The 118,880-nt window shown below is 34.9% G+C and overlaps 1 protein-coding gene across 1 annotated transcript; it reads right to left on the bottom strand.

The window, feature by feature from the left end:
* Window positions 1–2,147: 2,147 nt before the first annotated feature.
* LOC144257169 (uncharacterized) lies at window positions 2,148–118,666 on the bottom strand. The gene is made up of 9 exons (XM_077803129.1): window positions 118,615–118,666; window positions 118,245–118,553; window positions 88,824–88,914; window positions 29,116–29,326; window positions 18,630–18,753; window positions 13,439–13,492; window positions 9,741–9,850; window positions 6,135–6,296; window positions 2,148–2,340 (listed from the first exon to the last, which is right to left on the bottom strand). The coding sequence occupies exons 1-5, from the start codon at window positions 118,664–118,666 to the stop codon at window positions 18,655–18,657; spliced, it is 762 nt and encodes a 253-aa protein (XP_077659255.1). The 3' UTR covers window positions 2,148–2,340; window positions 6,135–6,296; window positions 9,741–9,850; window positions 13,439–13,492; window positions 18,630–18,654.
* Between the last annotated feature and the right edge of the window lie 214 nt (window positions 118,667–118,880).

Consider the following 118,880-nt stretch of genomic DNA (forward strand, 5'->3'; position numbering starts at 1 on the left):
TGGATCAAATTATTTAAAAATAACTAGTGGTCCAGGAACAGCTGGAAAGGAACAAGTATATTCTTCCTAATAAAATTTCTAACAGCAGCTTCCTCAGTATACACGTTCACCATTTAGAATGGCAAAGGGTAGTTAAGTCAAACATGTTTATAAGATCTCATTTAATCTACATAATTGTTCTTACTATTAACTACATTAATAACAATACTAAAAGTACTATAAAATAAGAGCAACCAAAAAGTATAATTAAGCAAGAAGTATTTCTTTTTTTTAAAACTGGTGAAAAATATCTTTAATAACAGCTCTATAAATGAATACAGCTCATTTTACCGTATCATTAAACACCATTGTTTAATGGACTAGTAAGCACTTTTCCTTACTAATCTTAACCCAAGCCTCTTCAGATCATATAAATTTTTCACCTTTTACTAAAGCAAAGAGTATTTCTAATTTTTCCTCAGTTATTAAACAGTAGTTTTATTCTTCCTATCTAAACTCATATTTGTGTTCTGCATTTGAGAATTTTTACTCTAAATTCACTATTTCTACTCTGTAGTCAGAATAGAATAAAAAGAAGGCAGTAAAGCCAAGAGGATATCAAAACATACAGTCAATAAATGTTTCCTTTTCTTGTAATCACAAATCCCATTGTTTACTTTGATTTTAACAAACCTGAGTAAACATTGAAAACATATTCTTAAATTGTGGGGTTTTACCTAAGCAAGAGATCACAAAGAAAATTATATCCTTGCCATATCCGAAAATCATCCAAAAGTGTTTGAGAAACATCACTGGAGTCTTTGAGGAAACAAGAAAGCCCAGCAAACATTTCAACAATTTCTAGAGGAGATAGGTCATCTGATTGCTGCATATTCTGAACACAAGTAGATAAACATTCTTTTTCTGTAAGAATAAAGAATTAAATAAATATGTATTATGTCCACTGCTCAAGAAAATTTTCTTCATTCTTACCTGGTATTTAATGAAACATTAAATTTTAATGAATATGTAAAACACTATGAGATAAGTGTTAAACCTTCTAAAATTAAATGTAAGATTCAAATTCATTGTAAAAGGCCTACCTCTAAAGTAGATAATGAAAGGTTATATAGAAATGTGCCTAGAAAGAATTGACATTTATTATAGTTCTTACATCACAGTTTTACATTTTATCATTAAACAAAAGGATTGGTCACTGATAATTTTTTTGATTTTTTTTTCCTGATGGTACAGTAACAGGATGAAAAAAAAAACTAAAAGTATCTTCAAAGTTTAAGAAGGAAAAAAATCCATTAATTATTTAACATTCACATCAGACTGAATATACACCAATAAAGATTTAAGGTATAGATATCATAAGTGTTTCAGAAATAAAATTTCAAGATTATGATTACACTACATGTTCCTAGCTTAAACTACAGTTGTACCACATCACTGACTTTGAGGATCCAGTGTCACATGTAAAAAGCTAAGTTCAACATAAGAATAAAAGGGAAGAAACTATTTAATGACTAATTCACATATTAAGTAAGAGTTTACACATGTATCTTTCATATTACAAGTGAACAAATAGTTGTTAATATTTTGAAAGAGTTTCAGGACAATAATAAAAACTTTAAAAGTGAATAATTTGAGACACTATACAAATGATCTCTATAGATATTTTAGAGAATAGTTGAATGAATGGATTAAACAGATAAATTCCTCCTTAGTAGTGATAAAGAATCCACCTAATTCCCTTTATTTTCCACTGGAGAGATTATCAGGTTATATATGAGACATATTCAGAAAGACAGAAAGACTAGTAACAATAGCATATTTTTCTTTTTCAGCAACTATGCTACTGTTACTAGTCTTTCTGTAGTCTTTCTTCAGAAGACAGAAGAATAGGCTAGGACATAGGACTGAATATTTACACAACAATGAAATAGTTTTGACTCTTGAGGATATATATCATACAGAACTAATGAGAATTTATTACTTTTGAAATGTTCCATAAATTTAAAAATTATTTTCTCCTAGACAATTTATTTTTTAAATTAGAGGCCAATTTCTGGATAATGGAGAAATAATTTAAAAATTCGTCTCAAATGAAGTAAAGCATAAGAGATTCAGAACATTTAAAATGAATATATCGAGATATTCACCATGAATATACTTGACTACATTGACACTAAGACCATGGCGGGATATGGTCATAAGGACTTCTCCAGCACTCTTCCTCCAAGGCAGATTATAGGGAGGGCACCAAGAGGTTATTGCACTGAATAAAAGCTGGAGATCATCTTTCTGAGCCAGCTCCTCTGCTGGAGAAACAAAGCTGCAGAGTTTCACTAAGATCTAAAAGACAAAACAAAACATGTCATAAAGTAAATAAATGGGTGAGGAAAAGGGAAAAACTAGAAAAGGATGTGATCTCAACATTATTAAAAAAAATTGAGGGTAAGTGTTGGGCAATATCATTAAAACCACAATGACTAGTTTTCATATGCAATATTAAAAAGACATTTGAAATTTAGAAGTGTGCTATGTTAAAACATTTCCTTATATCAGTTTATTTTTTTAAAAAATCTTTATTATCCGCTCTCTTCATCATGGTATTTTTGTCTACCTGTCTAAAACAGGATAAAATAGCACTACCTTTCCTGTTCAATATTTTGTCATTCTAATTTAGTTCATTAGTTCTTACACAGGTGAAATGTGATTTTCTTCTCTAAAAAAACAGTGTCATAGGATAAGAAATTTAAAACATCTTGAAAATAAAAGAAATTTTCAAATTAGTTTCAATTCTGTCAAGGTAGAAAAGAATATTTGAATAATATAAATCATCTTAATTTCAAAGTATTTTTAAAATGTGTCTAACTGCCATAAATCTTGTTAAGTCCGGATTTCTTCAAGTCTAGAATGAAAACTGATTTCTAAACTATGAGTTGCACAATATACACATCACAAGCATTTGCAGCACTGAGCACCTGCTTTCTGGGGACTTCAATTTTGGTTTCTGCCCTCAATAGAAATCCTTCTAAACCCAGATCAGTATCAGGAAAAGCTAACTTTTCAGTGCTAAATCCTCAATTCAATATTTTTTGAAATATAAAATATGAATAGACTATTAATTATGAAATCAGTTGATTCTCTTAAAGAGAGCTTTATGAAATCTGGATATTTCAAAATTGGTAGGGAAAATTTCTAAATAGGAAAAGAAGTATTTGAAATATTACATTAACATGTTTCGATACAAAAGTTTCCTAGTTCATAAATGCCAAATATCAGAAAGAAAGAAGAATAAAAAATTCACGAAAACAGTAAAATTTTATATAATTAGTAAATATGGATGCCCCAGGCCTAGAAAGGCTGCTAGATAAAGAATGTTCATAAATATGGGTAGTATGTATATCTTTTCCCACATGTAAATACAGATCATCAAATGTAACAAAAGGTATATGCTCAGAGAGGTATATTATTGATTAAATTCTTTATTGCCTTTGACCCTACCTTATGTGATCAGAGGGACAAATGCCATTTTTCTAATTTGTAACACAGAAAACAAAACTAAAATAGCAAAATGTTTTTTTCCCAGCCAAATCCCTGTTCTCAAAAATAAACCTGATTTAATGACTCTTTGAATCTGTTGACTGCTAAGATAACTGGTTCTTAATCTTTATAGGCAAAATGATTCTTAAACTTGTCTACTATAATCCCTTCCTTTTACAAAACAGAAAAGTGCAGAGTCTACTTCACATTCCTCGTCTGTCCCTATACTAATCACTTCTGTTCGTAGTGGCTCTGTTACAAAGTCCAGTCAAGTGTGGCAGAGCAGTAATGGGCCACATCAACAAAGAATGAATGCCTGCATGAAACAGTACCAACCGCTAAGGTCCCAGGAAACCATCTGTCACATAATACAAACACAGGGATTTCATCTGTCATAAAACACTTAATAAGCGTTATCTCTATCTGTTTTCTAAACAAAATGTTGAAAATAATATCTAAACCTTGGTGAGGCACTAAAACAAAAAAAAAGTGATGCAATAAAAGCAGCACTGGGTTGGGAGTGGGGCAGTAAGGTTCTCAGCACTGCCACTCTTATGCACAAGGACATCAGTTTCTATAACTCAAGTGAGGGGTCTGATTTAAATGATACTTTCAGTTCCTTTTGGTCTTAACATTCAATAATAACAGAATATTAAAATGAGCCTCACATTATTACAAGTCAGCATCCAGTGGTATCAAATATAGTAATTTTTTTAAGTATTAAAAAAAAAAACCTTTGCTATGCTTACATATAAAATGCAGCTTCCATTTACTGCCTAAGACATTAGTTAGTTCTGTAGAATGGCTTTAATGAAATGGGGCTGCTATTCTAAAAAGCAAAGACTAATCTTCCATATTCATCAACAAGGTCTTCAAGCAGTTTTCATTCCTATGCCACTTATTTCTTCACTTATTCCCATAGTTTTTCTCATTAGATCTGATTTGTGGGTCCCACAAGTCTAAATTCTGGCTCAGTTTCATTTGCTCACATGATCATTTTGGGGGAAAAACAAAAGCTCTGAAGTTATGGGATAGATGAGATGAGATGTTAACCACAAGCACAAAAATATCTACTAAAGCAAATGTTGTACTAATTTAGTATTTTATTGAATAATCCCAATCTTTTCCTTCCAAAAATTGTGTTGGCATCCCTCTCTCCCCCTGTCCTTTCACCACTAGAACCTGGTAAAGGCAGTTACTGAATCATGAAGGAAACATTCCTGAAACCCAAGGTGAGCATGCTTCTGTCATCTGCACCTGGCCCACCTCTCTACCTCAAATACACCATCCTCTATTTTCTGTCTATGTTCATGGCAACAGTAGCAATAAGACTTATTTTTACTTAAGTGTCTACTTTGTGCTGAGCAGAGAACCAAAGCTTTATACATTAGCTGATTTAAACCTTACAAAGATTCTTTAAGTAGATATCACTTTCATTATAAGGGTGCATTTCAGATTACACAACTTCAGGGATGTTGATTCAAAGGTGCTGTCGTTGCTTTTTACTGTGGTCAAAAATTCATAAAATTTATGATCTTTTTTAAAATATTTTTTTCAGATATAGTTGAACACGGTACCTTTATTTTATTTATTTATTTTTATGTGGTGCTAAGGATCGAACCCAGCGCCTCGCATGTGCTAGGCCAGTGCTCATCACTGAGCTACAGAACCCCAGCCATCAAATTTATAATCTTAACCATTTTAAGTGTGTGGTAAAGCAATGTTAACTATATGCATGTTGTTATATAACAGATCAGTAGAATTTTTTCATCCTGCAAAACTGAAATCTTATACTCTGTGAACAACAATTCCCTTTTCTGCTGTCTCCATAGTCCCTAGAAACCAGCATTCTATTTTTGTTGTTGTTATTGTTGTTCTAATCATTAATAATTTTAGATACCTGGTGTAAGTAAAATTGTGAAATATTTATCTTTTTGTATTAGATGTATGTTTATACTATATTAGACAAAACCATGGGCAGACTGCATTCTATTTGTTTGTAGTTTGCTTGTTTTAATTTTTTTCTCCAAGAAACACCATCATTTTTCCCCATGATGACTGTAATAGGAGACTAGCTACAAAGTCCATTAAACCTCGGTTTACCCACAATGCTATTAGAAGAACACTGGTAACAGCGGAAAAGAGCTTTCAGGACAGGGAACAGAAGAGGTGTCAGAGGCCACTAAAATAAACTGTCTTTTATAAGTTAAATATTTACAGGCTAGAGAATTCCTGCTTATAAACAGCTACTGAATAAAATTTCTTGACATTTTTAGAAATGTTGCACAAGTCTTAACATGACTATCAAAAAACTTTCCCTGGTTAGTTCATTTTGAAGATGTTACGATATATCAAATGTAATATTAATAATATCTGTTTAGAAAAACAAATTTGCTAATGCTTCAAATAGCCTTAAATTTTTTTCAACATTCTCTCTGCAGATATAAAGAATGTTACAGTTATATGAGATAAAATCTCATCATAACAAACAGAATGAAATACTATAAAAATGGAAATAAGCAGAACATTCACTTCCGGAGTGTACCATTTCACTTTAAATAAAGGTAGGGAGACACCCAGGAAAACAGTCCCTTTCATACCTGTACAAAAACTTTCTGGAGTAGTCCTCGACGTTCTGCTAGAGGTAGCTCATTCTGTGCACCTCCAACTGCCTCAGGCACATGTGGAAGGTCAAAAAACAGATATAAACATTTAACCAGGGTGGAAGGCACTGACATCGTTGTCATGCAGTCCACGGTTTTCTGAAAAAAATAAATAAATAAAATAAGTGAATAGACAAATAGGCATAACAGTAATTGGTAAAGGTGAAGGACTCATAAATTTTAAACCAGAAAAGTATTTATCAAGAAAACTTTTTTAAATGTATGTAAGAATTACGAAATAACACCTTTCTTAGAGACACTCAATTTCTAACATTTGGACCAATTTGCTTAGATCAAATATTGAGATTGATTTTTTTGTTATGTAATGTTATTTATTAAATTTGGTACTTGTTTGTTAAGCAGCAGCATGTTTCAAAGAATATGCGCTTTGGGATTTTAAGGAAAAGGCACTTAATAACCATGAACTTGGGGAACTACTTATTTTTCCTGGGCCTCACATTCCTCTATTATAAAATGGATAGAATGTTACATACATCTTAGTTTAATGTTATGGTTATATAAAATAACAAATGCAAAAGACATATGAGTACTAAAAAATATTAGTTTACTACTATAATTTTTATCTTTAGTCTTTTTATAGATTATTGAAGCTGGAAGGACACTTGAGAGATACAATAATCACTGATCTAACTAAATACATCAATACTTATAATTTTCTTTTTAAAAGAAGAAATTCTAGACAATATTCACCCAAATTTTCCATGATATGGTTTTGTATAAAAAATCTTGCACTGGAATCAACAAGTTGGCATCAACTGTTCATTAGTTTATTTAGTTTCTCATCAAACACTTATTGAATGCCTAGGGTAAACCTGGCAGTGTGCAGGAGGCAGGGAATGCAAAGACGAAGCAGCCCTGCCCTTCAGAAGGCCACAGTTTACTAGCAAATATAATAGATTTGTAAGAACTACTATCTCTGAAGTCTAACAATGGCAGCATATAGAGGCTAACATAAAGAGGAAATGATAAACACTGCCTGAAATGAAACAGAAAAATACACAAAATTAAAATAAGGAGGAAAGATTCACCTAAAGACACAGAGGAAGTTAGGACATATGATGTATACAATACACTTAAGACACCAGAGCTGCAAACTGTTGATTCCTGAAAAGCCACACAAATAAAAGCTAATCTTTCAATTAAGTGTTCCCTGTTCAACATGTGTACCTCAACTACTAGTCAAGTCAACACTGAGATAGATACTATTGTCCTATGACTCTGATCTTACAAAGAGGCAACTGAACCTCATTATTTACATACCTTGCTTCAGGTTAGAGAGCTAATCAAGTGATCCATAAAGTGTGTAAGTAAACAACCTATGAAAAGAGTTTCACATTCTAGTTTGACTTTTATTTTACTGGCAATGGACACCCAATTAAATGTTACACTCAATTAAAAAGTGACACAATCACTTTTTTTGGTGGTAGTATATATCATAAATTAATATAGAGAGCCAGGTGGCAAGGGCAATTAACTAAAACAGAAAACCATATGCAAGACGGGGCCTGAATTAATGCAGTAGCAGTATGAGGAAGAGGAGAATGAGCTTCAGGAACAATACCTTGAAAAATCTAGCTTCTTTCTAAATATCCAATATTATTTTCTGCCTCAAGAATACTAAGTCCCTGCTCTATCCAACTACCATTTATTATCACTTGCCACCACAATTTTTAGTTAAAGTGTCTGCTATGTCTCAAAATTCCCTTTAATTCCTCATTATTTCTCCTACTCTTATTTTTAAAAAGTTCTACTCTCACATTTCTATTTTAATAGCACTAAACATATGCCATTATTATATTTTATGGTACTATCTTTCTCGATTTCATCTCTGTCATCTGTATGTTGAGTCAGGACCACATTTCCATCATCTCTGTATCTCACTGTTGTCAGCAGAAAATGGCACTCAAACAAACAAACAACAACAACAAAAAGCAGCTCAAAGCATAACAGTATATTTGCTTTTAAATGTATTATTTTCCACTTAAGATTACTACTAGCTTCCCTTTCCCATTAAGCAAAGCAGTAATTTTTTTATTTTCTTCTTATCACAGATAGATTTAAGGTATAACTTGGCATCCCAACTAGTATTTGGCAACATTGATAATTGTTGTAAGTGATTTGGTTTCTCCTAATTCTTTTCTTACACTTTTAGGGGTGTGTATTTGTGCATGTTTAGGATAATCCACACTACTGAGTTGCTATTGTTGTTAGGTATCATGAAAGGACACAATCTGCTCACAAATGAGAAGGAGAGAAAAAACATCTAAAGAAAATATGAATAAAACTAAGAAATATTTCAATTTAAAACTTCATATTAAACACATTAAATCAACAGTAATTATTTAAATTAAATTTTGAAGTTTCAATAACATGAAGATATGTTACTTCAAACCAAATTTTGATACAGCAGCATAGAGGCACTTAAACAATCAGTAGAAATAGAATTGGGATTTTGTTAGTTATCCATAGCACAGTGACTGGACTATCTCAGTTTATGTAGGGTGAATTATCATTTCTATTTGCCTGGAACTAAGGGGTTTCTATGCTAAAATGTGGAAAGTTCAAGAAAACAAGGACAAGTTGCTCTTGCCAATTCCCTGAGTAAAACACACAAAGAAACAAAATAGTGAATAAACAGAAAGAGACTATTCCAAGTGCTAACTACTTTAGGGCTAGTGACTAATTTCAGGGTACTGTAAATAAAAAGTATGTATTATTTCTGCATGGACCACTCATTGTAATAGGTGTCATAGTCACCTTTATTAAATGATGTGAGGTGTTTAAACTCTGCTGTAATGTGGACAATAGACATGTCCAACATTGGTACTGAATTTTATAGGTAATTCACTCTGGATCTTCCTACAAATAAACCTCCTTCATTCCAACAATAATGAAGACAAAAAATTAGGTGTCTAAATGGCTCATAAAGAGTATGTACAAGATGTACCATGTCAGATACTTAAAAAATTGACTTAAAGGAAATAAAAAGCAATCTCCAGAATAAATCAAGTGAGAAGGGAAAATCCATTATCCTGAAAATGTCAATATCTCCTATTTTCTATTAATACCAAAAAACATTTAACAGTATTTTCTGTGTCATTCACAACTTACCAGCTGAGCGGAATTAGATGAATAGTGATTTTCTACCTTAGTTTCCCTAACACAGGTTACACAAGTGTTGGGCTAGGCCTGATGAACCCAGAGCTCCTAGGCTACTTGCCTCTAGCCATGAATAGTCCAACTCTGCCTAGCATGCTGTAAAGACGACATCAGATTTTTGTGTTATGACAAAGATAGACTCCTCTAAGTCATGCATTTTGTCATGAATGAAGTACATAAAATACTAAGTTAAGCTTGTCACAGAGATTATAAGAAACATGAAGTAATGTTTTAGAAGAGTTAGGAAAACACAAAGGCCTATCATATTATCTTATTTAGATACAATGATCAACTTAATAAAAAAAAATCCCACAAGAAGATAACAAAGAGTACATTTGTCAAAAATGCAAACTAAAAACTGACCTGACCAGAGGATGCCAACAAATTAATTGTTGTCAGAAGCATCCAGCCTCTACTGGCTTCTTCACTCTGATTGATCTCCAGGAACTGGACTATGGCCCGACTTGCAGCCTCTATAAAACCAAAGAGAAAGCCATTAGGTGGCGGGTAAAATCAATTATAAAAAAAGTTCTTCTTAAAAATCTACCAAAGAAATAATCACTTACTAAGCTGATCCTTCTTATATCAGCACTATTACACACTCTATGAAAAAAAAATTTAAAGTTATGATGTTTTAATGATATACATAAAAACTAACTTCACTAATACAGAAATGTAAAAGTCAACCTATATGTATTTTAGCAAAAAGAATGACATAAACTAATCAAAAAGAGTCATGGGAAAGAGTGAAATAAGAATTAAATCTGCCTGGAAAACATGTACATGTTGTCCAAGAAATGGGAGGGCTGAAAGGCATGGAGAGAAGAAGCAAGGCACTGGAACAAGTGGGGCTAGAGGAATGAGCCTGCTGAACACGGATCAAGACCAAGAACTGCATTAACACTGTTGTAAAAGAGCATATGTTCAGAGGCAGAGCCTAATATCAACAGCAGTGATTAAAAAAATATAAACACCTGATTATGAAAGAAGGCAACCTAAGGGCTGTGGCTGACTCTTAGAACAAATACAGTTTCCTGGGCAAAGTAGAAAGGGCTATTCTAAGACTACCTATCTAGCTGTAATGCATAAGGCAGACTGGAAGAACAAGGACTGGTGGAAAGGAAATAAAATGAAGAGTCTACTTAGGTAAAACCTGAGAGGCTGACAGCAGGCATAGAGAAACAGAGATATAGGAGAAAGTCATTCACAGAACTGTTGTTGAGTGAGCAAATTTAGCTGGTTATGTTTTTAGAGAGAAGAAAAAATGAACAAATTCTAAACATGCACTTAATTTCATCTGCAGTTTTCCAATATTTATATTGATTTATAAGATGAATTAAAGTTATCAGAAAATAAGTCCAAACTGTTCACTATGCCTGAAAGACACAGATGTACACTTAACTTCATAAAATAGAAGCAGTAAAATTTAGAGGCTCAGATGTAATTTTTCTTCAACTTAACCCATTCAAAAGTGCTTTATTAGAATACTGAATACAAGACCGATATATGATTCTGTACGGACATTATTTCCTTATATGCTTCCATCTGAGAAAACATTTTACTGGGACAACTTTTAAAGTAGCTTATTTTATTGAGTCTAAATTATAATTAAATTATATTGAAGTACTTGTGTGTTTAACTCACTTAATCTTCACAAAAACCTTGAGTTATTTTCTATTAATATACCCCTCATTCCAGGATAAATTGAGAAATGGAGAGGATAAGCAATTCGCCAACAGCCACATAACTAGTCAGTGAACTCATATTTCAATCTAGGCAATCTAATCTATAAGAGATAAAGATAGTGATTAACAAAAAATTACAGGAAACAAGGGAAGGCAACAGAAGCCTGATTTATTTCTAATACCTCAATATCTCCTAAGTGTTGAGATTATTGTTTTCTTGTATTAACTAATTTATAGTCTCTCATCTCTATCTAGAAAATAAACACCATGATTAGACTCTTTGTAAGCCTCGTTCACTGTAAATCCTTGTTATCTAGCACATTACTAGCATATAGACAGCACATCTGAATCAATCAACCTAACTAGACCAAAGGAATGATTATAACAGAAGGACACATTGAGCTCAACTTCTTATACACACCAAGAGTTTGGGCTTAATATGGGTAAGAAAGATTCAGTTTTAAAAAGGGGAGTAATACAAAGAAAAAAATACTTTGGGTTATCTAAATTCTATAGATATACTGTAAGAGAAAAGGCAAAACAATTATTTTGGGGGTTCAAGAAGATAGAGACTCATAGTTAAGTTTGGACAAGTTAACAATACTAACTTTAAAAAAAGCTGTGCAATTATGGACGTTTATGATTATTCAACAGACTGTAAAATATAAACAATGGAAGCAACCTTATTTTGAGAACCAAAACACCAAAATTGCATTTTTGCTTTAAAATAGTTCATTTATGAGTTCAATGGTGGGTATTTATACTTTAAGTATGTGGAGATTTTTGTTTTAGTTGTCAATCAACATAAAGGGATTCAACAAGACAAGAAGACAAATGATAGTTAGAAAGGCAATATTCTATTAAACATTATAACATGCTACACAGATTGTTGGCTGATAAGACAATATAGTAAAATAAACCAAAAAGAACCAAAATACTATAATCATTTATATGTATCCCTTTAGTATCTTTATCAACTTAATATTACCAATTATTCTACTTGAGGAGAAGCTGGAAAGATCACATAAGCAGAAGCATGCACTCCTACTAGTTGGCTATGTGTTCATGCTCATCCAGATAAAGCTTTTTGGACCCCACTGTGGCCAACTGATGTAGGTGAGTCCCAAACCCCACTGACCTATCTACCTTTACATAAGAAGTGTATTCAGAAGAACCATTTTTACTTTTAAACCACCAATTTAATTATGCTGTCATTCAGAATATCTCAAAGATCTCCAGCTTTTCATTTTAAGTTAGGTAAGCTGGTCACTTTCAAAATATATAGCATTTAAAGCAATGTTTAAAAACAAAAAACAACATGGTCTTGGGCTGGGGTTGTGGCTCAGTTGTAGAGTGCTTGTCTAGCATGTGTGAGGCACCGGGTTCAATTCTCAGCATTGCATATAAACAAAATAAAGTCCATTGACAAATAAAAAAAATATTTTAAAAAATGGTCTTAAAAAAATTATGTACAGTCTGAGGTGTAGCTCGGTGGTGCATCATTTGCCCAGCATCCACAAGGCTCTGAGTTTGGTCCCAAGCAGGACAAAAAAAGGAAAAACAAAGCAAAACAAGAAATATAAAAAAGAATTTTTTTTTTTTAAAGAGAGAATTTTAATATTTATTTTTTAGTTCTTGGCGGACACAACATCTTTGTTGGTATGTGGTGCTGAGGATCGAACCCTGGCCGCACGCATGCCAGGCGAGCGTGCTACCACTTGAGCCACATCCCCAGCCCCTAAAAAAAGAAATTTTAAGTAACTCTTCTATAAATCATATAGGTTCTTAAATCCGGGGGGAAAAAGCACTTCTAGAACAAACCCTTTGCATTAAGATCTTTTAATTTCAATAATATGTAACAAATACAAATTTAAGTAATGATTTGCAAAGGCTCTAAGTGTTAATGAAAGACATTAATGTTAATTCATCTTCAGAAGCATCAATCATTTGATTCAAGCTTTAGCTTTCATACTTCATTTTGATAGTTAGAATGAAAAACATAGAAATGGAGTTAGTAGAGGTCATAAATAGATTAAATAAATTAAAAATGTAGACAATTTAGAGACAAATTTAATTTTCCAGCCTACACTGAAAGATTATAAGTGAGTTCAGCTAGACAGCATTCAGAATGATCATAATGCAAAACTTGTTAATAACAAGTGCAATACCATAATTCTTTCATTCCTCAGGATGATGGTATGAGACATGTCAATAGTATAAATTATACTCGTTTCATATTAATGAAGAAACAAAGTCCTAAGCAGATCTACCCTTCCAAAATAAATTCCAAAGGTTAGTCAGAAAACAGTATTAGAATTCATAGCTTTCATGCTTCTTTTTACTTGACACATGACCACACCTTGGGAATTAAATTACCTGAAGGTGTTGTGGCTCTGAAATCCTTGGAGGGCAGCAGGGTACACTGTTTTTCTGTTTAAAAAAAAAAAGGCTAGGTTGTCTAATTGGGGCTTCTCTACATTCCACCAATTCCATCATAGGAGTACTGTGGTCAACAGCATCTAGGCTTTCATCACTGAGTTGCCATCTACTGGGAATTGCACCACTGGGTTTAATAGAGGTTCCTTGCAAGTAGCAAAGTCATTAATAATAAACTCAAGATACTATTTTTATATAGGTGTGAATTTTCTGCTTTACTAATATAAGTTGACCATATACCTTTAGAATTAAGCAGAATCAATATATCAGAACTTAATAACTCATAAATAGATTAAATAAATTACAAATATAAACATTTTAGTGGAGAGAAATCTGTGTACAACACAGCCAGTTATGTTTTATGTGATGTCTCCTCAAATTAACTGACAGTCACTTTATATTTATAACAAAAGTCACACAGAGGCAACAACCAAGAGAGAATTAAAAGGAGAAAAAGAGAAAATTATGAAGATATTCTAACATATAACCAAGAATCCATGTATTCATTTTGCTTTTGATATTCCCGAAAAATTTTCCCTCTTTTCTGACTTCTGATAGATTTAAATAGCAGAATTGTTGGCACACCTGTTTCTGTCTGAAGTATCTAGTTAGAAGGGATTTGACAAAGACTATGTGGGTGGTGATTCAGTGACACATACAAGATTTCCACACCAAATTCAGAAGAGTCCTAGAAAAGAAAACTTGTCCTGGTACAAAACAAATATAGTCAATTTCCAAAGGAACAAAGAGGATTCAATTTAGAGAAAAATTATGGTGACTGTAAATTATGACAAAATTCCTTCCAAAGATAACTACCCATAAAATAAAAAAAAAAAAAAAAAAACACCTGTATATGTTATCTAAAGTAGTCAAACTCACAGAAGCAGAAAGGTGAATAGTGGCTGGAAGTCAGAAACTGGGAGTGAGGGAAATGAGGAGTTATTGTGCAGTCAAGCAAGATGAAAATGTTCTGGAGACTGCTATATAGCATGGTACTTAACAATGCTGTACAGTTAAGAGAATAGATCTTATATCATGTGTTTCTCAACCATAATAAAAATGAATAAATAAATAAATTTGAATAAAATATCAGAGATAGATGACTCAGGATGTACCTAAATCCTAAAAAGTTAGAAATTTATTTATACTTCCATGAAAATATTTTTGATGACACTGACCAAAAAAATCTTCCAGCATTCAAGATTAAAAATGAAAGAATAAGGATTCCTGTAGCCAGAGTTCTTTAAGACCAACTGAAGAGATATCCAGAATTATACTTTTCTCTTAAAAATCAGTAAGGCTGGCTCTTTCTCAAAGCATTAGAGAGGGGGGGAGGCAGAAAAATCCTATGTCAAAAATCAGTAAAAATTTATCAAACACCTAATATGTGAGGAGCATCTTCTAGATGTTAGTATTACATGGTGAACACAACAGACAATAAAATAAGTAAATATCATCAGATGATGACAAAGCTATAAATGATACACAAGTGACTGAATACATAGACGATTAGAGTTTGAAAAAGAGTGATTAGGAAAGGTTTCTCTCATGAGGAAGTAACACAATGAAGTGAATCTTGTAAGAATCTAAATGAAGTTCAAAAGTTTAAAACTACAAATTACATGTACCTTAAAAATCCCCAGTAGTGGGCTGGGGTTGTAGCTCAGTTGGTAGAGCATTTGCCTTGCATGTATGAGGCACTGGGTTTGATCCTCAGCACCACACAAAAACAAATAAATAAAATAAAGGTATTCTGTGTGTCTACAACTAAAAAAAAACATGCAATAAAAATCCCCCGTAGTAGGATGTCAAAAATAAAGACAGGGGCTGGGGATGTAGCTCAGTTGGTAGAGTGCTTGCCTTGCATGCACAAGGCCCTGGGTTCAATCCCCAGCACCTAAATAAATAAATAAATAAATATGTTAAAAATAAAGACAGGCGAGTGAAGGGCATAGAATACTACTATTTTGGCAACACTCTATGAGTATAATTATAAAAATTAAGAAAATATTTGTGTAACTATTACTATAATTTACAACAAGACATCTCTATTTAAGATATCTTTGGTACACCTAAAAATAACCCTGTTAGTATAAAATCATAAAAGAAGTTAAGAAAACAAATTTCTATTGTAGCAAAATTTCTCTTTACAGACATGCAGATTGGGTGTTTAAAAAGAGAAAGAGAAGTAAAAAAATAAACTATTAGAAATTATTTTCTAATCTAGAATGTCACCCAAAAAGAAAAACCTGGAGACAATGTATGACAGAGAAATTTTCCTTTATATCATCTGTTTAAAGTAACTAACTAGGCATAAAATACTAATCTTATATACCAAATTTTCACTTCCAGCAGAGTAACTGAGATCAGGAAAGACAAAGGCAGATGTAATTTCATTTTAACTGGAAAAGGGAGAAAACAGGGACACATACTTCATTTTTCCACCATTCATTAGATTTGTTTCAAGGACTGCAAATATAATTAAAACCAACTCACTTTAAAATCTATAATCAATTCATATAATGTATTACTTCTCAATAAGGGATTTAATCCTCAATCTGAAATCATTTTAATGGCTATTACATCAACATATGCATAATAGGTTCCAGTTAAGATGAACATATGCATTTATTTCTCTTCTTTCCTGAAATGCCATGGACATAGACCAAAAATTCATATGTGAAGCCATAAACTCCAATGTGATGGCATTTAAAGGAGGGGCCTATGACAAGTAATTAGGGTAAAATGTCATCAGGAGGGTAAGACCTTCATTATGGGAATAGTCTCCTTCTATGAAAAGATGCCAGAGGGCTTGCCCTCTTTTTCTCCTTCATGTGAGCCCAGTGAGAAGGTGATAGTGTACAAGCCAGGAAAAGAGCCCTTTCTGGAACCCAACCATGCTGGCAGCTGGTCCTTGGGCTTCCAGACTCCCAAGGCTGTAAGAAAATATATTCTTACTATTTAAATCCATGGAACTTTGTTCCATTAGCCTGGGTAGACAGATATATCCACTAAAATGGTCATAATGGGAATTTTCTTTTTTAAAAAGGCATAAACCTCTAAGTACAAAGAAAACAGGAAAAATAAGAGAAACAACATTTTGGGTGCTAAAATAGAAGAGATTAGTGGTAACTGATTTCAACAAACTCTAGAATCTTACAGCAATGCTCAGGGAAAGTGAAAAAGGAACCACTGTGGAAAAGCTCAGGAACTGACAGTACCAGATATCTTTGGAAGAAGAGGGCAGAGGTATCGATCCACCCAAATGCAAACTCAAGTATGAAACTACGCAGGGAAGGACTGGTGGAAAGTATGTTTCATAGAAATTAGAGCCCCTGGGCTCTACCACGTGGGCAGTGGACTGGAGGTTTATTCAATGGAAAGGGTAAGAGAAGAAGTCTGCATTGGGATATATTACAAACATTATGGACATACAGGAAAAAAACTTATATACTGAATGTTGAGGTTCCCCAAACTTTCCTCCCACTTGGCTTCCAATATGCTAAGAATTAGACATGTATTATCTAAACAGAGACTGGACAATTCTCTGAGAAATTCATCTGCATCAGGGGAAAAATTTTTAAAAACAGCCAGGCAAGATTACCTTATCCAGAAGTCAGAGTCACAAGCTCTACCCATAATTAAAAGGCTACCCATACACTCCATTTGTATATAAGAATGGATGGTCATGAATGAGATATGAGGACATTCTTTACCATCAAAGTCAAAAGAGATAGAGGGAAGGAGGGAGACAGAGAGAGAGAGCTCACATAGAAGAAAATACACCCATGAGAGGCTCGAAACCAATAAAAAAGAAAACAACTCTTAGAAATGAAAAAATATAATGTCACACGTGAAAAACACTCCATAGAAGGGCTAGATGATAAAACTGAGGTGTTTTCTTAACAAGCAGTCAAAAGACAAAAAATAAGAGAAAAGATGATAAAATGAGGATGGTCTAAGAAGAACATCTGACAAGAAAGAAAAAACAGAGGGGAGGATATTATTTTTAAAAAAATCATTAAACTTTCCCAAAATTAAAGGATATAAAGTCCCAGACTGAAAGGGCCCAATGAGTATTCAGCATAATCTATAAAAATAGGCATACCCCTAGGCATGTTATCATGAAATTTTAGAACAACAGAAACAAAGATCCCAAAAGTGTCTAGATTAAAAAAAAGTTTAGCAGCTCCCAAAAAATAGAGAATCTAGATAGCTTCAGGAAAACTCAGAAATCCAGAATATAATAGAGAAATTACATTTTAGGTTCTGAGATAAGATCATATCCAACATAGAATCTGACTCCCACTGAACAAGGGATTGACATAATACAGTTGAAGTTTATCTAGCTAAGACACTCAACATCTCCCCACAGCAGGGGGCCGTACCCAAGCTCAATTTCCCATGACAGAGGTAGCTCCCACTCAATGGCCTTCTGGGACTAGATAGCTAGCATTTTTAAACAGCTCCTTTACATGTCTAACAAGTAAACCAATGTAGTATGCAAACAGCCAGCTTAGCAATTTATGGGTTTCCTCACTGACGGAATGGCTCTCATATTATTCTACTGGGGATGAGAGCAACAGGGGATGGAGAAGAGGGCAGAGGTATCGATCCACCCAAATGCAAACTCAGCTGTGTTGAGTAGACCTCCCAGCACACTTCTTTATGAGCATTATAAGGACCAAAAGAAAATTATAGACATGTTTAGGGATTATACTCAGCTCAGTCTGGTTGAAATACAGAAAAAGAACAAGAAATTTTTTTTTAAAAAAGTATATGCCAAAAAACACATGGTAAAAATCACAGATTTGCCTGGAGCACTGTTAAGGAATTTGGATTTTATGAGAAGGAAAGACAGTGGTTAAAAGGGTTGTAGTGGAGGTAGTAGTGGTCCAAGAAGAGCAACTTCAAGTAGAAATACTCTATTTTAGAGTAGACCTTGAAACCAACAGAAGAATGTCACAGAATAGGTAGGGGCAATGCTAAGCAAAATCCATGTGCTTAGAAAACAGTCTACTTTCTATTTAACCATAGAAGCACTTTAAAGAATTGCACTAATAAAAACTAAAAAAAGAATAGAATTGCCTGGTTATTCAAATAAATCTGGTTTTTCTGGCTTCTGTAATACCTGTGGATTTGTTTGATGCTCTCCTTCAAATTTCTGTCACCATTAGTTGTGAGACCTGGGTTGTGAACTGCAGAAGATCAGAAAACTTTTCTGTCATTGTATTTGGCGGAGCATTTCCAAAAACCTATGGAGAAAGAACAATTTTAATGAAGTCTTATTATCTTTTTGAGTATGTTTGTGAATTTCAAAGTGTGGCATAACTTGAAGATCAAGTCACATAGTATAGTTACACAATAACTTTGGGTCTGATTATGTTTAAAACATACCTCTTTTAATAGATCACATCTAGACACATTTTCTCATATGTATTAAATAATTTGTTGAATATGATTAAATAAATTATATATGATTATGAGAAGAAAAGACAGTGGACCTTTATTTATTTATTTAATATATGATTAAATAAATAAAATATGTGATTAAATAAATGAAATCTAAAAGCCATCATCTAGACATCTAGGGGAGTTAAAAAAAAAAGCTAAAATTTGCCTACTGATATTACCCTAAAAACTGTAAAAATATATTTTTCTTGCTACAGAGACAAATGAAAACATTGCCCTTGAAATCATAAAGAAATAATTACTGACTACCTCTCTCCTGTAGCAAAAGTTAGAAATTTTTTAAAGTGAATTTTTCTGCTATCCATCACATATTTTAAAGGTCATCATAATGTAATTCTTATACTTTGTTTGCTTTTTGTGTATACAGACGATAGATTTGTATTTTATGAACTATTTGAAACACTAATGAGGAAAAAAAGACATTATCTACAAAATCTGAATCAATCTCAATGACAAACTTTAGAAAATACAACCCTTGTCTGAGGAAACCTAAATTGAGAACTTACAGAAAGGGATAAGTTTCAAGGTTCGTCAATGGTAATAAGACACAGTGTGAAGGAAAAAGTGTAGAATGATCTACTGCTAAGTCCTGGGCTGAATACAGAATTCACTAACTTCACTGTGTATCTCAGAATTGATAAATTCTAAATACAACAATTTCCAAGATAAGACTATTGTGAAAAAGAGAGGAATAAAGGAAACAAATAGAAGACTCTTAAAATTGTTTTCACAAAAACTTAAGACAAATGACCTTTAGAATAAACAATTCTTAAAGATAAAGTGGGAACTGGTTCAGCAAAGAGAATAAGAAAATGAAACCTGGATGGGCCATCATAGGAAAGGAGATGGTATTTTAATGGCTATATATCAAGAAGTACCATAAAATATTATTTTTAAAGTGTTTTTCACAACTGAAAGGAATTTCTTTCTAGAGCCATTAAACACCTCACCACTACAATGCTCTTTTTGTATTCTTATTACTGTCCAAATGTCACTAAAGCCAAGAAACCCAATTAATTCATGTTCATATTCCCTCCCAAGCTACCTCCTTTTCTTTTGTAAGAATGTTCCCTAGATATTATGTGTTTCTACTTTGGCTGCCCCCACAACCTAGTTACAGACAATATTCAAGTAGCACTGGAGGATAACATGGGAACATATGAAGAAAGGAAGAAAGAAAATAAAACTAATATGCAAAAAAAAAAAAAAAAAAACAACACCCAACCCTGAGGCTAGAGACATGGACTGGGGAAAAAAGACTACATAAAAATAAAAGACCAGGGCTGGGGTTATGGCTCAGAGGTAGAGCACTCACCTCGCATGCGTGATGCACTGGGTTCTATCCTCAGCACTACGTAAAATAAAATAAAGATATTGTGTCCACCTATAACTAAAAAATAAATATTAAAAAAAAATAAAATAAAAGACCAAAAAGACCTCTATGTTTTTCATGTTTTGGTCATGAGTTTTGGCTCCAATAAACAAGAGAAAAAATTTAATCGCACTGTTCACAAAGATAAGAAAAAATGTATTTAAGAAAGTATTTATATTTGTCATATCATAATATTAAAAAATTCTCCCAAAGATCTTAATAAAAAGATATGAAAATAACATAATACCCTTTAATAGAGACCGTTTCCTATGTCTTTATAACAGGTACTACTATGGTTCCTAGAAACTCCTTCGAATTAAGTTGAAAACACTAAATAAAACAATTCCTTTTGTCCAGGAATCCAGTCTATTCAATTAAGTTAACAAAGGAGCATTTTTCACTAATCTCAAAAAACAAATAAATGTATTTTTCAAGAACTACTCAATGAGCAGGGAATGGTGGTCCACATCTGTAATCCCAGCTGCTCGGAAGGCTAAGGCAAAAAGGATTGCAAGTTCAAAGCCAGCCTCAGCAACTTAGAGAGGACCTAAGCAAGTTAGTGAGACCCTGTCTCAAAATATAAAATAAAAATGGCTGGGGATGTGGCTCACGGATTAAATGCCCCTAGGTTCAATCCCAGGAATGTTTAAAAAAAAAAAAAAAGAAGAAGAGGAAGAAAGAAGAAGGAAGAAGGAAGAGGAAGAAGGAAGAAGAAGAAGAAGAAGAAGAAGAATTGCTTAGTAATTTTTTTTCTATTTTGATATGTGCTGTGTGGTTGAGTTAACCTATCATCCACTAAATAAGACTCATATTCTTTAACAAACTGTAGGTAAAACTGAAAAGCCTAAAGATGACACATGCTTGAGTTCTACCTCTACGCAAAAATGAATGTCTTTTTAATGGAGTTGTTTATAAATATTCCTATTATTCATACTCTATTGATGTGTATCATATTTTGCTCTTAAGAAATAAGAAGTGGGCTGGGGCTGAGGCTCAGTGGTAGAACACTTGCCTAGCATGTGTGAGGCACTGGGTTCAATTCTGAGCATCACATATTAATTTTTAAAAAATGAATAAAATAAAGGCCCATCAAAATCTAAAAAAAAATTAAAAAAACAAGAATTAAGAAGTATTTTATTTGTAAGAATTAAGACCACTTTATAAAACAAATAGTTAATTCTTGTGCATTACAAGAATATTGGTATTCAAGCAGTCTTTATGCTGAGCAAATACATTGTTGAAACTGCAACTAAATTTTCTCTCAAACTCTGATATTTACTCTTATTTTGTGTAAAAAAAATTTTTAAAAGAACTACATTCTATCTGCTAATCTAAAAATGAACAAGTGCTGTTCTCTGACATAACAGTATTAGTGTAGTAAACAGACACCGATTCGTGCACTTATGCATTTGCAAATATTTATGTGCCAAACATTTTCTAAGAGTTGTGAATACAAAGGTAAATAAAGCAAATATTCCACTGTTCATGAAGTTTACATTTTAGTACAGAAGACAAATGTTTAGCAAGTTCGTTTAGATATTAAAATTAGGTGGGAGTAAAATCCAGTGATAGAGCATGTGTTTTGCATATGTAAGGCTCTGGATTTGATCCCTGATACAAAAAAAAAAAAAATTACTGAAATTAAAACTTTGTTAAGACAGTGATGTATAATAAAGGAAGTAAAACAGGGTAACTAAAAACAGAATGCTTGAAGTGGGAGAAAGGTTGTGCAAAGAGGTCTTTGGGTGAACCACAGTGATGCCAGACGATGATGAATGATGACACAAGGAAAGAGGTTTCCAGAGCTGGGTAAGACCTCCATGTGGGAAGAAGCCTGGAGTGTTGGGAACTAAGAAGAGGCTGGTCAGGTTGGAACACTCTGTATGAGAGGGGAAGTGGTACAAAATAAGACTGGAGAGATACTGGAACTAAAATCTAAATCAGATAATGCTGACTGTAATAATAATGTAGTAAAAAAAAAAAGAGTGTACTTTTTGTAATTGACTTCAACGATTAAATTTTAAAACACTAGGTATGTTTTCACCAACTAAACAAAAGCCTCCAACATGTATATAAGTGTCTGTTACAGGGGATGGAGCATAGCTGAATTCTACTTCTCATTTTTAGGAATAACTTCCCTTTTGGTTGTTTCTTCATCTGTCAGGGGAGAGAGCTGGGCAAGAGGAGTCAACCAACACATTCAACTGAAAAGGGATGATTCCGTAATATGATTTGTGACATTCACAACTCACAGTACTAAGAAACAAAAATACCTTCTAGCACATTCTATAAAAATGCAAATAATTACCATATAATAAGCACCTGCAATGTGCATAGTACTATTCAAGCATTTGATATGTCATTTAAATCTCATAAAATCCTACATAATAGGTGATATTAGTATCCACATTTTACAGGTAAAGAAATTAAAGGTTAGGGAAGCTAACTTAAGCCAGGAGGTGGCAGAGACAGAATTTAAAACTAGGTCTGTCTGATTCTAAGCTGGGCTCTTAATCAGTCAATACTGTATTTTCTCAATTAAACTTTGTATGAATCCTATCACTGTAACATACTGTTCCCCTACAGACAAAACATGGTTTGTTTTGTTTTATATAGTTTGTTTTGGTTTTGTTTCTGGAAGGAAGGGGATTAACCCAGGGACTTCCAGATGCTAGGCAAGTGTTCTACCACTGAGCTACCTTCTCAGCTCCCACAAAAGGGTCACTTTTAAAACTCCCCTAATAAATTTCAGAAAATTTCCTGGCAACTCTTCAATTATTTTTGGCATTCTCAAAGCAAATTCATGGTGCATCAAGTAGAGGTTCAAGAAATATTTGTTATTGAATGATGGTAGTCAACAAAAATTTAAAAGACAGGCTGGAATATTAACAAATTTTTCTAAAATAGAAGTTTATTTCTTAAATTTTTATAATTTCTAAAATTCAGTAATAGGGTATTGATTATCATTAGTCCTTAAATAATTTGCTATGAATAACAATGCTAAAAAATTAATAATAAGATCTAATTACATTATTTCATACTGTAAATCGGTTAAGACTTTCCCTCATCTTACATTTTTTTCCCCTTTTGTTTGCTTCTGAGTACCACAAGCTGAAGAGAGAAGAAATAATGCCTAACTCACACCGTGAGAACTGCATTCTCATTTGCACTGGGTGCCTTTTCCATCCAGTTTTTCCAGCAAGTCAGGAAGAATCCTTGAGCATTTATTTCAGGGGTGAATCCAGCAAGTGCAGTGTCACACAGACTGAAGCCATACTCAACTTATCAACTGTATTGATCTTATATAATAAGTAATAAAGCTATAACAGAATAGTTCCTCTGATTTTGGAGCTCCCTTGTTTAATACTAAACTTCAGTATCTTCCCTCCAAATCCAACAAATTAAAAAGTAAAGATTATTTCTAAGGAATTTAAAAAGAACACTGTACTCAATTTAGATGTTTCTCACATACAAATCAGAAATAAGTTAAAAAACAAGGAGATTCTCTTAAATATCTAGATCTAGATTATTTCTAAAATACATAATGATAAAAAATACTAAGGTAATTAACATTGGTAGTAAATGGATTTTTAGACAACTAAAAGGGCTACTCATTTTGAATAAGTTTAAACCAAGTATTTTCTGTATATGCTTTTGTTCTTGGGACTAAAAGCTTATTATTTTTTAGAATTCTGAATAAATATTATTCAGCTTACTCTCATATACCACCATAATCTTTCAGTTTGAGAGAATCAGTGGGAGGGAAGACAGCAGCAGCCTCTTGGTAAGGCTGTGATGAAGACCACAGGAGGCATTTCAAGAACCCAGCATGAAACCTGACCCAAAGAAAATAGTCAACACATGTCATTTCCCAACTCATGTAAAAAGCAAACATCATACACTGAAATAATGATTAATCATTCTTTAAAAACTATCCTATAGATGCCCAGGTATAGCAGTATTATGGCTTATTCACCATTAAGCACAAATCAAGACTCACTTTAATTGTGAAAACCTAACTGATGCAATACATGGGAGACATATTATGTGGGATATTACTTAATAATTCATGTTAAGAGCTAAGAACAGGGCTACAGGTATAGCTCAGTGACAGAGAGCAATTGCATAGCATGCAAGGCCCTGGGTTCTGACTCCAGTATAAAGGGGAGGGGCTACAAACGATTATTCCCATAATTGCTCTAAATGTATTATTGTCTTGTAAATGTTCATAAGTCTGAAAAAACAAAACTACTTTTATTGCCACAGTAGCCAATAGCATATCATGACATTAATAAAAAAAGATTAAAAATTAAACAAAATTTTAAAATCACAGAACTGATTCCAATATAAATTAAAGACTTATTAGAACAGAGCTTGAAATAAAGGCTTGTCCACAGTTAGTTTCCTCTCCCATTTTAAAAATAGCTCCCACACCTCTCCTCAAGTTCCTCTCTACCACCTCCTCCCTTCATCATTCTCAGCAGATAGTTAGGACTCTAAATTCATAAATTAGAAAATGTGTGTTCTTTAAATGGATTAATGTTTCCATCTTCTTTCCATTATCAAACACATGCCCATTGATGATATGTAAACTAATCTCTTTGTTCCTTCCTTTCAGTTCTGCCTATCTGATTCACCAGCCCAGCAAAATCTCAGTCCCAATAAATCAGGCATTTCCCTTCTCTTGTTCTACAAGAGATTTGTATGATAAAATCCAGCATAAATTTATTATCTTTAATGTTCACTAGACCCTCAAAACTAATGGATTCTTTTGTTGCTCTTGTTCAACTATCTCTTATTTCTGGGTGTCTCTTGCATTCTCTTATATTGATATTCTAAACCATCACAAATTTCCATAAGTCTCCTACTCAATCTGTTTACTCCAGACTATCAATAGGCCATATCTTCTACAGATGACAACAGGAATCTTAAAAGTCATCAAGCAAGATCTTACTTACTTCCTAACATATAAATTTATATTCACTTCTAGCAAAATCTGTTTTCCCACAGGATAAACTGTCTTTCTCCTATTCAAGGCTCATTCATCCACCTATAATTTGACTTCACGCTCCCCCTTTCCTCAATTTATTTTCACTTTCTCCTGAAGTTTTCCAAATTTCTTGCTCTGCTGGTTTCTTCTCTTTTCTTTATGAGTATGCCTGCATCTCTCCCATCTTTCAAAACAAAGCAAAACATTATAAACATGTAAACAAAACCCCCATTATTGCCAACTTCACCACTGCTGTGGCTTGGCTATGCTTTGTACCTTAAAGGTTCATGTGCTGGAACTAAGATGTTAGAACCACTAAGAGATGGGGTCTAGTGGAAGGTCCACCCTCACAACTGGATTAATGCTGTATCACAGGAGAGGATCAAGTCCCATGTAACTAGATTAGTTTTTAGGAGAATGGGTTTTTATAAAGTGAGGCTGCCTCATGTGCTTGGCCCCTTCTGTATACAGCTTGCTCCCATTCTGCTTTTCTACCATGTGGTAACACAGCTAGGCGGCCCTTGCCAGCATTCAACTGCAACATTTTGTTAATGGGTCCCCAAAGCATGTATTGAGCCAAGTCTCCTCACAGGAGGTTCCAAACGATTGTTAAAAACCTCCACCATGGAAGCTCACAAATAATTTTGACCCAGTGTCCCACACTGATCTGCCCTCTAAAACCTGTCTTTCTCAGCAACTGGTGAAAACAATCACCAACTTTCCCAAACTGGAAGTGTAGGAGACAACCTTGCCTTGGCTCCTTCTACTCTTATTCTATTGTTTAAACTACTTCCTTGGCACTGTATGCCTCCAGGAAAAAGTATTAACTGTGAACATTACTTATAAAGCTATCGTGATCTGCTTCCTATCCATCTCAACAGTCTTTTATGTTTTGCCTTCCTTGATGTAAAATCAGGTTTTTAGATGGCTGATGGATGCTGGCAATTATAAACATGCTTCTTGCCTTTTGTCTTAATTAATCATTTAACTTCTATTACCTTCTTAGTTAATTTAGCCCTGTTTATCTCTATTCTGGCTAATGGTTATCTTTTAAGAACTCAAGAATCCATCACATTCTTAAGAAAGACTTTCCTTCTCTGGTCCCTACAGACTCTTCAGTAACTACGGTACCTACATTTATAGTTATACTCATTCTTATTGTTTTATCTGTTTTTGTGCTTATATATTCTTATGTGCAGATTTACATGTTTATCTTCAATATTATACTGACAGCCTTACAAGATTAGAAACTACATTTCATCTCAGAAATGCCAATGCATAGTGCAGTATAATATAATGTACACTTATTTGACAGAAGTTCACTGAATGACTTTGTAAACACACAAAACAGAATAAATGAAGGGACAAAACAAGCAAACAGAATACACAAGGTCAATCTCCCCCCTTCTGCTATCAACATTAGCTGATAGATTGGTCTGTGTAATACATAACATGAACAATTACTTTAGCATAAATAGTTTATAATCTTTGCTTTTGTCTTCTAGAGCTTTTATTTTTAATTCAGTAACAAAAATAATAATATATAAAAGTTCCTAAGGAAAAATATTTATTAATTGTCTTATGTATATTATCTTATTTAATCCTTATAAGGATTATATCTACCTCATAAGGTAGATATTCTTATTTTACAGCCAGGAAAATTAAGGTGATTGCTAATCCCCACTGCTATTCCTAGAGAGGAAGAACAGGGATATGTGCAAATTGAAGACAAGACATTGATCGGTGAAAACTAAAGATCAAGTGAATGTCAACTTTCTGAACATGAAGTACCAACCTAGTTCTTCAATTTGGCTATACGAAAACACTACCAGTTAGGCTAATACACTCTAGGCAGATTGGACAAATCCCCTTCCTGGGATATCAATATACCCAAAAGAAACGATTTATGGATAATATTAAGACTGAAGAGTCACATTGGGTGTGGTGCTGCACACCTGTAAGCTCAGTGTCTTGAGAGGTGAGGCAAGAGGATCACAAGTTCAAAGCCAGCCTCAGTAACTTAACGAGAACCTCTGTCTCAAAATTAAAAATGAGAAGGGTTGGGGATGTGGCTCTGTGCTAAAGTATCTCTGGGTTCAATCCCTGGTACCAAAAAAAAAAAAAAAAAAAAGTACATGTGGCGGGTGAGGGGTATCTAAATAAGTGGTAAGATCATCTTTCTACTTAAAATGTTCACCTTTGCACATAATTTCCAATGTTTCAATATTTCATTCCTCAATAACACTAACACTGAGGAGAAATAAAGTGCCTAGAAATTTTCAGAAACAAAGACTAACAGAAGGAACAATATAAAGACCAAGTAAGACTATTGAGCCAGAGATGTAAGACAAAGTCAGGAAAGAGATAAAGAGACAAGAGTGGAGAAGGAAGAAATAGAGCCGGGGAGAAACAGGAGTAAAACAAAACAAAACAAAACAAAACAAAAAAACAAGAAAGGGTAGAGGTGGGGGAAAGAATAACAGAGAAAGGGAAGACAGAGGGAGATGAAATCAGAGAGAGAAAGAGAGAGAGAGGAGAGAAGAGGGGAGGGGAGGGGAGGAGAAGAGACAGGAAGAAAGAGAAATAGGATGGGAGGGAGAGAAGGAAAGGTAGGGGAGGAAAAGGGGCAGGACAAGGGCAAGAACTAGAAATAGAAAAAAGAAAAGAGTGAGGGAGACAAAGAAAGGAGAAAGAAAGGACAAACAGAGAAAGAGATACATGAGGAGAAAGATAGAAACTGTAAAAGAGGTCTAGGGGAAACTGAGTTTCATAATACTGGAAATAAAAAGGTGACATATTACAAGTTCATTGTTTAAAACATATTTTTAGTTGTGGATGGACACAATAACTTTATTTTACTTATTTACTTTTTATGTTGTGCTAAGGGTCAAACTCAGTGCCTGATACATATTAGGCATGCTCTACCACTGATTCATTTTTGAGCAATATTTACACCACAGTCAGTGGAGAGTAAACACTGAATATTGTTTATACAAATGGCACAACCATGTGAAAAGGATAGGAGCATAGCATGCATTAGACAGTGTGAATATGTATGTTATGGCTTAGTGGGTCAGGAAGTTAAAAAGGCAGATTCTCATATTCCTTAGTAGGAGGTCAGTTAAAACTGAATAATCAAGAAATGGCAGTTAAAGCATGCTATTTAAAAGCTTTAGTGGTAGCAGCAACTAGCTATAGAAAGCAGTAGGAAACTATAAAGCTGTGGAACCTTTAAAAACTATGTACTTATAAATCTTTGATTAATATAAAAAAGTGATTTTAAAAAGCTCCAATAAGACTGTTACATATAATCACCAAAATACATTAAGACATTAACTCTATTTAGATTTTGTCTATAGCCTATAACTATTTCTTTGCTGAATCTCATAGAAAACAGCAAAAAACAAAAAAGCAAACCATATAATATTTAAAATTGTACAAAGAACATGGTCAAGTGTACCATTTGGTGCAAGCTCGCCACCTTCAAAACAATAGAAATAACACAAATGTTAATTTACAATCTTCATTCTTCCAAAGCTCAGCCATTATAGGAACATTTCACAAACCTCAAAGCTTTTCTTTTATCTGTTAGGTTTCACCAAGTATAGTTCATTCTGACCAGGTTTCACATGAAGTCATACTGATTTACAGCAAATTTCTAAATGAATGAAAATATCAAGAGGTCATCCTATAGTTTTTTTTTCTACCTATGACTTACCATTTACCTTAAGACTCCTGTAAGGACATCCGGTCCTGCAAGTTACATTTGGAACCTGGTCTTACCCTGTTAAACACTGGCAGCATCATGTATAATTTCTCTTCTTGTTCCTTCTGAGTCATGTGCCAGGGAGGATGACACAGCTCAGTGAAGAGACGGCGGAGGTGCATCAGTCCCAAGGCATTGTCCTGCGGGCTGCACTCCTCCTGCCTCGGCCTCCCCATGATCCTCTTCACCACGTTCATCTTGGCTAGTTGGTGATAAATACTTCTAATTCTGTAGAAAGATGTCAATGCATAACAGTCAAAATGTCACCACCTTGACCAGGTTGAGCATGCATTTAAGAGCCTATAAAAAGTCCTAAAAATAGAAAATTCTCTCTAGTATAAGCAAAGTTAATTTTGATAAATCTCCCTGAATGACAAATTATGAATTATGGGAACTCAAAAGTTCCTTCTGGCTTTACTACATTTTATATAAAATATAAAACATTAACTAGACAAATAAAAATATTTCTAATAAAGTTAACTATATCAAATTCAACAAAGTGATCACAAATGTTGCTGTTAATATTACTTTATTTTTAAGTATATGTAAAAAAGAATGAAACAAATAGAAAGTTCTCCCTAACCTCAAAGAATCCCCAAACTCAAAACTACCAAAGTCTTCTATATTGTTATATCAGTTTTCTCGATAAGTAAATTCCATGTGCCTGATGAACAGTTTGTTACAGTTTAAAAATGTGCAAATTAAGTGAAAGAATATCACAATGTATCTTATGAATCCATAAAGAAACAGTGAAAATTATCACATAAATAAAGAACACTTTCTCAAAACAAAACAAACAAAAAACCCTTAAGTAAGTTATATTGATTCCTTTTGTGAGTAGTGATGAATATTTTTTTTTCTTTAAAGTAATAACAGCATAGAAGATATTGAACCACATATGGCAAGGATAACTATGGTTTCATGAAGTATATTTCAGGTAAGAGTGAACGAGCATATATTGAATCATAATGTAAAATCTACCCTTTGCTGGAGTTGGATTTAAAAAATAAACTAACCACTGAGTTAAAGGATACACAGAATCAATAACACTGAACTTTTAGAAAGCATCCTTAGATGTTTCCAACCACTACTAACTGTGCCAACAATTAGCTAATTTCAGACACAAAAACAGGATATGTTACAAAAGGAACCAGGAAGACTGGGAGAACATTATGGATATGCAAAATTTGGATAAAAAGCAATTTGCTTTTATAATCTGTAGGGAAGCAGTCATAACTTGAGATTCATTTTTAATTTTGCTGCATAACTATACAAACGAGATGCCATTTCTTAAGAAATGAAAAAGTACTTCAGAATACAGTTTTATTTACTAAACACCTGCTTATTGATTTTTTAAAAGATAAGAATAAGCAACGAAACACACTTGCACTTGAGAATTTTTAGTGAACTCCCTATCTGGCTACAGGAATATGCTTCTGTACTCTAGCTCCCTTGCAAGAGAAGAGCAGGATGTAAATCATAGATGACAGAAAGATATGCTCTGGTTAGAGCTCTGTCATTGACTAATTTGTACTGAATGAGTACTGCACAAAGAGAACTCAGTACATTCTCAAGTGCCCAGATGCAGGACAGAGTGCTTGGGCACACAGGCTAAGAGCTGAGTACATTTAACTACAAAATAATAGAAATCAGTCCAGTTCAAAGCTATCTAACATATTCATTCTTGGAAAATATTTAAGTCTTCCAAACATTAACAAAATATCAATCTATCATATACTCATCTAGTTCTGAAAATTCCCAGAACAAAAATAAAATTGGAAGTGGACTATGAAGTTTTTGTAAATTAGTTAACATTTCAGATTATTCACAGCTGTATTCTCAGCCTATAGCCAGTGTTCCTAACTAGAGACTGTGAATGGGACTTAAGGGATTCATGATTCTCTAATACTTAGAAATCTTTTTTCTAAGAGATCCCAAGCTTTCCGAAGGAGTCTATGTGTCTATGTCAACTAAAAAAAAAAAGTCAGGAATCAAACTCGGACCATCTCATCTGCTCCTCATTCCAAGTTAAGCAAGTGAACCAAAGAGAGGATTAACTCTGCCCTTTTGGGGTTTTTTTTGGTATTGGAGATTGAACCGAGGAGCACTTAACCACTGAGCCAAATCCCCAGCTCTTTTATGTATTTTATTTAGAGATAGGGTCTCCTTGAGTCGCTAAGTGCCTCGCCAAGTTGCTGAGGTTGGCTTTGAATTCTCGATCCTTCTGCCTCAGCCTCCTGAATCACTGGCATTACAGGTGTGCCACCACAACTGGCTAACTCTGCCTTTTTGGTCTATGTTTATTCAAATATAATTCAAAAATAAAATGTGTTTATACTTAAAGTATAAAACTTGACATTTTAATTTAAAAAAATTAAAGAAATGTATTTTTTCATATTTATGGGGCACAGTGTAATAATTTGCTATGCATATGCAATAGGTAAAAAGCCAAACAGAGTTACCAGCATTTCCACCTCCTGAAACGTCTATCATTTCTTTGTGTTGAGAAGCTTCAAACTCCTCTCTTCTAGTTCTTTATAAAACATATAATAAATTAATGTGAACTAGAGTCACCCTACTGTGCTACAGAACTTGAGAACTTATTCCTCCTCTGTAACTGTATATTTCGGTATCTGGTATCCAAACTTCCTTGACATTTTTATATATATATATATATATATATATATATATATATATATATACTGTGAAATAATTACCACAGTCAAGTTCATAACATTCATAATCTCACAGGTTCCTATATAAAATTTTTTCAATAGAACACTTAATAGAACAGTAGTGCTGTAACTACTGCTGTACACTACTTTGTACTCTTGACCTGCTAGCTTCTCCCCCTTTACTCCTGCCCCTGGCAACCACCAATCTACTCTCTGCTTCTAGGAGTTTGACCATGTTAGATTCCTTATGTAAGTAAGATCATACAGTATTTATATTTGTGCAACTGGCTTATTTCACACTAAACATAAATTCTCAAGGCTCTGTGTGTTCTCCCATGTTTTTGCAAATGAAAGGATTTCCTCCTTTTTAAATTTTTGAATATTATTCCACTAGGTATACAATCTCACCTCATTTATTTAAAAAAATCTATTCATCTATAAAGAAACATTTAGGTGGTTTCTGTATCTTGGTTACTGTGAATAACCCTGCAACAGGCATGGGAGAATACATAGCTTTTCCAAGATACTAATTTTATTTCCTTTGGATATATACCTAGAAGTAGGATTGCTAGATCATAAGGAACTTCTATTTTTTAAGTTTTTAAGGAACCTCTGTACTGTTTTCCATAATGGCTATACCACTTTACATTTCCTGTAGCCTTCAAGGGTTTCTTTTTCCCACATTCTGGCCAGTAACTGTTATCCTTTGTCTTTTGGACAATAGCCATTCTAACCGGCCTAAGGTAATGTTTCACTGTGGTTTTGATTTGCAATTTCACTGATGATAGAAGATGTTGCACATGTTTCACAAAAGCTGTTGGTTATTTGTATGTCTCTTTTGAGAATTGTCAATTCAGGTCTTTTGGTCCATTTTTAAATCAGGTTATTTGGGTTTCTGCTTCTGACTTATATGAGTTCTTTATGTATTTTAGATCTTAACCCCTTAACAGATATTGGTTTGCCAGCATTTGATCTCATTCTATAGGCCACTTCTTCAGAATATTCTGTCCAACAATAACAGAACACACCCTCTTTTAAGCTCACAAGAAACATTAACCAAAACAGACAACATCCTGGGCCATAAATGTATCTTAACAAACTTAATCATAAAAAGCATCTGACCAGTCTCAGAACACAATGGAATTAAATAATCAATAATTGAAATACAACTGGAAAAGCCCCAATGTTTGGAAATTAAACAACATATTTTCAAATAACACATAGGTCAAGGAATTGTCATAAGAAATTTAAAAACATAAACTAAATGAAAATAAAACTTATTGAAATCTTAAAAACGCAGCAAAAGCTGTTGTTCTTAGAGGAAAATTATAACAATAAGATGCATACAACACAAAAGAAGAAAATCTACAATTCTGTCATAGAAAATTAGAAGAAGAGGAGCTGTGTAAGTTTAAATAAACCCAAATAAATGAAAATAAAATAATAAAAATTAGGCCAGAAATCAATGAGATTAAAAACAGGAAGGGAGGCTAGAGTTGTAGCTCAGCGGTAGAGCTCTAGACTCATTCGCATGAGGCACTGGGTTTGAGTCCTAGAACCACATACAACTAAGTAAATAAAATAAAGGCCCATCAACAACTAAAAAATATTAAAGAAAAAGGGGGGAGATGCAGGAAGGGCTACAGGTATAGTTCAGTAGTAGAGCACTTCCTTAGCATGCATGAGGTACTGAGGATCAAAGCATGCCCAGCCAATGAATACACTCTCCAAATGATTAAATAAAATAAAAACATAAACAGGAAGACTACAGGGAAAAATCAACAGAACCAAAGGTTCCTCTTTGACATTATCAATAAAATTAATCTAAATACCACTACCGCATGACTGGTATTCTGCCTTGATTCATCTCTCCTATAGCTCCTAAGTTATCTTACAAGATACATAGTCCCATTTTTTCTGATTTAAAACCTCTGTTTATTCTCTATTGCCTAAGAATAAATTGAAACACCTCAATCTAATATCTTTAAGTTTTTATAAACTCTGTTTTCATATATTTACCCAGGTTCATCTCTCACTAAGCCACCTCTTCTACTCAAAATTATGCCACCATGAAGGCATGCCCTACCTTGACGGGTTCTTTCAAATCTCTGTATGTTTAGATACACTGTCTTCTCTGCTAAGCATGACCCTCCTCCTCTGCTTTTGCTAGCATTTCCCAATCTCCCCACCCTCCAGCTCTGAGGTTACCTTATCAGAGAAGAGTTTCCCAAATCTCTAGGCTGTTTCTGGTTTACCTTTGATCCCACCAGGGTACTTTAGAGTTGGTTATAGGATATGGTTATAGGATATGCACCATTAAGAGAGACAGTAATAGTTACTCAGGCTCTGCAATTCAAATCTTGGGTTCAATTCCTAGTTGCAATACTTACTTAGTGTGTACCTGATCAGAAACCTGATTTCTGGGTGTGATAGGTTTACTGTAATTTGTGAAAATTACATCATCAAAACACAAAAAAATTAAAACTTTATAATTTATGTATCTTAGTTCTACCTATAGAAAGCCTTTAGAGAACTTCTTAAACATCTTCAGAATAAGACTACATGAACCTTTTACTCTAAATTGAAAAGTTTCTTAAATTATTTCTTGCTATTTAATTATGAATCTCTCTCATAGTAAACTATGAATTCCTGAACATCCAACTGTGTTCTTCAAATCCGTAACACCTCACTAAGGATCAGTACATAGTAAGAATGAAGGAATGACTAACTGATTTCCATAGCTTTAGTAAAAGTATAAATTTTAAGGTTCCTCACTATCTGACCGTACTATATGTACGATCGACACTGTTCATTCCCCATAATTCTACTTTAACTCCATGAGACCAGTTCAGTGCAGTCTCTCTGCTCTGCCTTCTCACTCAGGCCAAACTACCTCTCAGGAGGCTGGGGCAGGGTTCCCCTCTAGCCCCTCAGCATCTGAGTATTTACTAAGCATGCTAATCTCAGTTCAAAGGTCTTTCTTCTAAAAAGCATTCCCTAACCCAGTTTCAGTTGTAATCTTTCCCCACTTCCCTTTGTTCCCATAGGACTGTGTCTATCTTTATCATAGAATTTATCACACTATGTGTAAACTGTTATTTTGATTGTCTTTTTTTCAACATTGAAGAAATAATATGAGATTATGGAAAGCAAAGATACTGTCCAATTCAACACCTTATGATTTGTTTAAGTTCCATTTTATTACCTGAAAAGGAAATAAGACAATTTTTGTTAAAAGGTGTTTGGTACCCCAAAGTATAATTTAGGACACTTTTTCAGGGAATACTCTTATAAATTCAGAAATTAAGAACTACTCATGTGAAAGCAGGAGCAGAAAGGGAAACAAATAACAATAGTGATAAGTATGGTTGTTAAGCAGACAATGACAAAACAAAAGGCAATAAGCTAGAACTCCCAGAGGGAATTGAGGCATCAACAACAGGCAGAGTATCAAAAGCATCCTAAAGAGGAAGCAGCTCGCCAGTACAGAACAAGTCATGACTGAATGAGGCTGAAATATATATCACTGTGGCTTGAGAGTGAGAAATTCAAAAGACTATACAGAATCATATCAATGAAACCTCACAGACAAAATATTCAAAAAGTAATGATGACATTAATAAAAATAATGATAGCAAAATAAATGCTGGCTTCTTCACAGACTGCTACATAATGATGAGGGTTTTTATTCTGAGTTTTTTTTTTTGTTTTGTTTTATTTCTTTTTTTTTTTAATTTATTGTTGGTCGTTCAAAACATTACATAGTTCTTAATACATCATATTTCACAGTTTGATTCAGGTGGGTTATGAACTCCCAATTTTACCCCTTATACAGATTACTGTATCACATCAGTTACCCTTCCATTGATTGACATATTGCCTCTCTCGTGTCTGATGTATTCTGCTGTCTGTCCTATTCTCTACTATCCCCCCTCCCCTCCCCTCCCCTCCCCTTTTCTCTCTCTACCCCTTCTACTGTAAATCATTTCTTCCCTTTGTATTATCTTGTCTTACCCCTCCTTTCCTCTTATATGTCATTTTGTATAACCCTGAGGATCGCCTTCTATTTCCATGCGATTTCCCTTCTCACTCCCTTTCCCACCCACCTCTCATCACTGTTTAATGTACATCTTCTTCTCAAGCTCTTTGTCCCTACCCTGTCCTTGTTTACTCCCCTTATATCAAAGGAGTCATTTGGTATTTGTTTTTTAAATATTGACTGGCTTCACTTAGCATAATCTGCTCTAATGCCATCCATTTCCCTCCAAATTCTATGATTTTGTCATTTTTTACTGCAGAATAATACTCCATTGTGTATAAATGCCACATTTTTTTTATCCACTCATCTATTGAAGGGCATCTAGGCTGATTCCACAATCTTGCTATGGTGAATTGTGCTGCTATGAATATCGATGTAGCAGTGTCCCTGTAGCATGCTCTTTTTAGGTCTTTTGGGAATAGACCGAGAAGGGGAATAGCTGGGTCAAATGGTGGTTCCATTCCCAGCTTTCCAAGAAATCTCCATACTGCTTTCCAAATTGGCTGCACAAATTTGCAGTCCCACCAGCAATGAACAAGAGTGCCCTTTTCCCCGCATCCTCTCCAGCACTTATTGTTGTCTGACTTCCTAATGGCTGCCAATCTTACTGGAGTGAGATGGTATCTTAGGGTAGTTTTGATTTGCATTTCTCTGACTGCTAGTGATGGTGAGCATTTTTTCATGTACTTATTGATTGATTGTATGTCCTCCTCTGAGAAGTGTCTGTTCAGGTCCTTGGCCCATTTATTGATTGGGTTATTTGTTATCTTATTGTCTAATTTTTTGAGTTCTTTGTATATTCTGGTTATTAGGGCTCTATCTGAAGTGTGTGGAGTAAAGATTTGTTCCCAGGATGTAGGCTCCCTGTTTATCTCTCTTATTGTTTCTTTTGCTGAGAAAAACACAGGCCAGCATCACTCTGAATGGAGAAAAATTGAAGGCATTCCCACTAAGATCGGGTACAAGACAGGGATGCCCTCTCTCACCACTTCTGTTCAACATAGTCCTCGAAACACTGGCCAGAGCAATTAGACGAAAGAAATTAAAGGCATAAAAATAGGAAAAGAAGAACTTAAATTATCACTGTTTGCAGATGATATGATTCTATACCTAGCAGACCCAAAAGGGTCTACAAAGAAGCTATTAGAGCTAATAAATGAATTCAGCAAAGTGGCAGGATATAAGATCAACACGCATAAATCAAAGGCATTCCTGTATATCAGCGACAAATCCTCTGAAAGGGAAATGAGGACAACTACTCCATTCACAACATCCCCCCAAAAAATAAAATACTTGGGAATCAACCTAACAAAAGAGGTGAAAGATTTATACAATGAAAATTACAGAACCCTAAAGAAAGATATAGAAGAAGACCTTAGAAGATGGAAAAATATACCCTGCTCATGGATAGGCAGAACTAAAATCATCAAAATGGCAATATTACCAAAAGTTCTCTATAAGTTCAATGCAATGCCAATCAAAATCCCAACAGCATTTCTTGCAGAAATAGAAAAGAGAATCATGAAATTCATATGGAATAATAAAAGACCCAGAATAGCAAAAACAATGCTAAGCAGGAAGTGTGAATCAGGCGGTATAGCGATACCAGACTTCAAACTATACTACAGAGCAATAGTAACAAAAACAGCATGGTACTGGTACCAAAACAGGTGGGTGGACCAATGGTACAGAATAGAGGATACAGTAACCAATCCACAAAACTACAACTATCTTATATTTGATAAAGGGGCTAAAAGCATGCAATGGAGGAAGGATAGCATCTTCAACAAATGGTGCTGGGAAAACTGGAAATCCATTTGCATCAAAATGAATCTGAATCCCTATCTCTCGCCATCCACAAAAGTTAACTCAAAATGGATCAAGGAGCTTGATATTAAATCAGAGACACGGCATCTGATAGAAGAAAAAGTTGGCTATGATCTACATACTGAGTTCTTTTTAAAAAATATCTTTGTTTATTCATTTTTATGTGGTGCTGAGGATGGAACCCAGTGCCTCACATGTGTGAGGCAAGCGCTCTGCCACTGAGCTACAACCCCATACCGTTTTTTATGAGTTCTTATAATTTTATTCTCAAAATTTATCCATATAGATAAAATTTGCCCTTTTGATTAGTCGTATACACAATGATGCTTTGGCTCAAAATATTTTTTAATTTATCACCATTTTATTACTTGAAAAGGAAATAAGACAATTTTTGTTAAAAGATGTTGGGAGCATTATATAAACTGCACTTAAAACTCAGTGTCAACACGTACTATGTTTTACCTAAAGCAGAATTACCCTTACTCATTTGCTTTATTTCCTAAACTTCCTCAAAACCCTATGACTGCTAAGTGTGAAATCCATTCAAGAGATAGAATCTTCACTCCTAATAATCAAAAGAATGCATTGCAGACCCTGTGGCTGAATCCCAACTCACAATTAATTGACATTTAATCCCTTAAGCATCTACTACATATAAGGCACCATAGGAATACCAACTCTAGTTTTTACCCCAAATAATGGAGGGTCTATATTCATTTTTTCTAAACTTCCAAAAAGACAAGCATGTGACTTCCTCTAAAAGAGACCTATGAGTCTATAATGGGATAAAGTCAAATCTTTACAAGGCAGAAAAAGATTGCTCAAAATCTGATGTGCACCTCATCTTGAAACTACATCTTCATCCACATCCCTCATCAATCCCATGTTCACACCACATCACTGCTGCTCTCTCAACATGCCATGCAATTTCACACCCTGGATGCTTTCCCCAGTTGGTCTTTCCTTTACCTGAAATGCTAGAGGTAATTGCTTTCTTTTTTCATTTTATTGTCTGGCAACCTATCTTTGATAGTATCTGACCCTCCTTAATCCTAAAGCAATTTGAATATATCTTCAAGTTAGTAATTTAATCATTAATTCAAGAGACATATTTATCAATGCTTGCTCCAACTTTCCCTGAATCTCATTCTGTTCCTGCCACAACGAGCTCTACTTCAGGTAGCTTATATTTACTATGCTTTTGCCATTAGAGCAATTAAAAACATTAATTTGAAAATAAAAACCTTTTACATATTTAGAAAAAAACGTTGGAAAATACTTCACAACCTCAGGGTAGAGAATTTTGTTTAAAAAAACACAAAAACTACAAAAACATACACAAAATCAACCTTATCAAAATTAAAATGGTGTGGCACAGTGGGACTCGCCTATAATCCCAGCTCTCAGGAGGTTAAGGAAGGAGAATCACAAGTTCTAGTCCAGCTTGGGCAACTCAGTGAGAACCTTTCTCAAGATTTAAAAGAAAAGTAGGGGCTGGGATTGTAGCTCAGAGGTATAGTACTTGCCTAGCATGTGCCAAGCAGTAGGATCATTAAAAAAAAACAAAAATAGACATTTCACAGAAAAGAAATCACACATAAATGAAAAGCTATACAACCTGGTTACCTGATTAGTAGTAAAGGGAATGCAAATTAATACAAAAATAAGCACCCTCCTTCCTTGCCAAATGTCTACTTCCTAATTCCTAGGATCTGTAAGTATGTTGGTTGACAAGGCAAAAAAGGAATCTGTACAAGTGATTAAATTAAGGATCTTGAAATGAGGAGATTATTCTGTACTATCTGAGCAAGAGTAATCACAAAGTGGGAGAAGCAGAGTGAAAAGTGAGACCAGATGTGACCATAGAAGTAGGGTCAAAGTGATGTGGCTACAAAACAGGAATGTGGACCACCAGAAACTGAAAAGGGCAAGGGACAGATTCTGCCCTAAAATCTTCCAAAGGACTACAGCTCTATGGACACCTTGACTTTGGCCTTGTAAGACCGGTTTTAGATTTCTCACTTCCAGAACCATAAGATAATAAGTTGGCAGCTGCTGCTTTAAGTCACTAAGATTGTGGTGATTTGTTACAGAAGCAATAGGATACTAATAATAATTCTATATTGAAAATTTAATGTGACATCAAATTAGTGAAATTATAAAGAAAACAGGTTGTAATTTTTTTTGGGGGGATAGTGTTTATGGACTGGCATTTATAAGCAAACCACATGAACAAATAATTCCACTCCTAGGTACTAGCCCACTCATTTCATATGCACAAAGACATGTATACAAGAATGTGTATAAGAAGCATTATTTTCATCATGGAATTTGAAAATAGTAAGTGTCCATCATTAGGGGGTGCATAATTTTTTGACATATTCACATAATTAAATGTTACACAGAATAATAACAAACTACACAAAGCAGTCTGGGTAAATCTTGTAAATGTTGAATAAAAACATCAAGCTGTTAAAGATAACATAATCTATGATAACATTTTTAAAATAAAGCTTCCAAACAAGTAAAACTGTAATATTCCTATACACATTGTTTTGCTTGTGTGTATCTATATATTATGTGTATCTATAAACTATCTTTTTCATTTTGCATATATACATACCACTGAACAGAAAATTCTAGGTCACTTCCAGAAGGAAGCAGGGAACAAGATGGAGAGGAAATATACAAGGAAGTTTTATGGTATTGATAATATTCTACTTCTTAAAGTTTCATAACAGGTCATTCTATATTTCATAAATTGTTACATATACACACAATTGATTTTTTTCAATTGCCTTGTCAAAGTCCATGTTTTCATAAAATAAATCAAATTTTACTATTTGCAAACCTAAGCAAATTTTTACCACACACATATATCAATTGCTAAATATTACATTTACATTTTATTTTAATCCATCTTTCTATTTCAGTCTGTGTAATATTCTCTTCACTCATAGACTGCATGGGATCATGGAAATCATTTGTATTTTTTTTGGTAGCAAATTACCTCCTGTGAACTGTTTTTTTTTTTTTAAATTTTAAAAAATAAGAAAAAAGTACATTCCTTGCTTCATCTAAAACATAAAGATAAATAAATAAGAAAGGACAGTTATTTCTGAAAACCCTTTGCAAGGGGGAGAGCTTTACCTGAGGCAAATACTCTTCAATTCACCAAGTTTCTTTCTCAACCTGTCAAATAATATATCCCTTTTATTTTGAGGACTGAATCCAAGTGTCATTTTTTTCCCCATGAAAATCTAATTGGCCTCTAACTAAAATATGGTCTCCAAGGTCATCAAGTAAAAATGATGATTAGGACCAGTTTATTTGTTTCTGTTTTAATGTATATGCATTTATACAGTAGGTCTGTAACTGTGAAGCACATGAAAAAAACACATCTCATACAACCTTAGCAACATTTCCCCAGGAAAGATGGTTCTGAAATGAGAGGTGACTACCCTAATTGTTAATAAGTAGAAAAAATGGGATTTGAATTCATTCTTTCTAACAGCTCTGTGCACATACCCTGTGTGCATGTCTGTTCCATCACCTCACATCCACACATCCTAGATTCACATATACTCCCTCTCAGCACACACTTAGTGGCCACCTCAAGCCTTTCCACCAGGGTTAAGCTAACAATCAATAGCCAATATATAGATGATCCCATTTGAGGCTATTTCTCAACCCACCACAGGTATAGCAAAAGCATTTTGGAATTTATGGAAGTTACCTCCAGTGAACAAGGAACTCTACCACTTTTCTTTGAAGATAAATTTACTGTCAGGTTAGTGACCTGTGTTTTATTAGACTCAACTTTTTTAGTGTCTGTCATTGCACCCAATACACTGAAGATACATAGTGTCTAATCTATAGCTGGATGGAAAGAGTGAGGCAGGGAATCTTCCTGCTGACAACAAACTTCTTATCTGCAAATCCTCTACCCCAGTTACTTTGTGTGTGTGTGTGTGTGTGTGTGTGTAGAATATATATATATATATATGTAATCTACCATTCATTTACTTAATTGGGTATATGAACAAGAAAGATCAAGAAACATAAAATTCTCAAGCTATTTAAAACAAAAATGGTGATACAAATATGAATATCAAAGATGCGAAAATTACTTGTTGCTAAATTTATGCCCTTTACTAATCAGAGAATTATTGTTTCCCTCAGAATTTTTGCATTTGGTATTAGACAAATGTATATATGTTCTCGTGGTTTGAGAGGACACTCTATCACTAAGGGAGTTGAGGGAAAAGATCTGGAGAGCAGAAGGGTAGATGGAGAGGAGAAAATAATAGAAAACTACATATATCTACCCTTCCACCACACCAAAACACAAGAATGATTACCACAAATAGCCATGTCCTAATTACATCATTTCACTGTTGATCACATGTAGGCTATTTTTAAAAATGCCTTTGGGGTAGACAGAGAGGAGAAATGCTATTCTTATCATTTAGCTATTTAGTGTTTTATAAATCCATCTGAAATACTGCAATATTTAAAATATATTGCTTCTCTAACTTCTGGGAAAATAAGATACTAAAGTAAGTAAATTGCAAAGTGCAAATCAGTTTACCATATTTTCCCCATAGACATCTCATCCTCTTCTTAGAAGGAATGCCATGTAATAAATACTATCTTGAGTAAATAAAGCAAAGACCCCCTAATGGTTGTCACTTAACTACTTCCAGGGTTTATTTACTCTTTAAGCATTCCATAATAAGTCTGTCATTATTTGTAGAAACGAATAACTGTCTTTTATTTCAGAATTGGAGGTCAAACATTCCTCTGTTATTCTCACGCTGCTATGCCCTTTCACACTTTCCACCTAACAGTTCCATTACAGCTGGGGCAAAGGGCAAAGGCTATACAAGAGAAACCAAATTAAATACCTGTTAGCAGGTTTAGCATTTAAAAGTTAAAATCAAATACATCATCTATCAATTATATATCAAATGTCCAGGCTTTTGAATCCAATGGCTTACACAGAAATAAATTTGTCCATATAAAGGATATAAATTAAGTTTCATTATGCTATTTAACGTTTCCTAGAAAGCATATATAACATCCTACTTAATGATCAAAATAAAATATGCATGTGTGTTTGTGGTATCTCAAAATTATATCTTAAAATTATAATTTGGGATCAACAAAAACTACAATTTGGGTTGAGCAAAATTTTCCAGGTAGGAAACAGAAGCTTACAAAGACATCAATCAACTAGCTAGCTAGCTTAATTTCTTTTCAAAATTACACAAAACAGATTCATACTAGATCAAAACTACATTATTCCGAGCACTTTAGTTTGAGTTTCGTTTATGTATACATTTATTTTCCCCAATAGAACAGACACTGAATGTCACTCAAAATATGGAGAGGAACACCAGCTTTGATTACTTGAAATATGGTATTTAAACTATTTTTTAGAAATATCCTATTCCTAAAATGAAACTTAGCATTTACCCAGATTTTTAAGAAACATTCTTACTTGCCTTCCACTTTTGATTAAAAAATTTTCCAATCATTTAATATACTTCTAGATTAAGTATAGACACTTAGTATGCCCTCAGACTTCAGACAAAGTAACTTCTCATTTAATTTTAATCCAGATTTCCCCTGAAAACAAGAACTTCATATTTAAACATAATGGAAAAAAAGGACCTCAGGAAGCAATCACATCTCATTATAGATGCTTCTCAACTTATGATAAGGTTATATCCTAAAAAACTCATAAATAAAAAATTCATAAATGGGAAACTCATAGAATATACTAACCTACAACACATCACAGCTCAGCAACATGGTACACTGTAGAGTTATCAGTGTTTCTCCTCAAGATCATGTGGCTGTCTGGGAGCTGTGCGTCCCTGCTGCTGCCCAGAATCCAGAGAAGGTATCATACCACATACAGCTGGCTTTAGAAAAGATTAAAATTAAAAATTCAAAGTACAGACTCTACTGAATATGTACCTCATTTGCACCACTGTAAATAGTAAATTGAACCATCATAAAGTGGGAACCATCTGTGATATTTAAGGCAAGTGGTTAAGAATTTAATATAATTATATTTGAAGAATATATAATTACATTTTAAAAAATGGATCAAGAATTTCAATATATGTTTCAAGGATAATAGTGATTACTTGTTAAAGTACTAAACACAATTATATATGTTCTTGAAGGAAAATAAGAAGGAACAGTGATCATGAAACTTGAACTGTGTTAGGTAATCACAGTTTACACAGTTTTTTAGGCTTTGAAAATAATCCTCTACAAAATGTGGTAATAAGACCAGTGGAAGATTGATAGAAAAACAAAGAGACCAAGGAATAGCCATAAGCATTTAGAAACAGACCCACATATGTACTGAGAATCTAACATGAGAACAGAAGATAATGGTATAGAGAAACTCACTAATTTTAGAATAAAATTAAACTTGCCTCCTGCCCAAAGCCACTTACAAAAGGAAGCTCAAGATAGATTAAAAACCAAATATGAGAGGTACACTATACAGTTAATAGAAGAAACATATACAGATATCTTTATGAATTAAGTAAGACTTTCTAATACATAAATTCAAAATTACACAAAAATAAACTGATGAATATAATTGCACCAAAATTAAATATCCTGGCTCAGGAAAGAACAATGAACCAACTAAAAAGAGGAAACACAATGGAAGAAGATACTTGAAACATTTAAAACGGACAACATAGAAATTACAATTTACACAGAATTCCCAAATCTACAAGAAAAATATAGCAATCCTGAGGGGGGCAAAAGGCAGACGATGTAAGACATCAAGAGATGTTTTAATTGAATTGGTAATTAGAGAAATGCAGATCAAAATGAGGAAAAGCTACTATTTTAATACCTATTAGATTAGCAACAATCAGAAAGCTGGAAAATTCCAAATTCTTAGACATAGGAACAGGAACCACATATATGTCAGATGGGAAAACAACTGGTAAAGGATCTAAAAGGCACCCTACCCTTACATTGTTCAGAATCTTGTATTCTACTGCTAGGTCTGTATCCCAAGGAAACTTTTTCAAGGTAAGGAACCTGTTTACTATATTGGGTGTTAGATAACCTAATCTAATCATACCATGCCATACCATACCGCACCACACCACACCACACAAGATGTTCACTATGCTGTTATTTGTGGTGCTTGGGACTTAAGAGGGTTCATCACAGAGAAAGGGAACAGAAAAAATAGAATTGATAACATAATCATGGATAGTTATTTGAAATTACGCATTTCACCTCTATTTATGATGGAGACACCTTAAAAATATATCGATGAGTGAAAGGAACTAAGAAACAGGGTGGAATATATATTGTCATGGTAATATATATTATAATATCATTTTGAGAAATAAAAACACATGTTAAAAAACATTTCATAAGAACACACATATTAGACACAATGACATATTATGCCAACCATTCATTAAATGAATAGCTTTTTGTTTGTTTGTTTTTGTTACCAGAGATTGAATCGAAAGGTACACCATTGAGCCACATCCCCAGCCCGTTTTAATTTTTATTTTGAGACAGGGTCTCTCACTAAGTTGTCTCTCACTAAATTGCTGAGGCTGGCTTTGAACTTGCAATCCTCCTGCCTCAGCCTCCTACGCCACTGAGATTAAAAGGGTTTGCCACTGCACCAGGCCAAAAGTATAGCTTTTTAAAGGAAATAAACATATGCAATACTTCTGAATTTAGTTAACCATTGTGTTATCTAAGAACATATTTGCACTAGACAACTAAAATTAAATATTTAAATACCAACCAATTTATTTCTTAAATTAGTCCCAATTGCACCACACTTAAATCAGATATATGTATTTTTTTACTAACATGATTCTCAGTTATTTCTAATTTTTATTGCTTTTCATTCTTTGACATTAAAAATTCCCTTAAAAGAAATATTATGTAGCAACTCAGCAAGTAACAAAACAAAAAAATTACACTGGTAGAAACACTTAGCTGAAAATTTTTTGTTGTTGTTTTATTTTGTTTTGAATGTTTGTGACTGTTAAGAGTGGCACAAACAAAAATAAATTCCAGACAGACTTCTCTGTCCTCTCGGGGAGGAGGAAATGACTCTCTCAGCCAGTGATGATAACTTGGCAAGTATCATAATCCTTCAGGGAATAGAATATGGCCAATAGATCCCAGAGAGGGAAAGGCCAGACAAATCAACTTCCCTCAGCTCCAGAAAGATCTCTGGCATGAGAGAGAAAAGAGGAAACAAAGCAGAGTTTTTTATAACATCAAAACAAACTCTAATTTTTAATGACAAGATAAATAAGATTTCTTCTAATCCTCAGACAAACCTACCCATAATCTCCAACAACAACAAAAATGTCACTTTGGGAACATCAAGATATCTCTAGAGTATTCAATTACCTAGATTTGGCTTTAACAAAAAGACAGCAACTTTCTATTAGTATTCTGGAGTCATTACAACTTTGGCATGATTTTCCATGCTCTCTGCGGCTATACAGTTAAGAACTGTGTCTCAGATAGCGACTTTTACATTTATAATATTCTGAAACATGAGTAATTTATAAGATTGTAGATACTGCTAGGTAGTCCATGAAGTAGAGTGGTGAAAATCAACAACAGCACATGTGGCATTTACCATTTGCTAGGAAATGACAACTCATTTAAAACAGACATGATACCTAAGCTCATGGAGTCTAAAGTCTGGGTAGCAGCAAAGATAATGAAGGTTGATAGAGGCTGTGCACATTATACCAGAGAAACACAAGAAAGACTAGGGAAAAGTACAGCAAGGAAACCTCTGGCTACAGGGAGGAAAGAAGTGTCAGGAATCTTGTTTACAAGATTTTCAACAACAGAAGAAAACAAATGGACTTCACTGGGTGATCCTCAGATCATTCCAGCCAGTCAGGGTTTTTTTTTTTTTTTTGTTGTTGTTGTTTTGGTTTGGTTTTTAGCTTTATTCTCAGCACACATTAATTATTCACACACAAACTTCTCCACCCATAGGTTTATCTTTCCAAGTAAAAACACCAGCCATTCTGCCCTTGAATCATTTTAAGAGTCTAAAGGGACAGCATCAACAATTAGTAGCTAGGGCTGGAGCTAACAGTTGAGGAACTCCTGTTTCCTGCCTCTGAGTCAGTTTTCATCTACAAAATACAGAATTAAGGTCCACAGCCATGTATGATGCTAATTGTTTTGAATGAAATTGATTTGTTTTTTCCAAGTATAAAATAGCATAATACCTACTGTATAGATGAATAAACAAACTCAAAGAGGTTAAAGAAACTTGTCCAAAAGATCCAATAACTACCATTAGCTAAAATTTGAATTTAAGATATAAAACTCCAAGTCCAGTTCTCTTCTTATTATATGGAAGCTGACTCTTTGACTTCAAGAAATAAAAATTAGTTAAAAGGAATGGTGGTTTTATTTCCCAGTGATTCCTAGGAAAGACTATTTTCTCTTCCCTAAAACAACTAAAATATTTTTTTTAAATATAAAACCTATGTTTACTTTCTGTATCTTTCACCAAGGGTGTAACCAGACTGGCAACAAGAAATATGACTCATGAGTAATATCTTGGCAGAGAATTCTTAGTATCTCTAGGTACATCTGATACGGGAAATGTTATATATATTTAAGCACATTTCCTTTTCTTTTGAAAGTTTCCTATTCTCTTTGGTTTAAATCTTCCCCTATTCTAACATTCTGCCTCAACCCCAACATGGAACAGTATTCAGTTTAGTAAGGAAATAATTCCTAGGCAGAATATGTCCCAGAAAAATCCAAATAAAAAAGTATCATTAGAATTTAAACACAAAAATATATGTTGTAACTTAATGAGTTCTAAGTAATTTCCTCAAAAATGAGAAAATTAGATAATAACCTTAGGAAAAACATCACTCCAGGCAGGGTGTGATGGCACACACCTGTAATATAAGCTATTGACATAGGAGGATTTCAAGTTCAAAGTCAGCCTGGGCACCTTAGCAAGACCCTGTCTGAATAATAAAAGGGATGGGAATGTGACTCCTGGTATAGTACTTATCTAACATGCATGAAGCTCTAGGTTTAAACCCTCGTACTGGGGGAAAATAAACAAACAAAAATAACACTCCAACATCAATGATAACTATTAACCTTATTAAAAAATGATCTCCCTGACTTAAATAAATAAATAAATTCAGGTTTCGTGAAATATTTTCCTTGTATATTCACTACAAATACAAGGAGTTTTTTTTTTTTTCCCCCTCTTTTATCTAGGGCACTTTACCTTTTGCTACTCATATCAATTCAAAACAGCTCACAAAAGCTAATGGCTAAATTTTCAGAAATTTTGGAGAGCCAGTTGTCAAATACTAATAGCTAGAAAGCAGCCAAGGTGAGAATGCTTATACCACAGCAATCACCAGCAAATGCTATAATCCAGGGTTTTCCTCCCCCTGGTCAGCAGGATTATAAACATGTTAGTATACTACTGTGGCAGGCCACACTGGCACTTTAGGAGATTATATTATATTTGCCTCATTATGTCTCTTCATTATTCTCTTTAAATTCTGATGTTTATGCATTTGTTTATTTAATTTTCCCTAAAGGTCAGGACTTGGAAATATTTTACTGCAAAGAGTTAAGATATTATCACTAAGGACCTAAATAAAGAATATTTTTCACCAAAGTATTCTTATAGGAAACATCCCTGAATCCTTATCTGATTGGCTTGATTTCGTATCGTTTGCTACTTTAAAGGCAATGTCTCTATTCCTTGTCATGTTAAGAACACATTTTTATTCCCTTCTGTGACTGTTTTGCTTGTGGCTCATACATGTATTTCTCATAAAATATAAATGTGCATAATATCAATACTAAAATACCTGTAGTTTTTCTCTAGGCAAATAATCGATTGTATACAATGCTATATATTCACAGATACTTTAGCATTTAGCTATAAATTGGTGTCATGCTATAAAACAAGAGGGTGAAACTGATTAGTCCCTTTTTTCCGAATAAGAAATGAAGAGGTTGTGACTTCTCTAAAGGCAATGAGGACTAAGTAGGACAGAAGGTTTAAATGGTTTCAGTGTGATGTAAGTGGTTGAATTCACAAAAATGCTGTATTACAAGGACAAGCAGAAGACTACCAAGAGTAAAACAGGTGGTGGCAAAAGGGTCCACTCACTATTTGTGTGATTTTAGGAAAACTAAGTAAATCAAACTACCTTCACTGGTAAATGGAGATAAATATAGTACTGACTTTAGAGTATTCAGAATGTCAAAATACATGCAATGTGACTAACACATCATGGGCAATCAATGTTTAGTTACAACATGATCAAAATTAGTTATAGCTAAACCACTGAGTCTGAATTGGTATTAAGGAAAAAGAAAAAAAGGCCAGTGTGTAGCTCAGTGATAGAGCACCTGCCTAGCATGAGTGAGGCCCTGCATTCAATTCCCAGCACCATAAAAAACTTTTTTAAAATGGAAAAAAAGATAAATCATTTTAAGGAACAAGGAGATAATATGTTTCAAATTCTTATGATCAAAGTATGATAAATATTGTGAGAGTGGAGCAATATATCTATTCTATATTGCTTCTGTAAAGTGCTTGCTAACAAAGGTTATAAGGCAAAATAGGGTTTCCACACTCAAGTAAATTCTAGTTGCAATTTGGCTTCAGCCAATCAACCTCATCTTCCTAAGCTTTGAAAGGCAGAGTGAGGCAGAGAGCACACAATGACAAATACATCTTTAAGCTGCAGTGTTAGACAAAGATCCCAGTATCCAATAATTACTCTGCTGGCTGCTGAGTGGCAGGGTGTGCCACTTGTTTGGCTGGTCATATTACTTGCAGCATGGCTTCAAAGCAAGCAGCAGTAGAGGTAGCTTCCTAAAGTGACACCAAGTGTGTTTTAGAGCAAGGTTGGCAAGCTTTTCTGTTAAAGGTCAGATAATAAATATTTTGCCATGTAGTTTCTATTTCAACTACTTACCAATATCATTATAGTATGAAAGCAGCCACATATGCAAATGAGTAACATCATGTAAATGAGTAAGTATGGCTGTGTTCTAAAACTATGTATGGTCACTGAAGTTTGAATTACATTTAATTTTTAGGTACCACAAAACATTTTTCTTCTTTTTATTTTTTCAAATATATAAAAATGTAAAAACTATTCATAATGCAGGGGACATACATATCAGTGACAAAATGGTTTTGCCTGCACTCTCCAGTTAGCCACCCCTACAAGTCTGCTAATCCACCCAGAAAGCAGCAGCTTCCTTCCAGCTCTATGGTGTACACTGGGAGAGATTTTTAAAGTTCAGCCTAAAATATGTTTCTGCAGTCCTTGCTTGCCTTCCATGATTACATAGGCCATTGATACCCTGTAATAAGTACCTTCCTGCTTAATCTGGCTACAATAAGTTCTGTTCTCTGCAACTCTATTCTGACTGATTAACAGTGCTACACATATATAAGTACTTTCTGTTTTCAACCAGAAAAAAAAAAATCCTCATTCTGGCATTTATCTTTTAGGTATACTCAGCAAAATATTCATTTATAAATTAAATTTAAATGCTTTATAAAAACATGATGTTAACATTTAAAAATAAAATACAAAAGAAAGTTTAATAGTAAGTTTAATAATAGAATGTTGTGTCAGCTACTCAGGAGGATGAGACAAGAAGATCACAAGTTTGAGGCCAGCCTATGGCCAAAGAACACAATAAAACCCTGTTTAAAAAACAAAAATCAAACCAAAACAAAGAAACAAACAAACAAAAAACCCTACACCTACCTGATTCCCATGAATCTTTAAAGCAGAGAATCATGATAAAATAAGAAAATCCTTGATTAATAATTTGCAAGTATTCAATGCATATAAACCATAAAAACATAAAAATATGTAATCAAAAAGGAAAACTGTTCACTTCCTTTAAATAACTAGGAAACCTACATTAGATTACAGAGTGAAAAAGCAGAAGACAGGTGAACTCCTATGAACATTCTGCCTATAGAAAGTCTATTTTCTTTTGCTTTTAATGGAGCATAATGACATGTCTAAAGTCTATGATGGTTCTAGACAATCTTAACAAATATCTTAAGAACAGTATAATCTCAGAGCACCACAATCATGTCTGTTCATGTAGTAATCAAATTAAGGCAGATGTTCACATCAATAGCACAACATTAATCTTTCCTGCAAGGCACACTGGAGAATAACCCCAGAAACAGAAATTGTACAAAGGTGATTTGGAAAAATGGTCTTCAAATATATTCTGTTTGCCATTTCTAATTTAGAATAATTAGGTTATCACCTTTAAAATTTTTCTATTGATATTGAATGCATTTTAACCTGAGTTTAGAGATAAAAAGGACATCATTATAAGTATTAACAGTTCTAAATAAAATGACACAGCATGCTTTTGAGTATATTTATGGAACTAAATACAAAATCAGTCACCATCCTACAATGTATTAAAAAAAAACTAACTTAAATAAGAGAGTTAAATTATTTTGAAATCAGACTTCAGCCATCATATAAAAGTGTGTATGCATGTCATCTCCAAAGATAAAGGACAGCTAGAAAAAAAATAACAGCATAATTTTCATACTAAAACAAGCAACTATCATTCTTTAATAATAAATATCAAATGTTCAAATATTTATCTCATATCATTGTTTTTTGTGGTTATTTTATATGAATAAAGATCAAAACAAGGATCTTGTGCTGTTGGCTGACAATTCTTTTCATAGAATTCTCAGTTTACATCTGGTACAGGAATTCTGTGCTAATGGAAGACCTGCATGTATGTTCATGTGTTACTTTAATAATTTATTTAACAAATATTTAGTATGTGACCATTATATGCTAAGCAATGTTTAAGTTGCTAGGAACAGAGTGGAATAGAAATTCACTAAAACTTATGTCCTTTCGAAGCTTAGATTCTAATGGGGGAGAGGAAAAAAAAGAAATTAATATGTGCCTGGTGGTGAGATGGCCATAAGCTTTGAAAGCAAAATGTTTCCAGGGCTGCGGTTTAAGTTTGCAAAGTGAAGGAATGCTTCTTGGAGGAGTTAACATCAGAAGAGAAATGCTGAACTATGCTTAAGACTTTCTATGGGAAGGAAATTCCAGGCTGAAGGACAAGCAAAACCACAGACTCATGACTGGCCTGGCTAGAGTTATGATGAAGCCAGTGCTGCTGAAGCAGAGTGAGAGAAAAGTGTTAACTTGCAGATCGTCTGCGCTGTGAGAGTCAGTGTTTATTCTTCTTAGCTGCCTGGCATCAACTGATGCCAAGAGCATAGCTCTGTACTCTACCTCCTCTACTTTGTCACTTCTTCACTCTGTTATCAGCAGGAGTAAAAACAAAAGAAAGACACATCTGTGTCTTTTCCTGCAGTCTCACCTTACCTGCCACTAGCAGTACCCATACTGCCTGTAAAAGAGTTCTGTGCCATGTTTATGACCTGTAGATATTTATACACTTTCTTAATTTGTTCTCAAATTCTGGGTGTTCACTGCAATTTTTCCAGTCTGAGTCTTAGGACTAATTTTCTTCTCACTTACTAATGTTAAAAGATTTCTTCCCTATTCTTTTAGTTATGTTCAGTTAGTATCAGGAAGAAGAATGGAATACAAATACCTTCATTCTCTAAATGCAACTATTTTCCTTATCTACTATAGGGTGTTGGAATATGTATATCTATAGATGGATAGAACTTAAATTTCTCAATTTATTTATTTTCTACTCTCTAGATTTCTTTTTTAATGTTTATTTTTTAGATGTAGTTGAACACAATATCTTGATTTTATTTATTTATTTTTATGTGGTGCTGAGGATCAAAACCAAGGCCTTGAACATGCTAGGTGAGTGCTCTACCGCTGAGCCACAACCCCAGCCCAGTCTCTAGATTTTCGTATTTGAAAATCTGTGAAATTCTCGACCACCAAGATCGACAGACTTATAACTATTGTTTTAAATCCTTTTCGCACAGAATTGACTCTAAATACTGGAATATTGTATCTATTAAAAAATATAAACTTGAAAATCAAAATAAATTTCTACCATAATCTTACATTCAACCTATGAAATGTTAACAGCAGATAATATCAATATCCAAATGAAAATGCAGTAAAGAGAATAAAAACATCAAAACACCTCAATATATTTTAAATAAATACAATATTATTACTTTCAAGCACATAAGCTCTGGTTATATTGATAAAAGCTTTCTTTGGTTTCTGCTTTGAATAATACTTAAATTATCTACATAAGTGATTTTCATGAAAAGCATTCTTCTGCATCATCTGAAGGTACTTTAAAAAATGTCAACACTTAAATAGTCTCTATTATAGAGCAAACCAGTAAACCCTTTATGATGAATATAAAATTTAGTCTCACCAAAAACACTGAATTAGTGAGCTCAAATAATTATAAAGCAAGAATATAAAAATATGTACGTGTTAACTTTTATTTTCTTATTCAATCAGTAACACTTTTTGCATCTAAGTACTCTATTATATACCAGTGATAGAAAAATAAATGGATCAGAGGGGCTTATGGTCAAGCTAGGATATAACACAAGCACCATAATAAATGCTTTAATAAATAATAATACACAAGTAAATGAGATGCTATGAAGACAGAGAAGGGGCTGTGAAGCAGAATCAAAGAAGAGGAAAGTGTTAACTCGAACCATCAATACAGAAGGTGACACTTGAACTAAATCTTGGAAACTGAACAGAAGTTCATTCAGCTGACAATGGGCTGGACTGTATTTCTAGCAAACAGACTGTATGTGTACAGAGCAAAAATCACAAGACATGCTGCTGTGTTCTGAGTAGTTCAGCACAGAAAGAACACAGAGTGAACTTGAGGAAATGCTACAGAAGAGACTTGTATAAAGTAGTCATAGCAGATCACAGAAGGCCCCACATATTAGACTAACAAAATCATATAAAAGAGAAGAGAAATATAAGTTGAGAAAATATTTTAAGCACCGTGAGAAATATGGGACAGATGTATTTTAATGATGCTTCAGTGACAAAGGTTGTGCCAGTGGGAGTAAGGGTGGGCATAGTGCTGTGAGAGAACACAAGTAATGTCACTAACACAGGATTAACAATCTGGGAACTGGTCTTTCAGTCTTTTACAATCAAAGGAAAAGATGAAGAGGATTCCAGCTTGTGTGACTACAAGAATGTCAGTGCCATTAACTAAGTTGGAATAGTATTTATTCTAGGAATTAGTGTGAAAGACAAATACAGACAAATTTGGCCAGGGAGAAATAAATAGGTCATGAGAAAATGTAAAGCAAAATAAAACCCAGGCCTTGGGTTTGAAAGAGGAAAAGCAGATGGATGCACCTATATAATACATTCAAAACAAATCAACACAGACCCTTGATTTCTAGGACTGTGAGGCTGTTTTTTGTTTTCCAAATAGAATAGACTACAAACATGCTGATAATAATTTAAAAGTGATTTAGCCATTGAAAAAATTTGCCATTTAGTATAAGCATGGATATTAAAAGACACAGTAAAAGTAAAAATCTTTTATCAAAAGCACTGAATTTGTGAATTCAAATAATTATAAAGCAAGAGGTCCAATTCTCTCCCCATGACCATCATTATTAATTTCTTGAATAGCTTTATAAACACAAGCTGTGTGTAAACATGTGGGTGTGTGTAAAATACATAGTCTCCTTTAAAAAGCCTATTAAAAATATAATTCTCAAGAAGATGGACCATAAATTTCCAAAATAATATACTAGCCAAATTTATAATAGTAGTGCTATACACCAAGTCAATTTAAAAAGCCTTCTACTCATAAGTAATTTAAAGTCTTAATTTATCAATAATTTCAATGTACTAAAGATTAAAAATAAAACCCCACTAATTTCTCTTCCCATAAACTGACCTTTAGGGCACTCCTTGGGTAACAGGTTCTGAATGTGAGCACAATAGGGCCCATTCCCCTGCTGGTACTTTACTCAAGACTTGAAATCTGGGCTCCAACTAGAAAGGGGATGGGGGAAAATCATAAATTAGTCTTTGATTCAGAATACTTTGCTCCATACAGATAGCGTAGCTTCATTAATTATCTCATATTTAAGGGATTTTCAACCCTGGCAAGATACTACAATCAACTAGGGAGTTTTAAAAAACACTCTTGATGCCAGAACCCACCCATTCAAATCAGAATCTCTAGGGCTGGAGTGCCAGCATGGCTACAGAAGGTCCCCAATTGACTATAACATGCATCTAGAGTTAAGAATCACAGCCATAAAAATATAAGATCATATTTTATGAAGGTCACACTTAATAATTATAAATTATAATAATTATCTGTTATTAACAATGTTCAAGTATGGGATATGCAAATTAAAAATACTTGGGGGAAACTGGCTCTAAATCACCAAGAGTGTTACTAAAGCAAGACAAAGTGACACTGGAATTTCCACAATATAGCACTCAACAGCTATTCATCTCACACTGTCTGGACAAGTCTAACAGCTAAAGACAAATCTATTATAGATGGTGTATATGGAACAAACACGGCCAAATACTGAAAACTTAAATACTCAAAATGCCCCTGAATAACAAAGAGGCTACACATTCAGAGGTAAAATTTAACTGAACAGTCAAAATAAAATGACTACTGCTTAACTGCAAACAACCCGAAGTGAGGTAAATGAATCAAACTCCGAATAAGATGTCTTTTATAGGGATTCTAACTTAAAGGGTATGGAAAAGCTTAAGCCTAGATTGTACCACATGGCAACCACTATCTATATGTGGCTATTTAAATATTAATTCAAATTAATTTAATTATATAAATAAAAAATCTAGTTTCTCAGTTGTAAGAGCCACATTTGAAGCATGGTTAGTAACTATTGTGTTGGACAAAACCGAACATTATAGAACATTTCAATATTGCAGAAAGTTATATTGGACAGACTGTCTTGAGATTAAATTAATATCTGAAACTTATGGATACACACGTTCTAGGAAAATGATCTTTGACTTTTATTTGATGATCCAAGAAGATTATGTTCAACTGTCAAACCAACACTTCAATTGCCTATGGCCAAGTCACTACAAGGTAGGAAAGCGCTTGTTTTCCAAAAATGATACCTCTTAAAAAACAGAAACAAACAAAAAACACATACCATTATCAATAGTAACACTTTCCACCCCTGGATACAATTATTCAACATCACATCAAGACAAGCTGGACTACTATTAGTATAAAATGTTCTTCCCACCTCCCTGAAGTTAAGATGTTTCTGGGTCTTTATTGCTTTTTCAGAAAAGAAAAAATAAATCTAAGCAGATTATACCTCCTTTGCTTTATTCATCAACTCCATTTTATTAGCTATTGGTATATCCAATGTTTTGCCTTCCTTTTAATTCCAAATCCTGGTTTTCGTGTTAAGGGAACCACAACAAATTTTACCATCTCACAGGCAAACACAAACAGCAATCTTCCAAGAATTCCAAGGATATTTGCTGTGTATAAACCCAAGATTTAACAGTTGAGTTGCCATCAGCATCAGGAGCTTGTGCAAAACAAAGACATGATCCTGCAGTTGAACTCCTATTATGGATAAACACTCCAAGTGTGGCTTGTGCTGAAAAGGTCTAGCTTTGACCAATGAAACAGATGATCTGCCTGCTTTCATATACAGAAGAGTAGCTGCTCTGAGAACAGCTATCTGGGGAAGATTCCTCTCTGCTTCTATGATGTGCCTTGTTACCACATCCTCTGCAGGTGAAGGACACTGTATATTCACATGGTGGAAAACTGGAAGGGTAAGAGACAAATGCTGTAGTGAAGCATTTTATAAGGACCATCATCCATTCCCCAGGGAAGAGACCTCATGGCCTCACCACCTCTAACTACCATCAGAGTGGACATTAGTTTCAACCTGGGAGTTCAATAGCAGATAGTTCAAAAAACAAAACAACTAAAAAGGAAACAAGCTCTACAAATTCAGAGCAAAGAATGCGAGTTTGCCAAGAAAGCTCAGATCAGAAATTGTGAGCTGGGTCACTATATTCTTTTGAGTTTTGGTCTAATTTTTTAAAAATTTATTTCTTACATATCATGGTCTAATTTTTGATTTGCTATAGGGCAATAAATCAATAAACCAGTGTTTCTCTGTGATTTTTTTACACAGTTTGACAGACTGATATCACAGAGGGGTGAATATACAGTCCTGAATGCAATATTTTCCCTGTCAAACATGACACACTACATGAAGAAATACTGCAATTCAAGTTATCTCAGAATATCTTCACTCTACTCTCCAGATTAGCCATAAGTATAAAGGTGTGGTTTATATCATGGTTGTCAGCCCTTTTCACAAACTCAAGTTTTCTCACTCTGCTCTCAAAGCTCTTTCCCATCTGCAAGCTATCAAGAAAATCTGGCATCTTACTCCATGTACACACTGTGAGCTTCTGATACATGTCTGAGCTTTGCACACAGGCTGCAATTTTCTTTTGGCGAGCAGGCCTACAGAATACCCATCAGAAATCTGAAAACTGTCACTCAGAATTATTAAAAAAGAAATCTGGTAAATACAATATAATAATGAGAGAAAACAAGAATAAGGGCTTGGTATTTTCACAGGATTAATAATAAAAGCAATTTATAAATTACTTACATATTTTATAATCCAGTGAGTTGTTTAAAAAAATTAAACATTAAAAACTAGAAAAAAGTTAAGATCTCTGTAAAAGCCAAAACATTCAGACAGTAGCTTCGATTGCGTATAATTCACAGATTAACTCTCAAGTTAAAATATACATCTAATCTTTTGAAAATCATAAATATCCACAATAAAGAGAACAAACTTTAAAGAGAAAATGAATTTTTCATAATGACAGAAAGTACTTCCAAAAGTCCCAAGCATTTTGTGGTGCTTTAAAAATGTCAGCAGATTAATCCATACTTCTACCTTCAAGAGGAAAAATCTATCTCAGTTCCACTGGAATGAGGACTCAACTTCTAACATATAAAATGTAGGTAATGAAACAATGTGACTCCAACGCTAAATCATAATATAAATTTATATCCTGCCCCTGCCATGAATTTCTCCCTCTCATATTTATTGTCAGATCTAGAGAGAACATATGTAAACTTTTTTCTATACTTGATATCAGACTATTCCAGGCATAACATATAACTTCTAACCATGCACTTGTAGTTCTGTGTATTATCAGGATTTAAAAATGAAAAAGTTAATTAGGTTATTGAACAAAAAGTCACAAACTGCTAAATTCAGCCCAAATCACAAAAAATATAAAAATCTTAAGAAAAAAAATTATTGTTTTCTATTAGATTTAGTCAAACGAAATTGTCATTTTTGTTACATCAGAAAGGGTAATTTTTATGGTTCTATCTAACAGTTATAATATATATATATATATATATATATATATAAAAATAGGCTGACCAGCGAGGCATTTCCTTCTTATTACTAAAATAAAGAAATTTTCTTATAATACAGTAGAAAAATTGAAGCCAAAATATGGTATGATCAATTTATTCCTTTCTTTCTTTATTTTTTGTGGCACTTGTTGAACCCAGGCCCTTATGCATGCTAGGCAAGCATTCTGTCAGTGAACTACAATCCCCAGCTTATGATCAGTTTTTAATAATCTTTTTAATATGCCACTTATCGACCCAGCCTATTATAAGATCTAACAAAGTACAATATATTTGCACATAACTACGGTATTCTCTATTCGAAAGATCACTAGGAGGCATTGAAAGTGAGGTAAATAATAAAAAGCTTAAGAACAATTCACAGATTATTTTATTTCATAGCAGAATAGCAAAGAACATATTTTAAAATGAGCAACAAATCACTTTCTCTGAATTAAACCAAAAAATGGGTCTTACAGAAAACAGAATGATTGGAAAATTAGAATCTTGAGATAAATACACATCTTAATTTATTTATTAATTAACATTCACTGAGAGCCAGATACTACAGAGTTGCCATAGGTAAACACAAAGAAAAGACTGGCATTTTGTATTTTAAATATATTCACAGTAGTAGTGGTGGAGGAGAAGGAAATAGTATTCTCTATGAACTCCTTTTATCATTTTATTTTTATTATTTTAAAATGCAAATTATTCTAATCAACTCAAAAGCAACAGAAATACTTTTCAATAGCTCATATTTTATGCTTGAAGTAGCATTTTATTTATATATTTAAGTTCTAAGTACTCATTTTATCCTCACAACAAACTTATGACATAAACACTATTTTTATCCACGTTTTACAAAAGAAAAAATTGAGACCTAGAGTTTGAGTGCCTCCTCTGAAACTCATGCTAAATTCTAATTGCCACTGTAACAGTATTAAGAGGTGGAGACTTTTAAAGAAGTTTTTAGGCCATGAGAGCTCAACCTTAAAAAAGGATTAATGTCATAAGTCTGGGGAAAAGGTTTTTTAAAAAATAAATTGTTTCTCTGGTCACGTGATGTCATTCTGCCATTTTATGATGTAGCATGGCAGCCCTTGACAGATGCGAATCCCATGCACTTGGACTTCCCAGGCAAATAAACTCCAACTGTTTATAAATTACCCAGTCTCAGGTATTGTTTCAGCAGTACAAAAGGGACAAAACAGTAGAGAAGTAATTAGCCCAAGGTCACAGGCTAGTTAGTGGTAGAACCTATGTAAATCAGGCAGTCAGACTCCAGCAGTAGTGCACCCAATGATGTCACTGGGTTATCTAATTCAAAAAACAAAAAACTTTATTAGCATGGATTCAAATGTGGAAAATTTCTGGTGCCAACTCTGACAATTAAGGCAGAAAGCTGAATTAAACTATTACTCTCAGGTATAATATTTTTTTAAAAAACTGATTTGCTAACCTCCTAATAGTTTTTCAGTTAGCTTAAACCATAGAATATAAAGGCTCTGGGCATAAATGTTTCAGATGTGATCTCATCACTGTGTGTTCTGCTTGGGGTGGGCAAAGTACAGTCTGTAAGCTGAATTCAGCCTGGTATCTGTTTTGTAAATAAAGTTTTATTAGGACACAGCAATGGTCATTGATATTGTCTAAGGCTGCTTTTGTGCTACAGTAGTAAAGTTGAGTTGCTGCAAAAGAGACCTTATGGCTAGCAAAGCCTAATAAACTTAATATAAGGCTTTGCTGTGGTCTAAATATTTGTGGCCCCTGCCCCTAATTCACATATTAAAATCTCAGTCCTCAAGGTGATGATATTAGGAGATGAAACCTTGGGCAGGCGAGAGTGGAGTCTTCAGGAATGGAATTAATGCCCTTATAAAGGAAGTCTGAGGGGGCTGGGGTTGTGGCTCAGTGGTAGAGCACTTGCCTGGCATGTGTGAGGCACTGGGTTCGATTCTCAGCACCACATAAAAAATAAATAAAATAAAGCTATTGTGTCTACCTATAACTAATAAAAATGTTTAAAACAACAACAACAAAAAAGAAGCCCGAGGAAGCACCTTTGCAGCTTCCACCACATGAGATCACAGTGATAACAGCTCTCTGTGTGGAAGAGGACTCTAAACAGATACCCCACCTATCTTGCCTCAATCTTGAACTTCCCACATGAAGAACTGTGAGTCTATGTTGTTTTCGTTAGAGCAAACCAATGGACTAAGACAGGTCCTTTGGAGAAAAACTGTGGTGACCTCTATGGTACACATAACAAGGTACAAATGGGGAAAAAAATGGTATAATTTTTATAAATGAATTATTTACTTTATATAGGCATAAATTACCACACATCTATTCAACAACTAGAGACCTGCAGTGGAAGTCTATTACATTTTATCAAATCTAAGATATTAGCAGCTATTAAGACTTCAAATAATACATGCTGGTGAGGATGTGGGGGGAAAGGTACACTCATCCATTGTTGGTGTGACTGCAAATTATATTATCACTCTGGAAAACTCGATGGAGCAGTATGGAGATTCCGCAAAAGACTAGGAATAGAACCATCTTATAATCCAGCTATCCCACTTCTTGGTATTTATCCAAAAGAACCCAAATCACCACATTGTTGTAATATAGGCATATCAATGTTTATAGCAGTGCAATTCACAAAAGTCAAGTTGTAACTCAGTCTAGGTGCCTGTCAGATGATGGATAAAGAAAATATGGCATATACACACAATGGAGTTTTACTCTGCCATCAAGAAGAATGAAATTATAGTATTTGCTGATAAATGAGGATGTGGTGAAAAAGGAACACTCATATATTGCTGGTGGGACTGCAAATTGGTGCAATCACTCTGGAAAGCAGTATGGAGATTCCTTAGAAAACTTGGAATGGAACCACCATTTGACCCAGCTATCCCAATGGAGAACAACATATTATATGAAATAACCCAGACTCTTTTTAAAATTATCCTGGGCTGGGGATGTGGCTCAAGCGGTAGCGCTCTCGCCTGGCATGCGTGCGGCCTGGGTTCGATCCTCAGCACCACATACCAACAAGGATGTTGTGTCCGCCGAGAACTAAAAAATAAATATTAAAAAAAAATTATCCTAATTATTGTAATTTGTTATAAATGATAGCAGAATGCATTTCAGTTCACAGTACACAAATAAAGCACAATATTTCATTTCTCTGGTTGCACACAAAATAGAGTGACACTATTTGCGTCTTAATATGTGTACCTAGGGTAATGATGTCCATCTCATTCCACCATCTTTCCTACTCTGCCTCCTCCCTTCCCCTCCCTTCCCTTTGCCCTATCCATCTTTCCTCCATTTCTCCCATGCTCCCCCCAACCCCCATTATGGATCAGCATCCACTTATCAGAGAAAACATTCAGCCTTTGGTTTTTTAGGATTAGCTTACTTCACTTAGCATGATATTCTCCAACTCCATCCATTTACCTACAAATGCCATGATTTTAATGCTGAGTAATATTCCATATCTATCTATCTATCTATCTATCTATCTATCTATCTATCTATATGTATATACACTTCAGTTTCTTTATCTATTTATCTATTGAAAGACATCTAGATTGGTTCCACAATTTAGCTATTGTGAATTGTGCTGCTATGAACATTGATGTGGCTGTGTCCCAGTAAGCTGTTTTTAAGTCCTTTGGGTATAAACTGAGGAGTGGGATAGCTGGGTCAAATGGTGGTTCCATTCCAAGTTTTCTAAGGAATCTCCATACTGCTTTCCAGAGTGATTGCACCAATTTGCAGTCCCACCAGCAATATATGAGTGTTCCTTTTTCACCACATCCTCATCAACACTAATTGTTGTTTGTATTCTTAATAACTGCCATTCTGACTGGAGATGAAATCTTATAGTAGTTTTGATTTGGATTTCTCTGATTGCTAAAGATGTTGAACATTTTTTCATATATTTGTTGATCAACTGTATCTTAAAGTCAAGAATCAAATATTTTCTCTCATATGCAGAAGCTAGATCAAAGTAAGAAAAAACAGCAGGAGTCGTGGGAATCCCATGAAAATAGAAGGGAGATCAATGATGTAGAAGAAGGGGGAGAGAGCAGAGACTAGAAAAGGGAGTAACTGCAGAAGAAAATTGACCAAACTATGCTATGCACACATATGCATATACCATAGTGAATTCTATCTTTGTCTATCTATAAAGTACCAATTTTAATAAAAACAATAAATAAACAGAAGAAAGACCGACAAGAAGGGGAACAGAGGATGGAAGGAGAGGTGGAAAAGTGTAATAACTCGGAATTGAAATGGAGCAAAATTTATCCAAACGTAAAATATGTCCAAATGAACTCTAGAACTATAATGTAGTATTAAAAACATTAAAATTGTGCATTAATAAAGTAAAAGAAAATGACATTGTATAGTCTCCCAATTTTTTAATCGTTATTGAGTCTGAAATGACACAAAATCAGTTAGATATTTATCACATAAAAAAAGCCTAAACAGTCAATCTGGTCTGGCTGTAAGAGTTTGTCACTGCTAGCTCCTTACTGAACACATTCCTCCCCAAATATCAGCGATTTTCTTTTTTGAAGTCCCTGAAGAATTTATGCAAGTAAATTACTTCTGGTTCTAAAATAAAAGTGACATGTAACATTAAATTAAAGGATCATTTGCTTGACATGCAAATAATTGGTCTTTTTTATTCTGGTATTCTTTCTGTAATCAAGTAGGAAGTATGAAGTGATCATTTTTGTCTTTTTCTCCCCAATATATAATTTCCAAAGAAAATATAATAACAATCAAATAAGTAAAATTTTGCCATATTTAACATTACTTTTTCTTGCATAACTGCATCAGTATTCGTTCTAAATTTGTAATTCTTTTTGAACTAAATCAACTAAATCAAACTATTAAAAACTATTAAAAACTATTAAAAGCAGAATTTAAGCATATAAATATTTTTAAAGGAATACATTAAGAGTAATAAAATAGCCAGTTAAAAATAAATCATTTTTCAGTAATCAAAAACATGTAGTATTGGCATAAAAATGGCCATATAGACGAATGAAATAGAACAGAGAACCTAGATAAAACCCTCACATGGTATGGCAAATTAATTTTCAACAAAGGGAAGGGACAGTCTCCTTAAAATAAAATGTTACTGATAAAACTGAAATATCCACATGTAAAAATTAACTTAAGGACTAGGCATGTTGGTAGCTCAGTGACAGATACTCACCTAGGATCTGCAAGGCCCTGGTTTTGACTCCATAAAAATACATACATACATACATACATACATACATACATACATACTTACATATATAAGCAAACAGGGAAAAATAATAGGAATTAGGGAATAGATGAGCAGGTCTTGAGGAAAATTAAAGATTTTGGTATATCAAAGGACACTATCAACAAAGGACATTATCAACAGAAAAAAAAAAAAAAAAGACAAAACAAGAGCAAGTCTCTGTAACTTCTATGCCTAATAAGGGCTTAACATCCAGAGTACATAAAGAACTCCTACAATTCAACAACAAAAAGACAAATGGATTTAAAAATGAAAAAAGGAATAGACATTTCACCAAAGCAGCACAATTAAAAAATGCTCAATATTATCTACTCACTGAGGAAATGCACATCAAAACCTCAATGAAATACCATCTCATATTCTCCAGAATGATTATAAACCAAACAATGGAAACTAACAGGTGGCTAGCCAGGATATAAAAAAGGTGAAATCCTTGTGCTTTACTGGTGGTATGTAAAATGTATCTGTCACCATGAAAAACAAGTTTTGTGGATCTTCAAAAAGTTAAGTAGTTATCATATGATGCAGTAATTCTGCTTTCTAAACAACTAAAAACAGGGTCAAATGGTGGTTCCATTCCCAGTTTTCTAAGAAATCTCCATACTGCTTTCCATATTGGCTGTACCAATTTGCAGTCCCACCAGCAGTGTATGAGAGTTCCTTTTTCCCCACATCCTCACCAATACTTATTGTTGTTTATATGCATAATTGCTACCATTCTGACTGGAGTGAGATAAATCTTAGAGTGGTTTTGATTTGCATTTCTCTAATTGCTAGTGATGATGAACATTTTTTCATGTGTTTGTTGATTGATTGTACATCATCCTCTGAGAAGTGTCTCTTCAGGTCCTTGGCCCATTTATTGATTGGGTTATTTGATTTTTGGTGTCAGGGTTTTTCAGTTCTTTATATACCTTAGTGATTAGTGCTCTATCTGATGCGTGAGGGATACAGATTTGCTCCCAAGATGTAGGCTCCCTACTCACCTCACAGATTGTTTCTTTTGCTGAGAAGCAACTTTTTAATTTCACTCCATCCCAATTATTAATTCTTGATTTTAATCCTTGTGCCACAGGAGTCTTATTAAGGAAGTTAGGGCCTAATCTCACATGATAGAGATTAGGGCCTACTTTTTCTTCCAATGGAAGCAGTGTCTCTGGTTGTATTCCTAAATTCTTGAACCATTTTGAGTTGAGTTTTGTGCTTGGTGAGAGACAGGGGTTTAATTTCATTTTGTTGCATATGGATTTCCAGTTTTGCCAGCACCATTTGTTGAAGAGGCTGTCTTTTCTCCAATACATGTTTTTGGCACCTTTGTCTAATATAAGATAATTGTAGTTTTGTGGGTTAGTCTCTATGTCCTCTATTCTGTACCATTGGTCTACCAGTCTGTTTTTGGTGCCAATATCATGCTGTTTTTGCTATTATTGCTCTGTAGTACAGTTTAAGGTCTGGTATAGTGATGCCACCTGCACCACTCTTCCTGCTAAGGATTGCTTTAGCTATTCTGGGTCTCTCCATCCCTCTCCTCGGTCTATACCCAAAGGACTTAAAAACAGCATACTACAGGGACACAGCCACATCAATGTTTATAGCAGCACAGTTTACAATAGGTAAACTGTAGAATCAACCTAAATGCCCTTCAATAGATGAATGGATAAAAAAAAATGTGGCATATACACACAATGGAATATTACTCAACAATAAAAGAGAATAAAATCAAGGCATTTGCAGGTAAATGGATGGAGTTAGAGAAGATAATGCTAAGTGAAGTTAGCTAATCCCCGCAAAAAACAGGTGCCAGACGTTTTCTTTGATATAAGATATAATATACATGTGTGCATATATAAGGAAGCTGATTCATAGTGGGATAGGGAGGGGAAGCATGGGAAGAATAGACAAACTCTAGATAGGGCAGAGGGGTGGGAAGGCAAGGGAGGCGGCAGTGGGTAATTAATGGTGGTTGAATGTGATGATCATTATTATCCAAAGTATGAGAACACAAATTGGTGTAAGTATACTATGTATACAACCAGAGATATGAACAATTGAGTTCTAAATATGTAATAAGAGTTGTAATGCATTCTTCTGTTATATATAAATAAAAATATGTAAAAAACAAACGAAAAAAGGAACTAAAACAGGGAATCAAATATGTATAAATGTAAATACATATAAATATATATACATATATGTGGGTGCATATAATATATATATATATATATATATATATATATATATATATATATATATATAAATCAATGTTATTAACAGCACTTTTCCCAATAGCAAAAGGTGGCTATAACCCAAGTGTCCATCAACAGATAAATGCATAAATAAAATGGGATACAAACATACAATGGAATATTAATCTGCTATTTAAAAAAATAAGGTTTTGATATATGCTACAATATTGTTGAACTTTGAAAACATTATACCAAGGGAAAACACCCAGATACAAAACAATAAATGTTTTATGATTGCGTTCACATGAAATATCTGAACTAGGTAAATTCACAGAGACATAAAGTAGAATAGAGGTTATTAAGGACCAGAAGAGAGGGAGAGCAATGGGGAATTATTGCTCAATGGGTACAACTTTCTGTTTGGGATGATAAACTTCTAGAAATAAATAGATGTAATGATTATAAAACACTCTAAAGGAAAAAAATTCCACTGAGTTATCCATTTAAACATGGTTAAAAGTTGCGATTTTTAGGTCATGTATATTTTATCACAATATTTTAGAAAATAAAGCACCTAAGATTGAATATTATTCCTGAAATATAGAATTTATCTAAAACCTATCATAACAAAAATTTCAAACCAACATACCCTGACACAGTGCTAACTTCAAAATTCATATACAACATTAAAATAAAGCATCCAGTTTCCTGACCACATTAAAGGAGAGGCCTATAAATGAAATTAGAAGATTTTTATTTTGATAGCCTGAACTTGACATTCAAGCCAAGTGAAACTCACAAACACTCCACAGAAATAATAGCCAAGTTAACTACAGGGTTTAGGTATTTAGTTCTCTGTTTTTACTTTATTTCTATTTCCATATCTAGAATTCTCCTTACACCAGTTTAAAAATGAGACTCCCCAGAGAAAAATATGTGCACTCATATTTTAACAATCAAAACTGAAAAATAAAAGAAAAACAACACCAGAAACCTGTAGAAATTCTAGGTAGTAGAAACTCTTTTTTTTTTTTCTTTTTTTTTTTTATTGGTCGTTCATAACATTACATAGTTCTTAATACATCATATTACACGGTTTGATTCAAGTGGATTATGAACTCCCGCTTTTACCCCGTATACAAATTGCTGTATCACATCAGTTACCCTTCCATTGATTGACATATTGCCTTTCTAGTGTCTGATGTATTCTGCTGTCTGTCCTATTGTCTACTATCCCCCCTCCCCTCCCCGCCCCTCCCCTCCCCTTTTCTCTCTCTACCCCTTCTACTGTAAATCATTTCTTCCATTTGTATTCTCTTGACTTAAAACTCCTAAGTGCACAAACCTCAATTTGAACTAAGGGGAAAAGGTCTTAATTATACAAAAACACACACCCCACATCTGTCTCATGTTTTTGGCAAGTGGTGCAAAACTGATGACTTACCATGCTGTTCTCTAATCAAGAATGCTATTATATTCCACAAACTAATAAAAAATACCCTGTTTCATAATAAACTAATCATGAAATTACAGTTGATGTTCCTAATCCTCAAAAGTGGAACCCTGTCATGTCTAGGAGCAAGTATTAATTATAAAATGTTCATGTTTTATTATCTGTCTGTCTGGCTAGCTGGCTATAAGAAAACCCTTTTTTGGTGGAAAGATATAATTTCAGAAACAGGATACAGATCATAAACTAAAAACAGAAAGACACAAAAATGACAGGTCAAGAAATGAAAACATCAGCAAGAGGTAGCATTTTAGTCCATCTAGGCAGTTCACAAAAGATAGGCACTGTAAAAATAATAATCAACACAGGCCTATGCAACAAGGTGCCCTGTGATTATAATAGTACTTTCCATCCACTTCTTGTCAGAAAGCAGTCTGTCTTCTAAGATCATCACCATTACTATTCTCAATGAAGAAAATGTGAACTTTACTTATAAAAATGATTTATAACCATTAGATAAGTTCACTGATTGATTTTCCTTCCTGCCTCTGTTAAAGTATTTTCAGAAGAATATTGGAATTCTCAGCATATGATTACTAAGTGACTGATCAGTTTCTACTTGAGCAGGAAGAAAAAAGTATTCTATATAATTCTAATGCAGTACTTCAACTGGATTTCAATGTATCAAGAATATTGTTCCAAATAGAATACAGGCCCTTAAAAATTAAATGAAATTAAGAAATCCCAGAACTCTGGTAATCTCTAATCATTCCTTCAAATTAAACACAGACTCTTGATAAACTGAAAATTAATATACTAAATTAATAAAATAATTTCTGTGGAAGCTATCAGATGAAAGCAACATGATTTAGTTTAAAATAACTGTAGTACAAAGAAAATCCCATTAAGCAAATCAGAATTTATAAACATTTTCTGTGTTACATTTAGATTCTGGCTAGCAAATGTCAGTAAGTTGTCTTCTTAGAATAATTGATAAATGATGTTTGTTGGTTCTATTCTAATAACACTGAATGAGGAAAAAAGAAAACCAAGGTAAATAGTATAACCTTGACCTGAAATAAAAGATATAACTTAATTCATCAGTGAAGTCCTTTGAATTATTTCACTGATTTCGTGGCAACATTATTAGCATCTGGTCTATTATTTTTCTCATCTTTTTTCTGTAAACTTTAGATTTGAAGAGATGGTGGAGTCACAGAAGCCTAAAGGAAGTCGGGTCTAGTGCCAAGACCACTGATAAAAGGCCAGAAAATCTGGGGGGTCAGTTAGTCAAAGTCTGCTAGGCCAGTCCAAACGTTCCTTTTTATAAAGATAATTCACAATAACTGGAAACCTACAATTTAGGACATTTGGCACAACGATGTTCAAGAATTGAAAATTACTGAAGCAACATGATAGGTCTATGAGGTTAACTATATAGATATTTGAAATTTTCTGTAATAAAAAGTTGAAAGTGAAATAAACAAATCTGCATATTGTGTAAATGAAATAGCAGATTTTCTGGCTTGGGCTTTAAAATGTAAGATTGTAGAGTACTGACAAGAGAACAGAGAGAATTATCCCCTTTTCTCTAGTATAGATAACTACCTCATTCCTTTCCTGTTATACATAGCAAATTCATTTCTAGTTCATTATAGTTTTATAACTATTACTCAAAAGTAATAATAGGAATGAATCATTCATAACTGCGACTACAGAAAAATAACGTTGAATGGCAAAACTACCATGAACAAAGCTAGAAGACAAATGAGAAAATTAAAATATCTGCAATATATTTTACAGATAAAGAGCTAACACTCCCAACATACAAAGATCTTAATAACTAGAGTCCAAAATTCCTAAAAAAATGGAAAATGATGAAAAGAAATCTCCCTATATATCTGTATAGCTCTCTCTATATTTTTGGAAATCTGAAAAGATACTAAACTTCACTCATGAAAACTATACTGAGATATTATTTCTTTGCCCTTCAACTTGATGAAAATTCAAAAGCTTGACAATACAGTCTCTTGGAGAGGATGTGGGGAAAAAAGCACTCTCAAACACTGCTGGTGCAAAAGCTAGACAGTACAACTCTACATAGGAAATATGATGATATCTAACAAAACTACATAAGCATTTATCACTTTGATCAAGTAATCTCACTCTAACATTTATCCTGAAGACTCAGCTCCAACAGTATAAGACAACACAAGATTACTAAGTTCAGCAGTGTATAACCATAAAATACTTGAAACTACTTGGATTACAGATAGAAGTCAGGACGAAAAAACTGGTAAACACACTCACACACACACACACACACACACACACACACACATACACACACACACACACACAGAAATAAATAATGATCTCTATGAACTGATATGGCATGATTTCCAAAGTATACCTTTCAGTGAAAACAGCTAAATGGCAGTGCTTCAACAGATAGTATGCTATCTTTTATGTTGTGGGAAAAAAAGGAAATAAGAAAATATACATATCTGCTTATCATAATAAAAAGAAACATTAGAAGGATAAACCAGAAACCAAAGTTGGTTATCTAATAGGGTAGGATGTTGTTTTTGTATTTTAATTTTTTAACAATACAGATGAAGCAATTCTAAAACTATCTGAGATAATATTCATTTAAAGCAAATGAGTAAAATGTTGGTATTGTTGGAAACCATGTCCTCACAAGAGAAAAAGGGAGAATTAGAAGTACCAATGTGAATTCAATTTCTAAAAAAACAACAACCATGTTCATACATATATCCATTTAACATAAACATACACATGAATCGCATATACATATGTATATGTGTGTGTGTGTGTGTGTGTATCGAGACATATATTTTCTAGCTTTGTTTCCTGATGTAGCCCCAAAACAGATACTCAGCAGCAATGTACATAACAAGTGTCCAGATCTTGGTTTCTAATAGCATTCTCAAGTAGGAGGGAATGTGGCTCCTAGGGGAAATGACTGACTCCAATGTTGGGCATTAAAGGAACAAGTTGAGCCTTGTTCCTTATAAAGAATAAAAAAATGATGATAAGCTAAAAAAGAATGATGGTAGCATGTAAAAGGACACAGGAGCCAGCATGAAATAATCCCAATGATGACATCTGAAATATTGAAGGAAAGTAATAAACTGTTACCCATTGGGGGAAAAATAAGAAACCACAAATGCATACTAAAAATAATTCAAATATACACAGATAACTAAAAGGGCTCTTATTACAGTAAAATACTAAATAATGACTGGTAAATGTAGAGGACAAGGTAAAATAGGAAAAAAAAAATCACTTCACAACCCTAACAGTAGACTGATTCAAGCTAGTTTGATCAATGGAATCTATATACAAAGGATAACGTTTTATGAGGAGCAATATGTTTTTTAAAAAATATTTTTAAATGTTGATGGACCTTATTTTATTCATTCATTTATATGCAGTGCTGAGAATTGAACCCAGTGACTCACACATGTGAGGCAAGCACTCTACCACTGAGCCACAACCCCAGCCCGCCCCACCCAGAAGCAATATGTTTTAATAGTACCTCCCTTCCCATAGACTTTTTATTAGTTGCAAGGAAAGTATACAGTAACTATTTAGTTGACAAATGAGACAATGAAACGGGTGGTCAAAATCTACATCCCAAATGAGGTACAGGTCACTCCAGAAGTGATATGCTAAGAAAGACACATTCTTTATGTAATATTCTATCCAGGAACAAGTAACCTGAAATTTTACCAAGAAAAAACATTAGACAAACCAAAAATGAAAATATGCTGTGGAAAAAAAGGGGGAGGGAGGAAGGTTCCATAGTTTTGAATTGCCCTTGTAAGACAAAGAAAGTTTGAAGAACTATTCCAAATTAAAAGGTACTAAACTGGGCACAGCGGCACATAACTGTAATCCCAGCAGCTTGGGAGACAGAAGTATTGTGATTTCAAAGCCAGCCTCAGCAAAGGTGAGGTACAAAGCAACTCAGTGAGACCCTGTCTCTAAATAAAATACAAAACAGGGCTAGGGTTGTGGTTCAGTGGTCAAGTGCCTCTAAATTCAATCCGGGATACAAGAAAAAAAAAAGGTACTAAAAATACATGACATCTAAACCCAATAATATATGATTACAGACTAACTCCTGTTCTGGAAAGAAGAAAATTGCTATAAAAGGGCATTTGTTTGGTCAGTTTACAATTAGAAAATGACTAAGGAAAAGTAATGTGGGGCTGGGGTTGTGGCTCAGTAGCAGAGCACTTGCCTAGCATGTGTAATCCACATATAATAAATAAATAAATAAACAAACAAACAAACATCAACAGCTAGAAAATATTTTTTTTTTAAAAAAGGGGGTAATGTAACAATGTTAAGTCTTACTCAAGTGTTTAGCCTGTTAATGTAAAAGATTATCCACATTCTTAGAAATTTACACTGAAGTATTTAGGAATAAAGGGCTATGATGTATGCAATATAACTCTCAAATGGGTCAATAATACATATGTATAATAAATATATGCAAAAGCATTCATTCACAAAGTGGAATAATAAAGTACCTGAGACAAAAGGCTAACAATCTTAATCAAGGGTACGTGGATGCTCTTTGTATTATTTCTGCAAGTTTTCTGTAAGTTTAAAATTATCTCTTTAAAAAATCATTATGCTTAGAAAATAAGAAATACTTTTCTCTTTAAAATCTGTTGTATTTTTCCTACACAGCTAAGGAGGACCAGTGTCAAACAATCATCCAGCTGGAAAGTTGGCAGCTACCTTAGATTATCTAACAGTTTCACTTCATTTCCTCCCTTTCCTTCAACTCCCACACCCAAATGACAATATCCTAAGGGAATATTGTTTATACGCTTTTGCCTCCAATCATACCAAACTGGTTCAGGATCTAATCACTTAGTTTCTCTCATCAGATATATTGCTATGATCTACTAGAGATCATGCTTTGTCCATGTCCAGTCTTGGCTCCAAGCCATTTATAAATTCTGCTATATAGTCCTTGGCCCAGATGAATTTGACCATGTTCCTCTCTGGATTTCTTAACTCATCCCAAAAATAGATAGCAAAGAACTTACTAGATCAATTTTTAAATCCCCACAATACTGCCCCAGACCAGAGCAGACAGCCAAACTAAGGTCACTCGAGTGAATTTCCTAAGGTACCAAATAAAATACAGTCACACAATTTACCTTTAAATCAAGCCCCAGGACGACTCCTCTGCCCTCAGCCTCAAGCTCCCCAAATGGGAGAGCAAGGAATATCATGAGAAGCTGGTGAGAGAGAGCTAGCAAATTCAGGAGTGGTCTTTTATTGGGGGTGGGGGGACTCTGATTCTTTAGAAATTTCCATCCAAAAAAGGTCAAGAGGGGCAGGGTTACAAGGACAGGTAAGGGACCCCTGGGGCTGTAGGAAGGCACGCCTACACATGAAGACACATTTTGTGACAATTTAGGACTTCCAAGATCGTGCCTCCATCTAGAGCCACTTTGATGTTGCCAGATCACGGGAAGTGACCAACAGAGCCTCACCAATCAGGAAAGGAAAATGCTGGTCACATGGCATGGTGGCCTCCCACACCACAATGATAAAATATATTACTTTGGATCCTGCAAAACAATAAGCAAAAATTCTTGCCCAGAAACTTACATCTATAAAAATTTTTGTCCAGAAAATATAACATAATTGCAAATTTAGTCATGAAACAAGTATAGAAGCCTTCTTGGACCCAATGTTAAAGCAACCACTATTAAGCAATATAGTCAGTACTTCCTACACAAAAAAACATGGAATAACAACTTTGGGGGGAAAAAAGAGGCAATTAAAAGGAAAGAAGGGAAGGAAAAGATAAAGAACAGAATGGAAGGAAAGAAAATGGAAAGGTAAAGAATTGAAAAGGAAAGAAAGAAAAAGAGAAGGTAAAGGAAAGAATGGGAAAGGAAGAGAAAATTCTATTCTCTAGCATTTCACAGTAGAGATTTGCCTTGAATTAAACTATCAACATTTTGGGCTGGGGTTGTAGCTCAGTGGTAGAGCACTTGCCTTATATGCGTAAGGCACTGAGTTTGATCCTCAGCCCCACATAAAAATAAATAAATAAAAATATTGTGTCCATCTACAGCTACAAAAATATATATATATTTTAAAACAAGTATCAACATTTGAGAATTAACTAGCCCTCTCAATTATTCTTAGTAGAACAGGAGAAAAGTTATTTTTTTATGTCTTTGTTGCTCTCTGACATTTACTTGAGAATATTTCTTAAGAATATTATTATTGAACAGGAAGGAAGAGCATGAGGAAAAGACTAACAGTAAACAAAGACGAATGGGGGGAGAGAAAGGGAGAGAGAAGGGAAAGGATATACAAATGGTAGGAGACCTTCAATGATACACAAAAGTATGAGGTTATGATGGGCAAGGGGGAGGGGGAAAAAAGGGAGAGAATTGAACAACAGCAGAGGAGGCAGAGAGGGAAGGTGGGAGGGGAGGGGAGGGGGGATAGTAGGAGATAGGAAAGGTAGCAGATTACAATAGTCACTAATATGCCATTAGGTAAAAATGTGAGTATGTAACAGATGTGATTCTGCTATCTGTATTTGGGGTAGAAATGGGAGTTCAAAACCCAATGGAGTCAAATGTATGAAAGATGATTTATCAAGAGCTCTGAAATGTTTGGAACAATCAATAAAATAAATAAATAAATAAAAAAGAATATTATTATTCTCAGAAGTTACTTGAGAATATTATTGTTAATACAGAACATTCTAAGAATACAAAAATATTTATAAGCAAACATGGAATGAGGTTTCTATTGCTTCCACTCTGAGGAATTTACATTTCCTAATTGAAGCAATCAATATATAACTATATATAAAACTACAAACATATATGCATATATGTATTATATATAAAAGTTACTCAATGTATACAGATCCTGGTTTCTAGATCCTACTTATATATCTATACCTGTAGATATCAGTAATAGGTTCAAGTAACTTTCATATTAAACTTCAAGTTGCAAAACAATAAAAAACCAAAATATTTTGTAAATAAAACCATTTCCTTGATATTTTACACTAAGAATATAAAATACAACAGATGGTAAGATATACATGAAGGAGTCTTGCTAAATGATTTAGTTCCTCAGAACAAAGAGCTTAGTTCTTTTCCAGTTTATAAAATGAAAACAATGAAGCTTTAAGTAATAAAGACTAAGTAACTTGTAGCATGGCCTCCTCTCTGAACAAAAAATATTGTTTTAATTACCACATTCATTCAGAATTTTTAAAACATTTGTTTTTCAAATTTTGATCTGAAAAATCTTAACTGTGTGTGTAAAGAAAGGGTTCAATGATCAATTCAGCTTACAAATGGACTTTTAACTTGGATTTCCAAAGGGTCTAAGTAAATTACAGCAAACAGAAAAGAATAAAATTTCATATGCAATAAAATTACTTAATTTATTCTCCACACATATTGTATAAAGAATCAAATGCTAGTAAAAACTGGAAGTGTTTGATCTACTTTCTTTTCAACTGGGAAACATGGTGAGAGATCTTTGAGCATACAGAGGTGGTTTGCCCCTGTGTTATGTAAATAATGGGAAAGAGGAAAATCAACCTCTTTTGAGGTGAAGGAGTTAAGAATAAGTCACCCAAAATATGCCATTTTGGCAGCTTGATGATTTAAGTTTCAAGGCACTAGAAAAAGAGTAGGTCAGATCACTCTGACCTTTGTGCTACTCTGACTTTTGTGCTGTTTCTTGAAAGCAAGGGATGAAATTCCCAAGTGAAAGATGTCCCCTTTTACTAGAGTGAAAACAAACTTCTTTTTTAAAAATGGAAAGTTGGGGCCAAAGAAAATCTGTATAAACAACCATTAACCTAAACTTACATCCCAGCCACTTCTCTACTCAATGATATACTCCTGCCCCAGAACCTCTTTGTCACGTTTTCACGAGTTATTACTCCTTGTCTATTTCAGTACGTAGGTGTTCCATTTTAACTGCTTCATTAGTGTTTTGATTCCTTATGAGAATTTCTATGCCATATAACACTTAAATTAAATAAACTTGCATGCTTTCTTCCTAGTCACCTGTCTTACAGTTAATTTAGTTCTCAGGCTGTCACTACCCTAAGGATGGAGGTAGAATTTTGCCTCCATTACAGAAGAGAAGGTAATCAGATGCTTAATAAAGTTCTCAACAATCTGTAATGCTCACAGATAACTCTTCACAGTTAATTCTATATGCTATGTTGCAAGTATCAAAAATTAAAATCCCAACTGAACAGTAGAATAATGATCCTTAACCCTATGAGCTAGATTATTTTCCCTATTATCAAACTGCAAAACCTGTAACCAGATTATTTTGTTTTTATAAAAATGTTTAAAAATAGAACAAAATTCTCTAAGCTACATCAAAAGGGAAAGCATTCAGGCTAGAAATATACTTACACAGGCTCACTGACTTTAGTGCTCAGCCATGAGATATAAAAGGAATCATTTTTCCTACACAAACAAGTAGAAGTAATCACAACATTTTACATTGAACTATTAGTCTAATTCTCTTAAGCAGATGTTTTAAGTGATATGTTATTTTCTAGTGTTTACAGTATTTCTTAGGACACCATTATTGCAGAAATTTTTACAATGAAAACTGAAGAGAAATAAGTGAAGTCAAACCTGTGTCCCAGAGCAGTGAAGCGGCAGCCTGGGTGGGCTGAAGTGTAGGTAGCAGGCATGGGCCACAGTTGGGGGAGTCAGCCATGCCTGTAGCAGCCTGACACTCGGCAAGCCAGGGCCGAGATGCGTCAGGGCACTCCTGTCACCAAAGCACCCCATCCTGGACCCAGTGTGGATGCCTGCTCTACACAGTGCCACGAGCGAGAACCCCACATGTCCATTAAAGGACAACCTCAATCTCCCACTTCCCAAGGAGCAGGTGGAAAATGGAAGTGGAGGCAGATGTGAATGGGACTTCAGGGCTAACCAATAGGATTGGTAGTTTTTCCAAAGCCTGATTAGCATAAATTTGGACCTATAGCACTGACCAAAATGCTATATAAACCCCTAGACTATTACACTCAGGCAGCAACCCTTACTGGGGTCCTCTCTTGCCACTGCAAGAGTTATTTCTATTCCTCATACTTAAAATAATCATACTCTTTTCACTCTTGCCTTCCATTGTCTCGTGTATTTCATTATTTGGATTTGCAAGACAAGAACCTGGAGACAACTGCAACACTGGAAGTCAGAGCACCCCATTTAGAGCTGCAATACTAAGAGCTGCAACATTACACTCAATGATAGTAGAGAAGAATCAGTCTTTGCCAGCTGCAACCCTTAGAGCTGAACTGGTAGGCATTCTGTTCTGTGATTAGCTGCTAACACTAAAACAGGCTTTCTCAGCTGCAGACGCTGCAGCTTGCATAGGCCTGACCTGCCAGCAGAAGCAGAATCAAAAACTTAGGTTTCATGAGTACCTGGCTTTATAACAATATTTTATTTCCTAGGCATTGCCTAAATTTTCTGTATAGGACTATTCTTTACAAAGAGATTTCACATTTATTTGACCATTTAACTTGATCCTTGCAACAATCTGCTTCCAAGAAACTAACACATGTCAATAGCTACCATATGTGCCAGGCTCCACACTCAGTGTTTTGCATGAGTTATTTCTTTAACCCTACCAACAATCTAATGAAGTATCAATCCAACTTTTATGAAGAGAACCCCAAGAATAAAGATTTTAAGCAATCTAAAGCCACGTGATACTACCCAGAAGAACTAGGTTTTAGAAACAGGTCTGTTTACTCCAAGGACTGTTTCCCCTACACCAGTATGCTAAAATCATCACAAAGAGGAAAACAGTCAGAGGCTAAGGTAATTAAACAGGCTTGCTTGCTAGTACAGGTAGAAACAAGATTTCAACCCCAAGATCTGATTCTTAATCTCTTCCTACTACGATACCAAGAAACTTCCCACCTAAATATCTGCATAGTCATTATAAAGCACATTAGATACAACCAAAATATAAGATCACAAATTTGTTCCTGAAAATTTACAAGAAGCAGTACAAAATATCATTATTACGTGTATACTCGCACAGAAAAGCTCAGAATATACTCGTGAAAGATCTAATGCATACAACCTCTTTTGCTTTTCCAAAAGCAGCTAAGCTGCTATGGGCTCACTACGCTTCCCATGGTCAATGCAGAGAATCACAGGCAGGATTCATTCATTTAACCACTCAGCCAACACACAAATTAAACATCTAACCCATCCTCTTGCCTCTTTCAGCCTCAGAACCATATACATTCCCTTTAACCTCTTTATTTTCCTAGTCTTTTTCCAATTTTTGCTTCAATAACCTTTGTCAAGTAATAACTATTCCCAGTCACTAACCGAGTCCCTGGGAAATATTTTTGTGTATCTCTTGTGGTTTCCTGCTCCTGTGAGAAGAGTATTTTCCAACCTCACTGGGCAGACTCAGGAAGAAACAAACAGAGAATGTGGATTTCCACAAGGGAATTGGTCATACTTTCTTCAGAATAAATAAATAAATATATAAATAAATAATTATCTTTTTAAAAGAAAGAGAAAGACCCCGTCTCAAAATTAAAAAGTGAAAAAAAAAAACAAAAAAATATTTAAGGGCCAGGGATGTGGCTCAGTGGCTAAGCTCCTCCAAGTTCAATCCTGGTACTAAAAATAAAAAGAAAAAAAGAAAAAGAAAAGGAAAGAAAGGAAGAAAGAGAGAAAAAAGGGAAAACTTGTGTAGATTTTAAAAGAATAAGGAAAAAAGCAAATACAACATGTGGGCCTTAACTAGACTGTTGTGTGAAAAAAGCTAGAAAATGAAATTTTGGGGACAAATGTGAAATTCAAATAAGAACTGGATTTAACAGAATGTAATTATCACACTGTTATTTTCACATATGACAAAATAATGTAGTGGTCTTACAGAAGAATGCCCTTATTTCCAGGAGACAAAGTATTTACAAGAAAGATGTCATAATGTCAAAATTACTTTCAAATGGTTCAGTAACACCACACCCTTCCCTGAAATGTACATATCCACGGGAAAATGTATAGGACAAGATTCTGATAACTGTTGAAACAAAGTTGAAAGTATTTGGATGTCCAGTGTATTGCTGGTTAAACTTTTCTGTATGCTTGAAATTTCAAAATATAAAGTTGTTTTATATGAATTATATCACTAGCAGTCTCTGCTTGTTTTTAGATTTTTAGTATTTTTTTTTCTTTTTTTTCCTTTCTTTTTTACCATTACAACAGTTTATTTAACAAAAAGTTTGATAGTTAAAGGTACATGACCCAACTTTTACATCTTAGTAAAACAGACTCTTTAGAGAGGGACATGGATTCCTCTGCTGAACAATCATTATGTATTCTCATTCCAAGACTTATAAGGTGATATTTTTTCTTAATATTACCACCACATTGTTCTGTTACTCACTAGTTGCCATCTTGACATATTCATCTATCACAAGATTAATAAATGAATCAAATTCCCACAATATTCCTTGGATACATCAGCCACCACTTAAATTCAATGATAACTTCTTTTCCATACATTTTTTCAGCTTGGGAGCATGGAGATTTATTCCTGTTGTCTCCCAGGCAAGTTTAGAGCTGCTATCTCTAGTATTCTTCATCAAGCAGAAATAAGACACTTTCCATGGGTCTACAAAGTACTAACTGCTAAATCTTAGAATAAATAGTTACCACTCTAGTCAGGTTATAAGTAAGAAGGATACACAATTTATGACTACTCTTTTCTTTCAAAAACAAATATGTATTGCATCACATATACAACCATATAATTTTCCCCATCCTGCTTAACATGAAAGTTTGTGGATGTTATTACACATGTCTTTTTTTAAACATAGTATTCATTACTATGTCTTATCAAGGTAGAGAAAATAAAGAAATAAAGTTTATTTTTACAGAATTATGAATTATTTGCATGTACTTCATATATTCTTATCAATGTTATTATTGTAGTAGTATTTTTTTTAATTCTTAAGGCCTTACCATTCTGAGACTCACACTGTATGTAAAGTATGCAAAAAGAAGGAATACAAGAACCTAGAGAAAAGGTAAAGAAGATGGCTCAGGTCACCACAGATTATTTGCTGGAATAAATGTCAGAGAAAAGAATTTAAATTTTTTAAGGCCCATTGCTTCTTTAAAATAGTTATATAATTGAAAAGCTCATTAATTTAGATTTACACACCATTTTTATAAATCAGACTTAAAATATATCAGCATTCCAAACTCCAAATTAAGAGCTATAGAAAGAAAGTTTGCTACATAACAACACCACAAATCCAAGAAAAAGCTAAGGCTAATTCAAGTTTTCAAGTTAATAATCTCAAAGTACATCAGAACTTAAAACCCCAAAAGTTTTTCCTGGACAATGTTGTTTTGTTTTGTTTTGGCAGTACTGGGGAATTAACCCAGGGATACTAATCACGGAATTACATGCCCAGACCTTTGTTTTATTTTGAGAGAGGGTCTTGCTCACTATGTTGCCCAGGCTGACCTTGAAACTGGGATCCTCCTGCTTCAACACCCAAATAGCTAGGTGACAGGCATGTGCCAATGCACCTAGCTGGACAATGATTTTCTTCATTTACTAGACAAATGATATTCATTTTCTTCCCACAATAGTCCCTTCTTAGAGCACTGGCTCTTTCCCCTCATTGAAAAGGAAACTAACTTGAACACATAACGGGCTCTTCTAAGAACAGCTCACTGGAAAGTACTAGACATCCTTAAAAATGTGAGATTTGTGGTTCCTTTCTCAGCAAATAAGAATACAACCAAGATAATTATCTATGGAGCTGAAGGCTAATGACCTTAATACCCATGACTGACCACTGAACACTAATAATAAAGCTGAGAAAATTATTTATCAGGAAGAAACAAAACCAGGAGTACAAGCAACTCCAGAAAAAGAAACAAAGAACAGGCACCTAAAAATATTCAATTCTCCAGAAGCTTGGCTGTACTTTTTGTACTTGAATTCTACAATATTTGGCACCAGGAAAATTGTTTTCAAAATAACTTTTCAAAAAAGGTGGATACGGACATCCATGTATCTATGTAGATACAGTACTTCCAAAAGAAATAAATGAATTAAATTAACATACCAAATACCAAAAATATTATTAGAACATAGCAAAGTCCGGGGTTTAATTACAAATCAATAGATTCTTCCCCAAAATAGAATGTTAACCTAATATACAGTCAGAGAAGACAGGACAAATCATTCTGTTCCAAACACTTTTTTATTACTAAGCGTTTTCTTACTTTTTTCAGCAACAGAATAAAATCTATGTTTAATATAATCAAAAATATATTAAAAAAGAAGCAATGCACCAGAAGCAGAATAGCAGTACAGTCAAATTCATAAGCTAGACACCTACATTTTAATCTGGCCCTGCTATTTCCTAATCCTGTGACCTTGGGCAAGTTTCTTCTCCAACTGTTTCTAAAATAATAAAATTAGAATAATAATAGAATCTATCTCATAGGGTTGTTAGGAAGAATAAATGATGGAACACATGCTTAAATAAAACCCTAGGAATAGTAAATGCTAACAGCTATTAAAATTATTTTTATTATCATTTAGCTATTATTCATAATAAGTAGGTGGATTTCAAACACATCCATAATATTATAAAAGGAAAGTCCCTGAACAGGATCATTTTTAAACAGGTGTAGGAAATGAAAACCATTTTTAAAAAAATGCAAGAAACAGGAGATAAAGACAAGCCCATATTAAAGAACCTCATCTCCTAGACAGTCTAAGTCCACAGCAAACCTCCATAACAATAGGGCCAAGGAATTCTTTCATGCGAAGCCAGCTTGCTTTCTGATAAAATTTTGTAAAAGCTTTCCTCATATGATCTCTAACCACATTAAAATACAAAAACCCTATTTTTGAAAGCCCAATCCCCAGACACAGCAAAACCTCAGGATTATCTACTGAAGTTGGAAGAAGGTAAAGATTTTTAACATAAACCAAATCTTAATTCTGATCTCAAAAGTTTTAATTTATTTATTTTTTTATTGATTGTTCAAAACATTACAGAGCTCATGATATATACAATTGACTCAATTGGGTTCTGGACTCCCGCTTTCACCCCAACTACAAATTGCAGAATCACATCTGTTACATACTCACAATTTTACACAATGGCAAATTAGTGACTATTGCATTCTGCTACCTTTCCTATCCCCTACTCCCCCCCTCCCCTCCCCTCCCATCTTCCCTCTCTACCTCTTCTGCTGTTGTTCAGTTCTCTCCCTTTTTTTCCCCTCCCCCTTGCCCCTCATAACCTCTTATAATTTTGTGTATCATTGAAGGTCTCCTACCATTTCTATATGCTTTCCCTTCTCTCTCCCTTTCTCTCCCCCCATTCGTCTTTGTTTACTGTTAGTCTTTTCCTCATGCTCTTCCTTACTGTTCTGTTCTTAGTTGCTCTCTTTATATCAAAGAAGCCATTTGGCATTTGTTTTTTAGGGCTTGGCTAGCTTCACTTAGCATAATCTGCTCTAATGCCATCCATTTCCCTGCAAATTCTATGATTTTGTCATTTCTTAGTGCTGCATAATACTCCATTGTGTATAGCTGCCACATTTTTTTTATCCACTCGTCTATTTTGAGGGCTGTGGTTGTGGCTCAGGGTAGATAGCTTGCCTGGCCTGTGTGAGGCACTGGGTTCAATCCTCGGCACCCCATATAAACAAACAAACAAACAAACAAAGGTCATTCAACAACTGAAAAATTTTTTTTTAAAAAAGGTTTGAATTTTGAAACACAACTGATTGAGAATTGAGTACAAAGAATTCATTCCTATGGGACTCTGAAACATTTCATGGGCCCGTTATAAATAATTAAGAAACAGCTAAAGATATTCAGGGAGAAAAACAAACATGATACATGATTTATTTCCTACAAAACATGCAATAAGACTAAATATAACCAATTTGAAAGGTCAAAAATTATGTGATAGGAAAAAAGAAAGGGAATAAAGTTGTATAGAAGGGAGAAAGACCATAAATTATTTCTGCTATTTAGAGGGGGAAGCATCAAAATATCCCAATTTTTATAAGAAAACTCAAAAATGATCATGTTAAAAAAAGCAAAGAAAAAATTTGAAATCTGTACTTCTTTCCCTATATGTTTCAAAATCAAATAATTTATTAACTTACACTTTAATTAAACATACAGACATCCACAAAAATTATTCATTCAGTCAAAAAATACTGAATCTGTACTTTTAAAGTATGATTTTAGGATAGGCTTTTTGAGGTCCTTCTCAATACATACAAAGAATTAACTGAATAGCTTGAGAACTTATGTTTTAGATTTTTTCCCCCATTTCCTACCTTCCTTCTATATCATTTATACTGTCTAACACTTTCTAATTACAAACACTTAAGGAGGGCAGTGGCCTTCTTTTTCATTCACATAAAGCATACACCCACATGTGTACACACACACACACACACACACACACAGAATGTTCAGGCGATTGTTGCTGTTTGACCAAACTGGGATAAAATGTTCATGAGTAGGACTTCCTCCTAAGCTCCACATTTCTCTTAATTAGTCATAGATATTTTTCTAAAAGAATATTAAATGTCTTAGGGTGCTACTAAGCAGCCACAGTCATCTTACAAATATATTGATACAAATAAAGATGCCTTTAAGTAGAAATCTTCATAAAATGGAGGGCCACACAAAGAATATTCACATGACCATAGACAACAAGTGCCAAAATGATACACCCTTTACAAGACTGTGAAGAGAAAGAGCATTCCTTCTCCCACTGCTTTCACCCATGTCAACACAAAATAAAACATACAACAAAACAGAGTGGCTAGTAGTTAATTAAATTTAAAAAGAAAATGATAACTTGGGGCTGGGTTTGTGGCTCAGTGGTACAGCACTTGCCTGGCATGCGTGAGGCCCTGGGTTCCATCCTCAGCACCACATATAAATAAATAAAATAAAGGTCCATTGACAACTAAAAAATTACTTAAAAAAAAAAAGAATGACAACTTGATATGCTAATATTCCCAACTTTTTTTGAGGAGAGGAGCACAGGGCAGTAGCAGGGATTGAACTCAGGGGCACTCAGCCATTGAGCCCCATCCCCAGCCCTATTTTCTATTTTATTTGGAGATAGGGTCTCACTGAGTTGCTTAGTGCCTCGCCATTGCTGAAGCTGGCTTTGAACTCGCGATCCTCCTGTCTCAACCTCCCAAGCCACTGGGATTACAGGCAGGCACCAATGCACCCAGCATTGTTCCCAATTTTTAAAAGTGTATTTAGTAACTGCACAAGTCTCCAAAGATCTATAGCAAAAATAACACTTATGTCCTCCATTTCTATTTTCTTTCCCTTTCTTGGTAAGTCAATAATTTAAACAATGCTTCAAAACTCCTATCCTTTTATGCAGTTGATTCTATTTTTTCAAAAACAAACTGTATTAATAAAATGTGTTGTAAAATAACTAAATGGTAACAGGCATACGTCCTTGTATTAAATACACATCCTTATATTAAACAGATACACATCATTCCAGATACACATCATTACAACCTTCAAATATTCAGAAGTAAAAATGGTTAAGGTTAATGTTTGTAGGAACAAATGGCAGCTAACACAAAGCCTTGCTCTTACTATGTGCCAGGGACAGTGCAAAACCCTTATGAGCTTTATTGGTTTCCCACCTCTAACCACACCAATGTGGTTTCTTATTTTCCTCCACTCCCTGAAACACAAGAACCTGCCCTTTAATTTCTAATACTTTTCTTGCATTCAGTTTGAGAAATATGAATTCAGTTTGAGAAATACAGCTTTGACTCATGTTTTGATCCCAACTTAAATGCAAATACATCTAAAAGGAGTACTCCTATACTTTATTATTAGGTATCTGCATTTTAGTAGGAATAAGTCCGATCATTATCAGAGAACACATTTTGAAACAAAGAGCCAATGCAAAATTTTAAAATGATCTTGCTCTGACCCATGATTTGTTTGGGGGCATCTCATTGAGGAGTCAGTCTCTTCAGGGGAATCTGGGATGGGGTATATAAGAAGAGACCTATCTTGGGAAGTCTGGAATGCAAAACCCAAAGCTTGGAAGGTAGTGGCTACTATTCTTCCCATCACAAAGATTGGAAACATGAAGATAGCCAGTTTCCAAAGAAATGGTAAAGAATGATAAGGACCTGCCCGGAAGAGGCACCCTGCTCAGAGCTGACAGGAAACCTAACTATGCTTAGGTCACAGGTTCCCATTGTGCAGCCTCACTGTACTTCTGTCTTTGGTTAGTTTTTTTTTTTTTTTTTATTGGTTGTTCAAAACATTACAAAGCTCTTGACATATCATATTTTATACATTAGATTCAAGTGGGTTACGAACTCCCATTTTTACCCCAAATACAGATTGCAGAATCACATCGGTTACACATCCACATTTTTACATAATGCCCTATTAGTAACTGTTGTATTCTGCTACCTTTCCTATCCTCTACTATCCCCCCTCCCCTCCCCTCCCATCTTCTCTCTCTACCCCATCTACTATAATTCATTTCTCTCCTTGTTTATTTTCCCATTCCCCTCACAACCTCTTATATGTAATTTTGTATAACAATGAGGGTATCCCTCCATTTCCGTGCAATTTCCCTTTTCTCTCCCTTTCCCTCCCACCTCATGTCCCTGTTTAATGTTAATCTTTTCTACCTGCTCTTCCTCCCTGCTCTGTTCTTAGTTGCTCTCATTATATCAAAGAAGACATTTGGTATTTGTTTTTTAGGATTGGCTAGCTTCACTAAGCATAATCTGCTCTAGTGCCATCCATTTCCCTGCAAATTCCATGATTTTGTCATTTTTTAGTGCTGCATAATACTCCATGGTGTATAAATGCCACTTTTTTATATCCATTCATCTATTGAAGGGCATCTGGGTTGGTTCCACAGTCTAGCAATTGTGAATTGTGCTGCTATGAACATCGATGTGGCAGTATCCCTGTAGTACGCTCTTTTAAGGTCTTCAGGGAATAGTCCGAGAAGGGCAATAGCTGGGTCAAATGGTGGTTCCATTCCCAGCTTTTCCAGGAATCTCCATACTGCTTTCCAAATTGGCCGCACCAGTTTGCAGTCCCACCAGCAATGTACAAGAGTACCCTTTTCCCCACATCCTCGCCAGCACTTGTTGTTGTTTGACTTCATAATGGCTGCCAATCTTACTGGAGTGAGATGGTATCTTAGGGTGGTTTTGATTTGCATTTCTCTGACTGCTAGAGATGGTGAGCATTTTTTCATGTACTTGTTGATTGATTGTATGTCCTTCTCTGAGAAGTGTCTGTTCAAGTCCTTGGCCCATTTGTTGATTGGGTATTTGTTATCTTATTGTCTAATTTTTTGAGTTCTTTGTATACTCTGGATATTAGGGCTCTATCTGAAGTGTGAGGAGTAAAAATTTGTTCCCATGATGTAGGCTCCCTATTTACCTCTCTTATTGTTTCTCTTGCTGAGAAAAGACTTTTCAGTTTAAGTAAGTCCCATTTGTTGATTCTTGTTATTAACTCTTGTGCTATGGGTGTCCTATTAAGGAATTTGGAGCCCGACCCCACAGTATGTAGATCGGAGCCAACTTTTTCTTCTATCAGACACTGAGTCTCTGATTTGATATCTAGCTCCTTGATCCACTTTGAGTTAACTTTTGTGCATGGCGAGAGGAGGGGATTCAGTTTCATTTTGTTGCATATGGATTTCCAGTTTTCCCAACACCATTTGTTGAAGATGCTATCCTTCCTCCATTTCATGCTTTTAGCTCCTTTATCAAATATAAGATAGTTGTAGCTTTGTGGATTAGTCTCTGTGTCCTCTATTCTGTACCATTGGTCCACCCGCCTGTTTTGGTACCAGTACCATGCTGTTTTTGTTACTACTGCTCTGTAATATAGTTTGAATTCTGGTATTGCTATACCGCCTGATTCACACTTCCTGCTTAGAATTGCTTTTGCTATTCTGGGTCTTTTATTTTTCCATATGAATTTCATGATTGGTTTATCTATTTCTACAAGAAATACCTTTGGGATTTTGATTGGCATCGCATTAAACCTGTAGAGAACTTTGGGTAATATCGCCATTTTGATGATGTTAGTTCTGCCTATCCATGAACAGGGTACATTTTTCCATCTTCTAAGATCTTCTTCTATCTCTCTCTTTAGGGTTCTGTAGTTTTCACTGTATAAATCTTTCACCACTTTTGTTAGGTTGATTCCCAAGTATCTTATTTTCTTTGAGGATATTGTGAATGGAGTGTTTTTCCTCATTTCTGTTTCAGAAGTTTTGTCGCTGATATACAGAAATGCCTTTGATTTATGTGTGTTGATTTTATATCCTGCCACTTTGCTGAATTCATTTATTAGTTCTAGTAGTTTTTTTGTAGACCCTTTTGGGTCTTCTAGGTATAGTATCATGTCATCTGCAAATAGTGATAATTTAAGTTCTTCTTTTCCTATTTTTATGCCTTTAATTTCTTTTGTCTGTCTAATTGCTCTGGCCAGTGTTTCGAGAACTATGTTGAATAGAAGTGGTGATAGAGGGCATCCCTGTCTTGTTCCAGATTTTAGAGGGAATGCCTTCAATTTTTCTCCAGAATGATGCTAGCCTGAGGCTTAGCATGGATAGCTTTTACAATGTCGAGGAAAGTTCCTGTTATCCCTAGTTTTTCTAATGTTTTGAACATAAAGGGATGCTGTACTTTGTCGAATGCTTTTTCTGCGTCTATCAAGATGATCATATGGTTCTTATCTTTAAGTCTATTGATGTGGTGAATAACATTTATTGATTTCCGTACATTGGACCATCCTTGCATCCCAGGGATGAATCCTACTTGATCATGGTGCACAATTTTTTTGATGTGCCTTTGTATCCGATTCGCCAGAATTTTATTGAGGATTTTTGCATCTAGGTTCATCAGAGATATTGGTCTGTAGTTTTCTTTCTTTGAGGTGTCTTTGTCTGGTTTCGGAATCAGGGTGATGTTGGCCTCATAGAATGAATTTGGCAGAGTTCCTGTGCACTTCTGTCTTTGGATCTCAGTGTCTCCTGGAACACTCCCAAAAGCCTGATAACTTCCCCTTTTTGATTAAGCTAATTTTCACTGGGTCATTTGCAATCACAACAAAACTAACATGGTCAAAAAGGTGCCCTCTCTAAAGCTAAATAACATTATGGAAGGATAAATAACTTCACATAAAAAATAAACTTTTCAATAACCACAATGTAAAGTTAAATACGAAAATTAAGACAATTGTTTTGCTGCAGTACTCTTGACATAACTACCTGGCCACTGAGCCATGCAGCCAGTCCATTAATCACTGCCAAGAGGCACAGGGAAGCAGTGTGGAGCTGTGGAGCAGTGACCCAGGTAGACTGGAGCTTGAGCAGCAAGCATGGGCATGGTGACCGAGCCCATCAGGCTCACTTTGGCATACAGAAGCGGGGAAGACCTGAATGGGACTATAGTGCTAACCAATAGTGTTGGTACTTTTCCAAACTCTGACTAGCATAACTTTGGACCAATAGCATTGACCCAGAGCTATATAAACCCCTACACTAGTGCACCCAAATGGCAATCACTGTTCAGTCCCCTGTTGGGTGTCCTCTCACCCTGTGGAAGTTCTGTTTCTAATTACACTTGAATAAATTCTAATCTTAAACTCACTCATTCTCATCCTGTGAATTGAATTCACAAGTCAAGAACCCAGAAAGAAGAAACTGGTAGTGAGTTGCTGGAGTCTTCTGCAATAGTGGAGGGCGCAATCCACCATTAGGAGCTACAACACATTTCTCAGCTGCAGAGGCATGCAGCTTACACAGACCTCAACTGCCAGCAGGAGTGGAGAAACTCTGATTTCACTCTGAAGTGCCTTACAATGTCATTTATCTCTTAAACTAGTCACTCAATTACAGTACAACAGATTGATGTTCAAAGCCTGCGCTTCAAAATCAATTACAGGTGGTCCCTGACTTAGGCTAGTTAGACTTATGATTTTTTGACTTTAGCAATACACATTCACTGAAACCTTACTTCAAATTTTGAACTTTGACCCTTTCCACAATTGTTGATATGCAATATGCTACTCTCTCTTGATGCCGGGCAGAGGCAGTGAGCCACAGCTCCCCATTAGCCACCATTACAAGAGTAAACAACTGACACTCTACACTGTACTGTGCTAAGCTATGAAATTCAGTAGGTCAGGTGTTTTCAAGACAGTTGCAACTTAGGACATTTTCAAATTACAATGGGTTAATCTATCATAACTTGAGAAGTACCTCTAGATTTTTCCAGGAAAAAGATATAGGAAATGATGCTTTAAAATCACGATTTTGTCCTTCAGGTATCTACAACAAAAGTGATAATGATTTCAAATCAGAATTGAAACTGATGATAATATATTCTAACATACCCTTTTTGTGCAGAAAATTAAAAGCCATTAAAGGAAAAGTGGCTTTCCCTAGTTTACCTAGCCATTAGTGCTAAAGAATGATTGAAAGCCAGGTCTTTTGAATCATGGTTCAGTCAACTTGGTACCACTCAACAATTCAGTAAAGACAATCCTGATACTGTCCCTGGCTCCCTTTTCAACAGACAAAAAAAAAAAAAAAGTCCTAAATCTCACCTGATTCTCTGTTCTGGGCTGGCATGAACCCACGGAGAAATAAGAATGACAGGCACTTTCTTCCTGAAGCAGATGTGGAGAACAACTATACCTGTAATAAAGGAAAGAAAAAGAAAACCCAGTTTACACTTAGAATATAAACTGACTCAGTACCATGCGTCATTCATTTTTAAATGATTCTATCTCCTTTCCTTGCCTTACTTTAATGATGGAACCCATAAGAACACTTTAAAATAAGTAAAATCTGCTCTTAAAAATCCATGAAAATTATAAAGTGATTTGAAGTTGGTCTCTACAGACCATCTGATTCAACTTCTTCCTTTTACTGGTGGGGAAAGCAAGATCTTGAGAAGTTGTGCAAAGAATTAATGACAACATGGACACTTATTGACAGAACTTGATTCTGAATCCAATTCTACCACTTCCAATCCAGAACTCATTTGTACATGATAGATCATATTGACTCCTTTTTAGAAAGAGAAAAAAAAAATCATGTTATTTGTCTAAGTGCATTTATCAAGCATCTGCAAATAAATGAAATATAGAGTTAACCTGATTGGTTCTAAATTAAAATCAGAAAAATCATCTCCTCAAAGGTCACATTCCAGCCTTAAGTTATTTATCTTGCCTAATAAAGAACATCTAAATGTTTCTTTTATTTATGATTTTTTTTTTTAAAGTCCCTAGTTCCATGGAGCTGATATTGTCTCGGGAACAGACAACAGGCATATAGACATGGAGCAAGTGGTGATGGAGGTGATGGAGGTGATGGAGGGGAAGGGGAGAGAGTGACAGGGCTTGCTATTTTTTTTTTTTTTAAGAGAGAGTGAGAGAGGAGAGAGAGAGAGAGAGAATTTTTAATATTTATTTTTTAGTTCTCGGCGGACACAACATCTTTGTTGGTATGTGGTGCTGGGGATCGAATCCGGGCCGCACGCATGCCAGGCGAGCGCGCTACCGCTGAGCCACATCTCCAGCCCCTTTTATTTATGATTTAACCTTCCAACATGAAAACACTAACACATACATCATCAAATCTAGGTTCTAGTCTTTCTTAACTTTGATCTCAACAAGTTTCATGGTCTTAGTCAATTATTTCTTTGGTCTCAGTGCTCCTTTATTCAAAAATGAGGAGCCTGAACTAATTCTCAGGGTCCTTCTAACTCTAAAATGTTTATTTTTAACAATATTCTACTTTTCTAATCAAATATTTGGGTTTTTTTGTCATGTAGCTCTACATTTTCATCTCTTTAGTCATATTATAATAGTTCAGGCAAAATTAGCTAATTATCATTCAAATACCTATCCAACGATAATCTAGTTTTGATGTCTGTCTCACTTTTTGGGTGTTTTTCATTTTATAGGAATCTAGCTAGAGGTGGGGGTGGTATTCTTTAAAAGTCTACCTCTTGAATAGATTCTAAGAAAAATCCCAAATTATTTTCCCCAAAACACTGATTAGATTATACATCTAACAAGTTTTTCTTGTGTGACTTATCAAATGGCAGACACAGAGAAGAACGGCTTTAAAACAAGATACCTCCAGTGAAATACTGAATGCTGTTAGAAATTCAAGCAGCAGTGGAAGAACAAGAAGTGGTGAAATATCTCCAAAATTTTGACTTCTGAGTATGGCTTTGTTCATTCTTAAACATACTGATTGCTCCATACAATAATTATTTGCAGCACAATAAAATTCAAAGAAACATATAAAATGAAAATCTAGGTGCCTGTTACTCAACTCAAGAACTGAATGTGAATTACTGGCTTTGTTCTACTGATTGGTTCCTTCTTGATTCCATGCCCATCACTCTCATCTCCCCTACCCTCTGAAATGTCTACCCTATATTTAGTGTGTATCATTATTTTTTAAAAAGTATAACACATATTTATATATCCCAATAACTATTTTGCTTATTTGCAATTCTGTAAAAATGATATAAAAAAGCTCCTGTCTTGTAGGATTTGACATTTCCATTCAATGATGTTCCCAAGATTCACCATGTTGTTACATGTAGTTTACTGTCACTTCAAAGTAATACAATATCATTAATGTGCCACATTTTAATTATTCACTCTCTTGTCAAGAGCTTGCTTTTGTTTTGTTTTCTGTTTTAGACATTTTTGTTACCCAAGCTCAGATACTTGTCTCCTGTTCCACATGTCCAAAATTTCTCTTAAGTAGGAGTTAAGGATTTCATGCATGTTCAATTTTTCAGAATGATACTGATTTTTATTTCCCTCAAAGTGTTTAGTAATTTATAATCCCACCAGCAACAAGTAGCTGATGTTCATCCACATTCTTTCCAATATTAATGTGAATTTCTTAATTTTAAGATATAAAATGATATATAATTATGGCCTTAATTTGTACTTTCCTATTAATTATGAGCATTTCTTCATATTTATTGTCTAAATCATGCTTCTCCGATGAAACACCTATTCATATCTTTTGCTCATTTTCCTCTTGAGTTGCTTGCCCTTTGCTTATTGTTTCATAGAAATTTTATAAGTATTTTAGATATTGATTATCTGATTTTACCCGTTTTGAATTATTTGGTACAGAAAAATGTTGAGATAAAGAAGCAGAAACAGAAATGTGAAAAGCCAAACAATTAGAAACAGCAAGTTAGAGTAGCCATGTTTTTCTCAACACATTTTTTTTTAATATAATGCAATCTACAGCTATCTTAAGGTACCAGAAATATAAAATATTATATAATCAATCCAGCTTTATAATCTTTCATTTTAATATAAATTCAGACAAAAGCAAAGGCTATGAAACTACTTCAGTGCATTCTAATTGCAGTATGCCATATAATTTCAAACAAATTTTACAAAGGTCATAATTTAGACAGAGTGCTCCCATTTTGACCCTGGCATTTTACATCATACTTTTTTTGAATAAATCAGTTACACTGTCAAAAGGGTGAGCTTAGCTGTGTATGCAAATATGTATGAGAACTGAATTTCAAAACTAGATTTTAGAAATTAGAACGGAAACTTGGAGTCTAGACTTGGCTATAAATTTAACTATACCTCTTTGGTCCAGTTATGTCTTGAGTTAATTTTTTTATACTTAACATGGGAATTGTGTTGGGTAAATTCTAAGGAATATACTCTTGAGTCTGAAGATCAAATAGGAAAAAAATAATAATTTCCCAGGTAGTCTTGAAAGACTTTTAATCTCTTTCCAAGTTATACAAAGTAGACAAATGTATGTCAAGGTCATTGTACTGTCATGTGTAACTAAGTAAACAAATAAAAAAATAAATTTTTTTTAAAAAGCACCAAAAAAAAGTAGACAAACTAAACAATAACCAAATGCTAATTTTCTGAAAGAAAATTTTAATTCATAGTTTTATAGCCTTCCTATTGCTTCCCAAGACTTTTGGCAAATCATCTGATGAAAAGCATCAGGAAGAAATCAAAGGTCAAAACCTGAATATTCTACAAGCTTACCTTGATTCCTATGTAAGTAATCAAAAGAGAACTTCCAGAATCTCTCCTGATACCTACCCACCTACGTGACTCTTTACCCTCCTACTCTGCTTCACTTTCAGCGGTCACATCAAAGTTTAACTCTCTCACTTGGCTATAGATGTTATAGCCCTACTCCTATGCAAGGACATTGCTCTAGTTAAGTCCCACTTTTCCCTCCTACAGCATCAGCTTCCCCCTTCAGATAAAGCAAAACCAATGGCAAATACATCTCCAACAAACAAAAACATTTTAACCCCAAACATCCCTCTAGATGGTCAATGATTTTCATGTTCTTTATGGCAAACATCACAAATACGTATTTCCTGCCTTCAAGTATACTTGCATTCAAACTGAGCATGCTCCAATGAGACTTTTACTCCACACAGCACCACTGAAACTTGACCAACAACATACAGATCATTAAACCCAAAGGCCACTTAGTTCTCACCTCTCTAGACCTATGGGCAGTATTGATGTCATTCACCATGTCCAATACCTTTTCCTTCCCTGGCTCTCAGGTTCTCCTCGTTTCATCCAGTTATCACTGGCAACTCCTTCTCAACTTTCTTTGTTCCTCCTCCTCTTCTCCTTGACACCCAAAGTACAAGTTCTTCCCCCTTCCCCCTAACCCATCAGCTAATACCATTGACTAGCTATCAAATATATCCAGAATTGCACCACTTCTCACCACCTACACAGAACTAGCCATAATCTGTATCATCGCTTACTCCGGTTTTGATCATAGTGGAGTAACTGACCTTCCAACTTCTACTCTTCCCTTTTTGCAGTCCCTTCTCATCAAAGCAGCTAGAGTTATCCTGACATCCTTATATAAATCATATAATACAACATCTGCTCCCCTCATTTCCCAATGCCTTCTCATTTCAATCAGAGTAAAAGCCATTTTTTTTTTTAAGGTCATAAAAGAACCTACATAATTTGGCTCCCATTGCTTCTGACCTAATTTCAAAATGACCTTGTTATTCTTTTACAGGCCAGGCACACCACTGCCTTAGGGTCTTTATACTTCTATTCTTTCTGCCTACATGTTTGTCTATGCATTTATGACTTCTGCATGCATCACTATACTGCTTCATATGGTTGTTTCCTTATGGTTCCTCAAATGTCTCCTAGGCAAAGTCTTTACAATCCCCTCTACTTAAAATTGATTTAAATTGCAACAAGTCTGCCCCCAGTGTACCCTAACCCACTTGTGATTTCTCTCCAATGTTACCAAATGACATTAATTTATTTTACTTTTGCTGTTTATCTGTCCTCCCATGAAAATATAAAATCCATGAGATGAAGATCTTTGCTTTGTTTGGTACTACATTTTCAATGCTTGAAAAAGGTCTAGTGTACAACAGGCATTCAATAAATTTTAATGAACAAAAGAATAATTACTTCCTTAGAGGAAAAAAACAAACCAGAAATCTCTTGAGTTTATAAAACAAGACAATCTAAATAATCAGGGGACAATAATTGGATTTTGGAAGTAAAAATAATCATTCTAAATTTTCTTCAAAAGATAAGTGGTAAAAGACTACAGTTGACATTGCAGATAATACTTAACAAAAACTAAATATAATCAATAAAGTAACCAGTTCTCAAAAACCTGAGGTTTTAAATTCTGACCATTCGCAGAATGACTTCTTTATTTTCCACTAACTGCTGATATATTCAACAAAGAGTGGCTTGTAGAGACATGACACCAACACACAGGAAAATATTATAAAAATGTTCATTCCAAACTGGTTCCAAAGAAACAGGCTCTTTTTAAACAAGGAAAGTCTAAAATTAAAGGACAGATATTTTTAAATGTTTTGAATAGTTTGCTTGGAAGTAATTTAAGCCTTAGAAAAAAGTTGCAAATACTATATACGAACACAAAATACCCACAGATTGGCCTGTTGTTAAAGTTATTCCCTTTGCTTTATCATGTGTGTTCACAGGGTCTCTCCACTGTCTTGCCATTCACACACACATACACACCTACATTTTTCCCCTGAACCAACTGAAGATAAACTATATACATCATAGTCCTTTGCTTCTATGTGCATTTCCTTAAGAGATACTCTCATATAAATAAAGCACAGACATCAACTTCAGCAAATTTAAGATTGTTATATTTTTTCTACTCTGTGGCCTGCATTCCAATTTCTCAACTGTCCCAATAATATCCTTTACAACATTTTCCTCCATTTAATATAATATCCAGTCCAGGGTCAGGCATTGTAGTTTATGGTTCTCTTTCCTAAGCCTCCTTTAATTTGGAATACTTCCACAGCCTTCATCTTTTATGACATTAACTTATTTGAAGAACAAAGGCTTCCCAGCACCTTGTTTTTAAAGTAGAACACTCTGATTTTTTATTTGTATGATGTTTTCTCCTGACTAGATTTAGATTATGCAGTCTTGGCCATAATACAACATAGATGATGAGGAGGTGTCCTCATAAAGTGTCATATCAGAAGTCACATTGTGACCCTCTACCCATATTGTCGGATCTCACTAGTTTGGATCTCACTAGTGCATAATCACTATTTTATGCCTTTTAAATAATACAGAATCTGTGGGGAGATACTTTATAACTGTGGAAATACATTTCTGATCCATGTCTCCCATGGATTGTCAGAATTCTTGCCCTCCCTAGTTTTTATTATTTTATGCTAGCTACAAAATGATGATTTTCCAACTGTACAACTTAGACTTCCTTATAAGCAAGAGCCCTTCATTCTCCTCTACTTACTTCTTTGCAGTTTATTATAATTGTGGATTAATTCCTATTTTTAATAGCTCACTGTTAATTATTATATTTATTTGATGATCAAATTTTCCTATTTAGAATAGTGGAAATATAAACAAGCTTCTTATGACATGCTCACATCATTTAAAAAACATCTTGTTTTCTAGCATTAAAAAATAATAATTTTGGTTCACCTAATAAATATCCTGCCCTAGCCTGGAATCAGCTATTTCTGAGAACTCTGGTCCCAACTTTGAGTTGGGAATGATAATAGAGATCAAGACTTAGAAATTAGGCATGCTCCATGCTTCTTAGACTTTTCATTGGACAAAGCTAGAAAATATATGCATATATATATACATAAGACAAATGTGTATATATGTTATAGATATATATGCTGTTTTTAAAAATGAATTCACATGGATACTTTCAATTCCAATTCATCCCCACTGGACTTATTTTTGACTTATATTTCCATCTCATATTTGTATGTCCCTCCTTCCTCACTCTTCAAAATTGATATTACTAACGTATTTAATGAAGGAAGACTGAATGTTTTTGGTCTTTAACATTATACTTAGGAAGCCCTAGCCAGTGTGATAAGGTAAGAAAAAGAAACAAAAGACACACACTGGAATGGAAGAAATGAAAAATAATACTCTCTCTATTCTAGACAACAATGTCCATATAGAAAATCCCAAGGATTCTATCCTCCCAAAACCCATAAAAACTACTACAGTTAATAAGGGTACATAGGTAGATAGACTGCCTGACCATTTCTAATAGCACCCCCCCCCCAAAAAAAAAAGTAATGCATAGGGAGAAACCTAACAAATTATGTGCAAGATTTGTATTTTGAAAATGACTAGGGCTAGTGAGGTAACTCAGTAGTAGAACTCCTGTCAGTCTAACATGTACAAGGGCCTGAGTTTGATCCCTAGCACTAGAAACAAACAAATAAGGGGGGGGGGGAATAAACAAAGGAAAAGATTACCCTCCAAACTACAAAATACTAAAGAAATTGAGATGATCTAAGTAATGGAGAGATATTCCATGTTCATAGATTAATAGACAATAAATATATTGTTTATCACTATATTTACCTATAAATTCAATGTAACTTAATTAAAATCACAGCAGACTTTTATTTTTTGCAAATTGAAAGAAGGCTTCTACAATTTACATAGGAAAGCAAGAAAACTAGAAAAGCCAAGAAAATTTTGAAACCAAAATTGGAGGACTCAATGTTAACCTAATTCAAGACTAAATTAATCACAACAGTGGGGTATTCATATAAGAATAGTTCAATGGAAAAGAACAGAGATTCTAGAAATTGATAAACATATATACAGTCAATTGATTTTTGACAATAATGATCAAGTAACAATGCAGAAGGGAAAAACTATTCACCAAAAAGTACTAGAACAACTGGATATCCACATGCAATAAATAAATTCAAGGAACATAAAAGACACAACATATGCAAAATTTAACTCAAAAAGATGATATATATAAAACTTTTAGAAGTTTAGGGCAAAGTCATTATAATCTTGGGTTAGGCAAAGAAGTCTCTGAGGACATTAAAAAGGTCAAATCATAAAGAAATTACCAAAGTGGACTTCACCAAAATTGATTACTGCTCTTCAAAGACACTGTTATAAAAATGAGAAGAAACCACAAACTGGGACAAATTATTTGTAAAACACATACCAGAATGGTATTCAAATATACAACAAACTCTCATAACTCAATAAAATGAGCAAACTAAATTTAAAAAGATGTCAAGACACAGACAGCAAACAAGCACATAAAAGGATGCTCAATATTCATTATTTGTGAAAAGCAAATCTAAAACATTTATATAATGCTGCTGTAGATGTCAGTCTTTCCATGGATATCTGCTTTCACTTCTCTTGGGTATACACCTAGGGATGGAATTTATAGTTCATAAGGAATGTTTAAATTTGTAAACAATGTAGCACTTTTTGCTAAAGTGGCTTTACCATTCCACTAGCACTGTATTAAAAGAAACTTCAGTTTTACACATTCTTAACAAACTTAATATTGTTAGATTTCACTTTTGCTGTTTTAGGGAATATGTTGTGGTATCAACCCTATGGTTTTAATTTACTTTTCTCCCATGATAGTGATCCTGAATATATTTCTATGTAACTATCTTTCTATGTAGTAGGTATTGGTCATTCATATGTCTTTGGTGAAATGTCTATTTAAATCATTTGTCCATTTTTTGACAGAGTTCTTTTTCTCATTATTGGATGATGAGAATTCTTTATACATTTTGGTTCAAATCTTTTGTCAGATATGTTTTGCAAATATTTTTTCAATCAATAGCTAGCTTTTTCATTTTTTTCAAATGGCAAATGTTCATCTTGAGAAAATTTATTGAGCTTAACTCAAGCTTATTATTTGTCAGGGTTTTTTGGTATATATATTATATATATAATATATATAATATATATATGGGTGGATGAATTTATATATATATATATATTATATAATATATATATGGGTGGATGAATTTATTTTTCAAAAAGATAACAAGGCTGGGGATGTACCTCAGTGAAGTGCTTGCTTAGCATGTGTGAGAACTGCAGCAGCCACTTTCTCCCCAGTACAACAACAAAAACAACAAAAGATAATAGACTGCTCTTTAGAAAGTGATAAAATCAGCACCTACCAGTAAACAGCTTGAAGATGATGAAATGTGATCCACACTTACTAAAACTGGACTTTGGAAAATAAGTTCTTATGTTCCTAGTTACAATCCCCTCAGAGTATTGTATCCCTATCAGGTGACCAGTTGTGAAACCTAAAATTAACAGGGGAGAATAACAATGTTGAAGGCCTTCCTCCTTCAATTTCTTATTGCCATTTGACCTCTAAGCTATAGACATTTAAGATTAGAATATACTACAACTTTTGTTTTTTATAGAGCAAGTTTTAAATGGAAACTTCATGTTGACAGCAAAAAAAAAAAAATCAAATTACATGGAAAAACTAATTCATGCAATGACTTTCAATAAGCATCCATTAGTGAAATATATACACTAAACAAAAAATAAAAGGACACTACATATCCTTTTGTTGGCAGCACAACACAGCTTTATATAAGACTTTATCAGTGTTAATTATCCTCAAATTCTTTCTCCTAACTTTAAGAAGCAAAATCTATAGGCTGGCATTTTTCATAGTTATGAAAATGCACTCTCAGAACACATTCTTTCAAGTAAAACAATAAAAGCTACTCTCTACTACAATACCAATTCTTCCCCTAACTCAGTGAGTCAAAGATGATCTGTTAAGTTTAGAGTATTTAAACGTAAACAGACATTTTCTGTGCTTAAATGAATATGCATGTGTATGTACACATGTACACACAAAACACAGGATATATGCCATATACCATTCTATAAAAACTAAAGTTTTTAAGTGAGCTCCTTTCTGAGGAAGTATGAAATACTAAATCAAAAAGTCAAAGATTTGACTCAACTAAGATAGTAAGTTAAAAATGTATTCATTGGACATGGCTAAAAATCTTGCTTAAGTCTTGGGAACTTAGAAAATAAATTACTCTGGACAAATCTCTAGGACTAGCTCCACCCTGAATCAGGACTCTCTCCTATTTCCAGCCAAACTATGCATGTAGAAGCCACCCAGCATCTGGTGCATCACAGCCATGGCACACTGGTAGGAGCCCTGACCCCAGCTATTAAGGTCTGGGGATGTACAATATGGAAATAGCAGCTGAAGCAGAGCAAGGTGGCAACTGCAGAAGTGGCAGGAGCAGAAGCAGCAGCAGCAGCTGCTGCAGACAGCCACATAAAGGAGCTGTAGGCTTCATGGAAGAGGTGATTCAAGAGGATTACCTCAACCACAAGGGCACTGTGAACCAGGGAGGTACCCTATACCATGAGGCTGGTGGCAGTAACCAGCAGCCTATGCAGCAGCAGCAGCCTGGACAGGAACAACAGCCCTGGCAGCCTGCTACAGTTCTACAGCCCGGAGCAGCCTTCCACAAATAAATCCAATACAAGTTCTCAAAACAACAGTCGCAGGAACTAGAAAGCGTTTTCTTTCTTTTTTATTTATATGCGGTGCTGAGAATTGAACCCAGTGCCTCACACACGATAGGCAGGCGCTCTACCACTGAGCCACAACCCCAGGCCCGGAAAGTGTTTTTCAAGTAACTCAATACCTGTTGGAAGCCATCCATGCAATACAGGAGGATTTTCTCTCAGCATGAAGCCAGAGAGATTTAGGTTTGGCCTTGGGAACTGTGCTGGCTCTCCCAGGCAACAGATTGCCCAGGGCACATGACCTTTATCTCCACTCTGCAAGGGAGATCCCTCATAGTAGTTCCAGAGATGGGCATAACGATAGGAACTGAACAGCCCACCTTTAACCTTTTTTGGTGAAGAACATTCTATGGAAGGCCTTTGAAGTTTCCGGGTAGAAGCAGGCTCCATTTTGCCAGAGTCTTAGCAGTTGAGTCTGATCAGCTTACCTGTCCTGCCCACTTTTGAAACTACTTTCTGTGTTCTGTGGGGTTTTTGTTTGTTTTTGTTGTTGTTGTTGTTTGTTTTGCCGTTCTATTTTTCTTAGCCAGCCTATTTCACCATAGGGAATCCCACTTCCACCACCTGTGAGGGATGCAGGCAAGAAATACCCTGATGTGGGGTCTGGGGATGTGGCTTAAGCGGTAGCGCGCTCGCCTAACATGCGTGGGGTGCTGGGTTCGATCCTCAACACCACATAAAAATAAAATAGAGATATTGTGTCCACCTAAAACTACAAAATAAATATTAAAAAAAAAAAAGAAAGAAACACCCTGATGTGACCACAAGAAAGGGACTTACAGGATGCATCAATGTGAATGAAACTAAAGCACAGGTTTAGTTTAACAACAAGAGAGTGAAACATAGGAAACATCAGAGGAAATTAATGCTTAGAGATGGGTCTACCTGTTGCAACTGACACATGAGCCACTGTTGATCCCAAGATACACTTATCTCCTCAGTAAGTGCATTAACAAATAAATAAGTGAATTATCAAAAAAAAAAAAAAAAAGAAAGAAAAGAAAAGTTACGCTCTAGTACACAGAAGTGGCTGGGAAGCCTGCAGTCCTCCTCTCTCCTGCACCATGATCACTGACCTTGAAAAGATCTGGAGGATAATAGGGAGATTCAGGGAATGTACCTCTCATAACAAGGCCACAAACCCCCAAAATTCCTGTCCCATGTGTATTTTTAAGAGAATTCTGCCCCGCCAAGGCAAACATAGTCTGGAGGAAAAGGATGACCTACATTACAGAACAGGTCATACTTCTACACCAGTCTGTCTAGTCGTTACTCCACAGGTTCATGGAAACTACCAGATGGAAGGAGCAACAGTTATGCAAGGGCTTAACTGCATTAACTTATTAAGACAGGCCTCACTACTTCTACTGCTGAGAAACCTTTGCTTGATGCCACCATTCAGACTGCCTCTGATCAGGCAAATTACATCAAGCCCTTCACATTACAGCAACAGTGATGGTTAGTCCCCAGTATAACAAACACCAATTCTGAATTTGACTATGCCAATACCACTATTTAAGATGAGTGAATGCTTGAAATAAATCACAGGGCCTCTGATCCAAGAATTTACTTTAAATGGTGAGGGGTAGATAACCATCTACCATCAGGAGTCTTATCAGACAAACTCTTGTCCAGACACAAATGTCCCCAAAGTGGGAGACACTTCTGGAAGCCTGACATACATGCTTCTGCCCCAGCTAAACCCTGAAACTAGGGTACTGTCCTGCAGTACATCAACCAGGCTATGTTTCCCACCTCTAAAACACACTGAATGTGGGATCTAAGTGGTGATGGTGCTGGTGGCATCTTTTATCTGCTCTCAAAGTTTTGATTCTTTCCCCAAGAACTTTGAAAGCTGTTGATCTAGTTTTATTCAGTACACAAGGAAGAAATACTTACAGCAGGAGACAAAACTATTTCTACTGAAAGCTGAGTTTTTCATGCTGTTTGGTTTTCTCATGACAGAAGAAAAACAACAAAAATAGAAGATATAAAGTTGGATGGATAGTGCAGGAGTCATAATTCCATAGAGCTAGAACTACCAAGGCTAAGACCCTTTCAGGAATGAAGGGCTGAGTCAGCTTGCTAGAGGCAGAGAGCCCTTATAAGCCAAGATATTAGCCGAAAGCAACAGAAATACAAAATCTAAAGTAAAACAGGTTAGGGCTTTGTACACAGAGGCAAAACTAGGACTGCAGCCAGTTTCTTTCCTAACTAATCAATGGGGTATAATAAGTAACCCTGTGTTTCCCATTTGATACATTTTCCTTTAATTTCTTCTTCCTTTCCCCTAGTCATGTTTATGGCGAGTTGGCAGGAGTTAAATTTAGGCTGTAAAATATCAATGGAACCAGAGACAACATATTACCCAGTCAGCAGAGCTATGGAAATGCCTCTCCATGAGGAACCTCAGCTTACATTTGGTTTTTCTTCTACTAAGAACACTGCATCAAAAAAGAGAAAAGCAAGGTCACCTTTGTTTTCATATAAATAGGAAGGGGTGAGCATAAAGGAGACAAAACAAAAGGAGTGCTTAAGCTTCCAAAAGGTGAGATGTTCTAGACATCTCTTAGGAGGGCTGCCAAGCTTTTGATTTCCTCTTCTTTGGGAATGGCCCCCAACACAGAGAATTAAAGTTGTGGGGCTATGACCATATTCATAACTCTGCATTCCCTGGCTGTGGTAGAGACAGGTATCTGATCTGAACAGGGTTAATCTATTCTTTCTCTGCTAGAATATAAAATTTGAAAAGGTAAGGCAGAAAGGTCAAATCTTTAGAGTGAAGCCACCTCAATGGCAGTAGTCTAGGTATAGAAGGTATAAAATCTGCTAATGAGGTCCTTGAAGCAACTATGACTCTGTTTGTTCCAAGCTCCATACATTCAATTCACCACACAGTTCCCAGTATGGGTCCATAAAAGCCTTTTCCTCTCCTCAAACCAGCAAGTGTCCACTGACTGCAACCAAAAATTTGCTAATATGACTTCTTCCAAGAAGTAAATGAAAGGTGTGGAAGGCTCTCATTTTAATGTCAAAGTATCATAACCATGTATTTATCTTGCTTCCTCTTACCCAACTAAGAAACTAAACTCTTAACAGTGTTATTTTGCCTTCAGAATTGTGACATTAAAACTCTCATGCCTAGCATGCTTTTTCATATCCTCCTATTGTGCAAGAAAGCACATTTACACCAAAGCTTAAGTCTGTTCATTTCAGCAGCAGTTCCCTGTTAAAGACACTACTGTGAGGCATCAGCAGTTCTCAGCATCTCGTGATGCCACATCAGTGCCAATAAAGCAGACTAAATGATTACTGATTAACAATGGCAGTGATTTTTTCCCCTTAAAAGATACTTTATGTAAATAATGTCAAACCCAGCCTTTTCTGACTTCCATGTGCTTCTACTTCTCCTGTCACTTAAATCAAAGATCACTGATATGGACTTAGGACAGTTTCAGCCCCTACCTTCAATTCTAGATAAAGTCATCATCAACATTACCCAGTATCTACACTCCCAATTAGATGACTAGGGTTTTTAGCCTATTCTGATACCCACTCTGTTCTACTCCTACCTCTTCTACTCTCTTAACCCTGTTTATAGCTCTTACGTTAACTAAGCTTCTGTTCTGACACTTTTTTGGAGGTCCCTACTCTGGTCCTTGCGCTCTCTCTCTTCTTAGTATTGGGGCACCACTTCCATTTGCCAGTCCCAATTCCTAGCACTGGTAGCAGGCTATTATATAGAGTCCCATACCCACAAGGAGAATTCTCTGGTGGCCAGTCATATAAAATATGTGCACAGGTGTGTTCCTGTTCATTTAGTTATTCACACATACACACCCTCCTATTCCAGATTCCATTGCTTCTTCACCTTGAATTCCCATGAACAACAGATTGAATGGATTATTCTTGGGCTGCTCTTCCCCTAGCAGGGCCTACTAAAGAGGACTTTTCCTCCACACCTCCAGGCTAAATTGGCTCCAACATACAGTACTATTCCCAAAAGTGGACTCATCCTAATTTGTGCATTTAAAGTAATCACTACCCCAATTCTAAAACTCGGCAATGCTTCTCACATCACAAATACAACAAAACTCCATCAAATCTGGAGATAGGGCAAAAGTAAGTAAACTTACAGAATTTAGAAGTACAACAAATAAAAGAATAAATTTACTTTCTAAATGGTATGAGCTAAACTTTGTCATCAGTACTACTTTAAAACAATAACATAATACATGAAGAGATTCTGGACAACTACATGCCAAGTTTTATTTTTCAATCACCAGACTATAACTTTCAAAAAAATAGAGAAAATTACTACATTCTACTTTGTAAATACATTCTTTTATAGCATGTTGAAGTAGCCATCTGATTCCCAAGAGTTTTAGCAGCACTTTCTTGATACAGAACTGATAAAATATAGAAAGCAATTATATTTAGGCATATAAATCAGTGCCTCTTTCAATGATGAATTCTTCTTTGTGAAACTTGAATTCAACTTCTAATTCCATTTAGTGCCCCAAAATGTGATTCCTACCACTTTCTTGAACATCTAGTTTTGTTACTGATATTATTTCCTCATTAAAGCTGTTCCATGTTTTCTTTACAATCTTGAATAATCCTGTCTAAAGAACAAGCCACTAATGGGATGATCTTCAGTATAAAGAAAAAAAAAAAAAAAGGTGGCCCAAATTTCAAGAAAAAAGTATGTGTATTTACTTCAGGTAAATGCCAAGAGAGCTTCAGGAAGAAGTGCAACAGATAATAAGGAACTCCAAATACTTGTTGGGGGAAGTCAATGAAACCACAAAACAGATGTTGGTACTACAGTATTTAATAATCACCTATTCATAACTAGTATTTGTACAAGCTCTTTGTGTAAAAGAATAACATTTACCATCTTAATATTTTCAGCACACAAAGTAGACCCTTGTAAACTTGTTGAATGAAAAAACCAAATCAAGAATTCAAATGGCGAGTAAAAGAATGTCAAAAGTACTCCACCTATCCTATGATACAACACAGTGCAATGTCAGTCTTTTTGTGTGTGTTTGTGTGTGTGTGTGTGTGTGTGTGTGTATTGGGGATTGAACCCAGGGACACTTAATGACCAAGCCACATCTCCAGCTCTTTTTTATATTTTAGAGACAGGGACTCACTGAGTTGGTTAGGGCCCTGCTAAATTGCTGAGGCTGGCCTTTGATCCTCCTGCCTCAGCCTCCCAGGCAGCTGGGATTATAGGTGTGCACCCCGTTCTTGGCTTACAGGGTCAATTTTTCATCAAATCACCCAATGCAAAACACATCTCACACTATGGACTAATTTAATTTACTCTCCTTTTCATCAAGCAATTTTTTTCTATTTTAATTTTATATTCCTATAACTTTTCCTCAACCTATTGCTATATTTAATATTTACCTTTCAAAAGCTTATTTCACCCCTGTTTATTTGGTAGGACTTCTTTATATTTCAGGCATCTGGCAGTAAGTTACTGGTCAATGTATATGCCTTGTAAATTCCTGTCCACAGATGTTTCTCTTCTTTGCAACTAAAATTAGTGTGAGTTGAATGAATTCTTATGAGGAAAACAGATTTAACTGATGGTGAAATATTAATTTAGTTTTAACTACAATTTCAATAAGCCAAGACATTATTTACTAAGGTAGTTCCTTCACCATCTTGAAAAATTTTTTTAATAAAAACAGGACTTTTTATAGATCCCTTAATAGCAGTTGATGGAATGTAAAAGCATAACTGAAGCCTATGCACGGAACTTATGCCTGTCACTTAAGAAGGGTAAGACACCCACAAATATATGACTGTCAACAGACCCTACCTGCTATTTAAGAGCTTTTCTAAATTTTAACAAAACTTAAGAAGGTACACACAGGTAAGATTAATAACTATAAGCCATGTAAGTAATAACTCCACCCCAAAGTACCAGATAGTGGAATGCAACCAATTTCCTGTCACAGGGCTTGTTAAACAGGCTTTTCACTGGACTGGAATGATTCTTTGTCAGGTAACATCAGTATATGCAAAGCAGAGATTAAACTCTTCCCCAAAGTGGATGTCAGCAAGCAGGGTAGGAAGAAGAAAGGCTAGAATACAAGGCTCCCTTAAAAGATCTTTCAGTATTGGCAAGCAGTGATCAAAAAGTAGATGATTATTAATGAAAGAATTAGTCATAGGGCTGAGATATGTTCAGTGGCAGAATGCTTGCCTAGACTGAGTGAGACCCTGGGTTTGTTCCCTAGCATCAAAGAAAAAAAAAAATTAATCAAGCTGAGAAAATTCACAGTACATGAAAATCTATAGAGAAAAAAATTTTCTATGAATTTTTCTATGAAAATGTTTTCTATGAAAAATGCAATGCTCTTCTCCACGCTATGAACAGAGAGCACTAGTATTACCACCTTAGAAAGTTAGTGTGGTAATGTTCCCCCATCCGGCCACAACCACACAGGTACATGTTGGTGACAATAGTAGCCTTGATATGTTTTCAGCAGCTGCCATGCCTTGAAGGGTTCCTCGTAACTACTCCTGAAAGTACAGACACCAATGCCAACCCATGTGTGGTTATGCAACTGAGACAACCTGGGAATCACTTAACATATTTACTCTGATGACGCAGATGTAAATCTCAGTCTCCGTGGAAAAGAAGGTGGAGAAAACCAATTTTATGGTGCCATTTTTCATTAAAATTTATTGTATAACTACTAACTCAAAAGATTTTCTGCTCTTTATAGGTTTGACAAACTACATTTCAACAATGTTGCAGGCCTGAACACTGATATGGCTTCAATAATCTGAATGACCTACGGAAGAACTCTTCTTTTCTCTTCCCCTTTCCCCTTTTCCCTCTCATGTTGTCATTCCTCCACATCTTCCATTCCTTTCTTTCCCCAGACTATTCTTCAGGCCTGCACCAACAGCTCCCTCTCAACAATGCCAAACTCCATAATCACAACATTTTTTAATGTTATTTTGCTCAAAAGTAATAGAAATAATTTAAACATTAAAACTTCAAAATTAATAAAGCAGCAATGTCAATTTTCATCTTGAGCAAAGGAGATAACTCATTTAATTATTTTTGCATCTAACAAATTAAATGAAATATATAAAGTATATCTTGCTCATTAAATTAGCTTTAAAAAATACATTGAGCCATTCATATCTGCAGGTTATACATCTGTGGTTTCTACAAATCTTAGACTGAAAATTTACTTAAAAAAAATGTCTCTCTGTACTGAATATGCACAGACTGCTTTTTCTTGTCATTATTCCCTAAACAACACAGCGTAACAAGTATTTACATAGCATTACAATGGTGTTAAGTATTATAAGTAGTCTATATATGTGTATAGGTTTCTTGCAAATACTATGCCATTTTAGAAAGGGATTGGAGCATTCTTAGATTTTGATATCCTCAGGAGTACTAGAACTAATATTTAATGGGTACCCAGGGACTACATGGTAGTTGGGTCAGTCATTATGGAAAACAGTATGGATGTTACTTAAGGAAATAAAAATAGAATTACCATATGACCAAGCAATTCTTCTGGGAATATACCTAAAGGAAATGAAACCATCTCATAAAGATATCTGCACTCCTAATAATGTTCATCGCAACATTATTTGCAAATATGGATAAAACCTAGGTGTCTACTGACTCATGAATGGATAAATTGTGATATATGTATGTATATACACACAAATTATATAATATACATTATAATATACCTATATAAATTAGCCTTAGAAATATATCTTGCCATCTCTCACAACATGAATGGACCTGGAAGATATCTGCGAAGTGTAACAAGACAGACATAGAAAAAAAAAAATACTGCAGGATCTCACTTCTATGTAGAATCTTTAAAAAAGGAAAAGAAAAAGGTCAAATACACAAACACAGAAAATAATAGCTACTACCATGGTCCACCTGCAGGGTGGAAATGGGGAGACGTAATTCATAGGATACAAAGTAACAGATTTGTACAATGAATAAATCTAGAGTTCTAATGTACAACCTAAAGATTATAGGTAAAATCACTGTATTTGTGATCCCTGTTAAATAAGCATATTTTAGCTGCTCTTGTACACTCACAAAACAAGAACAAAGTGGGTAACTATGCGAGATAATAGTTATGTTAACTCATGTAGCAACCATTTTACTATATATACATATCTCTATCTCATAACATCCTGTGTACACTTTAAATATATACAATAACATTAAAAAAATACATGCCAGGGAAGTCATATTTAGTACAATTTTTATGATGACCTAGTTGTTAAATGTTTCGGGAGCAAAGTAAGTAGCATTTTTATGTTAAAAGTATGTTGTTGCTGTTTTTTCCTAAAGTATTTTATTTCTGATACTTTTCTTGATTTTAAATATTAAATTTAGGCTATTTTTCCCAAAGTTTCTTCTGATTCACTGATAGTGAAGGCAAGTGAAACTACAATTTTCTAAAATATTGATGTAAATAAATTTTATAATTTTCACCATGAAAATTCTATCAACCCTTTGACATTCAGATCAAATATCATCTTATGGTTCTCCTAATCACTTCAACAAAAAGTAATCTTGCTTCCCATTGGGTGTCCACAGAACTACTCACGTCTCAGAGTAATCACATACTGTTCAATAATCCATCTGTCTATCTTATCTCCACTATATTAAAATGTTTTCAAGGGCAGAACTACCCAGTCTTCAACATTAATTTATAGTATCAGTAATCCCCACTACAAAACACAAGACATTTAATATTTACGAAAAAAACTTACAGAATTATTAAAGATCACAGTATCACTCAGGTCAACTATGTTGTATCATTATTTTGGAAAATAAGAACTAGGATCCCAGGCAAAAAGTTAATCCCCTATAGTTGTTCTAATTTAGTTACTACTCTTATACAAATAAATCAAGCTAAACAGAATCATTAGACAATCAATATACAGTTATTCTAAACAATAAGTCATAGTTTATTTTTATTTTACACTTGTTAACTATGACATTTACCACCTAGAAGACCTAACACTGTGTTTTCATGAACAATGTCATGGAGACACAACTTGAAGTTCAAAGTAAAAATGCGGTTTTAGTCCAAGAAATCTGATTGAGTTTACCCAGAGATTTGTAGGGTAAGGGCTGGGGGTGTAACTCAATGGTAAACAACTTACTTTCCTAGTGTGTATGAGGTCCTGGGTTTGATCCCCTATCCAGAGAGAGAGAGAGAGAGAGAGAGAGAGAGAGAGATATTGATTTCTAGGGTGAAAAGAAAAAGGAAACACAGTAAAACATGTATTATCATTCTTTCACTCGACAGCAAATAGTCTTAGAATTTCTAAGTGTAACAGTAAACATTTATTTTCTTAAGACTTACATAATTTTCTAACAACATACTTATTACTAGGTACATCTATTCTCAACAACTGTATAATGAAAGCCAATTACACGCCCATGTTATATATTTAAAGAGACAATAAAATCTGCTGAAATACACTATACAGTATGTGGTAATGTTCTATCACTGTTTATTTAGCTACATAATAAACACTCCTTCCTAGTTTTCCAAAATCTTCTCTATATTCAGCATAGTGATACCAAATACTTGTTACATTCCTTGACTAACTGCTGATAGTTCTTCTTTTATATTCAGTTACATATTAAGAATAAAAGTTCCCAGTAAGCAAGTTTAGTTGTGATTAAATAAAGAAGTCTAGCAAAGAGGAATTAGGAAGAATGCCATGTAATTAAAATTTTTACATGACTATGTCCAGGGCTGTGACAGAATTACCCAGTGGGAAAAAAATGAGCCATTTGCCTAGTTATCTGTCACCCTTTGATACAAAATACAGAGAATAAATGCATCTGTGGTCTGTTGCAGACAACATCTTTACTCTCTAAGGAAGATAAAAACACCAACATTCTTATGTTTGTCAACACTTTTCAAAAGGAATAAGATGACTAAGATTTTAGTAATTAAATATAGTTTTCTACTATAATTAAACAGGATGTTACTATGGAGAAAAGACAGGTGAAGGGTACATGGACTCTGCACTTTTTTTGCAGCTTCTTGGGAGTTTATAATTACTTCAAAACTTAAAATTTAAAAAAAAAATCTGAAAAGTAATACAGTTTAGTAAGTATTAAGAGAAATTAAAGCAGGTAAATTAATTCTTTTTCTAAACTCAAATGCTTAAAATATACTAAATAATTTGAATATTTTGAGAAAATACTTGTAGGAATTCTTTTTAAAGTGTTCAGTCCTACGGAAAATAATTAACCACCTCCTAAATCATACAATTTTTAAAGTGAAATTTACATCTAGGGTAATTAAGTTAGAGCAATGCAATAAATGTATAAGTTAAACAAATGAGCTGTCCCCCCTGGAGAAAAGGGCAGATAAAACAATTTTGGCTTAACTTTTTAATGGACTAAATAACAGCCCTGTATCAGACTCCTGTTTTTCTTAGGCTACTATTAAATTAAGTTGGCTTCCTTTGAGTCTGTATTGGCTGATGAACAGAGGGTAACGAGGAGTAAAGATTATACAGGAAGAAGAAGCTGAGACTGGTACTAAAAATGTAGCCGATTCATCAAGTGTTGACCACATACCAATTACGACATGTCAAAAAGCACCCTGTCCCATGATCTTCACTTACAACCTAGATACCAAGGGCTTAAGAAACTGAGGAAAACTAAGAGTTTGTTAGAACCCAATTATCACTATTTTCTCCAGGACTTAGAATGGAAACGGCTGCCAAGAGATGAACCAGAAGCCAGACAGACTGCTGACCTGCCCAAAGCACTACAGCTCTCCAGCAGAGGCAGAACAAGAATCTTAAATTTCTGGGCCTTTGAAGTGCCATTACAAACAGGCACTAATCTTTAATTCGTAATAATAATTAGTACTTTAAAGGGATTAGGACCTATATAAAAGAAACAACTGTATTGTTAAAATTCCTCTCTCATTGAGTAGTTCTTTAAACTACAAAACAAAAGAATACTTTAAATCCACCATGACTTCACAGGTATCTAGTTGACTTAAACATTCAAATCTAAGCCTGTAATCTCACCAAAATGTGTAAATGGCATACCACCCATGTCAATTCTCTTTTATTAAACAGGAACTCAGTTTAAGTCTTGAGCTTGCTCAAGTACAGCAGCACCTGATCAACATAATGCTCTTTTGGGGGAATATTGCAAAACAATGATGTATTGTTAAGTAAGAATTAAAGGGGGCAAGGGCTGAAGCTTAGAGGCAGAGCACTTGCCTACCATGCGTGAAGCACTGAGTTTGATCCTCAGCAACAACATAAAAATAAACAAATAAAATAAAGGCATTCTGTCCATCTACAACTACAAAATTTTTTTTAATTAAAGGTATTATTAACATTGTGTTCCATAATAAACCATACCCAAAAAATACAAAAATAGAAATGGATGACAAAAGTGTAAAAAAGAAACTATAATGAGAAAACCTAAAAAAAATTTTCTTGACTGAGAAAACCAGTCATTTAACAGAAATAGAGAAATAAAAAGAAGACTTAACATACATTAAAATTAAGATAATAATAAAACAGAATCTCAAACTCAAAACCTCAGCACTTTAGTAAAATTACAGTTTAGATGGACAAAATTGAATATAGTACAACAGTATGAAAGATCAGTAATCCAACACTTATTGTTGTTTGTATTCATAAAGCTGCCATTCTGACTGGAGTGAGATGAAATCTTAGTTTTGATTTTCACTGTCGAGGATGTGGGGGAAAAGGTACACTCATACACTGCTGGTGAGACTGCAAATTGGTGCAGGCAATATGGAAAGCAGTATGGAGATTTCTTGGAAAATTGGGAATGGAACCACTATTTGACCTAGCTATCCCTTTCCTCGGTCTATACCCAAAAGACTTAAAAACAGCATACTACAGGGGCACAGCCACATCCATGTTTACAGCAGCACAATTCACAATAGTTAAACTGTGGAACCAACCTAGATGCCCTTCAATAAATGAATGGATAAAAAAAAAATGTGGCATATATACACAATGGACTATTACTCAGCATTAAAAGAGAATAAAATCATGGCATTTGTAGGTAAATGGGTGGAGTTAGAGAAGATAATGCTAAGTGAAGTTAGCCAATCCCAAAAAACCAAATGCTGAATGATTTCTCTAAGGAGGCTGATTCATAGTGGGGGAGGGAGAGGGAACATGGGAGGAAGAGACAAACTCTACATAGGGCAGAGAGGTGGAAGGAAAAGGAAGGGGGCATGGGGTTAGAAATGATGGTGGAATATGTTGGACATTATTATCCAAAGTATATGTATGAAGACATGAACTGGTATGAATATACTTTGTATATAACCAGAGATGTGAAAAATTGTGTTCTATATGTATAATAAGAATTGTAATGCATTCTGCTGTCATATATAAATTTAAGAAATTAATTTTAAAAAAGAAAGATCAGTAGTCCAATGTTTATGACCCATTATATACAATCTACTGGACAAAATGATTTTTGGTTAAACAAAAATGGTGGGGAGGTGATGACTCTTACCACTAACATCAAAGATTTTGCCTTAAGCCTTATAGCTTCTGCAATTACACTATTTGGAATCTGCTGGTTTCCTTCCCAGGCAGTTTCCAGGGCATTCAGGTACTTTGGATCAAACAAGATATGGAACCATATCCTGGGGGAAGCATACACTGGGGGACATGGAATTATTGGTAACAGTTCCATGCCCATGATGATAACTAGATGTGCCGGGGCTGAAATATACATGCTTGAGCCTTCTTAGAGACTTCTAGGCTCTAAAACACCTCAGACCTGAACCAGTGGAGTCAGATAAATAAATCAAAGAGCAAATTCTTGTATAGCCATATGAACCCCTAAGAAATTCACTGACTTAATGATTTTTCACACTCTGCAGGGCCAGAATTTCAGTTGTTTATAAACTTCTATTCTAAACCTATTAGTGTTTTTTAATTAAAGATTTAGAGGCCCAATAATAAATTAACCTCAAAAAATTCCCACCAAAGAAAGCGAAACATTAAGTGTGAATAAGCCAGAACATTCTGCAATGAACTTTATCAATTTGGCCTGGATATAAATTATTTCTAATTTATTTGCTACTGTATTTCTTTACTATTGTATTTGTTTATGATGAATGAATGCATAAATTTCCCACATATTTAGCATTTCTTGAGCTTGACATTAGTGAAAACATAAGGCTGTCATAAAAATACATTAACAGATCTTGGGGAAACTAATCCATGGGTTTTAAGGAAGCAGAGTAGAGACAGCAGAGAGTGGCACAAGGACATGCACCCAATCATTCACCAAGTATTCACCAACTATTCCACACAACTCATTGCCTAGGGTACTGAAGACACAGTGTTCAGCAAAACAAGAATCCATGTCCACGTGAGCTAGCAGTCACTATATAATGTTGTTAGTATCTTCTACCCAGTTTTCAATGATTAATCCCATATTTAGCAATTCCATAACTCAATGAGTAGGAATTTGGAAGCTAAAGAGAAATCTAGGTCTTCCCCCAAGAACCATGACCTAGGAAAAAAAGACAAGCAAGTTGAGTTACAACAAAGGGTGCCAAGGAGGGGTGACCAAGCACTATTTTAGGCAGAAGGAAAAGTGTGGGGCAAGAGAGGATGTCAATTAAGAAACATCAAAGTGAACACAGGATGCATCTCTGTCCATGCAGAGGATGCAATGCAGCCTCAAACTCACTGAGCTCAGAAGCCATAGTCCTCATATTAGCAGTATACAGATGGCTGGTGCCTCCACCATCCTGACCTTATCTTTCACCTCTGCAGCCAACCCATTAAAGTTCTCTGAACATGTCAAGCATCCTCCTGCTTCTGGGCCTCAGTACCTACTCTCCTGTCAGATCTACAACTACCATCTGCTTCAAATCTCTGCTCAAATGTCACCTTAACAGAGACACCATCTCACATGGTCCTTGTTAAATGGTAATCCCACCTACATTTTTACACCTTGGTGCTCTCTTTCCCCCTTAGCCCAGCCTTAAGCTTCTCTATGGCACTTACAACACTCTGATGATGTGGTATAACTGACAGTTATACTATAATACAGTATATATTATATACTATAATAACTAGCAATAATTGTCCATGGAACTGACAACAGTGTGTGTGTGTGTGTGTGTGTGTGTATGTATAAACACGTGTGTGTATGTATGTGTGTATATATATATATATATATGTTATCCATACCCCTCAAGCTAGAATTTAAGCTGCTTTATAGTAATATAGAGCTCTATTACTTAACACTGTGCATAGCAGACAGAAGACACTCAAGCCCTTTTTTTAATGAACAAAATGAATGGCTATCAGATGATACTGGGAAAACCGAGGCCAGGTCACATGAAGCTTTGTATAGACTGGGACCTTGCTTTTAGCATCTATCTGATAATGACTTAGGAACTATTCAACCATTTGAAGAAGCAAAAACAAAAGCATACTGGAAAGACCATCATTTCATATTTTTCAAAATTAAAAAAGGGAGAATTCATTATGGAAAAGGCGTGAGGGGATTCTATGAGAAGGGGTGAGGCTGGAGATAAAAGCATTTAAAGACCACTATAACATTTCTGCAAAGAAATACAGACCTGAAAATAGGCCTGTTTTCAAGCAGAGAAGGGGGTTGATTAGGAGAAATGTTTAAAAGATAAAAGCAGTCAGACCCAATGTTTACCTAGACATAAAACCTGAGGAAGACTAGAATGTATGTATGAATCAATGACTGAATAAATTATTCATTTTCTATGAGAATTGTTCGGAGAGGTTTATACAAATATATTTTATTATTGCAGGACATTCAAATTAGGAATATGGCTATTCCAATTTATAATCTAACATAATTACTTAATTATAAGGTTATTCTTCTAAATGTTATATTTTGTATCCCCTTTCTAATCAATGATACATATTCCAATAAAGCAACACAGTAATTTACATTAAAAATTAAAATTTCACATGGGTATATGTAATTAAACCCCTTGCCCACATTAGAACTACCCAAAATTTCAATATTAAGATTTCAATATTTCAGAAAGTAGTTTCAGAAAAAGTGGTTTAACTGTTTAACTGTTCTTGAGATTTAAAATAAGATATAAATTTTATGAGTTTATAAAACCTTGATGGGAAATTCCTTCAATCCAAAGTACTGGCATGTACGTAGTAACATAATCTTTTTTTTTTGTATAAGTTCAAGTAAAAACTAGAAAAAATATTTTATGATAATTTTTGACAACCATTTTATTCTAAATTTTTCCTAAAACTATCTACCTTTTTAAAAAGACACATTTAAAAATTTTTAACAGCTAAGTATTAGAATTACCTAATGATCCTTTACTAGAAGTAAATATAACAACATGAAAGGCAAGTATACAGTAAGAAATTCAAGAAACATCATTTAAGATCTCACTATCACTCACAGTGAGATCTTGAGTGACAAGACAAAAAAATTTGTTTTTAGAAATGTCTATCCTAAACTTCCTATGTTAGTCCAAATACTACTGAAAATAAGAAATAACAAATCTAAAATGTTACAGTCACATATAATAAAGATATAAAAAATGGCTAAGATTTTATTAACCTACAATTCCAAGTGCTATTAAGGATTCGGGGCCACTAAACTCTTATATAATACTAATAGGTATGCAAAATGGTATAGTCATTTTGGAAAACAGTTTGAGAACTCAACAAAAGATTACAGATACTGATAAATAGATCATTAAAAGACTACAGATATTGAAAAATATATTATTACAAGATGCAAGAATCCCACTACTAGGTATTAACTCAAGAAAACTGAGAACTTCTGTTCCTCACAAATCTGTATGCAAAAGTTCAAAGTATTTTCATTCGTGCTGACTAAAACTAAGAAACATTCAGAAGTCCATCAATTCATGAACAGACGAACAAGCTATTGATACCCTGATAGGAAAGTAGGCTACTCAACAAAAGAAAAAAAAAAAAAAACAACAAATTCAGTGGTATGCTCAAGCTGGTTGGTACAGCTCATGAGAACCCACTGTTAAGTTTTCAGAATTTTTGCAAATTGTTTTAGGAAGTTTAAAATAGGCCAAGGTGACAAAGTTTACAATAATTAGCAAATGTAATAAATTAGAGATTCGGTGGAAGGGGTAGGTTCAGATTGTTAAAACACCAGCCCATTACTGAAAAACCTATCAAATGCAACAATGAAATGAATACCAAAACATTATGCTGAGTGAAAGATGACACAAAAGGCAACATTCTGTATAATTTCAAGTATATGATATTCTAGAAAAAACAAAGCAGACATCAATACAGACAATAGCTAGATTAAAGGTTGTCAGGGGTTAATGCTAATATAGGAAGAGAACTGACAAAAAAGAGGCATGAGGGAAATTTTGGAGTGACAGAGTGATGGAAATATTGTCTTGATTGTGGTGGAGATTACCCAATTGTACTCACTTGCAAAATTTTTACTGCATGTAAACTATACCTTAATAAACTCAACTCAAAAAAAAATCAAAGGAGGAGTCACTTATTTCTTCATAATTTTATGGAAGATAAATAAATGCATCGTATATACAAAGAGGAAAACTGGAACTTAGTGAAAAGCAGGAATTATAGTCTTTGATATGACATAAATAAAGATTACAAATGTCAAAAAAGAAATGAATTTGTAATCATAGGTAACAGTACAATCAGAGGGTGAATGATCCTGCCAAGGATGCTGTAGAAATGGTCCTACTTTGCGTGTGATTTCAGAATAATACCATGAACTGGGAGTCTATGACTCTAAAATCCCAAGATATGGTTAGTGTATTATTATAATCTCCAACACATTCTTCATTGCTAACTAAAACATCAATTACTCATTTTAACATCAATCGAATGCTATTACTGATTTGAAGTCCAGCATAGCCTGGTTATTAAAAATACTGACTCTGAATTTAGACAATCTGAGATTGGCTCAAATGTTGGCCTCTCAACATCTATGTGACTTTGAAATAAGCCTCTCTAAATATTTAGTTCCCCACCTCAGGGAATTAACATTTTCCTGAGATCTGAATGAAAATATATCAAAAGCTAATCTTGTGTGCTAAATTCTAAATTACAAACACTTACAATACTCAGACATAATTAGAAGCATATGAATTATTTCATATAATCATAAGAATTTTAACTTTCCAAATATAGAAAATGTATTTAGTTATTTGTTTATCTTTAAGATGAGGTCTCACTATGCTGCCGGGGTTGGTCCTGAACTCCTGGACTCAAGCCATTCTCCAGCCTCAGCCTATCAAATGCTGCCACCACAGGCAAGGGCCACAATGCTGGGCTAGGAAATTTATTCTTTAACTGAATGGCCAGTGGTTCATAATCTTTGGTGGAGTCCTATCCTTTTGACTTCATGGACTCTTTATTTGGAAAAAAATCCAGATCTATGCTACATTATGAATATAATTTCTGGAAATTCAAGGCTGCTAGGAAGCTCATGCATGAAATGAAGAATGCCTGATGTAAACTCTTAACAACAGTAGTTGAATTTCAAAATCTTCAAAGAATTCCACTGATACTGAAATAGTACACTACCATTTATTTTTTTTTCAGATTTTTGCAAGTAGGACCAGAAAATGTTTTCTAATTCATATCTTATTTTTGTAGAAATTTTAAGTTAGAAGCACATTTTTACATGAATCAATTTCAACTCAGGAAAAGGACCTTGTAAAAAACTGAATTTCCAGAAGCCTGAGAATGGTCCAAAGCATAACATACACTAACAATGCCAAATATCACAGGCAGAATTCTCAAGAATAATTCAATGTATATTTTGAAATATAAACATCCCAAGATAATCCCTAGACTTAGAGTTCCACAAAAGTTTTTTTAAAAATCTGTTTAAAGTGCGATTTATTTTTTACTAGACCTATGTACTAATACCACATCGTTTGTAAATCAGCACATCCTTGGGTTCTATTCTGTTAAGTTTTGTTATATGGCCGGTGGAAATGAATTCTTCTAAAGCTGCTACCAAATATTAACCTGAAAATATGCTATCTTAGTGCAAAAAGTTTTGTTTTTCTTTTTTTAATATGCTTTCAGACTACAAAATAATCAGTTGGCACTAATCAATTCATTCCCGTTACAGAACCAAAATAGTTTTTTCGTATGCATAAGCACCATCTTCCTACGGAAAAACAACCATTTTTAAGGAACTGCAAGTCCATGAAAGAGTTTACATATTACAACAAACAACCCTTCTATGGGTCTTATATTATTTCTGTGAAGAAAGACCCAATATTTTATATCTCTGAATTAAATGGTCCAAATCAACGAAACGCAGCACCTCAGGCTCAAACACTGGCCAAATGGCTTTGATTGGAAAGGTCACTGGTGCTTTTTAAACCCCGCTGTAACCGTGAATGTTTGCAATGCCACCACATCCCCTGTACAGGAGAATAGGAGCATCTCAGGCTGCAGAGAAGGGTTTCCAGCGCAGGGCGTAGGGGGATGAGCTAGGAGGCCAGCAGCCCTGGAGACTGCGCCCAAGAGACAGAGGCCTCGCTCTGCTGCGCCCGGGAGCTGGGGGCTCTGGGGCGCAGACCCCGCGGGTCCACCAATAGGGTCGGCCCGACCCCTCTCCTTGGGCGCCCAGGACCTCCAGGTTACGCCCCCGCTGCTGATTACTACAAGCAACATGCAGCCCTCTCCTCCCCCATCCCCCCAAATACCCCATCTCCGCTCCCCTCTGCCTGCCACCGTGACCCCGACCCCGACCCCACCGCGACGGCGCCCTCTCCAGGCCGCAGCGGAGGGCACGGGCCACGCCGCCAGCCCTGCTGGCAGCGGCAGCTCGCGGGCAGCGCAGCCCCCAGGGAGGACAGCAGCTGGGCCCAGCGCGGCCTGTCCCCAGGGGCAGCGGGCTCAGGGCCATGAGTGGGCAGCGCCTCAGCCCGGGAGCGAACAAAGCGGCCCCGGCGCGCCCGGCTGGCAGCACCGCCTCTCCGGGCGCGGGGGGCGGGGAGGCTGGCGGGGGGCACTCACCGGAGGGCCGGCGGGAGGGCGCGGGAGGGCGGGCCTGGCCCCGAGCCGGACTGCGACGGGCGCCTGCGGCGCGCGGGCGATGGGGAGGGGGCGGCGGGCGCGGCGTCAGCGGCGGGGCCCGGGAGCCCCGCTGCGGGGAACTCGGCCACGGGCCGGCTCGATTCTGGGGCCGCGAGGTGCGGGGAGGGTCCGCCGGGGCGGGCAGCGGCGCTAGGCAGCCAGGGCAGCGACGCTGCCGCCTTTCCCTTCTCCTGCCTTGGTCCTTGCTCCTTCGCGTCTTCCTTCTCGCACGGTCCCCGCCGCCGCCGCCTCAGCCTCGGCGCTCCTCGGGCCTCTCTTCTCCATTAAGGCCTTGCCAACCCGCAGGGACCATCCCGGAAAGTGAGGGGTTGTTGCCGTTTCCCGCAGCTGTTGGTGGCCATCTTTAATCCTCCTCCTCCTCCTCCCGCTTTCCCCACCTCCCGCTGGCAGGCTGACTGACTGACTCTGGATCCTCCTCTTTCCCCTCCTGCTCCTCCTACTGAGCCGGCGGCTGAAATTGCAGCCACTCGGCCTCTTCCCCCTCCTGCCTTTCCTTCCTCTTTCCTTACTTCCTTCCCTTCCCTCAGCTTCCCGCCTGCCTGCCCAGCACTTAGG

Source organism: Urocitellus parryii, chromosome 10, assembly GCF_045843805.1.
Source record: "Urocitellus parryii isolate mUroPar1 chromosome 10, mUroPar1.hap1, whole genome shotgun sequence".
NCBI classification, from domain to species: Eukaryota; Metazoa; Chordata; class Mammalia; order Rodentia; family Sciuridae; genus Urocitellus; species Urocitellus parryii.

Excerpts from the sequence above, each read along its gene's own strand:
- LOC144257169 (XM_077803129.1), bottom strand. The coding sequence starts at position 118,666 with ATGGCCACCAACAGCTGCGGGAAACGGCAACAACCCCTCACTTTCCGG. Across the intron at positions 29,327-88,823 it reads AGCCCAGAACAGAGAATCAG|AATTAGAAGTATTTATCACC; the intron begins GTGAGATTTAGG and ends ATCTTTCTACAG. Across the intron at positions 18,754-29,115 it reads TGCTGCCAGTGTTTAACAGG|GTTTTTGGAAATGCTCCGCC; the intron begins GTAAGACCAGGT and ends CTTTCTCCATAG.